General features: G+C 39.4%; 2 protein-coding genes across 5 annotated transcripts; one reads left to right on the top strand and one right to left on the bottom strand.

Annotated features, from left to right (window-relative positions):
• Positions 1-32,357: 32,357 nt before the first annotated feature.
• On the bottom strand, positions 32,358-48,850 carry NTAQ1 (N-terminal glutamine amidase 1). Its single transcript, XM_004431094.3, has 6 exons — positions 48,673-48,850; positions 43,904-44,003; positions 43,063-43,113; positions 39,125-39,273; positions 38,366-38,490; positions 32,358-33,037 (listed from the first exon to the last, which is right to left on the bottom strand). Exons 1-6 carry the CDS (start codon positions 48,759-48,761, stop codon positions 32,928-32,930), a joined length of 624 nt encoding a protein of 207 aa, XP_004431151.1. The 5' UTR covers positions 48,762-48,850; the 3' UTR covers positions 32,358-32,927.
• A 10,109-nt stretch (positions 48,851-58,959) lies between these two features.
• Positions 58,960-121,519, top strand: ATAD2 (ATPase family AAA domain containing 2). 4 transcript variants are annotated; one of them, XM_087447478.1, is made up of 29 exons: positions 58,960-59,292; positions 69,607-69,755; positions 74,682-74,731; positions 76,590-76,755; positions 77,070-77,172; positions 77,426-77,513; positions 78,395-78,574; positions 79,185-79,302; positions 85,048-85,155; positions 87,010-87,118; positions 87,384-87,499; positions 91,284-91,458; positions 92,638-92,726; positions 96,764-96,923; positions 97,887-97,977; positions 98,622-98,936; positions 99,279-99,411; positions 99,764-99,950; positions 100,638-100,823; positions 107,320-107,455; positions 108,741-108,937; positions 109,503-109,662; positions 112,353-112,475; positions 112,597-112,740; positions 114,584-114,979; positions 117,526-117,659; positions 118,511-118,639; positions 120,171-120,222; positions 121,115-121,519. In XM_087447478.1, the coding sequence occupies exons 1-28, from the start codon at positions 58,975-58,977 to the stop codon at positions 120,213-120,215; spliced, it is 4,305 nt and encodes a 1,434-aa protein (XP_087303604.1). In that variant the 5' UTR covers positions 58,960-58,974; the 3' UTR covers positions 120,216-120,222; positions 121,115-121,519. The 4 variants fall into 4 exon arrangements, with proteins under 4 accessions (XP_087303604.1, XP_087303606.1, XP_004431152.2 ...); XM_087447480.1 differs by lacking the exon at positions 121,115-121,519 and adding an exon at positions 120,658-120,849; XM_004431095.3 differs by lacking the exon at positions 121,115-121,519 and having other exon boundaries at positions 120,171-120,849.
• The last annotated feature ends 377 nt before the right edge of the window (positions 121,520-121,896 follow it).

Consider the following 121,896-nt stretch of genomic DNA (forward strand, 5'->3'; position numbering starts at 1 on the left):
CCTTCTGGAGGCTCTAGCGGAGAACCCATTTCTTTGCCTTTTCCGGTTTCTAGAGGCTGCCAGCATTTCTTGGCTCTTGGCCCCACATCACTCCAACCTCTACTTCCATCACCACATCTCCTTTTCTGTCTCTGATCATCCAGCCTCCCTCTTATAAAAACTGCTTGGTCCCAGCCACCATTGTCTTCTGTACAGGCATTGTTATCCGGTCTAGTCCATTTTCCACACAGCAGCAAATCAGAACATGTGACTCATCTATCAGGGCACTTTGGTGGGTTTCCATTACACTTAGAATAAAACTCAATTTCTGGGCCTAGTGCCATGGCAGAGTGGTTCAAGTTCCACGTGCTCCACCTCTGTGGCCCGGGTTTGTAGGTTCAGATCCCAGGCACAGACATACTCCACTCACCAGCCCTACTGTGGCAGTGTCTCCCACATAAAGTGGAGGAAGACTGGCAGAGATGTTAGCTCAGGGCTAATCTTTCTCAGCAAAAAAAAAAAAAACCTCAATTTCATACCAAGAGCTGATGAGGCCCTCCGTGATCTGGCAATGCCCGTCTTTCTAGTCTCATCTCATCCCACCCTCCCTGTTACGCTGCAGCCACACTCGTCCTCTTTCAGACCCTTGAACTTCTCAAGCTCTTTCCCATCTCAAAGGCTTTGTCTGGATTGTTCCCTCTTCCTAGGCTCTTTCTCATCATCAGGGCTTAAATGTCACCTACTCAAGGAAGCCTTCCTTTACTACCCCATGCAAAGCAAGATCTGGACATTCCTCCCCCTATCCCAACTCCATTATTCTGTATCTGAACCCTTTGATTATTTCCTTGATGACACATCACAATTTGTTTGTTTACTTTGTAACGTATTCCCTACTAGATTGTAAATTTCATGGGCACAAGATTCTGTCCTGTCTAATACTGTATCCCTATAGCCTTCGAGTCTGACAAAGCAGACTCTCAATATAATATTTGTTGTATGTGGTATATGGTCATTTCTCAGAATCTAAGAAGCAATGGTTAATAAGGCCAAAATTGTAGACTTTATCACAGTGTGGGCCAGTCCCTTTACTTGTTTACTTGCCTTCTAACCCGACCAGCTGTCACCGTTATTGTATATTCAGCCTCACTACAATCCTATACATAATAAATAGATTGAGTACAAATCCTCACCACCACTATTCAATTCATTTCAATTCAATAGATACTTAGGAACAGTAAGCACTGTGTGTTCTACAACAAGGAGATGAGTAGCATCATCCACTTAATACTGAAGAACAGCATTATTTTACTTACACATGTAAATAATAGCAGGAATTAATTGTGATGCTTGTTATGGGCCAGGCACTGTGATAACTGTGTTATATACATCATCTCATTTAATCTTCACAACAGCTCTACAATGGCATAGCATACCAACTAAGAACATAGGCTCTAGAATCATGTTGACTTGGGTTCAAATGCCAGTTCTGCTACTCTTGCAAAGTTGCTTAACTTCTCTGTGCTTCCATTTCTTCATGGGTAAAATGGAGATAACAGTAGAATCCACATCTTAGGGTTGTTGAGAGGATTAAATGAGATAATGCATGCGATGTGCTTAACTCAGAGCCTGGCTCATAGAAAGCATTCCATAAATGCCAACTGCTGCTTCTTAACTTGCTCTTCTGGCGGACATTTTCTGTCCTGCAGCATCAAACTACGTGTCCAGCACAGAGGGAGAATGAGTTATCCAGGCTGAGTTCCTGCCCTTTAGGAGCACACAATCAGAGACAGCTGTGAGCACACACTCAGAAGACGACAAACATATTCCTCCAAATGGCTGCGTTCATTTCATGGTCCAAGCACAGTAAACCCATGTTCTCATTTCCTTTTCCACCAAAATAGCTATCTCTGCTCCCTGAAGAGGCCCTGGGTTATTATAGTTCCTTAAATGCCCTGAAATTCTCAGGAGAAAAGGAATGTTTTTTAAAGCAGGCACAGTTTGGAGCTAGAAGACAAAAGGTTAAATTCTCTTAAGCTACGACAATGTAACTCATTTCCTGTTTTTCTCAACTGTCTAGACACAGATCTCAGAAGCATTAGCCATGAATCCCACCATCAGGTTAAAAATAGAAGGTTTAAATATGAAATGCAGGGGCGGAGGAAAGATTGTAGGTTTCTACCTTCATCCACAAAATGACTACTTTGAAACAGGATTTTTTGTCTTTGTTGTTAGCTTTTCCGTAAGTTCTGTGAAGCTGTATTTCAATGGGAGGAGTAGAGAACACCTTTTTTCTAAAGAATGTATTTGTCCCTGGATAAAGCAAATGCAATTTTTCCTCCTAGGTTTTCAAAGCCTTTCGAAGACGTACCTTATGGCAGCTTCTCTCAACAAGGAATGTGGTCACTCTTACCCTCAAAATTTTAGGTTATTGCGCAGACCAATGTTTAGTCCCAAATAAATTTGTGCAACAGAAAATGCATATACATTTGACATATTTAATTTTTCTTCTTATTATATCTTCTGCTTCCACAAAGTTGTCTGATAAATATTTTGTTTTGAAAATATAATTTTTCTGGAAAATACATTTTTTAAAACTCCTTTAATAATCCCTGGGCAATGTTACACAAGTGTGGGGGATCTACCATGACAAATTTCCCAAATTTATTGGACCACAGATCCCTTTTATCATGATAAGCCTATTAACACCTCCCAAAACAGGATTCTATGGAATATCAGTTAAGGAAACATGAATTGGATACCTCTATGATTTCTCTTTTTCTGGTTTCAGGATTATGTGAGGTTAGTTCTCTTCTCTAACAACCTCAGCTATCTGAATCATAACATAAAATTGAAAGTAAATAAGGGGGCTGGCCTGGTGGTGTAGTGGTTAAGTTGGCACACTCCGCTCCAAGGGCCAAGGGTTCGCAGGTTCAGATCCTGGGGGTGGACCTATGCACCGCTCATCAAGCCATGCTGTGGCAGGTGTCCCACATATAAAGTAGAGGAAGATGGGCACGGATGTTAGCCCAGGGCCAATCTTCCTCAGCAAAAAGAGGAAGATTGGCAATAGATGTTAGCTCAGGGCTAATCTTCCTCACACACAAAAATATTAAAAGCAAACAACTACTATTGACTCTGCAATATTGTGATGGACATGATCTCTTTACTATTGGGAGACATATAGAAGCCTGCCTTACAGATACTCATGCATTTACTTTAGAATGAATGTATTCATGATGGCTTTTAATATTTATATATATATATATTGAAATAAATGTAGATGTGCATGTGTTAGTATACATAGAAACATTTCCTAGCTCTGTCCATCAAGAAGACCTAGAAGCAATGACATCCCACTAGCAGTGAGCACACCCAGCACCAAGACCTGGGCTTCTAAACCCATTCTCCAATAAAAGGAACTAGTGCTTTTTGGAAAAAAGGTTGTTTCCAGGGTTAGGGCAAGGAAAATACCAGATGAGCCTAGAACAAAAAGGAAGTGCCAAAAAGTAAGAAGTTACTAACAAATGATGGAGCGTGTTGAAAGGATACAGGAGCCAATCTGATTAAGCTCCTAATTGCCAAAGCTGGAACAATTTGAGCAACAAAATAAACAATAATAGTATTAGATTATAATCCATAGAATAAAACAAATATGCATAAGCCCATTCTAATATAAATAAATAGGGGAGAAGGAACAACTCTTCCTTACAGAGGAATTCCCATTAATAAATGTAGAAGGCACGAAGGAAATAGAAAATCCCCAATAAGCAAACATCACAGTAGTAGTTGTTGCTGGCAAGAATCACCTATAGATGCTGAAACTAGCACACAAAAGTATAAGAAACAGGATATTCACATAGTCTCAAAGTATCTTCCTGAGATATTAGTTAGTTACAAAAGGAAAAACAGTAACTTACAGTGGAGAAACCTGGCAGATATCACTTCAACCAAGAGGTCAAGATTAGTATAACCACTAATAAAATATTTTGACATTGTGTACCTCCTGCTATGGTGCATGAAGAAGAAGCATTACTTCTGAAGTATCCTTGCCAAAACTGCATTACCTGCATTTAATCAAAGAAAAGACAGACAAACCCAAACTGAAGGACATTCCACAAAGTAACTGACGAGTTCTTTTCAAAAGCGTCAAGATCATGAAAGACGAGAGGAAACTTAGTTAGAGAACACTAAGTTTAGTCTCCTTCTCGTAACTAAATTCAACATGGGATCCTAGATTGGATCCTGGACCAGAAAAAGATCATTAATAGGAAAACAAGAAATTTCAAGTAAGATCTGAAGTTTACTTAAGAATATTTTATCAATGTTGATTTCCTGGTTTTGATTATCCTGCTGTGATTACTTAAGATGTTAACATTAGGGGGAGCTGGTGAAGCACATAAGGGAACTCTCTGTACTATTTCTGTAACTTTTCTTTAAGTCTAAAATTATGTCAAAATTTTTTAAAAGTTAAAAAAAACACAAATATGTTCACTAGCCAAGTATTTATAACTCAGTGCCTACACACACCAACGATATTAAGAATAGTAACAGTAATAGTAATAATGAGATAAAAAAAAAAAACTTTCATTTCCTGACCACCTACAATGTACTAGGAGCTGTACTAGGAGCTTGTATGTGTTCTTTCCTTTAACATTCACAACTTAAGTCATAAAGTTAAGGAACATGACCAAGATAATATTGCTAGTAAGTGGAAAATTATGACGTCAACTTTTGTTGTAACCTAGCAGAGAGGATGAAAGTAAATTACTTACTACTTGAATGAGGCCAAATAGCAACCTAAAATTATGGGCAATGCTGATATCTGTGCTACACTATTTCTGTTTCTTGTTCACTTGTCTAAGACTTGAAGGCATGTCAACAATGTAGAAATTCAAGAATATAAATTAATTAATACCCTAGATGAGTAATGTCCCCTTTACTTTCTGAAAATTTGTCTATAAAAATTCCTCAGTGTTGCATGCATGCCTTGGAAGATTTTACCAAGCATTTTCTCATGCATTGACTTTATTTAATACTCGCAACCATGAGTTGCACCATTTTACAAAAAAAGAAAACTAAATCTCAAGGAGATGCAGAGATTTTTTTTCCCCGCACATCTTCCCATCTGGCCACCCAATAACTAACAACCCCAGGCATTTTTGCCCATTGAAATTAAGGTAAACTAACATCCAAGGTAGCCTTTTTATTTACTTATTTATTTTTTTGGTGAGGAATATTAGTCCTGAGCTAACATCTCTGGCCAATCCCCTTCTTTTTGCTGAGGAACATTGGCCCTGGGCTAACATCTGTGCCCATCTTCCTCTACCTTATATGTGGGATGCCTGCTGCAGCATGAGTTGATAAGCGGTGTGTAGGTCTGTGCCTGGGATCCAAACCTGCAAACCACGGGCCGCCGAAGTGGAGCGCACGAACTTAACCACTGTGCCACCGGACCGGCCCCCAGGGTATCCTTGAATGAGAAAATAAGCAGTGAAAGTACAGGGGTGGTGGGCGACAGGGCAGGCAGATGGGAAGAAGGAAGACATTTTGGTTAATTAATAGTCAAGAACACGCATGGAAGCTCAGCTCAGCCACTTTCGAACCGTGACCCGAGCAAGTTATTCTTTCTGCCTCTTTCTCCTCAACTGAAGAGGAGTTTTAGTAAGTGTAGTGGGTTGAGTAGTGTCCCCCCGAATTCACGTCCACCCACAACTTCAGAATGTGACCTTTTGTGGAAATAGGGTCTTTGCAGATGTAAATAAGTTATGATAAGGTCGTACTGGCTTAGGGTGGGCCCTAAATCCAGTGATTGTCCTTATAAGAAGAAGAGAAGACACGCAGAGAAGCAGCGAGAAGGCCATATGAGAACAGAGGCAGAGATTGTAGTCATCCAACTGCAAGCCAAGGAATACCAAGGATCACCAGGAACCACCAGAAGCCAGGAAGAGGCAAGGAAGGATACCTCCCTAGAACCTTCAGGGGAAGTGTGGCCCTGCCGACACCTTGATTTCAGACTTCTAGCCTCCAGAACTGCGAGAGAATAATTTTCTGTTGTTTTAAGCCACCAAGTTCAGCATAATTTGTTTTGGCAGCCGTAGGAAACTAATAGAGTAAGCGATACAAGAGGCAATGCATGTAAAATGACTAGCAGAGGGCAATTAATCATCTTTTAGCCATCTCACGGCTCCGCTTTAGTTAGGAAGAAGGATGAGGAAGGTCAGGGTTGATTACACTGTTTCTTAGCTGTGGATATTTTTTAGCGCTAGTTGGCACCCTCCCTGCCTTTTTCTCCACCCACAACTACTCTGAGTCACTGCCCAGCTACCAGGAACTCTAAAATTCTGGAAAACAGCGTCTGCTATCCGTTCAGGGGTGGGAGTGAGATAAGACCCCTATCAAGTAATAACACTACAGAGCAGTAAATACAGATTTGAATGGATCCTTCCATCTCATCAGCTAAAAAATGTTCTCTAGGCATGATGGTTACTATTATGGAATTGCGTCCCCCAAAAAAGATATGTTGAAACCCTAATCTCCAGTACCTCAGAATGTGACCTTATTTGGAAATAGAGTCATTGCAGATATAATTAGTTAATTTAAGATGAGATCATACTGGAGTAGGGTGGGCCCTTAACCCAATATGACTGGTGTCCTTATAAGAAGAGGAGGCAGAAACACACAGGGAGAGGACCACAGTGTGACTTTGGAAACAGAGATTGGAGTGATGCATTTACAAGCCAAGGAATGTAACCACCAGGAGCTAGAAAAGGCAAGAAGGGATTCTCCCCTACTGGTTTCAGAGGGAGCATGGCCCTGATGACTCCTTGATTTTGGACTTCCAGCTTCCAGAACTGTGAGAATACATTTTTGTTGTTTTAAGCCACTCAGTTTGTGGTACTTTGATATGCAGCCCTAGGAAACTAATATAATTGCTTTAACAAGGCTAAGTTTAAGAAGGTGATGTCCCTGCCGTCCGAAAGTTTGCATTATGAAATAAACAGATACAGTCAACATGTGTACACTTTTAAGTGTGTGTGCTGGTTATTCTCTATTTACACACACCCTCCTCCGTTCTCTGCCCTTTTCTGGGATTAGAGGGCTGATTCCTAAGGAGAGCAGTATCCAGGCTCCCTTCCCCTTAGCTTCTGGTTGGGTTTGGCCAAAGGGAGACAACAATTGGGAATTGGAGGGTAGGGGATATAAGGTTGGATGTTTCTTACTCTCTTCTTGCCTTGGTGTTCTGGCAATGTCTTCATTTCCCTACTATATCAGCTCCTGCTGGGCACCCCTCCCCGCTCTCAGCTGACATCTGCAGCTCTCTCCGAGCTCCATCACATAATGTCCTCCCTGGCTCCTTCAGCCCTTAGGGTAGAACAGCGTCCCTCTGCTGCCAGTTCCTGAGCCCTGATATCTCTCTTGGTTCCCTCTAATCCTCCCTATAATGGACTGCATTTTTGTCTCCCCCAAATTCGTATGTTGAAACTCCAACCCACAATGTGATGGCATTTGGAGGTAGGGCATTTGGAAGGTAATTAGGTGAAGATGAGGTCATGAGGGTGGAGTCCCCAGGATGGCATGAGTGCCCTTTTAAGAAGAAGAAGGGAGACCAGAGCTCTCCCTCTCCATGTGAGGACGCAGAGAGAAGGCAGCCATCTGCAGGCCAGGAAGAGGGCCCTCACCAAGAGCCCAGTTGGCCAGCACCTTGATCTTGGACTTCCTAGCCTCCAGAACTGTGAGAAATAAATATGTGTTGTTTAAGCCACCCAGTCTATGATATTTTTTTATAGCAGCTCAAGCTGACTAAGATACTGCCCTGCCTCAGTAAATAATCCCTTCACTAAATCCTCTTCAAAATCCCAGCCGAGTGTGTCTTAGATTTCCTTCCAAGACCCTGACTAACACAGTGGTCATATTGCAAAACCAGAGATACAAACTTGGCCAAGGCTAGAGTCTGTCAGGGTGACATATCTGCAGTTGTCCCTTCTTGGCACTGGATTCTTGACTACAATAACTAATAAGTTTATGCACAGCAAGCATCCATTCAGGTCCACCCAAACCCAGAAAATTACCTTTAATAATAACTGGAGAAGCGCTTTAATTCTGGGCTCTAGGAAGACCACAACATAATGCATCAAAAATTATTGGACCCAACATTGTACAAAAACATACGTCCAGTTCTCCTCAAAACTGTCAAGGTCATGAAAAACAAAGAAAGATTGAGAAACTGCCACAGACCAGAGGAGACTAAAGAGACAACTAAATGCAGTGTGGTATCCTAAATTGAATTGTAGTACAGAAAAGACATTAGTGGAGAAACTGGTGAAATTCAAATAAAATCTGGAGTTTAGTTAATGGTAATGTACCAATGTTGGTTTCCTGTTTTGACAACAGTGCCATGATAATATAAGATGTTAACATTAGGGGAAATCGAAACTGCGTAAGGGACATGTGGGAACTCTGAAACTTTTCTGTAAATCCAAAATATTCCAAAATAAAAAGTGTATTAAAATAATGATTGGACCTACATTATGGAGTGAGAACTACATACAGGTTAGGGGACAGTTCACTTAAACACTAAGAATTTGTTTACAGCAATGAATGTTACAAACTGGGTTTCTTATATAAATTTGATACACCTCTCTAGTGATATTGAAAACCTTTCATTAGGGAGAGCTGAGAGAAGTTGTGCTGAGAGAACAGTCAATGCAAGAGACTCCAACTCACACAAGCATACCCGCTCCATTAGGAAGAAATAAAACATCTGGTCAAATAACTGTAAAATAAAGCATTATGTTAACTCATACAGAATTGCCATTGTTCAGCCCAAATGAGGGTGCTATTGAATGTCTCTGTTAGTCTGTGGCTTGCAAAAGCAATATCACTTTTGACCCTATTTTCTGTGTTTCTTGAATGGAGCACTTAGGTTGTTGAAATGACAGATTCTTTGGTGTCAACCAGAGTGGGATGTGTCTGGAGAGACACTGAGAGACAGCCCTACAGAGAGTAGCTGCAGATGGAACACTGACTCCTTCAGACATCTGGGCATAACCCTCAGCCTTTAAGGCCTCATCCCTGTCATTCTCCAAGCTACAAAATGGGTCCATCTCATCAGGTATTAGCCCTCAGCAAAGAACAGTGGACACAGAGGGAATCTGGAGGCAATAGTAAGAATAAGCTCACATGGGCCCTTGAGGGCAGGGACAGCATCTTGTAGTCCCTTATGCCTCTCCAAACTCCTAGCAGAGGGAGGGGAGGCACACACATTTTTGTTGATGCTGCTAACAGAAAATGAGATTCTATACAGAAACACACATAGCAGGGACTTGTCTCTTATATACACCTCTATTCCCTTGGCCTGGTTAGTGCCTATATAGTAGGCACTCAATGATCACTTGCTTGGTGATTTAATTAGTTGATCAATCAATTGCTGCCCCTTGGCATTGATGACATCTTTTAAAAAGGTGTTACTAGGTCCCCAACCAATAGTCTCAAAGTTTTATTCACAGTTTTGTGTTTTTATTTTGACCTTTCCATTTCTTTCAAAAGGTACCCCCAAATCTACCTTACAAAAGAAGAATTCTGTGACCTTGTTATTATTTGTCCATAAATTTAAAAATAATAATAATAATATTTGATGATCTTTGACAAGGTTGCCAATACCACTCAACAGGGAAAGAACAGTCTCTTCAACAAATGGTTTCGGGGGGCTGGCCCCATGGCATAGTGGATAAGTTCCGTGCTCTGCTTTGGTGGCCTGGGTTCACAGGTTTGGACCCCAGGCACAGACCTACACCACTCATCAGCCATGCTGTGGCAGCAACCCACATGCAAAGTAGAGGAACGTTGGCATGGATGTTAGCTCAGGGCTAACCTTCCTCAAGCAAAAAAAAGAGGAGGATTGGCAATAGATGTTAGCTCAGGGTGAATCTTCCTCAGGAAAAAAAAAAAAAAAGGTGTTGGGAAAACTGGATATCCAAAGGCAAAAGAATGAAGTTGGACCCTTATCTTACACAATATATAAAAATTAACTCAAAATGGATTAAAGACCTAAATATAAGACCTAAAATTATAAAACTGCTAGAAAAAAATACAGGGGAAAAGTTTTAAGGCATTGGACTTGGCAATGATTTCTTGGATATGACACCAAAAGCACAGGCAACAAAAGCGAAAATAGACAGATGGGACTACATCAAATTTAAAAATTTTTGTACATCAAAAGACACAATCATAACAACAATAAACAAACACAGAGAGACAGAGATTGGATTGGTGGTTACCAGACGGGAAGAGGGGAGGGAGGAGGGTGAAAGGGATAATTCGGCACATGTGTGTGGTGATGGGTTGTAATTAGTATTTTGGTGGTGAACATGATGTAATCTATGCAGAAATAGAAGTATAATGATGTACACCTGAAATTTTTACAATGTTATAAACCAATGTTACTGCAATAAACAAAAAATTTAAAAAAAAAAAAAACGACACAATCAGCAGAGTGAAAAGGCAACCTACAGAATGGGAGAAAATATTTGCAAATCATATATCTGATAAGGCATTAATAGCCAGAATATATAAAGAACTCCTACAACTCAACAACAAGAAATCAAATAACCTAATTTAAAAATGGGCAAAGGACTTGGATAGACATTTCTCCAAAGATCACATACAAATGGCCAACAAACATATGAAAAGATGCTCAACATCACTAATCATCAGGGAAATGCAAGTCAAAACCACAATGAGCTATCACCTCACAATCATGAGGATGGCTACTATTAAAAAAACAGAAAATAGAGGCTGACCTCGTGGCCTGGTGGTTAAGTTTGGCACACTCTGCTTCGGCGGCCTGGTTCGGTTCCCAGGCACAGACCTACACCACTCGTCAGCGGCCATGCTGTGGCCTCCCACATATAACATAGAGGAAGATTAGCACAACTGTTAGCTCAGGGAGAATCTTTCTCAGCAAAAAACAAACAAATACACAAAAACAAACAATAACAAGTGTTGATGAGGATGTGGAGAAATTGGAACCCTTGTGCACTATTGGCGGGATTGTAAAATCATGCAACCCTATGGAAAACAGTATGAAGAGTCCTCAAAAGATTAAAAATAGAAGTACCATGTGATCCAGCAATCCTACTTCTGAGTATATATACAAAAGAATTGAAATCGGGGTCTCAAAGAGTTATTTACACACCCACGTTCATAGCAGCACTGTTCACAATAGCCAAGAGGTGGAAGCAACCCACATGTCCATCGACAGATGAATGGATAAACAAAATGTGGTATATACCTACAACGGAATATTATTCAGCCTTAAAAAGGAAAGAAATCTTGTCAAATGCTATGCAACATGGATGAACCTCGAGGACATTATGCTAAGTGAAATAAACCAGTCACAAAAAGACAAATACTGCATGATTCCACTTATATGAGGTATCTACATAGTCAAACTCATAGAAACAGTAAGTAAAATGGTGGCTAGCAGGGGGTAGGGGGAGGGGGGAAGGAGAGTTGTTCTTCAACGGGTAAAGAGTTTCCATTTTGCGAGATGAAAAGGTTCTGGAGATCTGTTTCACGTCAATGTGACTATACTTAACACTACTGAACTGTAGACTTGAAAATGGTTAAGATAGCAAATTTGTGTTTTTCACCATAAATAAATAAATTTTGAATTTATTGATTTGGGGCGGGGAAGGGAGGCATATTTCCTACCCCACTGCCATGTTTGGAGCCCATGCCAGAATCTTTCTCTCCTGAGCCCCTTTTTCACCTCGTCTCCTGACCTCACGGCCATCTCCTCGCTCCTGGCCCCTTGCTTCATTTCTTTACCTCTCACTGATAGCCCTTGAACCTGTCTCTTGTATTCACTGATCCTCTGGCCGTCGCCTCTCCCTTTCTTCCTTGCCCACAAATCCTAAGGATTTAATCTTCTTCTAAGTGTCCCAGGGAACTCCCTGGAAACTGGATATGAATAGCCAGTAATTAATTTATACAATCAGACCCTTAGCAATATTCTATACTCAAGATATTAAAGCCAAGTTTAAAGAGATTGATAAAAAACCTAATGCAAAAACTGTCATATTATAAAAGCACTTTAAAAAGTATTCCAAACATCAAATAGCATTTAAACCCCATGACACTAACAAGCAATCTTATGACACTATCCTGTACCATTGAATATGTGATAAAACTTTCATACAATATCTGGTGGGAATGTAAATTGGCACAAACCTTTAGAAAAGCAATTTGGCATTATGTTTTGAAAACCATAAAAATATCCATGCCCTTTGACTTATCAACCCCATTCCCAGGAATTTGCTCTACGGAAATTATACTATAAAAGTAAAAACAAGACTTATGTATAGAAGATGTTTATTTGCAAGTTATTTATGTAACTGCTGTGTAGACATAAACAAAACACACTTTGTTGTTTTTCTCCCACAGTCCCTTTACAATTTATTCAGGTTTTTTGGGGGGGGCGGGGGCGGGCAGTGGGAGAAGGAAAGGAGCTTGTCCTTGACTCTGGATGACAACTATTACAGGACCTGCCTGCTCTGGTCACTTTCAGGTAATGACAGTCTGGTGGGCACATCAAGTCACAAACATGGTCTTAATAGAGTAATTCAGTGTCAGTTCGTTGTATTAAACAACAATTTGGTTTTCATTCCAAAGATTTCTCCCCCTTCTCAGCTACAGCCAGCAGTTCAGTGAGAGGTGGGGAGAAAAAAGGGGGCTCCCATGTAGTCAATTTCCTCTCTCTTCCCCTACTCCTTCACATTTCCTTCTCCGCTCACGGCCCGCTGTTTTTGATCCCATGTCAAAAATGGCTGGAAGGCCAAGAGGTAAGTGGTTATGTCTGGAAATATTTTAATTGCCTTGTGACTGGTACTGTTACGAGCTGACTTTGTGCTGACTGGGCTTTGCAGCTATATAAAACTGCCTCTCACTTGTGGCACTGTTCATGGGATCTTTGGAGATTCCCATCTCTGGGGACCTCTCCAGTTTTAATTCTCAGGATAAGGGAGCATTCCATCCCATCTGCCACTACCCCCTCTGCCCCAGTTCCCTGGTAATCCTCTCCATTCAAACGTCATTGTCTGAGTTCCTGTCACCCTCCCAGAGGGTCCTCTCAGGCAGGACTTAAAATGACTCCCACCAGGAATGGATAAACAGTGTATGGATATACAATGGAATACTATGAAGATATAAATGAGAGTGAACTATTGGTCCATGCAACAACATGGATGGGACTCTAGGATGTTATGCTAAGTGAAAAAAGCCAATCTCAAAAGGTTACATACTGCATGATTCCATTATATAACTCTCTTGAAATGATAAAATTATAGTGATGGAGAATAGATCTGTGGTTTCCAGGGGGTAGGACTGGCTGGAGGGTCTGACCGCAAAGGCGTAGTATGAGGGAGTTTCTTCATGGTAATGGAGCCATTAAGTATCCTGATTGTGGTGATTATACAAATCCATAAATCTATACACGTGATAAAATCTCACAGTAACACACACAAGTGCATGTAAAAATTGATGAAAACCAAGTCAAGTCTGTAGGTTAGCTCATAGTATTGTGCCAATGTCAATGTCAATTCCCTAGTTTTGAAAGTGTACTATGGTTATATAAGATGTTATCGTTGGGGAAAGCTGGGTGAAGGGCACACGAGAACTCTCTGTTTTATTTTTGCAACTTCTTGTGAGTCTTAAACGATTCCCCAAAAAAAGATTTTCTTAAATGGCTCTAGGCCAGTTCTCTCTCTCCCAGGGGGCCCACAGTTGAGCCCCAGGAAACACTGTCTCATCCTTTGCCCCAACAAACCCTGGGAGGACAGGACCAAACCCCACCCTCTGTGTCCTGCTGCCACAGGCCACTCTAGCCAGTTCTCTTTGCCCCCAACTGTAGAAAATACATTCCAAGCTCAATGTGTGGTCCTAAGGAAGTCTCCAACATACACTTTCAGAGAAACAGGTAGCACCCCAGCCCTTCTCCTGGGGAGTCAGGGAGGAGTCACAACATGCAATGCTCTCTCCAGTGGCATCTCTCCACCCTCCTCCCCCTTGCCACACTCTGAACTGCCTGTGTATTCGGTCTGGCTGCAGGGGTCCAAGACTAAATCAATAGGTTCATGAGAATTCCCCTCCTTAGTGGATGCTGTGGTCTCCACCCAGATCTCTCCTCAAGACTGAGGCCCTCATTCCCACCCTGAGTCTTTCTGAAAATTGCTCTAAGCTGAAGAGAGCTACCTCCCCAAGGTCATGTCCTCTTCCAGGGGCAACTTGCATCCAATGACTGGTCCATGTAGGGTATAAAGACCCAGCCTCCTTGCCTCAACGGGGTACAACTCTGCAAGGCCATCTCAGTGCCAGAACTCTGTGGGGGGTCAGCTGAGGCCTTTGAGTGAGTGCATTGAAGTTCAGTTCTTTTTGTCCAGTCCTACTTCCCTTATTCCCCCACACATGTTGATCCCTAAACACTCCCCAATAGACCTCCTATACACAAATCTTCACCACAGAGTCTTCTCCAGGGAAGTGACCTGTGACACTTGGTGAATTTCATATATGATGGTCAGTCTCACTCTTATTTTGGAATCTATCTGTTGTGTTGTGCCTGAGTCAAAGTTGAAAAGGGAAAAATCCCACTTAACACCATGTTATATTTATAATAGGAATAACCAAAGAGAAATTTTTTAATAAATCATGGCAAATCAGCTTCATGGCATATTAATTAGCCAGTAAATATTATGAACATTTTACAGCAAGATATTCCAAAAAATAACCATGATCTAATATTAAAAGAATACAAAAATTGATTCTGGATTGAAAAAAATGTAATAAAGGACATCTTGAGGATGTTTGGAGAAATTTAAACATAGACTATATATTAGATAATATTGTTGCATTAATGTTAAATTTCTTGGACACGATAATACCATCGTAATTAGGCAGAAATATGTCATTGTTCTTAGGAAATCCTGCTGAAGTATTTATAGGTGAAATCTCATGATGTCTGCAATTTGCTTTCAAATGGTTCAGCAAAAAATCTGAGTGACTAAGAGAGAGAGAGCTCTTCCCTGCAAAGAGCAAGAAGACACTCCCTGCAGCGATCTTACTCCCATTCTTGTGCTAAATGCTCCCCCTTGTGTACCAAGAGAGCAGAATGCATTCATCCACATGCATTTTAAAACTCCCCTGCACAGTGGGAGAGCAGGACTCCAAGACTTCTAGAGAATGTGATCCACATGTGGCACTTCTTAATGTACCCTCTCCCAACCCCAACCAACAATGTAGTTCTCATGCCCCAGTTTGCTCTCCATCATGTCAAAATCTGAGTTTCAGTTCTGGTAGAAGGAGGGCACAGTTGGCAAAGGGGTGGGGAGGAGGGTACCTGTAGCCTTGCCCATGAAGGGCATGGGCTCTGGAGTCAATGAACCCTACTTTGTCCACTTACTAGCTGGGTGACCTCTTTGTGCATTAGCTTCTTCATCTGCGAAGCAGGGATAATAACAGCACCTAAATCAAAGGTTAACTAGGAAGACAAAATGCGATAATACAAACAAAGACATAGCATATGGCATGGCTCACAGTCTAATTAAAGTTCAATAAGGATTAGTTAATTATTATCTATCAACTTATCCTTGAGGAAGCTTCTAAAAGTTTCTTAGATGTCCTAGTGCCTTGTAGAGCATTAAAAAATACTGTCCTGGAGTATCTGATTTGTAGACTTAACTCTTTGTTGAGAATCCATCCAATATTTTTCCCACAAAGCTAAGATTACTCATCTCATTTTAAAAAGGAAAAAAAAGCTCCCCTCCAGGGATTCATGCAATAAAAAGGACTATTTCACTAGATTTATCTTTCCTCATGCATGATTTCTAAGAAAATGGACTTTTCAAGTTCTCTACCAACTTTTCTGCTCACCACTGTGTCTCCTCTTGGTCTTCTGCCTTTGACACTCTGGTCTTCTCCAAGGCAAGTCACTCACATGCCCCGTGTCAACACGCCCGGAGAACCTCTCTTCCATGCTCCAGCATCATGCACCCAGTTGCCTACTCTTCCTCCTTCCGCCTGCATCCTCTTGCTCCATCGCTTTCCTTCAACAAATCCTCATTGAGCATCTACTCTTAAAGACACAGTTCTTGTTAGCTGTGGGTACAAAATTATCAAGACCATAGTTCCTGCCTTTTATGAGTTTATAGTCTAACAGACCAGCCTCTGGTAGTAAAGCTAGACATGTAAAAAGACTCAGGCTTGGCGCTGGCCCCATGGCCTAGTGGTTAAGTTCAGCACGATCTGCTTCAGTGGCCCAAGTGTGTTTCCTGGGCATGGACCTATACCACTTGTCGGCAGCCATGCTGTGGTGGCAACCCACATACAAAGTAGAGGAAGATTGGCACAGATGTTAGCTCAGGGCAAATCTTCCTCAGCAAAAAAAAACACCAGGGTGGCATTATAGCAGACACTAAACACGGCAGATCAAAAAATAATAAAAAACAAAGCCCCTGGGCTCACAGAGCTCACATTCTGGGGGAGAAGCAGGAGATGGGCATTAAAATCCTAGATTTACTACATACTGGATTTGTGCACTTGAATGTGTAAAATAACCTCTCTGAGCCCAGGTATTATCATCTATAAATTGCCTTGGATTGGGTTCCCCAAAGCAGACTTTGAGATGGAGACTGGGGGCACAAGTAGTTTATCTGAGAGGGCATCCTAGGAAGCACCAGCAGGGCATGGGGAAGCGAGTCAGGAGAGACAAGGAACAGGTTACTGAGCAGGTCCGAGCAGGTATGCCCTTGTGGGCACCTGGGGCTCAACCCCGCCAGACACCCGTGGGAGCTGGTGCAGCACCTCACTCAGAGTTGTACCCTCTGAGGAGCAAGAAGGCTGAAGCATTTATCCATCAGTGGCTGAAGGCTGCTCTGGGGCATATTAACTCCTCCATGCTTCTGGCCCGCCGGAGCTGAGGCCAAGCGTATTAGGGCCAGGACAAGCCTCTCGCAGAGGCGCAGGTGCTCCGCTTAGGTGAGGAAAGTAAGGGGAGATGGGTACTGTAGGGGAGACAGGGATTGACAGTATCTGCTTGCCTTATGGAAGAACTGTTTTGGGGAACAAATGAGAGACTATGAAAGCCCTGAGCAGGAAACCTGGCAGAAGCATGAGATGCACCTGAATATAAAAGTAGAATGAGGCACCTGCTAAACTCACCCTGGATGACAGAGCATGTGAAGCATGGTATTCTCTCCTTGCTTCCTTTTCAACCTGCAACTAGTATGAACCCTACCAAATCCTCCAAACAAAATCCCCCAGATCCACCCTTCCTCCCATTTCCACAGCATCCTCCCCAGTCCTGACCCCCAGCCTCCTCCACGTGGTCTCCACCATCTCCCCTCTGTCAACCCCCACCTGCCAACCACAATCAAATGACGACACTCTGCAAAATGTTAGTCTTCCCACATCCCTCCCTTGTTGAAGAACTTGCTACCATGGCCACTTTTTTCCTACAAGATGAAGCCCTAAATCTCATCTCGTGGTTCAAGGCTCTCCAGTAGTAAAGTCACACCACATACCAAAGACAGCCTACCCCATCACTTCCCTAGTTCTCACTTCTATAATCCACCCTGCTCCTCAGAATTCTCAGTCCCAAGTCCAGCCTGAGAAGCAATGCCCTAATTTTGCCTTTAGATTGATCCCAATGTGACAAGATCTTCATCTTATGAGACAGTAACTCTGGAGTCAGACCCATGTTCAAATCACGTTCCTCTATGTATGAACGGTTCCCCTCTGGACAAGTGGTCCCTGCCTGTTTCCTCACTGAAAGATACAGATAATAATAATCCCTACTTCATAGGGTTGCTGTCAGGATTAAAAATTTTATACACAATCAATAGCTTTCAGCAGTGCCTGGTACAAAATGAATATCCAATAAATGTTCGCTATCATTATGGGTTCCTGCAAGGTGCTATTTTCAGATTCTTAAAAGAAATCAAGAGCTATCTAAGGTTTTCTCTCTCTGCATGAGCTCATGGGCTTCCTGAGCCTTTCTGCACCCAAACTGCAGCTCAAAGCTATAGAGAGCAAAGAAACATACCACTTACCAGCACACAGACCGCTCCTCGGCTGTCTAAGGATCTCACCTTTACTCGCAGCAGCAGAATCAAAGGTCTGAACTGCTGAACAAAAAGCTAAGGGCAGTATAATAGAAAAACAATTGGGGGCATTTTTCCTCATTCCTCAGTCTCTCGTCGTGTGAACATCACCTTCAAGTTCTACTATAAAATGCTATCAAGGAGAGGTAATGATTCTAGGAGAACTTATAACAGGGGAAATTAGCTGGTTAAAGGGGCTTGGGGGGCTTCCTTGAGCAAGTGTCATCCATTCAACAAATAGCTCCTACTGAGTCCCAAGCACTCTTCCTGCCCTGGTCATTCAGCAGTGGAGAAAACAAAGCCCCTGGGCTCACAGAGCTCACATTCTGGGGGAGAAGCAGGAGATGGGCATACACTGTGTGTGGAGGGTGGCTGCTATTTACTGAGTTGAAGAAGATTGTGGGTGGAGCGATTTGGGGAGGAAGATCAGGAATTTTATTTGGGACATGTTAAATTCGAGATGCCAGTTACATGTCTAAGAGGAGACGTCAAATAGGAGTTGGATAAAGGAGACTGGGATTCAGGGGAGAGGTTCAGGCTGGGAATACCAAATTGGGAGACAGCAGGTAATAGATGGTATTTAGAGGCACAGGTCTCAATGAGATCCCTGAGAGAGTGAGTGTTGATAGAGAAGAGGTCGGGAGACAGCCCTGAGAGCTTTTACATTTAGAGGTCAGGAGATGAAGAGGCACCAGAAAGGGGACAGAGGGATGGCCAGGGAGGGAGGAGGAGAAAACAAGGAAAGCCCAGAGGAGAAAGTGATTCCAGAAGGAGAGAGGGATCAGCCACAAATAACGTTGCTGATGAGTTGAGTAAGCTGAGGACTGAGGTGACCACTGGCTTGGGCAATGTCTTCAGAGCAATTTCAGTGGAGTGAGGGATGGAGCCTACTTGAGATGGGTTCAGGAGAGGATGAGAGGAAGGAAGCAGAGCGGTATGGTGCAGGGAGCAGAGAAATGGGGCAGTCCTGGAGGGGACGGGGGTCAAGGGAGACTGCTATGTGCCTGGCCCTCATCCAGTTCTTCCTTTATGATGAGCAAATTGACCATTTCCACCCCTCCACGGAGACCTCTAGTGACATCAAAGACGTGCCCTCCAGCCCACTGTTCTCACCAGGGCAAACCCTGCACAGTTCCTGCTCTGGGGGGGGTAGATGGGGGCTCCCTTTGACTAGATCCACCCCTTGGTGCATACAGCCTTCCTCAGCATCGAGGTGGAGGGAAGAAAACTGGGTAGCCTGTGGGGTGATTTCATCCAGGCCACAGAGAAGCCTCAGGCCCCACCCTCAGTGGACTCCCTCCTTTTTCTCTTGTCCCCTTCCCACCTTGCAGTGTTTTCTCCACAAAGCAACCAGAGTGATCTTTTAGAAATACAAATATTTTATATTAATATATAATATTAAGTAAATTTATAATTATTTATTATATATTATAAATTAAATTAATATAATTTTATATATTAAATATACATATTTAAAAATATAGATCATCTCACTCCCCTGCTTTAAAACAACAACAACAAACAGTAACAAGCAGTACCACCACTTGACAACAGCTTCAATGTGTACTTAAATAAAATGCACTGTTCTGACTGTGAACCACAGGCCCTCATGGCCTGGATTGTGGCTGCCTCTGTGATTCCAGCTCACATCCTGGCTCGTCCCCCTGTTGGTCAATGCAACTTTAACTACAGAGCACATCTGAAGCTGTGCCTATTAAAAGCTGTGTTGGTTTAAAAAAAAAAAAAAAAATTATATGGGTAAATGTGTAAGTGAGGAAAGAAGATGCGGTTTACTTGTTTTTTTATTTTAATTTTATTTTTAATAGGCAATATATTCACAGGGCTCACAACTCTTAAAAACACAAATGGGTATACAAACAAGTTTCCCTCCCTCCTCTGACCCCAGCCACCCAGTTCTCCCTCCAGAGGCAACCAATTTTACCAGTTTCTTTTGGATATTGGATAGGTTTTTGGATATTCTGTACAAATATAAGCAAATACATACATATTTTTTCTCTATTAATACACACTTTCACTTGCTTTTTAAACTAATTACTAAATATTTAATACGTGCATAAGAATATAACATAAGCTTAAGATGAAAGAATAAACACACCACCACTCAGGGCTGGCCCATTGGCAGAGTGGCTAAGTTCGTGTGCTCTGCTTTGGCGGCCTGGGGTTTGCAGGCTCGGATCCTGGGCGTGGACCTACACACCGCTCATCAAGCCAGGCTGTGTTGGGCCGGCCCCGTGGCTTAGCAGTTAAGTGCGCACGCTCAGCTGCTGGCGGCCAGGGTTCGGACCCCGGGCGCACACCGACGCACCACATCACTTGTCCTGCCATGCTGACGCCGCGTCCCACATACAGCAACTAGAAGGATGTGCAGCTATGATATACAACTATCTACTGGGGCTTTGGGGGAAAAATAAATAAATAAAATTATAAAGCCATTCTGTGGCAGCATCCCGTATACAAAATAGAGGAAGATGGGCACAGATGTTAGCTCAGGGACAATCTTCCTCACTCAAAAGAAAAAAAGCCACCACCACTCAGCTTAAGAAACATAACCTTCCTAATTTATTTTCACAGCTTCATAATATTTTCTTCTACAGTGGTATAATAATTCATTTTATCGGTCCAGTGGATGAGCAGATAGGTGGTTTCCAATCTTTTGTTGTTACCCACAATGCTACAATGAATAACCTTGTCTATCCATCATCTTACACATGTGTGGTATATCTGTAAGATAAATTCCTAGATAGGGAATTACTAAGTCAAAGGATATGTTCATAGGTCACTTTTATAGATAAATATCCAGATTACCCTCCATAAAGCTTGAACCAAATTGCTATGTTTGTTTTTAAAAGTTTCCAAGATGCCTAGAAGTTCAATAGATAGCAAAGTCATTTAAGTGACAGAACTGAGAGGATGGGAAAGCAAAAGGATCACTTTAAAACGACATTTTTAAAAAAGAAGCACTCTTTTTTTTTTTTTTCACCCTGAAGTAATCACATAAAACAACTCCTGGCCTCTCCTTCAATACTTGGTGAAGAGTCCAAATATATACCTTATTCTGGTTTAATTCTTGTAAGAATTGATATTGCTCAGAACTGACTAAAATAATTATTTCCTGTAATGAGGTAATTATTGAATCAAGTTCAGAAAAACTTTTTTGTAACTTTGTTTACTTAAAACTGCCTAATACCTTAGATATTTAAGATGTTCATCTTGGGTTCTAAGTTTTGAAATACACATCGCTGCAATATGTAAGTTCTCTCAACATTCAAAAGCATCGGGAAGAAGCAGGATGATTATTAACTAAAGTGTTTATCCGGAAATATAACCACTGTCAGATTATAGGAAACTTTGAAACGGAATGTCACAATCTCTGGGATTTGTCTGGAATTGGAAATTCATGTAACTAAATACAGAGAGTTAAAATAACTTACCCAAAGCCAACATTGCTTCTGATCACCAACCCATTTACAGCAAAAGTGAGCCAATGCACTGGTGCCCTCAGGATTCTCTAGTCTTACCATATTTCCCATAACCCAGCAGTAGCTTATCTTCTAGATGGTAGAAGAAATGGCTATTGAAGACTGAGGCACAGCACCCACTGGGAGACACTTCCTGGTAATGTTGGGGTTCTGTCCTACGGGATGCGGTGAGCCACAGACAGTGCCGCCAGAATTCACAGGTCTGGGCACCAACGGGTAGAAGTGAAGCATCTCTGGCTGCTGCATCTAAGGACCCCCTCTCCCAGTGTTTGCTTCCCATCTCTTGACTTTGAATCAAATCCTTTTCAGCTTCAAGTCGCAAGAGTGACTTCTGGTATCTGCATCTGAAGCCTGACTAGAATGCTTACTGAATCGGCGTCTCTCAGGGAGGTGTCTGAGCATCTGCCTTTTTTTAACAGACTCTCCAATAAATCTGAAACTTGCAAAGTTTGAAATCAACTGATAAACATTCTTTGCAGTAACTACAAGGTAGGTTACTTCGGGTAGATAACTTTGAAGGACACTTTGCCCAGGCCATGGAGAAGCTGGATGCCCCTCTCCTGCCCCACAACAGAGAACTCCTCTCTAGTGACTGGAATTTGATGACAGAATGTGGGGGTGAACTGGGAACAGGGTAAAGTGGGTGGCAGCCTGGCCCTAGAGTGAGATTACCTGGATTCAAATCCTGCCTCTGCCACTCACTAGCTGCATGGCTTTGGGTAAATTACCTTTTTTTTTTTTTTTTTTTTTTTGGTGAGGAAGATTCGTCCTGAGCTAACATCTGTTGGCAATCTTCTTCTGTTTCTTTGCTTGAGGAAGATTAGCCCTGGGCTAACATCTGTGTCAGTCTTCCTCTATTTTGTATGTGGGTCGCTGCCACAGCATGGCTGATGAGTGGAGTATGTCTGCATCCGGGGTCCGAACACACAAACCAGGGCCACCAAAGCTGAGTGCGCCGAACTTTAACCACTCAGCCCCGGGGCCGGCCCCTGGGTAAGTTACTTTAACTCACTGCACCTTGGTTTCCTCATCTGTAACATGGGGAGAATAATAGTATCTACCTTATATTGTTGTTTTAAGGATTAAATGGGTTAATATACAGAAAGGGCTTAGAAGGGTTATCTGGCACATATTAGTCACACAATAAGTGTTAGCTATTAAAAACACTTTACCTTACAGAGTATGAAACATTCCCTCTCTCTCTCTCTCTGTCACATGCACACACACACATACAAGCTCATTTGAGCCTCAAAATAACTCTTTCTTAAGGCAACCAAGGCCCAGAGAGGTTAAGTGACTTCCCTGAGGTCACACAGCAAGTGATTAGCAAAAGCACAGCTGTAATGGGGACTAAAGCCTCAAACCTGATTTTTCCTGTATTCTGAGTGCAGGGACTAAGTCTCCTCTGCACCGGGCCCCAAGGAGGTCACACTCAGCTCTGCACCCAGCGGGCCTTGAGTGGGAAGTGACTCATCCGTCGTCCAGGGTTCTAGAAATAGTGTGCGCCAGAACAGTGTGACTGTATTAACGTTTTGCTCCTCAATTTCTTTCCAATGTTCTTCCCAGAAATTGCTCCAGGTCCCTATGGAAACCTCAGGAAAGATTGCCTGTTGCCTCTAAGTGAAATTCTGCTACGACTGCTCTCTTGATAACAAATGGATGTCATTAAAAGCCTAGCCGCAACAGACACCTGCTGTAGCTCATGGCCAAAGCCACGTTCTCCTCAGAATGAGCGGGTGGAAGGGAGAGTTCATTCTCCGGGGCTGGGCTATGTGGTCAGCTTGGAGGAAAGGGGGAAAACGTCATCTGAGCCCCAACTGTCACAATCAGATGCAGGACAAGGTGCTTCCGTATACGTTTACACAGGAGGATCCAGTGAGGTGCCCACTGAGAGTGGAGAGTGACACTAATTAAATCAACTCGTGATAATCTGTGCCATCTGCGGAAGTCACTTGTAACGTGATTTCCAGACCAAAAGGTGAAAGAGTAGGGCTTGGAGAGGAGGCTTGAGAGACCGCAAAAGAAACCTGTTTGAAAAAGGACAGCAGAATCTAAAAAAGGAACAGAATCTAGTCAAAGGGAGGACTCCAAAGAGCAAGAATAGCAGCATTTTCCCGTCATTATCCAGAGATCCAGTGGAGAGAGACTTGACCTTCCAGACTCCTTTGGTGACAGGGTTGTCCTTTCATTGGATATTCTAGGACGATTTGCTGAGTACCTACACTGTGTCAGACACTGTAACGGGCACTAGCGTTAGAGTAGAGAATAAGGCTGAGAGAGAGCTCACGTCTAGTGAAGGGAGATAGAAAACAGGCTTCAAACAAACAAATATAAGGATCATTTCAGTTACTGATAACTGTCATGAAGGGAAAACACTGGTGAAGTGACCTGATGTTAACCGGGGCGGTCAGCTGTCCATACGTGATTGGGGAAGGATTGGCTGATCTACTGTCAGGGAGATGTCAGACAAGAGAAGATATGGGGAAAAGGGTCAAATCAGGGCAAATAGAAGGTGAGGTCCCTAAGGAATGAGCTCATCCTGCTCAAGAACAGAAGCCGAATGGGGGCGGCAGCTGGGGAACGGCTGGAGTGGGGGAGCTGGAGTCGCAGAGGCAGCCGCAATCCCGACCAGGAAGGCCTGTGGGCCACAGTAAGGACAGAGGGTTTTTTCGAAGTACATGTTGAAGCCAGTATAAAGTGGTGGTGGTGGTGGTTGTTGTTTGTTGTTGTTTTAAAGCAGAGGAGTGAGATGATCTATATTTTCAAATATGCATATTTAATATATAAAATTATATTAATTTAATTTGTAATTAATAATATTAATTATATAATTCACTTAATTTAATATTAATTATATATTAAATAATATACAAACAATTGTATTTTTATTTTTTTATTTACTTTTTATTGAGGTCACAATGGTTTATAACATTGTGTAATTTCAGGTGTACACGATTGTTTGTCAATTTCTGTATGGACTGCATCGTGCTCACCACCAATAGTCTAATTTTTCTCCATCACCATACATATGAGCCTCTTTATTCCTTTCCCTCCACCCTCCAACCCCCCTCCCTTCTGGTAACCACTAATCTCTGGTTGCTTTGTGGAGAAAACACTGCAAGGTGGGAAGGGGACAAGAGAAAAAGGAGGGAGTCCATTGAGGGTGGGGCCTGAGGCTTCTCCATGGCTGGGCTGAAATAACCCCACAGGCTACCCAGCTTTTTTTTTTTTTTTTTTGTGAAGAAGATCAGCCCTGAGCTAACATCCATGCCAATCCTCCTCTTTTTGCTGAGGAAGACTGGCCCTGAGCTAACATCTATTGCGAATTCTCCTCCTTTTTCTCCCCACAGCCCCGGTAGATAGTTGTATGTCATAGCCGCACATCCTTCTAGTTGCTGTATGTGGGACGCAGCCTCAGCGTGGCCGGACAAGCAGTGGGTCGGTGCGCGCCCGGGATCCAAACCTGGGCCGCCAGTAGCGGAGCACGTGCACCTAACTGCTAAGCCACCGGGCCGGCCCTGTACCCAGCTTTCTTTCCTCCACCTCGATGCTGAGGAAGGCTGTATGCACCAAGGGGTGGATCTAGTCAAAGGGAGCCCCCACCTACCTGCCCAGAGCAAGAACTGAGCAGGGTTTGCCCTGGTGAGAACAGTGGGCTGGAGGGCACCTTTTTCACGTCACTAGAGGTCTCCGTGGAGGGGTGGAAATGGTCAATTTGCTCATCATAAAGGAAGAACTGGATGAGGGCCAGGCACGTAGCAGTCTCCCTTGACCCCCGTCCCCCTCCAGGACTGCCCCATTTCTCTGCTCCCTGCACCATACCGTTCTGCTTCCTTCCTCTCATCCTCTCCTGAACCCATCTCAAGTAGGCTCCATCCCTCACTCCACTGAAATTGCTCTGAAGACATTGCCCAAGCCAGTGGTCACCTCAGTCCTCAGCTTATTCATCTCATCAGCAACATTTGATATGCTGATCCCTGTCTCCCTCTGGACTCACTTTCTCCTCCGGGCTCACTTTCTCCTCTGGGCATTCCTTGTTTTCTCCTCCTCCTTCCCTGGCCATCCCTCTGTCCCCTTTCTGGTGCCTCTTCATCTCCTGACCTCCAAATACCATCTATTACGTGCTGTCTCCCAATTTGGTATTTCCAGCCTGAACCTCTCCCCTGAATCCCAGTCTCCTTTATCCAACTCCTATTTGACGTCTCCTCTTAGACATCCAACTGGCATCTCGAATTTAACATGTCCCAAATAAAATTCCTGATCTTCCTCCCCAAATCGCTCCACCCACAATCTTCCTCAACTCAGTAAATAGCAGCCACCCTCCACACACAGTGTATGCCCATCTCCTGCTTCTCCCCCAGAATCTGAGCTCTGTGAGCCCAGGGGCTTTGTTTTCTCCACTGCTGAATGACCAGGGCAGGAACAGTGCTTGGGACTCAGGAGCTATTTGTTGAATGGATGACACTTCCTCAAGGAAGCCCCCTCACTCCCTTTAACCAGCTAATTTCCCCATTATATGTTCTCCTAAACTGTTACCTCTCCTTGATAGCATATTACAGTGGCAACCATACAGTCATTTGTGTGGTTCTTTGATTGATGTCGGTCTCCACCATCAGCCTATAAGCTACATGAGGGCAGGAGCTATTCTGGTTTTGGTTACCAGCATCTAACCTGGAGCCTGGCATAGAGGAAGCCCTCAATAAGTAAAAATAATAATAAATATTTTTAAATGAATAAATAGATAATACAAGCTATGGGTCCTCTCTCCAGAAAAATGTACTCACATACACACACAACGTGTGTTAGAACTCCAGGTTAGGAATCCTTTGCTTAGTCCATTCGGGCTGCTAGAACAAAATATCACAGACTGGGTGGCTTATAAACAACAGAAATATATTGCTCACAGTTCTGGAGGCTGGAAATCCGATCAGGGTGCCAGCATGGCCAGGTAAGGTCACAGGTCGCAGGTCGCAGACTTCTCATTGTATCTGTACCTTCACATGGCAGAAAGGGCTGGGGAGCTTCATGGGATCTCTTTTATAAGACGACTAATCCCATTCTTGAGGGCTCCATCCTCATAATCTAAGCACTGCCCAAAGGCCCCACCTCCTAATATCATCACCTTTGGGGGTTAGGTTTTCACCATATGAATTGGGGGGCAGGGGATACAGACATTCAGAAGACGCACCCTTGCTGTGTTACAACAGGCTAAACTTACTCTGTGGCTCACAGGGTGAAATACAGGAATGTTGCCCCTTCCCTCTGTTCTTCAGTCATGGCAGAGAGGGAAGTAGATACCCTGACAAAATGTTCTAACCATTTGGGATGATTCTGAATACCCTCAGAAATGGCAGAAACAATAATGTCTAAACAGGACCGGGAGGGAGAGAAGTGGAACAAAGAGCAAAAGAAAAGGCAGAGAAAAGCCCTCCCACAGAGCATTCCTGCCATCTCTTCACCAAGACATAACTGTCTTTGGTGGTAATAGTTGTTTGTCTCACAACCAAATTCAACCTAATCAACTGGCTGCAGCTATTTTAGGTGCACAATTACATACCATTTCATTGATTTTATAACAGTGCTAAGAGAAGCATATTTAGAGAACCTCATAAACATATAGTCATTCATTCAGCAAATGTTTATCGAGCATCTACTGTGTGCCACACTCTGAAAGAGCATGGAGGATGGGAGACTTCTTAGCCCCTTTGCCCACTCTGAGCATCAGAAGCTGGACTGTAATACTTACAGCACTCAGCTGGATACCTCACTGCAGTTATGACTAGAGAGCTTCTTTGACTCAGTTTTCTATGAAGGTCACAAGTCTCTTGTTTGGAGAGACTGTCACTTGCCTCCAGAATGAGTACTACATACTCAACACGTATCCCTACAACCAACCACACAGAAGAGGCAGCGGTGCTAATATGAGCCTCCAGCTGTTCCTCACTGAAGAGCTGATGATAACCCCTACCCAGGAGAGTTAAGTGAATAATTCTGGTTTAGGCTGGGCTATTCTTTCTGGTCCTAGAGATCCTCACGTATTTCCAAAGTTTCTGGTTCTGTACCATCTGTACAGGAACGATCACTTCTTCCTTCAAGGCCCTTTTGACTAATTACAGAAAAGTTCTTCATTTTGGCTTATACATTTGCTCAAAGTGCAATCTTTAAGTGCCAAGTCTTGACCAAGAGATTTCTATAAAATAGGCTCCTCAAAGGCTCGCACTCTGCTTTGCATGCTAATGAGAGTGATGTGGCAGCTCTCTGTCCCTTGAACCTGAGCACTCTGCATATGTCTTCTTTTAGGACAGTTCTATCTTGTTCATCAGGGCCTAACTTTGCAAATGGTAAGCATGCAATAGACATTGGGTAGGTGGATGGATGGATGGATGGATGCAGGGATGGATGGATGCAGGGAGCAAGGGAGGGAGGGAGGAAAGTAGGGATGGATGGATGGAACTTGCCTCCCTGTAACTTCCAACTCTGTTCTCTAAAATTTATTCATGGCAAATGACCAAGACTTCCTCTTCCTGAATGGTATGCATCTACTGTGTCCCAGGTTTCCAAACACCAGTAAGTGCAAACCTGTCACATTTATAGTAGTCCCAAATCTTGATGATTGAAGCACATATTCACCAACACTCAGTCCAGCTTTTTAAATTAGCATTCTAATTTAAAGAATTTCTACAAATCATCAGGGGTGCTTACTACTATGAGCTGAATGAGCTCAAGCCCCCACTAGCTTGTGAATCCTATGTTAAGTCACCTTCAAAGTCCTGATGAAACGAGGATTCAGAGAATCAGAGCCATAACCTTCAGGCTCTATCATGCTTCTGCTCCATTGCTCCGAGCCGAAATTCCACTCAACCACCGAAATTCCAACCTCTGTCAGGCGACTGATCTCCACTGTTCTCCTCCTTCTACTGCCCACAACCAGCTACTTCCAAGGTCCCCACAGAGCTATGTCAGGCCCCTAGTGACACAGTTCTTTCCTTTCATTCCCAGAGGACAGGGCTTTCAAGAGGATAGGAGAATGAGGTCAAGGGTGCATTGCATGAAGGCAGAGCAATGAGGAGGCACATCCTACATTGTACCTGCCACCAGGGATCCCTCTAATCTCCAGGCCTTGTTGCCCAGTCTAGTCCACTCAGCCAGGTGTCTTCTTCACTCAGAGTGATTTTCTTTCAGGAAGCTATTTTTCTCTCATCTAGCAAGCATTGCTTTGAGGACCCCTAGTCCATCAGACAGGCCCGAACATGTCTGAACTGGAAATGAGGACAGGGTTCACTTGGCTTCCTTCCTATAAGGCTCCTGAACCTCATGCAAAACAAAAGGTATAGACGGACATCTGTTTTCAGCGTTCCTGAACATTCTGTGACAGGCAATAACTCCACAAACACTGTAAAAGACTAAGCGGCAACCTGCACAAACACATCAAGGATCTAGCTCCACATGGAACATCACAAAGTCTTATTTCCAACCCAACCAAAATACCCTGTTACAAGAACTTGAATGGGCACTGTATTATTTAGGGAGGGCTAAGCTGCAGAATCAAGGCTTACCAATAATTCTGTGACTTAAAAAATATACACGAGTTTGTCTCTTATGGAACAGTTCCACAATATACTTTTCAGGCAGACATGCAGCTCGGCTCCATAGGGTCACTCAGGAATTTAGGCTGATGGTAGCTCTGCTATCTTCAGTGGGTAGCTTCTGAGGTCATTCTAGTCATCATCATTTCATCCAGTAGGAAAGGGGGAAAAGGTGTGAAGGAGTAGGCAAGCAATGTTTCACAAGTCAGCCCTGTAAGTGGCACACCCCTTCCCCTTACACTCAAATGGTGAGAACCTGGTCCCAGGGCCATGGCTAGCTGCAGAGGAGACTGGGAAATGTAGTCCCTGGCAGAGCAGCCACATACCAGCTACAACTCTATTACTCTAGAACAAAGGACGGCAAACTATAGCCCAAGGGTCAAAAGCCCGCAGATTTTATAAACAAAGTTTTACTGGAGCACAGCCACACCCATTCATCTACTTATTGTCTGTGGCTGCTTACCTGCTACAAAGGCAGAGTTGAGTGGTTACGGCACAGAGATCTTATGGCCTGCAAAGCCTAGAATATTTACTATTTGGCCCTTTATAGAAAACATCTGCTATTCCCTCTTCTAGAAAAAAAGAATGGATTTGATGGGACAATTAGCAGTCTACACTTTCAAAATTTATCTCAGAAATTGTTGTAAAGATACATAGCCAAAAATATTCCTTGAAGCATTTTTTGTCATACCAAAAGACTAAAAACAACTTATAAAGGACTGTTAGGGGCTGGCCTAGTGGCATAGTGGTTAAGTTCATGCACTCTGCTTTGGTGGCCCAGGGTTCATGGGTTCGGATCCCGGGCATGGACCGATGCACCACTCATCAAGCCATGCTACGGCAGTGTCCCATATATAAAAATAGAGGAAGGTGGGCACAGATGCTAGCTCAGGGCTAATCTTCCTCAGCAAAAAGAGGAAGATTGGCACCAGATGTTAGCCCAGGCCCAATCTTCCTTACCAGAAAAAAAAAAAAAAAACCGGACTGTTAAATTATGGACCATGCATACCACAGAATACAATGTAACCTTTAAAAAGAATGAGGAAGTTCAACATGTACTGATCAGAAAATATTCAAATATATTAACTTTAAAAGGTAAAATACAGAACAATAGGCTTAGAATGTTACCATGTGTGGAGAGGAAAAAACACAGAATTTAATACATAATATCTATATGCTTACAAGGGCATAAAAAATTCCTGAAAGGATGTAAAAGAAACTGAAAACAGGTTGTTTCTGGGTAGGGAAATCAGAAAAATGAAGGAGAGTGGGAGGGAAGTTTACTTTTCATCATATACGCTTTTATATATTTTGAATCTGTACAAGGTGCATGTACCGTCTATTTTTAAAATAATTAAAAATTAATCCAAGAAAAACCACATATACAAAAGAATGGCTTTACTTTCACTACTAACCAATTCCCCTTCTGAAAGACAATCTTTCTTAAAAGCCATGGTAATATCTTCCCATCAGGTATAGTCAGTTCTACTGATCAGTGAGCCATTTTTCATTGTTTTTATTTACTTCCCTGCTCTGCTGTATGTGAGATTCTCAGAGATACCTATTTCTCTTATTTTCATAGTCAACTTACAAATTCTATTTTAGTTCCCTGCTTTTCTTGAAAGTTCCTCTTTCCAAACAGACAGTATTTATCAGTATTGATTCAGTTATCTCACACACGTTGAGCATAAAGAGAAGCAAATCTGACCTCAAGGGAAAACTAAACACAGAAAGACAAAAGTAACAGTTCCAGGAAAAAGAAACAACTTTGAAGAAAAGTCTTGCAAGGGAACCTATCTTTCAGTTAAAACTGACAGTGATCCAACTCACGCGAGTTTAAGAGAAAAAGGCATCTACCGGTTTACATAATTGGGAAGTTCAAAAGTTGGGGCTGGCTTGAAGCACAGATAGATCCAGGTGCTCAGAAATGCCCTGAGGGCTGTTGCTCTGCTCTCAGCTCTGCTGGGCTGCATTCTGCAGTCAGGCCCTCCTCCTGTGGCAGGCAAGATATCCACCAACAGCCCTCAACGCCCAGGTCCTTAGCTTAGCAATCCTAATGGAGACAAACGGAGAGAGAATTTCTCTCCCTGATCGTCAATACCGCAAACCCAGAAAACACTGTGCTGGGTCATTCTTAGACTTGTCCAGGGGTGGGGTCCAAGCCTGGCCCAGCTTAGGCTATATGCCTTTACCTATGGGCCACCAGGACCACATGAAATGTGCAATGATGAGTTCCCCAAAGTGCACTGCGGGAGTGTTAAGCAGAAAAAAACAACAAATGTCCTCTACTGCTTATAACAAGTCAAGACTACGGTCACGGGATATTCTAACAGGCTTAAAACTATAAACCTTGCTCCCACACTGGTTAGAAGTAGGGGATTTCAATTTCAAGGCAAGGTGGCTGGGAGTTCAAACTTACACACACACGTTGTCTGATTTGTCTGTACTAGATATAATTTTGAATACCAGACTGGAACCCTGCTCATAAACTAGCCAAAATAACCCTCCAAAAATGCAATTTGTAAATCAGATTACAATCTTTTGGTCCCTCTGAAACTTTTCGCTCAGGACGAAGTATTTCCGTAGTGCAGCCTGCCAAAATTTATCTTCTTCATTCTAGCCACATACTTTTTAAATGACCATTTGAAACTCAATGAAGATATCCAAATATGGGGTCTATATTTAGCTCTAAATTATAAAATAATAGGTTGTATTTGTATTCTTCTTACCAAAAGTTCGTTCACTTGCTCCCAGAATCTTCCTGGTCAGCTGAACCATATGGATATATGATATTTCCTTACACTGACTCATTCTTGAGTAAATGATTGCAGTTGTCCCTCCAAAGTACAAGGCAGAAGATTTATATTAAAGTTTCTTAATAAGCAGAAAACTCATCTAAGATCAAAAGTTTGGACATCCTTGCAATAAAAAATGGCTCATTTTTACAGTTAGAATCATGAAGACATGAATGAGAGCTAGTGTTACATGCTGATTTAATGCCAAACATCTTTTATTTGGAATTATATGATTAAAGCCAAATTTCCAAAACATCTTCAAGAAGGAAAATTGATAAATGTATTTCAGAGCAATGGTTCCCTGTCTCAGATCATCAAGAGTCACACAGAATCTTCAAAACAAAATTAATTTTACATCAATTTTATTTAAAAACATATACAAATAGGCTAAATAACACTCAAGTCTGACAGGGCTGCAAACTTTTTTAAGAACATAACAGTCCAAAAAGACTAATACTTATTGCTGATTCAGCTCACAATATCAGCCCTCTTCAGACAGCAGCATAATCACTAGCAAATATCATATGCGCCCCTTTTACAGGCATTGGAGATTCAAAGAACAGTGAGCACAGCCCCGTTCTCAAGGAGCTTACAGTACAGCTGGAGAGAACGAAACATCCAGAACAAAGTCCACACATCTATCATAACAAAAGCAATTACTGATATAAGTCATCACATGTTTGAACAAATGAGCTGTAGGAATATCTTAGCAAATATACACTACATCAAGTTTCAACCTGACATATCAAAAAAAAAAGTTTTATTTTTTTGTTCACCCATTTTTCAACTCAATTGAATTAAAAGAGGAAAACATAATTCGAAGCCAAACGCACCACAATGTTTGCTGCCCCGAATGAAGGGATGGATTGTTCATGTCCTAGAATTTCTCCACGCTTCTACGTCCAGATGTCAAGGTCAGTAGTTCTGACTGCCAAACCGATGTACAAACTCAGACAGCGAATAGACAGCTCCCCACCCTACCTCAGGATCCATGCTGATAAAATCATTCAGGTTCATTTTGGAATCTAAAAAAATACATGAAAGAAATGTTCACTGAAAGCAGAATTTTGGTTTAACAGCAATAAAAAGACCCAGAAGACCAAAAGTAAAGAAAATTATTCAAATGGATAAGAGTTCAATATCACCTCTGTGGTATTTCTTGTCTCAAAGGCATAACTTCAATCTAATCCCGACAAAACATCGACACAAACCCAAACTGAGGGACACTCTACAAAATAACTGAGCAGTACTCTTCAAAAGTGTAAAAGTTGTAAAAGAAAAAAAGAAAAATGAATTGTCACAGATTGAAAGAGACCGAGGAGACGTGACAACTACATGTAATATTCTGGGTTAGATCCTGGCCCAGAAAAAAGAAATTAGTGAGAAAATTTGCAAAATTTCATTAAGGTCTATAAGTTAATAATATTCCATCAACAGTATTATGTCAATATTTTTGTATCTATTGTATGATTTTCTTGGTTTCGATAATTACACAATGGTCATGTGACATTTAAGATTAGGGAAATCTGAGTAAAGGGTGTATAGGAACTCTCCGTACTGTTTTAGCAAATTTTCTAGATGCTAAAATTATTTCAAAATAAAAAGTTAAGGGAAAAAAATGCATGAATAATCAAACTGCCAATTTACTGAATTCAACTGCTAATTGACAGGAAGTTCAGAGCATACAAAAGAGATAAAATCAGCAAAATTCAGACTATTTCTCCTATACTCAGTTTCTTCAACAAATAAATTACAAGAAAAAAACAAAGAGTTGGACAAGGAATCTACACATTAAAAAAAGACTCTTAAGAGGCATACCAACCAAGCACAATATGCGGATTTTATTTGGACCCTCATTCAAATAAACAAACTGGATGAAAAAAGATTATGACTTTATGAGATAACTGTTAATTTGAACACTGATTAGATGGATAAAAAATTATTTTAAAGAATTTTTGTTAATTTTTAGATAATAGTTTTGTTGTCATCATTTTTAAAAAAGAAATCCTTGTATTTTAGAGATTCATACTGAAATATTTAGAGTTGAAAGGACATAATATCTGGGATTTGCTTTGCTATCAAAGTAATACAAGAAGGGGGAAAGTGGATGGGATATAAATGAATCAACTGGCCATGAGCTGATAACTATTGAAAGTTTCATATACTATTGTGTCTAGTTTTGTATATGATTTAAATTTTCCATACTAAAACAATTTTTTAGGTGTGTACAGATTTCTGCTTCTGCCCACCAAAGAAGTGTTATGAGAAGAGCACTTCCACCATAATCTACCAGAAAACTGGACAAAATATACGAAGCAACTGTTCTAGACACTGGACAATGGGCAGCACCCAACCGTGATTCCCAAGGAAGCAGAAACAAGCAAGGGAGCCCTGGGATCACTCCAGCTTGCAGCCCGGGGGCCGTTTCCAGACCACAGCACAGAGGGGGAACACAAACAGCTGGGCAGCGTCTCCGAGGTGAGAAAACAGAGATCCAAGTCCAGGAGGGCCCAGGCAGTTAGATCTGGGGGGCAGAGTATCAGAGGAGGGAGCTGCGCAGAGAGAGTTCCAGAGATCTGTAGAGGGGACCCACTCCACACACGTGCACATGCACACCCAAGTCTTTGGCTAAGTACCCTTCTCATAAGGCCAGGGAAAGAAGCACCAGGAAGCAGCTGGTCTAACAATTCCCACAGTCCCCACCAGCCAGGGTGGAGAGAATTCCTGACACACGGGCGTTTGGTTGAGTCCTCAAAAGGGTCACCCCAGAGGAGTGGGGCTGAATTAATCCTGGATGAGAGGCTGCTCTGAACCTGCACTAAGAAAAAAAAACCCAAAAGGATCCCAGTGACTCAAGTAATTGAACTGCATGCTGGAACAAAATCCAACACTGTTTGTAAAAAGCACCTCAAGATCCAGAAACCGACAACGTAAAATTCACAAAGTCCAGCATCCAACCAAATATTACCAATTACACCAAAAAAACCAAACAGGAAAACATGACCCAAAATCAGGATAAAAATCAATCAACAGAAACAGACTGAAATCACAGAGATAATGGAACTAACAGACAAGGACCAGCTATTATACAAACTGTATGCTTCGTATGTTCAAAAGGGTAGAGTAAAACATGAGCATGACGGAGAGAATGGAAGATAGAAAATAAGCCCCAAATGGAACTCCTAGAGATGAAAAATAAAATACGTAAAATGAAAAAAATGCACTGGATGGGATTAACAGCAAATTAGTTAATGTAGAAGAAAAGATCAATGAACTGACAGACAAAATAAAAGAATTATTCAAAATGAAGCACATATAGAAAAAGTCTGAAAAATACGAATAGAACACCGTTGACCTATGGGAATAATATCAAGCCATCCAACATATGTGTAGCTGAGGGACAAGAATAAAAAAGGAGGTGAGTCAGAAAAAATATTTGAAGAAATAATGGCCAATGTTTCCAAATATGATGAAAATTATAAACCCACCAATCCAAGAATTTTAACAAACCTGAAGTGGAACAAGCCTAAAGAAAACTACACTACAGTCCATCATAATCAAATTGCTGACAACTAGTGATAAAGACAAAAACCTTAAAAAGCAGCCAGAGGGTAAAAAAAGACACAGTACATTCAGAAAAACAAATACAAGGACAATAGTATGCTCCTTGATGGGAACCGACGCAAGCAGAAAATAAAAGAGAGACCTCTTTAAAGAACTGAAAAAAAAAACACATAAAACTAGCATTCATTACCCAACAAAAATATCTTTCAAAAATAAAGGTAGGCACTTAGGATATAGAAAACTAGAAACAGTTGCTACCACACTTAAACAAAAAACAACTAAATCAGCAAAACAAGAAGTTTTGTTGAAGGCATCAGAGAGCTAGGGATGCAGAATGACCAAGTAACCAGAAATAAAGGAAAGACAGGCACCACCAAGGAAAGATGGGTGGAAGTTCTTGCTTACCTGGGTAGATGCCAGACTCCACATAAGTCAGGAAGTAAGTGGGCTAAAATTTTTAACAAATTGCTAAGGAAACCTCAACTTCTGAAATACAACAGTATTTGTTTTCCAGGATTTTTAAATATAATTAAATAAAAAATGATTACTATCTGCAGGCATTCATTACTTAAAAAGATCAATGCATAAAAATAAAATAAAAATTTAAAAACTGTTAGAAGATCAGTGTATAACAAATAAGCATTTGCCTATAACCTCCCGATGAGGCACTATAACATTCCCCTTTACATAACACTGGTGCTCGAGCTGGGCTCAAATTAGCCAATGTTACTATAATACATTCGACAACAAGAAGATGAGAGGTATATGTGAGTAAGAGGCAGCAAAGGGCTCAGAAAGAGAAGGGGACAAATTTGGTGTACTCTGTAATTCAGCCCAAGACTTGGAAAATGTACTTAAAAACAGCCATCCGTAGCTGATGCTGGAAGTGAGTCTTTAGGTCAAGGCTGTAAGATTGTCAATCTCAGCTTCCTTCTTATTAGGGAAAAAAAAGAGTTCCCTTCTTTAAAATACATTAAATGCTGAATTGAAAACAGTGGTCCTGCAGACACATGGCCACCAGAACTATTAAGTATACAGGCTTAATCATAATGCACAACACATCAAATGTACTAAATTTTAAGTCATAAGAGTCAATCCCATAACTAAATGCAGGGCACTGAGTAAAGTTGCTATTAAAACATCTAAAACATGCATTAATTTAAAGTTTGATGCTTTCTTGAACCATTTTTTTCTTTCTTTAACGTTCCTTTTCTCAATAGAACACTAGTTATTAGCTAAAAGTAATCCCCATTTATCCTAACTTCGAATGGATTCCTTCGATAAATACAAGGCTTGAAGTAATGAATTTACCACATGAGAGAACACTATAATATGGTTAAATTATTACATGAGAAACCAATACGTTTACCCCACACTCAGGGCAGACTCCTTTCAGTTTCAATCTCAAGTTCAGGAGGCCCCTGATGAACTAATTACATATGTGGCCAAAAAAAGACACTGCCTCCCTTCATAAAAAATCCCTCCTCAAGCACAGCGTGCTACCAGACCTGCCACTTTCTAGCAGTGCACCTTCAGCAAAGGGCTTAACCTTCAAGCACATCAGTTTACATGTCTATCAAATGTGGAAAGTAAAGCTTGCCTCACTGAGTTGTGGTGAAAATTAAACGGTTCTGTAAAGGGGCTGGCACAAAGCCTGGCACAAAACAGCACCTACTGGGTTGTAGTCATCAAAACCCAAAGGGATGACTCAAACGGGATCAGGGCTGACACGGTGGTGTTTACTGAATGCCTACTATGTGCTAGGCCCTGTGTTAGCACTCATGTCCAAAAAACAAATAGGGAGTTGCCAAAGGCACATTGTCCCAGACCACGCCCTGTATAGCTGGTTGTCCAAGACTAAAAGTTAAGACCTATGAAGCACTCTCCTGGCCTAGGGGCTATCACAATGCTAATGCTGAGGCTGGGAAGCAGGCCGGTGGACCAAAAAGCAATTCCAATATAAATTTTAAAAATTATGAAAGCTTTTCATGGAGAGCCTCAAAAATCAGAGTTTGCATCCTCTTTTAGTGTTCACTTCCTTCGAATACACCGAATATATTTTTTACTTTCCTCCTTGCTGAACTAATATTACTCCCCTATTTTTCTGGCACATTGCACAGCTTACAGAGCATTTTCACAAAGACAGTATTGTCTCTATGTGATGGGATGATCTCACCAATAAATGCCAATGCTGTGCATTACTTACAATCATAAATAATGTTTCCAACTCGTGTGAATGCCAAACAATAGTAATAGGGTGAAGAATCCTTTGTCAACTTAAATCTCAAGAAATTATTAATTGGATTGATGCCTAAAAGCACATAACTGAGATGAGTGGTACAAAAAAACCTGCTGGCTCGCACCTCCTTCTAATGCAGATTTTATTACAGTGCCAGTGAAATGGCATTTCACACCTCACAAGGAGGCGCTGGGATTTCTTTCACCACATGAAATCCTACATGGCAAGGTGCTCCTAGTCCCACTGTTAAATGACACAAACACACAAATCTCCTGAAGTCCAGTGTCCCAACAGTAGGTACAACCAATACTCTGGCAGGTGTCATGGTTCTGCTCCTTAACACCTCTCCATGCCCATGGGTTCTTATGCCTCTAGTCCTGCTCTCTGTGCCTCAATATCTGAATCTAATAAATACACAGAACTATATTCCCTCTTACCTCCTTACCACTCAGGGAGTTTTCCCCAAAGAATAATGCAACTTTTGTCCTTGGTTAAGAGAAAATGCTGATCTGCAGATCGGAAACCCCCTGAGAAGGCATCTTTGGCTCACCTCCAGTTTCAATGCAGGGATAGGATGGAGGCGGTTCTCTCCAGTTCCCACTGGAATCTTTCATGTGAGATCGGTCAGAAGCAAAGTTCTTCAAATATGAATCTGCACGGATCACTCTAAATTTCCTGCAGATAAATCAACATTCATTTCTATCAGGGAGGTATCACAGTTGAAATTCTATCTCAATTTTTATATAGATTCATTTTCTATCACATGCACAAAACTATGCAGGCATTTTTGTACTATTAGTAATACACAAATATATACATCCAGCTTTATTACCTGTTAAAGAAGCCATGAGAAATGATCAGCTGAAATCCAAAACTACAAGGCACAGAAACATATCTGGTTGCTTTTATTTACTCAATTGTATATCAGGGGCAAAGGGCATAATTTTCAGATGCTGCCATCACAGGCCTCGAAATTTTGGCGTCATAAGGCATTCAGCTCCCCCACTCCACACCACCCACACACCCAAAAATAAGAGGATGAGAGAAATCCCCAAAATGGCTTTAAGAAAATGTATGGAATCTCATCACACACATTTTTAAAAGACTGCCAACATTTCATACAATAGACAACCTCTACAACTTTAAAACATTTTGAATCACCTGTGTAGCACATCATTCTCAATTATCAACTCAATGGTGATGCCAAGACAAGTGATCTTTACAAAACAAATGCAGAAACAAATAAACTCTGTATACTTGTCAAGGTTTAACTTCAGAAAGCAGGAAACTCCACCCTGAATTTCCTCACCTCCTAAACTGTGGGTGGATGTCCTCGTCAGACTTAAAGGCGTCTTCCACATAAATGTCAAAGGGACAGGGAAAGGGCAGGACAGTGTCAAGGTCATAAATGAAGCTCTGTCCTCCACTTGAAACATGAAGCAAGACAACATGGTAATCCTAGAAGTACAAGTTGCTGAAGTTAACCAAGTTACTTTATGATGGTGAATTCCAACATTACAGTAATAATGCATTTATATCATCAAAAAGGGATACAAGACTAATACAGCCCTCTTTATGATACCAAAATAAAATAACACAAAACCCTGAAATCAGATCAAATGTCTAGTGACAGGGAATAGTTAAATAAAAAGTGGAAATGTTCATATACATTAAATGTTACCCTTTGACCCAGCAATTTAACCTCTAGGAATCCATCCTACAGAAAATGGCCATTCGCATGTAAAGGTATATATACAAAGAAAATCTCTGCAGCACTGTTTATAATAGTGAAAACTCAGAAACAACCAAAAACCCACCAAGAAGGGAATGGTTAATAAACAACAATGCAGGGCCGGCTCCGTGGCTTAGCGGTTAAGTGCGCGCGCTCTGATGCTGGCGGCCCGGGTTCGGATCCCGGGCGCGCCCCAAGGCACCACTTCTCCGTCCAGCCCGGGGCCGGGTCCCGCGTACGGCAACTAGAAGGATGTGAACCTACAACATACAACTATCTACTGGGGCTTTGGGGGGAAAAAATGAATAAATAAAATCTTTAAAAAAAAAAAAATAAACGACAATGCAGGCATATGACAGAATACTATGCAGCTGCTAAAAAGAATTAGATAAATTTATGTGGAAAACAGAAAAAGGTCCATGTTATATAGCTGGATGGAAAAAGCAATTGCAGCATATGTACATTATTTTTAAAAAGCTATGTGTATATAAAGATGCACATGTGCATTCAGAAGTACATATGCATGCATATGAATACAGAGGAAAAGTTTGCAAGGATATCTTCCAAACTATTAACAAAGGGGACTGCTTGAGGTTAGCCTGGAGATGGGAAGAAGGACTTCAATTTCTTGTTTTATACTACATTTGTAATTAAAAGAAAGAAAAATGTTGGTTTTCTTTTTTAACGTCAGCCAAGCCCTAATGTGTAACCGCTAAGGGAGAAGGATAAAGAGAGCTTCTCCTGCACAGCTTGCGCACAGCCCAGCTCGGCCACAGCGTGTATGTGAATTCTCACTCTCACTCCCAGACACTGGGCACCGCTGGGAGGGATGTCAAGGAGGTTATCAAGGGGCATGAGGGCAGTCCGGTGCTTTGAGTTCCTCAGAAGAAAAACGCTCTCACAGAGAACAGCACTGCGAGATAAAAGTTCAATCACATTAGCACGACATTAGTAACACCATCTTCCATTTCTAGTATTTCAGAGCTTACAAAGCACTTTCTCAAATGTTATTTCATTTGACACCATGAGGTGGGGAAGATAATTAATTGAGACTGGCGATGTGGTACCATTAGAGCCTGAAGTGCTTCCTTTGGCTCCAATTCTATCTTAATAAAGCAGAAATAGCATCAGAAATGGATGCTTATTCCCTATACTTCTCTTAATGCATCCTACTTTCCAGATAAATAAACTAGGAGCTGCTCTCCCTATAACAGTCCACAATTCCCTTCCCCTGGGTTTGTTGATGTTACTCCCCTCCACCAGCAGCAACCTTCTCCACCTCCCTCCCCATATCCATCACTCAAGCTCCGGCTCAGAGGCTTTCGCCCCTATGAGTCCATTTTTCATTTCTCCCACCCCCGGCCAGAAGCAGTCCCTGCCTTATCCAAAATCTCTTTCTCTCTTGACATCTTCTACCTCATATTACAGTTTTTTTGAAGAACATACTCTCTATTGTTTGTGGGAAACTGTGCTGTTGAAACACAGATACAAAGATGAGAAAGAGAAGTCCTGACCCCGAAGGAATTCCCAGAGAAGTGGGAATTGTTGCCAGACAGCGTGATGATGAGACAGACCAAGGGAGGTGGAGACCATGCAGGTAAGGGCATCCTGAAGGCAGACCGCCTGGTTCAAACCTCAGCCCCTCCACCTAGCAGCCTCAGCTTCCTCTTTCATAAAACGGAGATAACCGCAGCGTCTACCTCAGAGTGTTACTGGGAGAATTAATGAGATTATCTGTATAAAAGTGCAGTCTTTTCAAAAGCCAACCAAGAAACAGAGGGAATGCAGGCCCAAATGCCAAGGAGAGTTTCACTGAGGAAGGGCTGCCGTGGCTTAATCCTGCCTGAGGGGAGAGCTTTCCAGAAAGAAGATACAACTTGTGAAAAGGCATAAACAGTGAATATCCACCACCTTCTAGTTAGTTCAGGTCCATATTCCTACATACCAGATGGCTGATGAACTTGAGAGGGAAAGCAGGCCTTGACTTGGAATCGCCTTCATGGCACAGATGAGGAGCCAAGGAATGCAGATTTAAGCCTAGCCTCACTCTCCGAGTCAGGGTACAGTGCTTGCCCAATTGTCAGGAAAAGACCAGCGGGGCTAGGGGAAGGGATGCCCACCTAGAAGGTGATCTGCTCCTTGGGGTTTGGTGTCTCTACACACTCCGAGAGGTCTACCCATTTTCTACAACAGGACAGCAGTGAGGCACAGATAAATTTGCCAGAGGGTGTGGGGAGACTGCCTGCAACAGGATTCCCCACCCTGAGCTGCCATGAGATGTTGCTTAAGGGGGACATGACCACACATCCTTTCCCTAAGAGTTTCCCTAAGATGGGAAGCAAGACCATGACTCAAAATCAGCTGAGTGGCAGCAATGCAGATGACTTCTAGGGCAGACAGACAGTCTACAACAGGGGTTCTGTAGTGTTGCTAACAATAATAGCTAATGCTTCTCAAGCACTGTTACCAGACACCGTACCAGATGCCAGGGTAATGCTTCAAATCATTCTCTCATTAAGCCTCACAACCCCATGGACTAGAGGAGGACACTGAAGAAAGAGGGTAAAACACACCCAGTTCACACAGCCCAATGGGGACTGGGACTTAACCCCAGTCTGCCTGACTCTGAGACCTCGCTCCTAACCCAAGACTGCTGGATTTGGGCTTTAACTTTAGAGCAGCAGATCACCTGCTAGTAAAGGAGGCAGGAATGTGAGCTCCATGAGGCCAGAGATTTGAGTCTATTTTGTGCCCAACATATAATAGGCACTCAATAAATATATGTTAAATAAATGCATGAAGCCAATTCAAATGATATCATATTTTAAATAACTATCAGAAACTAGATGTTTGTTACATTATCATGAATGGAGTTTTTCTTTTACTTTATCTTCATGTTTATTAGCATAAACAATTCTGTTCTTCAGGGGGCCAGCTTAAGGTGACACAGATGTGTATTAGAAAGGACCCAGGCCTGAGAGCCAGTCCTGCCACTGATCGGCTAGATGACCTTGAGCTACTCACTCTGTCTTTCTGGGCTTGTTTCTCTACCTGAAAAATGAAGGAGTTGGAGCAGATCTGTGTTTTTCAAATTCCAGTCATGTTCACTTGGGAGTTTGCTAAGAACACTAATTCCTGAACCCTTCTCTAAATCAACCAAATCAGAAACCAGTATTTTTAACATAGTCTCCAGAGAATTCTAATGTGCAGCTGGACTGGATATTGCTAATGCTCCTTCTAGTGCTAAGTGCATAAAAGTCTAAAAGATCATTAATATATCTGCCACATCAGCCATTTAAAATAATTCCTATAAATAATTTCAAAATTAAAAGAAAACATGCCTATAAGTGCTTCTACCTTAGGCCAAATAACATCTATTCTCAAGACGTCATTTTATTAATAACTGTCATAGCCTTTCTCTACTGCCCTATCATTTCTGCTTTACCAAAACATAAAGACCACTCAGGGATTACAAGTACTAACACATCAGAGGCTCTCGGTATTGACCATCTTACCCAGATCACAGGCCCATCTCCAGGTCTTGCCTGTTGTTTCCAGATAGGTATCTACGAAATACAATAAATTTCATAAGCCACAACTTCAGTTAAACCACCACTACATTCTTTAAAGCAATACATAAATTAAAAATAAAATATTTCTAAGCAACCAACAATCCGGGTGAAAGAACGAACGAAGAACAAGAAATCGAAACCCTTCCAAGTGTCTTTAACAATGAAAGAGCAAAAATTAATTATATGATGTTCTTTGGAGAGTAGAAAGAGACCTGAACTAGGAATCAGAAGGCCTGGAAGGTTCAAGTCTTGCTTTCCCGCTTAATTATTCATGGCACCTCCCTGAGTCTCTACTTCCTCATCTATAAAACGGAGACAGTTGTCTGAACCTTGTCTAGTTCACAAGGTTTCCATTAGGATCAAATGAGATGATGTTTGCAAAAGTGCTTTACAAAATATGCAGGGCTTACTTTTTTAAGACTTCATATAGGTTTACTGTAGTTCTATTTAAACTCCAGAGACAAAGAAATCTTTACGTCAAACCTAAGATATGTGGCTCTAATCTAAGCAATTAAAAAAATTCTGATTTAATATGTAAAGAAAAGAGACTCAATCTGTGTAAACATACCATCACTTATTTCCTTATCTACAAGTAAGGGACTAAACTCTTCTAACTCAACTCTGCCCTCTAAGGAAAAAAAAAAATCTCATTCAAAAACAAACTTAACAATGTTGCTGTATTTTATAAAGCACATTTTAGAACAGTACTAAACCCATGCTATATTTAGCTTCTAATATCATCTTAAATCTCTTGTTTTCTTTCTGCACTCACTCGCCAACTTACCATCTTCCTCTCATTAGATATGAAGACAGCGTAACACTCTTCTAAAGGATACTGGTCATGGTTTTTGATGTATTCACAGAGTTTCCAAATATTTTCTTCACTAAAATAAAATAATTGTTTAATCAATATTACAGAACGTTCTTTCAAATTTGAACAAAAGACAGATAATGTCATAAAAAAATTGGAAGAGACCTCAAATACCATCTTATCTAAAAATTGGCTAATGTTTGAACCTCCTCTGAAATATCCCCCACAAGGTGTTACTCTACCTATACTGTGTGTGGACACCTCTCCAAACACAGCTCATCATCTCCCCCAGCAGTGCTTGCGTATGGAGGCATTTTACAACTGACAAAATGCTATGTCAATATTCTACAAGGTTTGGGTCCAGGGACTTGAGACACAGCTGGAATTCCAACTCAGCCACTCACAAAGTAAGAAGTTTTAAACATCTTTACCTCTCTGAGGGTCTGCTTTTCTCACTTGTAAAATGAGCATAATCACATCATATTATAAACACTCAACAAATCCTAGTTAACATTGGTCCCCTGCTCCCCTTAGGATTGGGGCAGGATGCGTGTTTTGGGTAGGAGGGCTGGAAAGGATCGGGGCAGTTACGTGATATATCCGGGAATTCTTCTCGAGGGAGCCCCTGGGAGTGGGATTCCCCAAATCCCTCTGGTAAGGAGAAGGTCCTGACTTTTGGAAAGTTCTTTCTCATATTGAACTGAAATCCATCTTCCTACATCTCTGCCGCAGAGATATGTCTCTTCTATATGACAGGCCTTTAGCTATTTGAAGCAGTGGTCAGAACCTGCCTAAGTAAAGCGATGCCCAGTGCATCGAACCAAGCCACGCTGGTAGCCACAGCCACACCCCCACACGGGCAAGCACAGTCACTGCTGGCAGTATTCACAGTTCAGCCTCTGGGCGCCTGTCCTTTTCTAATGAGCCACACAGCATCTTTGCTCAAAATCAGCTACACCAACACTCTGCTCACACACACGATTCAATCTGTCAAAGCCTAATTTCCAGCCCTCTATGCCATGCTACCCAAAAATGAAGCAAGGCATGAATGGCATTGAGGACTATCACCATTCTATAGAATACACACTTTCAATTCACAAGTCTTGCCCTTGTCTGCTGTCTCAAGGCTCCATATGACTAGACTTAAAGTACCAAAGTTGAGCATCTGTATTTTTCTATGATTTTGTTTTTCTCTAAAATACCTAAGAAACCCTACAGAAAAAGGGGTGGTAGCAGTAACAACAGGAGATTGCTACTACTTCCATGGGATATGTAGTATGGAGTAACAAAAACTTACTGTTTCATAACATGTAGTAGCTAAAATTTTTTCAATCTGGATGTTCTAAGACCAAGTTTTGCGAAGACAATTTGTCTGTGCAGAGTACAGATGTTTTGGAGAGTTGACCACAAACCTTCAAGAGCCTATGATGTACAAAGCATGGTGCTAAGTGCTTGAAGGATACAATGATAAATTAGAGCTCACAGACGGTGAGAGGAGACACGCAGATCCATAAATAAGCAAGCATCATAGAAGGCCATAAAAGATGCATGGAGAAAGCACAGAGGAGAGAGTCATTAATTTTGAGGGATACAGGAAGATGGAAGAGGCATAGGTCAATAGTTTCTTCTTGTTTGTTCCCCTTCCCCCATCCCAGGGATGGGCACAGAGTTAATGTAAAGAGTTCGAGAATCCATATGAACCAGCACTACTGGTAGGCTGAATACACATGTGACTTGGACATACTTTGCCTATTATTTTTCAAATATGTGTGAATGTTACACAGAAGAAAAAACAAGTTTAAACATAAGAGTTACTGAACTTGTAGCGCTTTTTATCATCAATTTTTTTCAAGAGTACAATTAATATCATGTAGGAGGATCTCATGAAACTTTTGATAGTAATAAAAAAGAGGACCTTAAACTTGGAAATGTTGGGAGTCACTGTTCCCGGATTTGGTGTCAGTTCTGGTACCCATTTAACTGGTGGAAAAAAAAAAAAGTCGGGGGGTGATGATGATAATGTCTCAACCTGTCAGTTGATTATATTGGTAGCAGAAAGGCTAACAAAGCAGCATTAGAGCTGAGATTCTGCAAGGGCGATGGGCTGAGGTCAGAGAAGTATGCAGAAGGGGAGGATCCCTGGCACACAGGAGGTGCTCAACAAACGTTTGAAAAATACAAAACAATTACAACAGAATCAGAGTGCTCTGCAAACCACACAGTGTGACACAAATACTAGCTACCACTATTGTCCTTAAGCTGGGCGTCTTTCAAAGATAAGCAGCATTTGACAGAAGCTAACAGAAGCAGAGAGGAGGCATTTATTTCAAGTTAGAAGAACCCACAAGAGCAAACACAGTAAGGTGTACCTATCTGATGTGTTCAGACAGGGCAGAGCACTGGTTCTCAATCAGAGGTGACTTTGCTGCCCAGGTGACATTTGGCAATGTCTGGAGACATTTTTGGTTGTCATAAATTGGGAGAGAGTGCTATGGGCCTCTAGTGTCTAGAGGACAGGGATGCTGCTACACATCCTACAATACACAGAAGAGCCCCCCACAACAGAGAATTAACACGCTCCAAAGGTCAACAGAGCCAAGGTTGAGAAACCCTGGGGTAGAGCAGCAAAGGCAGGTTCAAAATGAGGCTGGAGGAACAGATGGTGACCAGATCTTGGAGGGCCTGCCATGCTCAGGTGATAAACTTTATTGTCTATGTCTGTACTCCTTGAAATGTGATAACAGACTAGATTCAGACCCCTCCACTGTGCTGCTCCCACATCCAGACTTTCTGGGGGTGGGACTCTAAGAGCTACATGTTTTACAAGCTGCCAGGTGATTCTCTACCACATTCAAATTTAGGACGGCTTTGAGCAGTGTGAAGCCAGCTAAAGTTAAAGACCTGACGGGATAAGGGCAAGCTAGGCAGGGAGGCCTGTTAGGAAGGACTGGAACAGGCCCGACAGCTGAGGAGTGCCTGGCCTATGGCTGAAGGAACGAAAAGGAGATGATGTAAGAGACATTCATGTCCAACCATTCTTCCACCAAATCGCTCCACTCCAACTGTGCCAGCCTCCTTGGTGTTCCTAGAATACTCACGGCACGCTTCCTTCTCAGAGCCTTTGCACCTGCTGCTTCTCCCACCTGGAATGATCTTCCTCCAATATCCACAAAGCTCCCACCCTCTTCCTCTTCAGCTCTCTGTTCAAACATCACCTTATCAACTATGTCTTCCTTAAATATCCTAATACTGTAGTTTCACTAGAACACAGCCCTGCCCATTCATTCTGTCTATGACTGTATGAATTAGCATGAGTCACCATCCCTCACCTTGGTTTATTTTTCTCATAGCACTTAACACCACCCAAATATGGCTTACCTGTTTTTGTTTGCAAAACCTAAGAACCATGAGATCTTACCAGGGAATCTGTCTGGTTGTTCACGGCTGTATCCCTAGTGCCTAGAATCATGCATCACACGCTCCAAGTGCCTAATAAACATTTATTGAATGAATGAATAAAACAATGCATGGACATTAGGGACACGAGCTAATAGGATTTAGGTGAGAGGCAGGGCAGAACCATGGACTCAAGCATTGCAGAGGTTCTGGTTTCGGCACCACCACTTGCTAGATGTGTGATCTTGGGCAAACAACAGGCCACTCTGTGGTTCAGTCATTTCATCAGTAAAATGAGGATAATGATAGTCACAGAACCTATCTCCCAGGCACGCATGGAAGCACTTGGCACTAGGCCTTTCCTTACATGCAGTCAGAGCTGAACAAATATTAAGCTCTTGGAGGCACTGGTTTGGTGACCAGCTGAAGGAGGGAAAAGTAGTTTTAGATGCCCCTAAGGTTTCTTGTGCAGGGACTGGAAATTGGGGAAGAAGTCATACTCAGGCAAGAGAAGGGTAGGTGTGGGAGCAAAAAGGACCAAGGCAGGAGGGGTGCCTCTGCCACAGAGGTAGCCTAAACCAAGGGTACAGTGTGTGGACCCCAAAGCCAAACTCTGCATGTAAATCCCCATTCCTTCACTCACTAGCTATGTCCGTAGGCAAATTACTTGCACCCCTCTGTGCTTCAGTGTTCTCATCTTTAAAAGGTAGATAACAGTAGTCCTACCTCCTAGGGGCTCCTGTGGTTCAAATGAATTAGTTTACACAAACCACTCAGAACAGTGCTTGGCATACAGCAAGTGATGTCTAAGTGTAAACTTTATCATAATGACAGCATAGTGGTTAACACGGTTTCTGGTACAAGAGGTCCCGAACTGGATTCCTGGCTGCTCCTAGCTGGGTGACCTTGGCAAAGTTACTGCAAAATCTCCGTGCCCCCATTCTTTTTCAAAATTAATATGACCTTCACATCAATGTGAAACCACACAGGCTGCAACAGAGTTAATTTCCGAAGGCTCTCCGCGCTCCACCCTCGGCCTCCAACTCCCCTTCCTGGCCCCCAAGCGCTGAGATCTGCTGAGAAACGTCCCAGACAAAAGCGCCAGGCAGAAGTAATGCACCACCGACCCTACCACGCCTGGCGAATCCGCCCCCCAATCCAAATGCCCACGCTCTACTCAAGACGCGAGAGCTGCAATTCCCGCTCCCTCCTCCCCTCAAACCGCAAACCAGCCAGTCGAGGCCCCGAGCGCCCCCGGGGAGGGGCCGGGAAGAGGCGGGGCCCGGCTGCGACAGCGCGGCCGAGGGAGCCCGGGAGATGCGGGGGCTGCGTCCGTGCCCCCTCACCAGTAGCAGCTGTTGTAGACACAGGCGTCCCGCGGGGGGCTGGCCGGCTGGTAGTGGGCGGCTGCAGCAGCGGAGACACCCCCCTCCATGGCGGGCTAGCTTGGGTCGGGGCACCCGCTAGAGGCAGACCGACTGGAACAGCCCCCTGGCCGGCCTCGGGGAGGAGCCAGCGTACAGCAGCCCGCGCGGGTTCTCGGTGCGGAGTGGGCGGAGCCGGGGGGGGGGGGCCGCTGCTGCAGTTCCCGGGGTAGGCGGGGCCGGGGCAGGGCGAGCGGCGCATTTCCCCGCGCGCGAGGCCCTGGCGGGCGGTGCAAATTCCGGAGGGCGGAGCCTGGGCGGGACGCGCTGCGCAGGTTCCGGAAGGGTGGAGCCAGGGCGAAGTGGGCGGATCTGGGGTGGGTGAGCGGCGTGAGTTCCCAGTGGGCGGAGCCCGGGACCAGGAGGACCGCGTGTTTCGAGTAGGCGGAGCCCGGCGAGGTGGGTGGAGTCAGGGGCGGGGCGGCGCTGGTGCCTGCTGAGGCGGGGCCGGCAGTGCTAGGGGTGTCGGTAACCGCGAGGGTCCGGGCGGCTGGGGGAGAGGAGAGGTCGCTGGCAGGTGGCTTGGAGAAATGTCAGGGGAGGGCTTGGAGTTGGTAAGCCCTTGGACCCTGCACGGCACTTCGTGAGTCTCCCGGAGGAGTCTGAGACCCATCTTCCAGCCCTGGGGCGGGTTGCCAGTTGTGGAGGAACCGGATGAGACGCCGAAGACTCGACGTGTGCGAGTGAAATAAGCGAACCTTGTGTGTGAAAAACGACGCTTGAGCGCTTGGAGCCTCGAGTCCGCGGGGAGCTGGGGAGGGAGGAGGGAGCGGGGAGGTTAATTCCAAATACTTCCTCATCAAGGGCGGTTTCAGAGAAGGCTATCACCCCCAAATCTGGCCGTATTGTAACATTTTTTTAAATAGGAAAATTGTACGTATTGGCTCAGAAAGATACATTGTTTCCTTGATATAGTAAGTAAAAAAAAGTTGAAAAAGAGTCGCGTGGTATCCATTTTGTGTTAATCATGTATTTGTTTATTTGCTGGCAGTCTGGGAGGAAGGACACCAAATTGTTAAAACAGTGTTTATTTCTGGTGAATGAATGGTATGGAGGACTTTCACTTTATGGCCTTCTGAATTGCCTATATTTGCAAAGGTCATATATAGCTGATCAGGGTACTTCCCATTATAAAAACTGAAATTCTTAGGTTGGTTTATAGGCTGTCTACAGATCTCTTCAGTCTCGTGAGTTCTAAAGTACATAAATCCTAAAGACTGAGCATAAATCCTCGTGTTGGTTATCGATTTATTGCATCTCAGCTCTGAATACACACTTCCACATAGGGTTGACTATGATAGGGGCCAGCCAAGTGGCTCCGTGGCCTGTTGGTTAAGTTTGGCATCCTTTGTTTCCCTGGCCTGGGTTGGGTTCCCAGCAGGGATCTTCCTCAAGCAAAAAAAGAGGAAGATTAGCAACAGATGTTACTTCAGGGAGACTCTTCCTCAGCAAAAACAAAACAAAACAAAAGAAGTAACTATGATATAAGTGTAGCTATAACATATAAGGAAACTTTAGATGGTACCTAGGGCTGGTGAAGAGTACTTAAGAAGGACAAATTTATCAACAACAAAAAAACTTAACAACCCAATTAAAAAACAAGCAAAAGACCTGAATAGACATTTCTCCAAAGAAGATATACAGGTGGCCAACAGGCACATGAAAAGATGTTCAACATCATTAACTATCAGGGAAATTCAAATCAAAACTACAATGAGAATGGCTATAATTAACAAGACAGGAAACAACATGTGTTGGAGAGGATGTGGAGAGAAGGGAACTCTCATACACTGCTGGTGGGAGTGCAAACTTTGTGCAGCCACTATGGAAAACAGTATAGAGAGTCCTCAAAAAATTAAGGATAGAACTACCATATGAGCCAGCTATTCCATTGCTGGGTATTTATCCAAAGAACATGAAAACACGAATGCATAAAGATACATGCAGCCCTGTGTTCATTGCAGCATTATTCAAGACTTGGAAGCAAACTAAATGCCCATCAAGGGACGAATGGATAAAGATGATGTGGTATATATACACAACGGAATACTACTCAGCCATAAGAAACGATGAAATCTAGCCATTTGTGACAACATGGATGGACATTGTATTATGCTAAGCGAAATAAGTCAGAGGGAGAAGGTGAAATACCGTATGACCTCACTCATAAGTAGAAGATAAAAACAACAACAAACAAATACATAGATACAAAGATTGGATTGGTGGTTACCAGAGGGGAAGGAAGGAGGGAGGAGGGCAAAAGGGATGATTAGGAACATGTGTATTTGTGATGGATTGCAATTAGTCTTTGGGTGGTGAACATGATGTAATCTATGCAGAAATAGAAGTATAATGATGTAAACCTGAAATTTACACAATGTTATAAACCAATGTTACCACAATAAAAATAAAGAAAGCTTGATAAAACTATATATGTACCGGGCCGGCCCCGTGTTGTAGCAGTTAAGTGCACATGCTCGGCTGCTGGGGGCCCAGGTTTGGATCCTGGGTGCGCACCGATGCACCGCTTGTCAGGCCACGCTGTGGTGGCATCCCATATAAAGTGGAGGAAGATGGGCACAGATGTTAGCCCAGGGCCAGTCTTCCTCAGCAAAAAGAGGAGGATTGGCATGGATGTTAGCTCAGGGCTGATCTTCCTCACAAAAAACAAAACAAAACAAAAAACGGCAAATATGAAAGAGGTTTGGACCTCGTCGGAGAAGGCATGGGTTGGCTCCCAGATAGCAGAGAAGTTCACTGGTTTACCCAGGGTGGAGGTGGTCTGGAGTTGCGGGGCAAGCAATAGAGAAGGGGGTACAGGGCAGCCAGCAGTCTCTGCCATAATGTGCTTTCTTTATGCTTTAAACTTTCTCTTATAAATAGGAATTACTTTTTAAATTGAAAAAAATAGATCATATTTTAAATATTCATATGACTTCATGGTTGTGTTGTTGTTAGTGCCATGGAGTCGATTGTGACTCCTAGTGACCCTGTGTTCAGCAGAGTGGCACCCTGCCTGGTCGTTTTGCTCCATCCTCTCACATTCCAGGTGGGTCAGGCAATGCTCTACTGCTATTCATAGGGTTTTCGTGGCCAGTTTTTTCAGAAATGGATGGCCAGGTTCTTCTTCTTAGTCTCTCTTAGTCTGAAAACTCTGCTGAAACCTGCCCACCATGGGTGACTCTGCTGGTATTTTTGTGTGTGTGTGTGTGAGGAAGACCAGCACTGAGCTAGTATCCGATGCCAATCCTCCTCTTTTTGCCGAGGAAGATTGGCCCTGGTTAATCTTCCTCTACTTTATATGGGACACCGGCACAGCATGGCTTGACTAGCGGTGCATCAGTGCGCACCTGGGATCCAAACCTGCGAACCCTTGGGCAACCAAAGCGGAGCACGCGCACTTAACCACTACGCCACCGGGCCAGCCCCCTCTGCTGATATTTGAAATCCCAGTGGCATAGCTTTCAGCATCATAGTAATACGCAGCTGCCACATTATGACAACCAACAGACGGGTGGTGGTGTTCCCTGACTGGGAAGCAAACCCAGGCCCAGGCCACTGTGGTGAGAGCACCAACTACTGGACCACCAGGGCATAGTAGAGACTATAAAAAGGGATATGGTTTCAGAGGAGTAGGAGGTGCTTAGAACCAGATTTTGACCTACAAACTCCAATGATCTGGATGAGGAAGAAACAAGAGATGCGTTCAAGGAAGCCAATACCCAATGAAATTAGGATGTTAAAGGGCAGGAGTTTAGAGTAGGAGGAACACATAACAAAAGAAAGTATAAAAAGAGGCCACAGATGTGAAAGAGGAGATTCAGGAAGTCTACAGCACATAATACACCGAGGTTTAATAACAAAATGGGGGTTTATTTTTTATCAGAGGAGGGAGTATTTTCAATGCTCAATATTAAGAGCTAGAAGAAAAAGGGAGAGAGAATCCCATTGCCTGGGACCATATGATATGATGTGATCAGACAACTGAAAGGAAACAAGAATACCCAATGTCTGTTTTGCTTGCATTTTGTCTATCAAAGAAAGTGATTCTCAACCTTGAAAGAATAAGGAAAATAGCAGTAAGAGGAAATTAAGACTAAGACGGGTACAGCGGTAGAAAGCACGAAATTGCCTTAAATGGGTTAAAAATCTTCAGACCCAGAAGAGTTATATCCCAGTGTACTGAAAGTGCTTTAGATTATGACCCCCAAATCCATAGATTTAGATTTTCTTATGGATCTTTGAGAAAATGTTGGAGGAGATGACATAAGGTTGAATAAATATGACTACTTGCTGTCTTGAGTTTCATAAAAGGAAAAAAAATATGTATTCCAGACACTATACCCTGGAGAACTTGATGCCTATTCCCAGGAGGATTTGTGACCATGAAGAAAAAGTGATTATTTAGGGGGCCTTAGTGGTTTACCGAGCCCATTTCATGCCAAATAGACCTCATTTCGAGGAGGTTGTTGGAAAAATTAATTGATCATTGGAATAGGATTATAGCACAAACAGTATAATTTGATTCCAAAAAACAGCTGGCCCGGTTTTATTAGTCCTGACTTGTTCAATTAAAAGTGAAGGCAGAAAGGCTGTTTATCACCTCGTTTAACAGGAAGGACACTGAAGTGGCTCTCACAGTCAGAGGATGAGCTGCTGAAACTAGGGTCTCAAGGGACCAAAAAGCAGAACACAGTTCCCCAGGCCTTCTTTCTCCCATCTCTCAGTCTGCTTCTCAGTGCTTGGCTTCATTCGGAGGTGACTTCACTTCTTGCTGTGGGGAGGATGGCTGCTGGCAGTCCCATATTCATATTTTCCAGGCTGGGCAGCCCCAGTGGAATGAGAAAACTTCTTTTTCCTCATAGCAATCACACAGAGTGACTTGTACCTTTATCTTTTACATTTCTGTACTGCTTGAATTTTTCACATGTATTAGTTTCTAATAATGAATTTTTTAAAACAAAAAATTTCTAAAAAAAACACATTTATCAACATTAATAGAAAGAGCTGCATGGACAGACTATTGTTCACTCAACTTTTCCCCTACTATTGTACCTTTAGTTTGTTTTCAGATCCTACTATTTATTTATTTATTTATTTATTTATTTATTTATTTATTGTGAGGAAGATCAGCCCTGAGTTAACATCCGTGCTAATCCCCCTCTTTTTGCTGAGGAAGACTGGCTCTGAGCTAACATCTATTCCCAATCCTCCTCCTTTTTTTTTCCCCAAAGCCCCAGTAGATAGTTGTATGTCATAGTTGCACATCCTTCTAGTTGCTGTATGTGGGATGCGGCCTCAGCATGGCCGGAGAAGGTGCGTCGGTGCACGCCCGGGATCCCAACCCGGGCCGGCAGTAGCGGAGCCCGCGCACTTAACTGCTAAGCCACGGGGCCAGCCCAGATCCTACTATTATAAATAAAGCTGCAATCAACATCTTTGTACATAAATCTTGGTCCATGCCCCTGATTAGTATGTTAGGATGGAGTCCCAGAAGTGGAATTCCTGGGCCAAAGGTTTTAAATATTTTCCAGGTCTCTTGATACATGTTGCTATGTTGCTTTTAAGAAATGGGCCTATACTTCAATATCACACTGAGTATTATTATTAAAAAACAAAAATATAGACCAAAAACCTGGCATTCTCATTGTTATTTTAATTTGCAATTATCTTATTACTACTTTCCTGTTTTGAAGGGATAAAAGGCAGCAAAGTACTATGGGAGCCTTGGGAAGGAGCACCTCACTATTTTAGAGGGAGCTGGGCTGGGTTGGAATGCTGTACTGTTATTATTCATTTTACCTAGAGTGGGGTGGGAGGGATGCTATAGTCCCCGGGCCCTCTGCACAGGCCAGCCCATGCCTGTGGTGTGAGACGCAGGGCTGTGTACCATACCTTACATGGGAAAATTGGGAAATTGAGTATATTCAGGGCAGGCTGATATAGAGGGAAAATCTGAAAGAGTATCATAAAATTATAACATATCTTCCCAGCTCACTTCCTGTGCCCATGTATCTTCTCTCCTGACCCTCCATCCCTCAGATCTGAAAGGGGTGTGTGTCTCACGTGGCCTCCCAACATTTCGTTGTGTCAGTGTCCGTTCTGGGAAACCACTGGTAAAATTTCCCTTTCTGACCTGAAGCCTCTATACCAGTCAGAGTTCTTGGTTGCAAACGACAGAAACCATCTCTGGCTAACTTAAACAGAAAATCAAATTTACTGAAAGGATGGGGAGGAGGGAGGTTGGGTGGGGCCTGTAGGGGTGGAATCACAGCCAAGTCACATTGATATAATGCTCCAAGAATCAGCCGGTTAGGATGCCACCATTAATGCGCCTGCCTCTGTAACCTCTGGGGCTGCCACCATGAATAATCAGCCCTGCATCTTTAGGTCACTCCTTCAAGAGGCAATGAATTCCGAGGTGGGAGCAGCCCACTGACCTGAGGTCACACATCTGAGTCCTAGTTGCCGGTTAACAGGGAAATGAAGTATCTGTCTCTGCAGGATTTCCATCAAAGGAGGTGGGCCCCTGCCTAACCCAAACCCATTCAAAGAGAAAATCTCTCAGCTGGGAGAGATGTCTGTTTAAATTCAGGGTAGTTAAAAAATGGCAAATGTCTACTACGATCCCCCCACCTCCATGTGATTAATGGTTTTTCCCCTTTTGCGGGAAATCCATGAGATTAGCTATTGGATTTAAGTAACGTCACTTTTACGACATTCCTGAAAGAAATCTCTGTCCAAATTGATGTTTACTTTTTAACTTTGTTACTAAAGAACAGAAAGGGACCCACCTATGACCTTAACTTTGTTACTAAAGAACAGAAAGGGACCCACCTATGACCTCATCTCAAATGAGGTAATGGTATTATGATCAGCTCTTACCTCAGCCCTCTTTTCTGTCACACGTGAGGTAAAGACACTTGACCCTCTTTAAGCAGTCAGGGGTTGTGGGAAAGAACCTCAGTTTCTACTGCGCCTTCTTTTCCTAAATCATTCACTCCTATCTACAATAGCTTAAGACTTCTGAAAAGGAAAGAAGTATCACCTACTGAAGACCAATTCCAAGCCAACTCTTTAAGTTTCCTAAGTCTGCTGTAATAAATTACCATAAACTATGTGGCTTAGAAAAAAAAGCAGACAGAAATTTATTCTCTCACAGTTCAGGAGGTCAGAAGTCTGAATCAAGGTGTCAGCAGGGTTGGTTCCTTCTGGAGGTTCTGAGGGAGAATCTGTCCCATGCCTCTCTCTTAGCTTCCAGTGGTTGCTCGTAACCTTTGGTATTCCTTGGCTTATGGAAGCATCACTCCAATTTCTGCCTCCATCTTCACATCACCTTCTTCTGTGTGTCTCTGTGTGTCAAATCTCCCTCTCCTTTCTCTTATGACACCAGTCATTGGATTTTGGGTCCACCATAAATCCAGGATGATCTCATTTCAAGAATCTTAATTACATCTGCAAGGATCCTATTTCCAAATAAGGTCACATTTACAGGTACCAGAGTTTAGGACCTGGACATATCATTTTGGAGTACACAAATCAACCCACTACACCAACCAATGGTTGAAGCGAGTGTGGTAATTCTTAATATTGTTGAAATTTCTATTTCTTAGCTTATTTTAAAAGAACTAAATGACTGCTATAACTTCTGTGGAGGTCAATATGATAATATCCCACAAAATCACAAATGCATAAGCTTTTTGGGTAGATGTTCTTTTTATAAATTTTTTGAAGTATAATATGCATAAAGAAAAGTGAACGTATCATATAGGTAGACTATGCTACTTTAAATATTGTTCTTTCCTCTTTCATTTATATTAGGCAAACACTCATTTTAAAGCTTTTTTTTCTATTGTAAAAGTAATACATATTCAATGCAAAAAGACAGAAAAATTGAGAAAAGTACAAAGAAATTACACAATTATATTATCATTCAGAAATTAACAAGATACAATACAATGCATACAATGCACAACTTTCAATATAATTAAATTAACACAGAGTTACATCATAATTTTTAATGTCTGTATAGCATTCTTCTTAAGTGAGGCCCCACTGAAGGACATTCAAGTTGCTTTCAGTTTTCTGACATTATCAGTAATGCTGTGGTAAATAACACGGTGCATACATTTTTTTGGTGTGTGTGTGTGAGGAAGGTCAGCCCTGAGCTAACATCCATGCTAATCCTCCTCTTTTTGCTGAGGAAGACTGGCTCTGAGCTAACATCTATTGCCAATCCTCCTCCTTTTTTTTTCCCCCAAAGCCCCAGGAGATAGTTGTATGTCATAGTTGCACATCCTTCTAGTTGCTGTATGTGGGACGCAGCCTCAGCACGGCCAGAGAAGCGGTGCGTCGGTGCTCGCCCAGGATCCAAACCCAGGCTGCCAGTAGCGGAGTGCGCGCACTTAACCGCTAAGCCACCTGGGCGGCCCGGTGCATACATTTTTGAAAACTTTTCAAAAGGCCAAACTTTAAGTGCAGAATATATAATAACTTCTATATCTTAAATGTGTATCAAAAGGAATTCTTGATATTCCCTCCAAACTTGCTTTAGCCATAGTCTTCTCCATCTAAGTTAGGCGCAGCTTCATCTTCCATTAGCTCAAGCAAAAAAACAAACATTGGAGTCATCCTTGACTCCTCTATTTCTTTCATGCCTAAATCCAATTAATCAGCAAATTCAGTTGCCTCTGTCTTCCAAATATACCCAGAATGTGACCATTTTTCATTACCTCCACTGCTGTCACACTGGTTTGTGTCACCGTCATCTCCTGCCTGGATAACTGCAGTGGACTCCTAACTAGGGTTGCCAGATTTAGCAAATAAAAATGCAGGACATCCAGTTAAAATTGAAGTTCAGATAAACAACAAAACGTTTTTAGTATAAGTATGTCCCAAGTATTGCATTCTCCGTGCAGCAGCTGGAGGGATTCTTTCAAAAAGAGTAAGTCACTGCTCTGTTCAAAACCCTGTGATGTCTTTTCATCTCACGTATAATAAAAAGTAAAAAACCTTAAAGCTGAGGCCCACAGCCCTGCAGGATCTGCTCTTCTCTGCTCTTTCTTCTTTGATCTCATTGGCTTCGCTGTCCCCTCCACTTGTATCTCTCTTCACCCAGATATACCTTCCCTAATCACCCTGTTTAAAATTGCACACTTCCTTTCCCTTTCCCTACTTTATATTTCTCTGTAACACTTACCGTCTTTTAACAAATATATCATTTATGTAGGTTATTGTCTTCCTCCTTCCACCAAAAGTTCCATGAGGGCATTTTTGCTCTTTTTGTTCATTGCTGCTTCCTCAGTGCTTAGAATAGTGCCTGGCACATAACAGATGCTCAATAAATATTTAATTCATTGAATTAAGGAATTGTAGTTATCGAATTGAGGAAATGTAGTTATCCAAATCAATAAATAGCTTTTGTTTCTGTCACTAGGACTCCTTTCACATTCTGATCATTCAGCATGTTGTCCATCTCAAAGTATTCAAGTAATCGCTGTAATCTTAGAGAAGCCATTTTCTGTAATTCTGTAATCATAGCAAACGTTTATATGTGCAGACACAGTTTTAAGATATAATAGTATTTTAGAACTGTACGTATTATTATTAGAGTTAATTTACAGATGAGGAAATTAAGACCCGGAGAGGTGAATAATTGGCTCAAGAGCGTTTACGTGGGATAGGGCAGCGCTGGGTACAGAACCTGCGTCCTTTAGTACTCTGCCAGCTCGCTTTTAGCTCCTCTCCTGTTTTCTTTTGGAAGTTAACTTGTTTTGGTTAAGCTATCGGTACAAAGCTCTTAAGGATCAAGTCAAAAGCTGTCAAAGGCCAAGTGCTTTCTCCCCCGCCCCCAGTCAAGGACTCGGCATTTTGCATTTGAATCCTGCAGGGCGGGAAGCTGAAGGCAGGTGTCGGGAGGGGCGGGGAGGAGCCGCCAGGCCCCCGCCAGCCAATCAGAGCGGACGGGAGCCTCCCCTCCCCCTCCGACATCCACGCGCCAAAATTCCAAACGGGACCACGTCCGCTACCCGTCGTCTCCCTCCGCCGAGTCCAGCAAGCCGGAACTATATAAGAAAAAGAAGTCAGCGTCCTCCCGCCACTGTCCGCTCAGGTCCTCGACTCTGTCGGTGCGGGTTCTCCTCAACTTCGGCCCGAAGTCCTTCCCTTGACAGATGGAAGGAAACTTTCGAGCTCGCTGTTGTAGGGTGGCGGCGTGGGCGGGACATGCGGCGGAGGGATCCCGGGCGCGCGCGCTGCGGCCGCTGGCGCGGAGCTTGTGGCGCCAGAATTCGGAGCGCGGAAGAGCCTGAGCGGCTGCCGTCCCGAGCTGGGCTCCGTCTCCCGCCGCGGACGGTCGGGCGTGGAGGAGCAAAGATGGTGGTCCTCCGCAGCAGCCTGGAGCTGCACAGCCACTCCGTCGCTTCGGCCACGGACTCTCTGGACCTGTCTAACGAGTTCCTCAGCCTGGAGCAGATCGGCCGGAGGCGGCTCCGTTCGGCGGGCGCCGCCGAGCAGTCCGCCGTCACCGCGGCCGCCGCGGGCGTGAGTACCGGCCTGGGGCGGGCCCCTCGGGCCGGGCCTGGGGGTCCCGTTGCCCGGGTGGGGCCTGGGGGTGGGCGGCGCGGTCGGGGTGACAGTTGGGGGGGAGGGGCCGGGAGGAACGTAATCGAGGACGAGCGAAAGGGCAGCTCCTTCAGATCCGAGCCCCGAGGGGTGTGGGGCGGGTGAGGAGACGCGCTGGCTGGAAGAGGGCTGAGCAGTTCGTTCCTACCTACTTTGACGCAGGAGGAAACCGAAGCCCTCGGGAGTGCAGTTGGAGGCCGAGCCTGAGTGTGGGGGCTGCCCCACCCCCCACCTCGCACACCTCCCTCACCACTCAGTCGCCCCGGCTCCCGCCCTGGGTTGGCATCCATCGAGTGCGACACGCGTTTCCTGACTGTGTGCGTGATAAATGTTTTAGGGGCCGCGGGGAGGGCAAGATGGTAATTCAGGTTCCCTGACCTTCACTGACGATCCAGAGGGGTTCGGTAGTCAGAGCGCAGTGGATAATACCAGGTTGCATAATGTGAGGGATAGAGACCAACCTTAAGGTTCCTATCAGCTTCGTGAGAATGGGTAGTTATGATATCCATCTTACAGATGAAGAAACGGCCTCAAGAAGGTAACCAGTGAGTGGCGGATCTAAAATTGGAGCTTGGATTCTCTGCCTCCGAAAGCTTTCCCTCCCTATCATATGCTGCAGTTATCAACAGTGTCTATAGGGGAAGGTTCCGAGGGGGTGGAGCGGTCAAGTCCTCTTGAAAGGAGTGCTTCTTCTCCGTCTGGGTCTGAAGTGCAGATAGGATTTGTGATTGGCGGATTTAAGGCTGAGGGCGAGTCCCTCCACGTCCCCACCCCAGCTGCTGGAAGAGGCACGGGTGGAGGGGGCAGTGTTAACAATGGGTTGGAGAAGTTGAGGAAGCAACACGAGTCAAGTTAAGGCAGTAGGAAGTAGTATGGTTGTGTTGGGGGGAGGGAGGTGATGGGGGTGGGGAAAATAGGACCAGAGAGAGGATTAGGGGCTAGCAAGTCAGCGTGAGAGGCCAAGGGGAGGGGTGTGTGGTGGGAGAGAGTGACAAAACGTAGTTAAGGGAGGGATCACTATATGAAATTAGTTGTCGGTATCATTTGTACCTGCCCCATACTAGTTGCTTCTCTACCCAGGGGCGTGAAAGAGTCTGTTCAGTCTCTGAAATTGTGATTCTGAATTGAAAAAACATTCCTGACTTGCGGGATCTGTGTCTCAATCACATGCAGAAGTTGGTAGACATCTGGGGAGGCCAGACACTTCTGCACTGAACTCGTGTCATTTGACTTATTAGCCCATGTTTAGAAAAGCTATTTCAGTAAATAGTTGTTGAATGTTTATTATCTTCAGGACAGTGCTACATCCTGTGACTGTAATGATGAATACTGGTTAAGTAACTTAGGTGCTTGAAACAGCTGTTAGTTTTGAATCGCAGCGTGCCAACAATCAGCAGGTCTCTACACTGGTTGAAAGGGATACCCACCACATGGGTAGTGAGGATTAACTGTGATCATGCATGTCAGGAGATTACCTGAACACTTGGCATATAGTTAGAACTCAGTCATTGTCAGCTATTAAGACCACAATCAATTTTAGTTAATGGCCGCTCCATCTTTCCAGTTCCTCAGGCCAAAAACCTTAGCGTCATCCTTGACTCCTCTCTCATTTTGTATTAGCAAATTCTGTTCGCTCTGTCTTCAAAATATGTTCAGAATCTGACCACTTCTCAGCTTCTCCATTGTTGCCATGCTGGTTCAAGCTATTATCTCTTGCCTGGATTATTAAAATAGATTCTTGACTGGCTTCCCTGTTCTCCACCCTTATATGTAATGTCTCCCTCCCCCAGCAGTCAGTTCTCAGTATAGCTTACAGAGTGATCTTTTTAAATGTCAAAACAGTTGATCACTCCTCTGCTTAAAAATCCCTATCTAACAGTAAAAGTTTAGGAGCAGCGCTACTCCCTCCCCTTGCCCCCTTCTCTTTATAATGACATCCTCTTCCATTCTTCCTTTTGCAAAACCTAGTCTATTCCAGCCACACTGGTATAGCTTCTTCTTGAATATGTGGGCCTTTATACCCGCTCTACTGCCTGTTGGGAATACTCTTCCCCTGGATATCTGCATGACCTGTTCCTTTACCTTTTACATTTTTTTAGTTAAAAAAATTAAATAAAATTTCAGAACTCATAGTGTTTAATAATGTCTTCCAAGAATTTTACAAATGTTAACTCAGTCCTCATAACATTATGAGCTAGGTATGATTATCTTTGTTTTGCAGGCGAGAGAACTGAGGCACAGAGATTTAAAAAACTTGCTCAGATTCACCTTTATATAAGCCATAGAGCTGTGAGTGCTACCTAGGAGAACCTAGGAATCTGTCTCTTGCAAGTCTTTGCTAAAATTTCACCTTTTCAATGATGCTTACCCTAACCACCCTATTTAAAATTACAAACCACTCTCATTGACGTGTGCTTTTACTCTGCTTTATGTTCCCATAGCACTTACCACCTTGTAATGTATTCTATAATTTCCCACTGTTTAAGTATTTTTATCTCTCCCCAAATTAGAGTGTAACTCCATAGGAATTTGGATTTTGACTTTTTGTTCAGCAGTGTATTCCCAGCACCTAAAACAGAACCTAGGGTATAATAGGTACATAATAAATATTTGTTATTGATTGTCCTTGCTCTAAAGGAACTTAGTCTAGCAGAGGAGACCTAACACAGCAACACAGAGACTGTCATAAATGCCATATCAGTGGTATGTGGTGGTTGAGCAATTAACACTGCTGGATGTTGTAGGGTGGAAAGGATTTTTTTCCTAGGCCAGGATTTCCAGTAGGGATTATACCTTTTTGAGACATAGTACTCCTCTCTTCTATAAAGATTGTGTAGACCAAATTACAGTCGGAGGGTTACTTAGTGAGCATGGGGTTGGATCAAAAGAAATGGATAATCCTGAGGGGTAGTGTATTCATGCTGACAAAGCCCACCCATACTAAAAATGAAACATACTTTTGTGATTGGAATGTTTTCTAATTTGGGGGCTTTACATTCATTTGATTGGATTATAGCTTGCTTTTTACATCAGTCATGCATTTGAGAAACTTAACTCCTTGATCACCTTGATTGTATTTGGTTATTTCATGGTCTCCTGAGCCATGTATTTATTGACAGAGCATTTCTTAGGGTAGGTTACTTTTAAAGATGGTTAAATTTGTTCATATTAATTTGTTACTTGAATTTTTCTTCATCTAATCTCAGTGGCTGATGTTATCTTCAAGTTCTGAAGGTACCTTCAGTCCTGCCTATTTATTAACCACATTCACTTTTACATTTTAAATATGATCTCACTCAGCTGAGCTTAAGGTTGTGTTTGGTTTTTTTTTTCCCCCCGACTTGTATGGGTTCCCTGAATTTTTGTTTGTTTTTAATTTGTTTTTGTCTTTTGAACTTTTATTTTCATCCTATCATCCTTATGAGTTTTGATGCCCCTTTTGTGGTTTCTTTTTCCTCCGCAGTCAGACTAGCCATTGTCTATTTCTGTGCTTTCACAGGTGAGAGGCTCTTTGATTCATTAAATTTAGAGTTGTTTCTCATGCTGAAGAGTCACTTAAGGATAGATAGTAGGGGATTTTTTTTGGTGATGATTGTACATTACTTTTGGGTTGTGTTTACATACATGTTTATTCTTCCGTATGTTGTTAAGTAAAATAAAACATGGTGTAGTATGTAGAAGGTACTATTTGGGTTTTGGTTTTTTTTAGCTTTATATTTATTTAAAAGTCTGTAAAGATATTCCAAACTCAACACTGATGTGTACAACATATGTGAGATTTTTAAAAACTTGAAGCATAACACAACACAGAAAAATAAAAAGTATACAGCTCAATGAAGTATCACAAAGAATGGATAGGGAGATTTTGACATGTGGCAATAAATGTTGCTGCCTGGAGTTAGGTGACATGGCTGCTCTGCATTTGAGAGAGTGTACTTGTTTTGGGGCACTAATAGGTAGTCCATTTTTTTCAGTTTGTGTTAGACTGGCCCTTGAGTTTAGGCTTAGAAATTGCAAGTTTTAGAACAGAGATCTGATGAGATAGTGTTTAGGATGGATTATAGTCAACAAGTCTGGAGTTTGGAAGACCAGTTCAAAGACTATAATATTAATAGTTAACCATTTATAAAGCACTTGCTATGTGCCATTCAAAGTACCTAATATACATACACACATTTGCCCTGTAAAGTAACTATTGTTATTATATTCGTTGCAGATATGGAAACTAAGGCACAGAGACCTTATGTAACTTGGACAAGATTATACAGCTCTAAGTGACGTGCCAAGAATCCATCCTAGGCATGGGCTCTTGAAGAGTTTTGGCTCTTAATTAGTATGCTGTTATCACAATAGACCAAAGCAGAGAAAACTAGAGCCTAAATTAAGGTAATACTAGGAGGAATGGAGAGAAAATTGCCAAATAATACTGCAAGCGGTCTGAGAGTTGTTCAGACACGGAGGGAAGGCGATGTTTCCAGCTAAATTGGTGAGCAGTAGACCATTGGGAATATGATGCCAGAGTTTGGTGAGTGGTTAGGACTATATATCTTTGAAAGTCACCTATATAGAGGCGATAGTTGAATCCTTGAAGGTGAATAGGAAACATAGCAAAACACAAAAATATTTAAGAAGGTCTGGAGCAATGGCTGTATTTTAAGGGTGAGAAGAGGATGAATTATGTAAAAAAGAATATCATGTAAACCAAAGGATCAAAGCATTTAAAGAAGGGAGTGATCAACTCCATAGAAGTCAGTGAGGTAGAGCAGAGGCCATTGGCTTTAGCTCTTGGAAGATGGTTTTAGATCTACTGAAAGAGCTGTAGAGGTAGAAACCAAATTCCTGGAGCTTGTGGAACAGATCACTGGTGAGGAATTGACCACACCTGTGTTTAAAGATGAAGCTAAGGAGGGATGTCACAACTATGCTGGGTATACCAACATGTATACCACTGTGCATTGGAATATACTGCTGTTCAAGCTTTCAAGGAGCCTGAAGTCTGGAGGAATACACTTTATATCATTATTATAACTGTGATTTTAAAAATCCTGTTTAAACCTCATTTGTTGAATTGATACTTGAATTGACTCAACCAGCTGACCCCCCCATACATATTTTTTGTTATGAATTTAAAGCTTTAATAAGCTTGGTCTTTTTGTGGAAAAACAGCATATTAGAAGATTTCTGTTATGCAATTGTGTCTACTTTGGGAAAAAAACTTTTGTGATTCTATTGTTGCATGCTCCCTGTACTAACTTACTGATTTTGCAAGATTATAGCAGACTTAAAATCTAACAAATATATTTTTTCCTCTTTTAAAGCTTCACTTTTAAAGAACTATCAGTGCTCTCAATATTTAAGTAGATTTTAGTCAAAGAATAAATGAGAATACTACATCTACAGGTTTAGTTTTCAGATTAAGTATGTTTTCTCTGTTTTTTACTTCTTAGGAAATTTTTTTCTAGTAATACATGTTGTAAAAATGTAAAAAATAGAAAGTGAAAGTCCCCATTTCTATCATCCAGTGTTAATTACTGTTAACAGTTGGCATTTAACTTACCTCTAGAGAATTATTTTGATTAGCTGTATTAAAATGTGACTGATTTAATAACTTTGCTAGTTTTCTTAGATAATCAGATGTACACAAGATGATTTATCTAGAGGTATTTATAACGCAGACACAAAAATTGCAGATAACCTAAACATAATACATTAAGCAGTTTGTTAAATAGATTCATGTAATGGTTGGAATACTATTCATTCATTTAAAAAAATTTTTAGAATAATATTTCATGACATGGGAAAACATTTGTATTACTAAAAAAAAGTTACCAAACATAAATAGTATTATCCCAATTTAAAAATAGTATGAATATGTTTGCATAGGAAAAGAATGGTTTATGTACCAAAAGGTTAACAGTAGTTGTGGGTAGCTGGAATTCAGGGTGACAGTTTTGTGTTTGTGTGTTTCTTCATTTTTTCAGTTATAACGGGCATATATTGCTTTTATTTTCTATTTATTTATTTTTTTTGTGAGGAAGATCAGCCCTGTGCTAACATCTGCTAATCCTCCTCTTTTTTTGCTGAGGAAGACCGGCCCTGGGCTAACATCCGTGCCCATCTTCCTCCAGTTTTTATATGGGACGCCGCCACAGCATGTCTTGCCAAGCAGTGAGTTGGTGCAAGCCTGGGATCTGAACCGGCGAACCCTGGGCCGCCGCAGCGGAGCGCACACACTTAACCGCCTGCGCCACCGGGCTGGCCCCTATTACTTTTATTTTTGTATTGCTTTTATGTAAATTGTTTTTGAAAGTTACTGATATTTTAAAATCCCCCAGTGTGTACCTGTATGTAGGTGATTCTGTGAAAACCTGTTTTGTTTTTTTCTCCACACTGTTAAGGAGAGTCTTTCTTGATGCCTAATGCTTATTTAGGAAGGATGAACTAAGCCACTCACTGTGCAAATCAGAAATTCCCTTATACCATTTATAAGTGTAAATCTTCCAGGTTTCTCAGGGAATCTTTTTTCCCCAATATTTAGCACCCCCTTCCTTTCTTTTTTCCTATGGAAACAAACCTTTTTTATTATCCCCAGGAATATGGTAACATTTACTTTCCTTTTCTATTATAATAAAATATAGATAACATAAAATTTACCATTTTAACCATTTTTATGTTTATAGTTATGTAGTATTAAGTAAGTGCATTCACATTGTTCTGCAACCATAACCACCATCCATATCCAGAATTTTTTCATCTTCCAAAACTGAAACTCTGTACCCATTAAACACTAACTCCCCATTCTGCCCTCCTCCCAGGTCCTGGCAGTCACCATTCTACTTTCTGTCTCTGAATTTTACTCTTCTAGGAGCTCATATAAGAGGAAACGTACAATATTTGTGACTGACTTATTTCACTTAGCATAATGTCTTCAAGGTTCGTCCATGTTGTATCAATGTGTTAAAATTTCCTTCCTTTTTAAGGCTTAATAATATTTCGTTGTATTATGTATTTCATGTATTATGTCAATGAACACTTGGATTGCTTCTACCTTTTGGCTATTGTGAATAATGCTGCTATGGACATGAGTGTACAAACACCTCTTCAGATCCTGCTTTCACTTCTTTTGTGTATACACCCAGAAGTAGGATTGCTGGGTCATATGGTAATTCTATGTTGAATTTTTTGAGGAATTGCCATATCATTTTCCACAGCGGCCACACTGTTTTACATTCCCAGCAGCAGTACACAGAGGTTCCACTTTCTTCACATCCTTGCCAACACTTATTTTCTTTTTTTGATAATAGTCATCTTAATGAGTGTGAAGTGGTATCTCATTGTGGGTTTGATTTGTATTTTCCTATGACTAGTTATGTTAAACATCTTTTCGTGTGTTTACTGGCCACTTGTATATATTCTTTGGAGAAATGTCTATTCAAGTCCTTTGCCCATTTTTCAATTGTTTTTTTGTTGTTAAAATATAGGAGTTCTTTATATATTATGAATATCAGTCCTTTGTTAGATATATGATTTGCAAATATGTTCTCTTGTTCTATGAGTTTCCATTTCACTCTGTCGATAGTGTCTTTTGCACGCAAGTTTTTAATTTTGATGAAGTCTAACATATGTTTTTTCCTTTGTTGTCTGTGCTTTTGGTGTCATATCTAAGAAATCATTGGCAAGTCCAATGTCATGGAAGTTTTCCCCTATGTTTCCTTCTAAGAGTTCGTAAGGTTTTTTTAGCTCTATATTCTCTTTTACATTTTTAAGCTGCCATCTAAGATTCACCCACCCCCATTGGTTTAAATAGTTACAAAGGAGATCTATTTCTGTCATCTTTTAATGTTGACATTAAAAAATACAACTATTACATCAGACTTTTACAGATATCCACTGGAATCTAAAAACCATAGTTATTTGGTACCTGTCTTGGAACATTAAAAAATAATACATGCGGGGCCGGCCCGGTGGCGCAAGCAATTAAGTGCCTGTGCTCTGCTGTGGCAGCCTGGAGTTCGCCGGTTCAGATCCCAGGCGCGCACCAACACACTGCTTGGCAAGCCACGCTGTGGCGGTGTCCCATATAAAGTGGAGAAAGATGGGCATGGATGTTAGCCCAGGGCCAGTCTTCCTCAGCAAAAAAAGAGAAGGATTGGCAGAGGTTAGCAGAGGGCTGATCTCCTCACAAAAAATAAATAAATAAATAATACATGAACCAGTTCTTTTAGCAGTCAGAAATTTTACCTTGATTCTTTTTTTCCTTCTTTTAATTTGTATTTCCAATTCACTTAACCTACAGCATTTTATCTTGATATATTTTTATGCTTGAAAGTCATTTATTTATCCTTTTATACTTGTAAAACAAAATTTGAATTTTTTTCCACTTTTTGTGATTGCAAGGCTCCAAGAAATAAAATTTTTGTGTATTGAATTATCAGTTATTAAATTGATCAAAACAACAAAAACACATTATCTATTTTGATTCAAAATGATTAAACATAGAAGGTAAGATTTCATTAAGATTTCACGTGGTTGAAGTCCCCCTCCTTACCCGATTAGTTCATGTATCTGTAGGTCAGTCTTACTTATTGCTGAAAACAATGTTTGGCATCAGTTCCATTGTTTTTATAAATGTAAGCACTGAGAACATTGTTCATATAAATAAGTAGATAGTAATGAAAGGAGTTTCGTTCAGCAGTGCCTCTCAGTTTTTCTGGCTTATATGCTGAAAATCACTTGCCAAAAATTATTTTTAATGCTCTCTTAGCTTGATTAGGTCTCCTTTCAATTTTGTTGAAAGAAAAGAACTGGAAACCATCTAACAAAGGAAAGGATTTGTTGCCTAGCTTGGTCATTCAATTTCTTAACACCTACACTAGTGTTTTTCTTTCTTTGGCTTTAGGAAGGTGTTTAATGCCTTGAGGCAGTCCACAATAGTAAGATTCAGAATGAGTGAGAGAGATGACTGTCTTGTAAATGAGAAAAAGGTAAATGAAAGAGGATGCCTTGTGTTAAGGTGCCTTCTCAGGCAGATCAGTTTTAAGGAAAAGTACACATGGAAGTTGAGAATCTGGAAATAGATTCCCTTAAAATTTTCCTCGGAAAGTCTTATGTTCCACTACACCCATCTAAGATGTAGATGTTCGTTTTAAAAAATAATACACCTACCTAAAAGTGTCGGTATTCTTTTTCAAACATCCTTAAATATGGGTACACTGTTAAAGTGGTAACAAGTCATACACATCACTTAGTATTTTATGAAGTGTTTGTCTAATTCTTACACAAAACCTTGCATAAATATTCTTGTTTTACTTGTGAACCAATTAAATATTCTGCATGAAACAAAATTAAATGACAGCATGTCCTGATAAAACAATGAAATGACCTAATAAAGCCAGCGTAAGGTGGGGGGGGCACTGTTTCATTTTTTTTCCTAAAACACTGCCTGTTTTTCTAAGATTGTCTAAAATTCTAAAATTTTCACGGTCGGAAGGCATGGAATTATAGAGTTGTTAGGTGCTTTTGCCTTCTCTTCTAATGTAAAAGTATTCTTTATACGATTTCAGAGAGGTGTGTATGAACTTTTGAATAGTTTATGACAGAACCTCTGTAGCTCATAAAGCAGCCCACTCACTTAGAGACCCTTCAGTCTATTGAGCAAAAATAAAGTTACATAGAGCTCTATGGTTTTACAACAGATTAACTTACCTAAAAACAGTCTTTGAATTCAATTGTTTCATTATCTGGGTGAAATAGATACTAATAACTCCTTTTTGTCATCCAAGCCAAAATTACAATTCTGATGGTCCAGTTTTTTTAAGGTTACTGCCAGTGGTTGCATGGCAGACAATGGTGTGTGTATCTTTCTAATTTCTGTAGCCTTAAAATAGAGGAGTACTTACTGTTATGAACTATTACAACTTTTTATCACGGTCGAAAACTTCACTCTCTAGACTACTTATTATGAAATAGAGCTATTCATGATAGTTCATCAATAAATCTTATATTGGCCATTTCATAGACATTGCTAATATTTGTTTATCATAAAATGATTATTCTAGATATTAACTATTGTAGTTTTTTGGAGAGATGCAAAATGATTCTGCACAAAAAGCAGTTGTTATAAACTTATAATCAGAGAAAACTCCTAGGAGGAATTTAACTTGGAAATTTTGACTAAAGAAAAACTTAGATGGCTTTCTTAAACTTAGATGGCTTTCTTAATTTTTCTTAAAGGATGGGTCTTCAGTTAAGGAAGTTGAAACCTACCACCGGACACGTGCTTTAAGGTCTTTGAGAAAAAATGCACAGAATTCTTCAGATTCTAGTTTTGATAAGAATATGGAAATAACGGAGAAACATGCTAATGGCAGGCATTTTACAAGGTAATACAAGATGGTTGAATGCTAATTCAAAATAGTTTTAAAGTATTATTAGGTATACTCTTGACCAGTCATCAAAATTCCGGGGTTGTAAAATGTAATTTATTTAAATGAAATTGCCATAAATGAATATTATTGAATTAAAAATATAATATGTACACAGTTAGGTTTGCTTTGATTTTCTTGTTCAGAGATGATATTTGTGATATGTGTGAATACAGCTATGTGTGAATGCAGCTAACAAGGTTTGTTGATACACGATCAGGTCTCTTAAGTACTTAGTATTTAAAGAGACATGGTGACTGTATATATTTTATATATGCGGTTCTATTTCATGGTTTATACAGAGCCTTTATTCAAAATAGTGGTTATATTTCTGATTGCTTGCTACCAAGTTTTTCATCAATTCAGAGTCTTTTATGAATTTCTGTGTGTTGGTGTGCTTATAAAGCAGTCTTCACATAGAAGAAAAACATGATTTGGGGGGGGGTTTTGTCTTGTTTAATGAAAATAGATGCTTTATACATATTTTTAAATTTTGTTTCTCAAGAACCCTGAGGTAGGTGGCATGAATCCCATTTTAATACTCGAGGAATTACTTTCAGTGAATTAAGTAGTTAAGTACTTCATGAAACTTGGGTTTGTTTGATTCAGGACAGATTTAAATCTAAGTTTAATTAGCTCAAAACCTTCACATTTTCCCCCATTTTGGTGGGCCTGACATAAATGAGGGGAAGTGCCAATTAGAATAAAATTTGTTTGATGAAATAATTGTTTTTACTTTAATTCTTCTCATAAATTACTCATAATGAAGACTAGAACTCTCCTACTCTTAAATAGAATTTTGATTCTTATTTTGTATAGCCGGTTTTCCAGATAAGTGAGTTGCGCCGTTTTAAGTTTTTTGTTACTGTTTTTTTTTTTTTCTTCAGTTAATCAGTCTTTTATTATGTATTTTTAAATTTGCATCTTATTTCATCCATTATTTGTGGAATGTTTACTACTGTATTTCAGGGAATCCAAGATAGCAATTGAAGCATACAAAATTATTTTATGAGACAGTAAAAAAGAAAAAAACACTGGAAGTTAAACTATGACATGCCATCAATTGTAAGACACATCCCAATTTCAGAGATGTTAAAATGGGGGAAATGTACAACTTTCAGAATCAGTGAAATACAATTTAAGCTACCTCAGTATTTCTGAAACTTGAAATCTTCTTGGTGGGGGGAGTGGTCCATGAATTCTTTATGAGAATTTTAAAGTTTACTTCATGATCTGAAGAAACAATAAACATTCTGGATCATCTAAATTGCTACCCTATAGAGAAGAGCATAAAATTTCAGGCCCTACATTTGTGTTTACAATTAAATTGGCACCAAGTCATACTGCTTTAGTTATCTCAGGTTCATGAGATAAGAACAAAGTCTGACCTTAACACATAAACGATGTATGTGCTTCCAAGAGAAAGCCACATGATGTAATGTCATGACATGCTGTTCAAATGAAGGTTTGGAGCACTTCAAATAGAAGTGGATGAATCATACACAATAAACGTGATACAAAACATACCAAAAAACTCAAGAGAAACTGATAGCAGTCGGTACCACATTCACACAGCAAATATGGCTATTTTGTTTCAGCAAAACCTCCTATTGTGTTAATATTTTTGTTGGTGGTTAGTTTTATTGTATAAAACGTAAATGAATTTATATCTCGTTTGGCTTGTACATAATCATAAAAAAATTAATGTTGGAAGTCTTGTAAGTTTTTACCTTTAGAAGGATCTGTACGTTATTCAAGTTTGTGAAACATTGTGCTGGGCTTTATGCTTCAAAAATATTAAAGGAGTGCATTAAAATAAGTGCTTTTTAATCTAGATTTAAAGATGAGTGACTTTGTATTTTTTAATTAGATTCCTTTTAAAATATATTGAATTCTATCTTTTTTATTAATTATTTTTAAGTAATTTTATTGGGATATAATTCGCATTGCATAAAATTCAGTTTTAAAGTGTATAATTCAGTGGTTTTAAAATATTCACAATATTGTGCAACTATCTCTACTATCTAATTTCAGAACATCTTCATCACCCCAAAAAGAAACCTTGTTTCTTCTTTCATTTGGTATAATGTTTTGAAGGTTCCTCTGTATTGTAGTATCTTATCAGCACTTCATTCTTTTTATTGCCAAATAAGATTCCATTGTATGAATATATCACATTTTGTTCACCCACTCATTAATTGATGGACATTTGGATTATTTCCACTTTTTGGCTATTATAAGTAATGCTGTGAATGTTGGTGTACAAATTTTTGTGTGGACGTCGGGTTTTGATTCTTTGGGGTATATACCTAGGAGTGGAATTGCTAGGTCAAATGGTAACTCTTTTAATGTTGAGGAACTGCCAAACTTGTCCAAAGTAGCTGTACCCTTTACATTCTCACCAGCCGTGTACGAGGGTTCCAGTTTCTCCACATCCTCGCCAACACTTGTCATAGTCTGTCATTGTGGTCTTAGCCATTTGAGTTGGTGTCAGGTATCTCATTGTGATTCTGATTTGCATTTCCTTGATGGTTAATAATGTTAAATATCTTTTCATGTGCTTATTGGCCATTTGTGTGTCTTCTGTGGAGGAGAATTTCTATCTTAAAGAAAGTCTCTGGGGGCCGGCCCGGTGTGGCGCAAGCGGTTAAGTGCACGCACTCCACTGGCAGCCTGGGGTTCGCCGGTTCGGATCCCGGGTGCGCACCGACGCACTGCTTGTCTAGCTGTGCTGTGGCGGCGTCCCATATAAAGTAGAGGAAGATGGGTACAGATGTTAGCTCAGGGCCAGTCTTCCTCAGGAAAAAAAAAAAAAAAGAGGAGGATTGGCATCATGTTAGCTCAGGGCTGATCTTCCTCACCAAAAAAAAAAGTCTCTGTATTCAGATCATTATTACAAGGACTATTTATAATTTTACATAATGATAACATCAGGCTCTGTTTGTATAAGAATTATGTGAAGTGGCCTACAGTATTTTTGAATTCTGCTTTATGTGGTGTTCCTGTTTCTTATTGGGGTGACCCTTTTTGCTGTTGCCAGTTTGCCTGACTGTAGTAATCTCTTAGTTCCTTTCTGTGTTTCCCCCCTCTTTGTTTTCAAGCTGGTTAGGGCTCAAAGACAAGGAGACCAAGACTGTTAAACAGAAAGATTTGAATAACTGTGCCTTGAGGGCAGGATCTATATTTCTTTGGTCCTGGGGTTCTTAACTACGGTCCAGTTTTCAGGGGGCACATGAAACCTCCGAAGTAATGTTTAAACTTGTATGTGTATATGCAATTTTCTAGGGAGAAAAGATCCATAGTTTTCATCAGGGGTTGACAAAAGTCCAGCCGCCTGTTTTTGTAAATAGTTTCATTGGAACACAGCCATGCCCATTCGTTCTGTCTGTGACTCCTTTTCCACTTCAGTGTTAAGAGTTGTGTGAGTAGTTGTAACAGAGACTGTATGGCTCACAAGCCTAAAATATTTACTGTCTTTATAAGAAAAAGTTCATCAACCCTTGCAAGGGGAAAAGTACTCCCCTTCCCCTACAGGCAAAAAAAAAAAAAGGAAAAGAAAAATACTACTTTAATCATTGTGTCCTTACCATCTAACAGAGGCCTGGTTTATAAAAGTGTAGACGTACGTGGTATATAGGGAGAGACTCCTTTATGAGGTAAGTATATGAGCTTGTGAACAAACTAGGCCCTGACCTATAGATGGATTGCTCAAAGGTTTTTATTTTGTTCTTAGTTCTTATCTGTGTTCCAAGAAAGGGAAGGAGTTAATGATGACTTACATTGTTATGAGAATATGAGTTAACTCTTCTGGATAAGATGGTTTCATTTCATTTTAAGGTGTCACATTTAAAATTTCATGTGCATAACCATCTCAGTTGCAAATAGCTTGATACATAGGTTGATTAATAGATATAGCCTATCTAAGTATGGAAAATCAAGTCCCTAAAAATAAGTTAATAAGACATAATTACTTTGTTTGCTCAATGGAATTTTGAAAAACGATGAGGGTAGGGTACTTTTTTTAAAGCTTGGAAAGTGTCCTTTCCAATTCAGTAGATTCTGTCTGCCAGTTTGTAGGCGGGACATCTCATTCATAAATGGGATTCTTTCTACATGTGCATGATAATTCATGTCATATGTAAAGATTGTAGCCAGCAAATGTTCTTAGAAGGAAATTAACATGTCACTAAGGGACATTAGTTCTGTTTATAGTTATAAATTCCTTGATGATATGGGACCATTATATCCCTGTGGTATAAAACACATTGTCTTTTTTTAATTTTTTTTTGTGTGCGTGAGAAAGATCAGCCCTGAGCGAACATCCACGCCAATCTTCCTGTTTTTTTTTTTTTTTCCCTGCTGAGGAAGACTGGCCCTGGGCTAACATCTGTGCCTGTCTTCCTCCACTTTATATGGGACGCCATGCCGCCACAGCATGGCCTGACAAGTGGTGCCTCGGTGCACGCCCGGGATCCAAACCCCAGGCCGCCAGCATCGGAGCACGTTCACTTAACCGCTATACCACGGGGCTGGCCCCACATTGTCTTGCTTTTGTTCAATTATAACTAAACACTTAGGCTAAGGATTTCATTTCTTGCTTTAGGTAAGATACTTTGATTTGATTAATTCTGTTTAGCTAAGAGTTAATGTATTTATCAGTGAATTTCACAACACGTTCTCAGACTTTGTTTAACCATAACTTATATTATATAAGCATAGATATTCTCAAGCTATTTTTTCAGTGTTTTTTAGGTTTTTAGGTATCTACAAGTATTTACTCTCCAAACTAATTGAACTTTTTGTCCTAGTTTGGGGTATTATGAAATGTAGGATTTAAAATTATGTCAATTATTTTGAATTACTTAATGAATTTTTTTCATACAGGCAGTTGGCCAGACAGCAGGCTGATAAAAAAAAAGAAGAGTGCAAAGAAGGTAAGTAATGTTAAAGGCCTTTCATGTTTTTAAAACATGTAATTAATATTTTGTCTATAGGTGTATTGAAGTACATACAATTTTTTGGTTTTGACATAAGTATATGCCATGAAACTGTTACTGCAATAAGATGATAAAGATAACCATCACCTCCTGGAATTTCCTCAGTCTCTTTTATAATCCCCCCGGTTCCCCCCCCACTTCTCTCCAAGCCCTAAGATTCCTGAGCAACCACTGATCTGCTTTCTGTCACTATAGATTAGTTTGCGTTTTCTAGAGTTCTATATAAATGGAATTATACAGTATGCATTCTTTTTTGTCTGGCTTTTTTTATTCAGCATAATTACCTTGAGTATCATCCATGTTGTTGCTTTTTGTTGCTGAGTAGTATTCTATTATATGGATATACCACAATTTGTTTTTGTTTTTTTCTCAGCTTTATCGTGATATAATTGATATATTACGTTGTGTGAGTTTGTGTACAACAAATGTTAATTTAATATACTTATGTATTGCGAAATGATTACTACCATAGCTGTAGTTAACACCTGTGTCATGTCACATAATTACTATTTCTTTTTTGTGATGAGAACATTTAAGATCTATTCTCCTAGCAACTTTCAAAAATGTAATGCTGGCCGGCCCTGTGGCTTGGTGGTTAAGTGCGCGCGCTGCAATGCTGGTGGCCCGGGTTCGGATCCCGGGTGCGCATCAAGGCACCACTTCTCCGTCCATCCTGAGGCCGAGTCCCACATACAGCAACTAGAAGGATGTGCAGCTGTGACATACAACTATCTACTGGGGCTTTGGGGGGAAAAAATTAAATAAATAAAATCTTTAAAAAAAAAAAAAAAATGTAATGCAGTATTATTAACTGTAATCGCCGTGCTGTACGTTAGATCCTAGAACTTGCTTATCTTATAGCTGGATATTTGTACTCTTTGACCAACATCTCCCCTTTTCCCTCACACCCCCAGTCCTTGGAAACCACCATTCTATTCTCTTTCTGTGAGTGCAGCTTTTTTAGATTCTACATATAAGTGATATCATACAGTATTTGTCTTTCTCTGTCTGACTTATTTCACTTAGCCTAATGCCCTCAAGGTCCATTCATGTCCTTGCTAACAGCAGTATGTCCTTCTTTTTTTTTTTTTTTTTGTGAGGAAGATCAGCCCTGAGCTAACATCCATGCAAATCCTCCTCTTTTTGCTGAGGAAGACTGGCTCTGAGCTAATACCTATTGCCAATCCTCCTTTTTTTTCCCCCCAAAGCCCCAGTAGATAGTTGTATGTCATAGTTGCACATCTTTCTAGTTGCTGTATGTGGGACACAGCCTCAGCATGGCCGAAGTGGTGCGTCAGTGCGTACCTGGGATCCAAACCCGGGCCACCGGTAGCGGAGCGCGCGGACTTAACCACTAAGCCACAGGGCCGGCCCCAGTATGTCCTTCTTATGGCTGAATAATATTCTGTTGTGTGTATTTTTCACATCTTCTTCATCCATTCATCCATTGACGGACACCTAGGTTGTTTCTCACAATTTGTTTATTCATCTTTTGATGGACATTTGTATTGTTTCCAGTTTAGGGTTATCACAAGACTGCTTTGAACGTTTGTGTACAAGTCTTTGTGTTATGTATCTTTTCTCTTGAGAGTGGAATTGCTGGATCATATCCTAAGTGTATACTGTGTGTGTTGTAACTTTATTTTTGTTTTCTAATATTTTTAAGAAAGGTAAGTTCAAGATAGTAAAATTTTGTTACATGAAAGTGTAGTTATTTAATTGTTCATTTTAGAATTGTTTTATAAATGCTATTATTTCAAATCTTTTCATTATTTTTATGTACACATCTATAAAGACAAAGTGATTCCAGTTACTCGGTCATTGAGGACTAGAAACATTGTTCAGACTACAGAACACTTGCGTGAAGAGAATGGTGATGTTGAAGTTCGCCGCAGTTGTAGGATTAGAAGTCGTTATAGTACTGTGAACCAGTCTGTGCTGTTTGACAAACTTATAACAAAGTAAGTAAAAATTATTTAGGTTATAAAACCTTTTGTTGGCAAGGGATCATAAATTTCAAATATTTAATGCATTCAGTTTGTGTAAAGCGTAAAGGAGAATGATTTTTAGAGGACTTTGTAGTAATTCTGTATACAGTATGTATTTAAATTCGTGGAAAGAAATTTAAAAAATATTTTTACACATGTAAATCAATTCTTCTTATAGAGATATTTAAAATCCCAGCACTCAAAGAATACAATGGAAGAAAAATTGAGTTTTTAAAAATATAGTGCTTTTACAATTTTAGCTTATATTTATATCAATTTTTTTCAAGCACTGCTGAAGCTGTACTTCAAAAAATGGATGATATGAAGAAGATGCGTAGACAGCGAATGAGAGAATTTGAAGACTTGGGAGTGTTTAATGAAACAGAAGAAGTAAATCTATTCTTCCATTAAGGGGGTGATTTAATAATCTGTAGTTCAATGTTTTTTCTATAGTACTTATCCATTTTTTGGTTAAATTATTCATCGTTTTGTTCAGCATTTGATCAGTCACTCGTTATTGCTGGAGTTGTAAGCATTTATAGCAGAAAATATCTTTATAATTAAGCAAGATTGGAAAGTCCTACCAAATTCTTTTTTTATAACTATACTAAATGTTTAATGGCTTTTATTTAAACATTTTTAGGGGAATCTTAATATGTATACAAGAGGAAAACAAAAAGGTATTCAAAGAACTGATGAAGAAACAACTGACAATCAAGAAGGCAGTGTGGGTTAGTTTTTTCTTTTGTTCTGACTTTTGGGTTTGAATTTCAGTACTTTTAATTTAATAGGATATAGCCTTTTTATTCAGAAGCTGTGACATTTATGGTAGTTTGTGAGAGAGGATTGGTCATAATTTAAAAGAAGAAAGTGAAGGCAGAGGAGAGCTTAAAAGGATAGTATGTTTTGTTTTGGAAAGTACTTGAAATCAACAATTCTAGAGCAAATAAAATTGATTTGCTTGTGTAATACATTTACAGACAACACATATATCTTTCTACCTATTTTAGTTAAGAGGTGATTAAATTTAAGTTTTGCTATTCTGTTTAGGACTTATTACTGTAATTTATTAGAACTTTTCTTGAGTGAAACCAGTTTTCTGAAATGCATTTTAAATGTTTGGTGAGGGTATTTTACATTATCATAAGTAGATTGAGTTATGCTGCATGTAACTCAGTGACAGCCAGAAGGGCTGGATGGAATGTCAAACTTAAGTTTAAAAGGCAAAAGCGGAGTGAGTAGATACTCAGATTTGTCAACATGTTGTATAAACCTGGAAGCTTAATGCAAGTAAGCTTAAATATAGTCTCCTATATTAATGAAATTAGCAGTAGTACCGTAAGCTTTAGTTTAGTACTTAACAGAAACCTTTAAACGTCTTTCTCTACTTTGTTTTTTTTCCTTCCTTTAGTTGTTTTTAATTCTACAGTTTTTTACTTCATTTTGAAAAATTTTCATTTCATGTTGCAAAAGAATTACAGATTCTTTATGAACAATCTGGAAGTAGATACATTTTTAAAGGAGGGTCTCTTTCTCCCCCAATTCCCCTGTGTTAAAAATTGTTAACGTTTTGGTGAATATCCTTCTGAAAATAAATGTTTCTTAATTTTAGAATCATCTGAAGAGGGTGAAGACCAAGAAGATGAAGATGATGGTGAAGATGAAGATGATGATGATGATGAAGATGATGATGATGATGATGAAGATGAAGAAGATGGAGAAGAAGATAATCAGAAACGATATTATCTTAGACAGAGAAAAGCTACTGTTTACTACCAGGCTCCATTGGAAAGTAAGTGCTATATATATTTTTTCCAGGAGAACATGTAATTGTATTATCTTTATCTTTACTGCCCTTCCTCTATTATTCTGATTTTTCATGATTTCATTTTGTGAAACACTCATGGCTGTTGTCTTTCTTAACCTGTCCTAAATGTGCAAGAAGTTATTTCTTCTAGAAAAAGTTAAACGTTAGCCTTGACCAAAGCAAATAATTGGGCTATTTTGAAATTTTATGTCTGTCTTTAATTGTTTTAGATTTCACAACTTTCTACTTGTTTTGTCAGTCTGTATAAATAGGACTGCTTTTGATTTATGTCAAAGTTGTGCCTCAGTACTTATGAGCATATACTTGAGGGCTGATAATCAGCTGTTATACATCAGTGTAATTATAATGGTTGTTTATGGCCAGTGTATGTTTTGGTTGGTTAGTGTTTGGTTAGTGCATATTTTCAACAGCAATCTTACAGACATAAATTATTTAAAACGTGAACAGCAAAATATTCTGTAGTAGATATGTACTAGTATTTTCATGGAAGGCAGCACCTTGGTAAGTATATAGATGAAGAGCAAAATTATCTTCATACATACATATTTATGTGTCTTATAATTCTTTTTTTTAGAACCTCGTCACCAGAGAAAGCCCAACATATTTTATAGTGGCCCAGCTTCTCCTGCAAGACCAAGATATCGATTATCTTCTACAGGACCAAGAAGTCCTTATTGTAAACGAATGAACAGGTTTGGTTCTGAAATAGTGATTGATTTGTGACAACATAATTGTAGCTGTGTTAGGATAGGATTCTAGAATCTTAGGATTGGATGTATCAGGATAGAATTTTAGAATTGTATATTTGGGAGAGTTAGCTCTGTGCCTTTAGTGTTCTAATCCCCACTACCACTGATGTTTTCGCTTTTGCTTCCACTCATAGGAAGTGTTACTAACTACCATGATAAGGTTGTTTATTCCAGTTGCTCCACACTTTAAAATAGAGCTACCTTTGCTTCAGTGTTGACTTTATTCTTGGCTTGGTATTAAGCATTTTACATAGACTATTTCATTTAATCTTCACAATAAGTTAGAGTATAGGTTTAGTCTTGTCTTCACCACTATCACAGACATATTTTCCTACCATGACAAATATCCTAAGTTACATAGCTTCTAGATTTCTCATGACTGGCCATCCTTTTCTGGATCTGTTTTTTTAATTTGTTCTCTTATAAAGTAGAAAACATTAATTTTCTTTGACTATTCAGATTATTTGTGGGTTTCTTTTCCTTCTATATCCCAACACTTCTTGCTTGTCTGTCATATTTAAATCCATATCCAAAGAGGTGATTCTTATTTCCTCAGTGTCCCAAGTAATAAAAGGTTTTCTGATGCATTAGAACTTTCTGAGTAATAGAAGCATTATAGTAGTTCATGGATGAGAGAGCTTGTTGGTGAAGACTAAAAGGCAGAAAAAAATGACACTGGTGTGGGAAATGGTACTTTTTTCCTAGTATTATTAATTTGCTCAGAAGTAAGACTGAAGTCCTATGAGACTTCAACTATTTGAACTGTTCTTGGATGTCTCTTCAGAGAAGCAAACTATCTGTTCATGTTTTGATCATGGAAGGCAACATCTTCATAGATGCTGAGAAATTCCTCTCTTTTAGGAAATACATGAAATAGTACTTGTGTCCCTGGGTCTTGTAATTTCATTTTCAGAGTGTCAAAATCACAAGTGTATATTCTAGATTTCTTGTTTCATTATCTGTTTTCACACAACCAGAACCTAGAAAGATGGAGGATCAGGAAGGCAAACTCAACCTGTCAGACCTGCCGAAGATAAATTGCGCTTGAAAGAGGTTGAACTGTTGGTACTTTTCATAGGCCCTTTAGAATATTGTTAAAGATAGTGAAATTTAATAATCTCTTGAAAAGGAGAGTAAGGTGTAGTGCTCCCCTGGAATCCCCACCAAGCATAGGGCCCTGGGCAGCTGTCTGGGTAGCCTGACTCAAGGGACAGGCCTCTATTTGATCCAGCAGAAGTGAGAGACTGGCAGTTACTTTGAGATTTAATTTCTTCTCCCATTTTTAATAGATTTGTGTTTCTGGAAGTAACGTACTTGTTGATTGACTACCTCTACAGTTATCACCTACAATGTGTCTTACAGCAAGTTGGAATTTTTTTTGTCCCTTTGGTGCTCAAGTTCCCATATTTGGTTCACAGAGTCTACTTTTTCTCTATGAAGAGTGTCTCACATTGTCGCATAGCTCCTTGGGTACAGGATTTTTTTCCCCTCCAGTTATTTAAAAATTGTTTGAATACTACCGTGTGCCAAATACTACAGACATAAAAAGGACTAGGCCAGGATTCCTGCCCTTGGATCTCATAACCTAGTGGAGGATTCTGAGACATTTAAATTGAAGTACGAACTAAAAGATTTAAGCTGTACCTTGAGTCACATTATTTGACTTAATGACCTTTTTGGTGTTGGTTTTGATAAAGCCCTTTAAACTTTTTCTTTTTTGTGACAGCTTTATTGATATATAATTCACATACCGTATAGTTCATCCATTTAAAGTGTACAATTCAGTGGCTTTTAGTATATTCACAAAGTTGTGCAACTATCACCACAATCAATTTCAGAACATTTTTCTTGCCTCAAAAAAAGAAACTCTATACTCTTTAGTTATTGCCTCCCAACTCCTCCATCCCCCTAGCCGTAAGCAACCACCAATCTATGCTCTGTCTCTGTAGATTTGCCTATTCTGGATATTTCATATAAGTGGAATGTTTTGTGACTGACTTCTTTCACTAGGTATAACATTTTCAAGGTTCATGCACATTGTAGCATGTATCAGCCTTCATTCCTTTTTATTGCCAAATAAGGTTCCGTTATATAAAGATAACATATTTTGTTTATTGGTTTATCAGTTGATAGACGTTTGGGTTGTTTCCACTTTTTGGGTATTATGAATAATGCTGCTATGAACATTTATGTACAACTTTTTGTACATTTCTTTTTAATTTCTCTTGGGTATATACCTACAAGTGGAATTGCTGGGTCAAATGCTAGTTATATTTAATGTTTTGAGGAATTGCCAGATTGTTTTCCAAAATAGCTGCTCCATTTTACATTCCACAAGAAATATATGAAAGTTCCCATTTCTCCACATCTTTACTAACACTTGTTATTACCTGATCTTTTGAATATGGCCCTTTATTTATTTATTTATTTTTTTAAAGATTTTATTTATTTTATTTTTTTTCCCCCCAAAGCCCCAGTGGATAGTTGTATGTCGTAGCTGCACATCCTTCTAGTTGCTGTATGCGGGACTCGGCCTCAGGATGAACGGAGAAGTGGTGCCTCGATGCGCACCCGGGATCCGAACCCAGGCCACCAGCATCGCAGCGCGCGCACTTAACCACCAAGCCACAGGGCCGGCCCTGAATATGGCCCTTTAAACCTTTTTTTTTTTTTTAACTTTCTTGCCAAGGTGGTGTGAACATCTTATCCCTTCTAACAACTTTAATGGAAGTCATTTTGCTTAGCCTTTTTGCTTTTTCTTGGAGAGACCAGCTTCTGTTTATAGTTCATATTCTACCTTAGCTACTTAAGCATGGAAACAAAGCACACTTCCAAAGAATCATTTGAACATTGCTATTAGTATCCATGGCAAACGGTCACAAAATCTTGTAGCCACAATGCAGGATCTTCCAAAGGTCTTTTGGCATACTTATCATAGAAGAACTTCAGGAATGCTGCCTTTGAGCAGGATTTTCTTTCTTACTTATGATTGTTAACCTCTAATCATCTAAGATTTATTCTTTAGCTTCAGTCTGCAGTTTCTGGAACAAGCCTTGCCCCTTTGAACAAGAAGGTAACATAATAGCACAGTTGCTTCACCAGTTTTCCAAAGTACTCCTTACCTGTTGTCAAGGAACTAGAACTGGCAACTCTAGACCCTCTGTGGTTAGGTTCAAAGTGCTGGTCCAGTGCTTGTCCATGCCAGACTTTTCAAAAGTTTTTAGTAAAATGAAAAAAAAAAAGAGTGAATGTGGGTATGTGTGTTTAGAATCTTTTAAAAACTGAAGTAATTGCTTTTCTACAGTATAGAGTAATTATGAAGAACCTGGACCCATGACTAGGACTGCCTAGCTTGCAAGCTCAGCTCTACATCTTACTAGTGACCTTTGGCAAATTACTTAACCTCTCCATGCTTCAGTTTTTTGACCTGTAGAATAAGGATAATAGCACATATCTCATAGTATTGTGAGAATTAGTTGAGTTTAATACATGTAAAGCATTTCAAGTAGTATCTGGCACATATTAAGTGCTGTATGTGTTTGTTATTGTAACTATACTTCAATATTTAAAAATAATCCCTACTTTGCAAATCAAACATTGGAAACTTTATGTCAGTCCACAAGGTTTTGTTGTTCACTTATAACTGTATTGGTTTGTCAAGTAAACAACAGATGATCACCAGTGTAGTAGTGTGTAGAATGTGGATTTTTGGAATAGACAGACGTAAGTTTGAATTCTGACACCATCATTGACTAATTCTGATAATTTGAGCAAGTTATATAAGCCATGAGCCACATTGGCCCTGACTGTAAAATGAGCTTATAATAAGTACTTGTCCAAAGTTTGAATTAAGATTAAATGAGATAGGGCTGGCCCCGTGGCTTAGTGGTTAAGTGCTCGCACTCTGCTACTGGCAGCCCAGGTTCAGATCCCGGACGGGCACCGACGCACCGCTTCTTCGGCCGTGCTGAGGCCGCGTCCCACATACAGCAACTAGAAGGATGTGCAACTATGGCATACAACTATCTACTGGGGCTTTGGGGAGGGAAAAAAAAAAAGGAGGATTGGCAATAGATTTGGCTCAGAGCCGGTCTTCCTCGGCAAAAAGAGGAGGATTAGCACGGATGTTAGCTCAGGGCTGATCTTCCTCACAAAAATAAATAAATAAAATTAAATTAGAAAAAAGATTAAATGAGATAGCATGTCAAGCACCTGGTACAAGAAGCACTCAGTAAATGTTAGTTCTTTTTATTACTTGTGCAGTTAGTCTTAATTATGTGACTACACAGTGAATTCACACACAGTTATGTGAATTATGACAACAGGTGAGAATCTCTTTGAAATATTGATGGTAATATTACAAAAGTTAGTCTTTCATGTAAAATTGCAAACTTGTACCAGATAGTTTTAGTTTCAGGCTGATCACAAAAACGCTCTTGGGCGTGTTTGGGTAGGTGGATAGTGGAGGATTATTTTCTCACTTAATTCTGTGTTTCCAAAACCCTCGGAGCCATTTGTGTCTCAGGATTCAGATTTTTTTGTTGGCGGGTGGGAACTTACAAAGGTAACATGCGACATACGTAATATGCAATATTAAAATCTTAGGGGTGTCTGAGCCAGTACTGCATAGTCAGATATATTCTATAGCAAAACATATGAGTAATCATAGTACGTAGGACAAACAGAGACTGTGAATTGCCCTTGTGACATTTTAGGTCATGTTTTGCTGCTAAATGAATAATGGAAAAACTTGTTTTCAGTGTTTTTTGGGTACAAGATTCTCAACCTACATTATGCAGATAATAGATTGTGAAACTTTTATATTTTTGGAAATACCTATTTACCGTGATTGCACTCTGACTCAGGAAAAGCTCTAGACCCTGAGCCAATAGAATGATTAAAGGTTTTTCCAGCCAGATTCTTTGTTTTTTTCTGTGGATCTTTTGCAACTGTCCAAAGGTAGAAATGATTTAAAAGTTTTTTAAATATTTGTATCACTTGGCATCCTATTTAATAATACTAACCAGCCTAAGAATTTCATGATATTTTTGTCTTTTTTTATAAGGGAGAATATTAAGACTTATATGGGTTGGGTAACTCATCCACATTTACACAGCTGTTAAGTGGCAGTTGTGAATTTACAGTTGATGATATACTGTAGATAAAGGCCATCTTATTCCTCACTGTTGCCTAGAATTTTTTTTAACCCTTCTTGATCCCCTTTTGTTTATATAAAAATTCTCGTGTTCTCCCTTTAAGGTTGACATTTCAAAATAGGTGATTTCCTTTGCGAATGTGAAATTATATATAGTATAATATTGGAAAATACTGTTTAAAATTGTAGTCTCAGAGATTCTGATACCCTCTTTATTCCACCTTGCTCTCTGAGGATAACTGATTTTATATCAAGACTAAGAAGTCACTCTGCCTGGACCATATCCTATCTTAGTGAACATTTTGATAGTTAGCTCTACCACAGCCTCCTATCTCTTTTTCCCTTTCTCCCAGTTATCCAAGTCTTTTATTCCCTTCAAAAGATTCAACCAACAAAGCTTACTTAATTGGTTTAGCAAATATATTGATTTTATGATAAACTTTTTTGGATCATTAGGTATTTCTGATGTTTGCATCTTATGCCTTTTTTTCCCTGCCCTCCTTCATCATGATTCAGTTTTTCTCTTACTTTAGGCGAAGGCATGCAATCCACAGTAGTGACTCTACTTCATCTTCCTCTTCTGAAGATGAACAACAGTTTGAGAGGCGAAGAAAAAGGAGCCGTAATAGAGCTATCAACAGGTAAGTGCCGTATTGATGCCTTTTAAAACTACCAGCTATTTTTTTTTAAGCGGTGAGAAAGCTGAATGATTTGGGAATAGGTACAGCTTGACTGATTAAAAAATTACCCAACAGGTTAACGTATAAACCAAAACACCTTCTAGTTTGAAATATCTGCAGTTGAAACTAATAACAGGACATATGTTTTCTTGCACAACCATTATATGCTCAGAGTGGTGTTTGGTAAACAGTGACTTGAGGAAAGAACTTTTTTTTCATTTCAAATATTTTTTCTATAATAATAATACTTTCTTATTGTAGAACTCTTAAGGAAAATTGAAGGGTTTGCTCATTTCATAACTCCTTGTAGTATAAGTCCACATATACTAATCAGCTCATTTGATTTTCACAGTAATTATATGAATAGATAGGGCAAGGATTATTCCTGTTTTACAGATGTGGGTAGGTGAGTGAAAAATGCGGTGCTTGGATTCTAATAATATAACATTCTTAGGGTAGAAAACAATGCTTGATGAAGCAATTGCAACATGATAATTGAAGGGGCATGCAAACCAACCATTTTTTGTATCTATTCTTTTATCATGTTAGATCTGCCCTGTCCAAACGGTAACCATATGTACTTGAAATGTAGCTAGTCTGAATTGAGATACACTGCAAGTTTTTGTAGAAAAGGCACTCTTGAGGGCCAGCCCCAGTGGCCTAGTGGTAAAATTTGGCACCCTCCACTTCAGTGGCCCGGGTTTGGTTCCCGGGCATGGATGTAAACTGCTGGTTAGTGGTCATGCTGTGGTGGTGGCTCACATACAAAATAGAGGAAGATTTGCCATAGATATTTGCTCAAGGCGAATCTTCCTCAAGCAAAAAGAGGAGGATTGGCAACGGGTGTTAGCTTAGGGTGAATCTTCCTCAGCAAAAAAAAAGAAAAGAAAAACAGTACATTCTTGCATTTCAAAGACTTAGTACAAAAAAAGAATGTAAAATATCTCACTTTTTAAAATACTGATTGTTCATGTTTAAACGTAATATTTTGGATATATTTGGACAAATAAAATATTAAAATTAATTTTACTTTTTTTCTTTGTTTAGTATGGCTAACAGAAAATTCACAATTGGGTTTGATTCTTTTTTTTTTTTTTTAAGATTTTATTTATTTCCCCCTAAAGCCCCAGTAGATAGTTGTATGTCATAGCCGCACATCCTTCTAGTTGCTGTATGTGGGACGTGGCCTCAGCATGGCCAGAGAAGCAGTGCGTCGGTACGCGCCCGGGATCCAAACCCAGGCCGCCAGCAGCGGAGCACGCGCACTTAACCGCTAAGCCACAGGGTCGGCCCTGGGTTTGATTCTTGAATCCGCATTTACTAGTTCTGTGACCTTGGGTGTTTTAGTTAACCTTTCTGTACCCCAGTTTTCAGGGAAATAATACCTACTTCATAAGACCGTTATGAGGATTTAATGAATTAAGAAACGTAAAAGCACCTAAAACTAAAACAGTGTCTGGCAAGTGATAGACACTCTATATATGTTAGACACGATCATTGTAGTGGGTATTGATACTGTCTAAATTTTCAACCATGAGTTACTTTATGGTACTGTGGCATCTTGAAAACTGGTATTTTCATTTGGTTGTAAATATTTAATCTAATAATAAAGCTTCAGATAGAAATATTTCTAACGCTTCAGTTCTCAACCTATAAAGACAATGAAAAAGTTGAAATACATAATCTCAAGATTGCTCCAGTTAAAATTTAATTACTTTTTTAATTCCTAAGAAAAATGTCCATATTCTAACATGGAATTTAGGGAGCAAGGTGAATTGATGGATGTTTTTTTTAAAAAAAATCTTTTTAAAATAGGTGCCTCCCACTAAATTTTCGGAAAGGTGAATTAAAAGGAATTTATAAAGATCGAATGAAAATTGGAGCAAGCCTTGCTGATGTTGATCCAATGCAACTAGATTCTTCAGTGAGTACTGTCTTGAAATGTGTGCTTGAACTATAATATTGTTCTTTGTGTAGTTTTGAAGTTAAAAAAGAAACCAATTATTTTATCAGAAACTTTCATCTTTACAGACTTTTTTTTCTTTCTTTTATTTTTTAAATCTTCAGACTACAACTAAGATAATGTTACTCAGTTGACTGTGTGTGGGTTGAGTATACTCTGGGGATGGAATAACATTATAATTTTGACTCCAAATCTAAGAATGTCAGTGTTTCCCTTTTGTTACTAGGTACGATTTGATAGTGTTGGTGGCCTGTCTAATCATATTGCAGCTCTAAAAGAGATGGTGGTGTTTCCATTACTTTATCCAGAAGTCTTTGAAAAATTCAAAATTCAACCTCCAAGGTAATTTAATTATACATTTTATTTTAGCCAAAATTTGTGCTATATTACTATTGTCCAGAAATGTAATGCTTTTCTGTTGAAATTTTTCGGGTCTACAGTAATATGTTATACTTTTCCTGCACGGTCCTGGGAGACTTGAATATTTTCATTTTCTCAGTGTTTAACATGAAAAATGGTTTCAAAGTTGATTCTCCATGAAAAAAAATCATTCTCCATGGCTTTTCATACATTTAATGAAATTCCTCCCATACATACTTATATTTTTTTCTTTCATTTTTAAAATTTAGTTTTAAATTTGTATCAAAGTAATATATGTACATAATTTAAGAATTCAAATAGTACTATAAGTTTTACAAAGGAAAAATGGTAGTAGTCCCTCCTCTACCTTTCTCCATTTCGGTTTACACTTCCCGGAGCCAACTACTTTCAACTCCTTTAACTGTTATTTACCTGTACATATCTAAATAATATGCTTATGCTATAATTTATGCTTTTTCTATTTTAGGTACAATCTGTAGACTTCTAACTGAACAATGACTATTTGGCTCTTTTACTTTCCCCACCTTTTGCATAGACACATTTTTTTCCCCTTCCTCATACACTCCTAATAGTTTATTTAGACATATGTAAAATTGTTGAATCAGTTTTCAGTGTTTGCTTTATGACTATGCAAATATTTCTTACAGCTAAGCCATATATAGTATATTGACTTACATTTCCTCTCTTGCAACTCTGCTTTCCCCCCTCAGCTTTAGTACTTGCCTATTTTTTGTGGGGGGTGTTTTTTTGGAATTAGTTTTATGTATACTTATCAGTTCATCCACAAAGTCTTCACTAGAGCTATAAAACTCTTTTCAGTACAGTTAAACATATCAGGTAATCTGTTGGCTCCTCCTTATTTTTCTAGACACATCTTCCTGGAGCCTTTGTTCTCCTGCTTCTATCAGGACTGGTTGCTCTTGGTCTTGTAGCACAACTAAGCCTTGGAACTTCCATCACCATTGTTATGGGATTTCCTTTATGTTGCTTTCAGTGCTGGGTTCCCTACTTCCTTGGTTTAGCTAGGATCTTCTTGGTTTATAGCTGTGTTTGGTGCAGCACGTTCGAGGAATATCCTGAGAAAAAGAGTGCATTTTTTTTTATTTTCTTTTTGTGAACAGTCATGTAACCTCACGCTCTATTGGTGTGTCTTTTTCCTCTCCCCCCTTCGCTGTGCTACACCTTTACAGTCTGGAAACATGTCTTTGATTTCTGGGTAAGTTTTTTGTATCACTTCTTCAGTAATTTTTACCGAATTGGTACCACTCCAATTTTTCTGTTCCCTCAATTCATGTCAATTGAATATTGGACCTTTTAGATTAATCTCCTTTTCTTACCTTTTCTCTCTTGTTTTGGTGTCTCTTGATGTTAGAGGTTTTCCTTAAGTATCTAGTGATCCTTGGCTCTCTGTTAATATTTAAGAGTGAAGCATGTTTTTAAATCTCACTAGTAGGGCTTATTAACTTGTAGGTCTCACCTTAGGGTAATTGTTGGGGCTGATTCTTTCACCAGAAGTCCTCCAAGTCAGTATCTAGGGGTGTTTTATCCCAGAGATAAATCCTCCAGTCTCCTGTCAGAGGCTTATGAGCCTGGCTGCCAGCATTTTAGCAGAAGACCTGAGTGAAGGGTTAGTAGTCTCCACCATTAAGTATGGAGTTTTTGACTTAATTCCTGCAGTGTCTCATCTTGTTCTCTGCCAGAAAGTAAGCTATCCCCCAGCAAGTTGCCTGCACAGCGTAGTGAAAAGAAATCAGGATGGTCTCATCGTTCTTTAATTATGTTTTACTCCATTCTTCTATTTTCAACCCCACCTTTCACTCCTGCCTTGAGATACATTGCCTTTAAATTCTGAGAGGGGTTTTGCAAATGAGGTTTTTTACTGAGGGCTTCTTTATTTTAGGTTTTTCACTTTTTCAGATCTGCTAAGGTCATCTGCATTCTAACTTGCAAAATTTTGTTGGGATATCTCAAGTGCTGTTATCTTATTTTGTTGTTCACTTTGTTCATTTTATGCATTTTAGCAGAATTAAAGGGAAAAGCACAGATAAAACCATACATCAGTCTGTCATTTTTACCTGGAAGTAAAAAGTTTAAGTTAACTCTTAAACTTTTTATATCACCATAATTTATCCTCTTCCTTTTTCTTCTAGTTCTTACAGTTTATTAACCCATTTTTAAACCCTAGTCCCTGATTCCCTTTTCCTTATACAACTTTTCCCCCTGAATCACCGTGTATGGAAACATTGATTTAAGTAAACTTTTTTAAATTAGTAAGCTTTTTTTCCCTTTTCATTATAAAAGTTGTGTACTATAAACTAATTACAGTTAAACATGGGTGAATTTTAAAATTTTAAAAATCAGAAGGATATTAGTATTAAATAAAAGCACTTACTTCTTACAGGAAATGTTGGAAGTACCTAAAGTAATTTAGTAAATTTGAAAAGAAACAACAAATTCCCCAAAGTTTTTCTCTTCATTTGTCCTTCTTTACAACATACGTTTTCCCCCATAAAAATCAAATATATGGTTGTGTAAACCTGCTGTTTTCATATGGTATGTTCTCTTTCCATTTTAATGGCTGAATAATATTCCATTATGTGGCTGTATCACATTTTATTAAATTGATCTGCTATTGCTGGCTATTTTGTTTTCTCTTAAGTTTTTCATTATCACAAATGTCAATATCATGAACATCTTATTGCTTTCTCTTTGTGTGAATCCTTAATTCCTTCTTTAAGATAGTCTCTCAAATAAGATTATTGGCTCAGTAGATGTATTTTAAAAATCTGTTCCTGCCTTGGCTTTTGTACAGTGAACTCACTGTGGTTTATTCCGTTTGTTTGTCTGATTGTTTTCTTAACAGTTGCTTTGTTTTTTTGTGTCTGCATTTGATTATGTCTTTCTTATTATCTTTTCTTTTATATTTTATTGTTAACTTTTAATAGGTTTCATCCGTCACTTGTGATTTTTTCCTGCTATTTTTATTTTGTTGGTTCTGTTTTTCTGGGCTCCTCCTTAAGTGTTTCTTTTTAAGAGCAGTTATTTGATGATGTGAAATTGATTATTTCATATTACTTTGGTAAAACTTAATCCCTCATTTCTATTTCTACACCTTTTTAAAATTTCTACTGAGAGTTATGAGTATGGCCCATTTTATCAGAATTCTATCCTAAGAGCAATGAATAACTTTGGAAATATGTGAAAAAGCTGTATGTTATTCCATGGCAGTGATGTCACCAAAAATTATTTTAAATTATTTACGTTGTCCTAGTCCCCATCACCCAACCGCCATTTCTTGAAGTTCTCTCTTCTTTTATCTTGCTTTCTCGCCTATTCATTCCCAACATGTTTTCTTACAGAACTTTTAGTGTTATGTTACTGATGCTGAGACCAAAGATTATAGATAAAATCTGCTATTCTGTCCCCTGATATGTTAACAAAAGTAAACCAGCAACTCTTTTTAAGCATGACTTCTATGCAAGGAAAGGTAATATGATGGGTGTGATGAATGAATAAAAGATAATATGTTTCAAATAAAGGGTTTTATTTAGTTTCAATATTAATTTTATGGTATCAATATTAATTCCCAGGTTTTAAGTTGTGCTTTGTGGATTGAAATGATATTTCACTTGTCTTAATTACATTTTTATTCACTAATTAAGTGCATTCATGGAATTGCTTTCTGATTTTGTTTAAATTGTCTACTTTTTAATGTAGAACTAAAATGATACTTATTCTTTTACAGAGGTTGTTTGTTTTATGGTCCACCTGGAACTGGAAAAACTCTGGTTGCTAGAGCACTGGCCAATGAGTGCAGTCAAGGGGATAAGAGAGTAGCATTTTTCATGAGGAAAGGTGCCGATTGTCTGAGTAAATGGGTGGGAGAGTCGGAAAGACAGCTACGATTGCTATTTGATCAGGTATGATATTAAATTTTACCTATATAGGTCTATAATCAATGTAAATGTAAGTATGTAAGGATTAGTTAAATCTTGCATTTAATCACTTTTCATAGAAATAAACTCAGAAGAATTAGACCAAATAGATAATCTTTCTAAATTATTTTCCTTTGTATGTCAAGATAAGACTTACCAGTGATGAACAGTTTTATAGTAAGAAGAGAAAAGAATAATTGGATCTAAGTTCTTTGGAGTCTTAGGTCTCGTACCTAGAGAGAGAGAGTGGTAGTCTAATACTTAGAGAGACAACAGTAATGTCTCAATATGCAAGTCGAAGATTAGTTCTGCCCTAGAATGGCTTTCAGCTCCATATCCCAGATTGTATTGACAGCACATTGTGAGATAATACATTCTGATCTACCAAGGCATATTGCTGCAGATGCTTTTAAACCTCTTTATGGAACTCACTGAGATTCTTTATTTTAACTTTACAGAAATAGATTGTTTTAAAAATGTATGGCATCTTACTAAATGTTTTCCCATCCTGACATGGAGGAAGACTGTGTCACTGTGTTCTATTCTTTGTCTTGCTTCACCAGTTGGTCTTCAATGCATATTTTTTGTGTCCTAATAACTATAGCTATATGAAACCTAAGGTATATAACCATTAGAGTATGTACTTTGAATATTTCCAGTTGAAAATGCAAATAAAATTAAACTGTATGTTATTATAGTTTAGTCTGAACCTTAAACATAGTTCTTGAATTTACGTTTAGGTTTATAAATTACAAATAAATAATAAGCACGTTGGAATGAAAATGGATTAAAATGGTTTAGGGCCGGCCCCGTGGCTTGGCAGTTGAGTGTGTGCGCTCCGCTACTTGCGGCCCGGGTTCAGATCCCGGGCGCGCACCGACGCACTGCTTCTCTGGCTATGTTGAGGCCGTGTCCCACATACAGCAACTAGAAGGATGTGCAACTATGACATACAACTATCTACTGGGGCTTTGGGGAAAAAAAACGAGGAGGATTGGCAATAGATGTTAGCTCAGAGCCCGTCTTCCTCAGCAAAAAGAGGGGGATTAGCGTGGATGTTAGCTCAGGGCTGATCTTCCTCACAAAAAAAAAAAAAGGTTTATATTAGGTCTATGTATTTGAAGTTTTTCACGATAACATGCAATCACTGGACTTGCTTTCTAGGCCTATCAGATGCGCCCATCAATTATTTTCTTTGATGAAATCGATGGTCTGGCTCCAGTACGATCAAGCAGGCAAGATCAAATTCACAGGTAAAACTTGCTTGATGGCACTTCTGCCTCTCTTCCTACATTCTGAGCTATATTGATGTTGCATGAGGGATAGAATGTTAAATGGTGAAAGAAACTTTGCAAACCAGTAGTTGCCTTTTTTTGGTAGTAGAACCCCAATATAGAGTACAAAAAGAGAAAATGAACTTGTTCTGGGTGGCAGGATATTCTCAGGTATTAAAATCTTCATTACAGATTTAACTTGTGATACAAACTTAAATGCCCACAGGCCTGTGAGGTAAGGCAAATGAAATGAGTGAGGCAGGCCAATGGTGAGACTGGGGCTATGGTGGAGAATGTGGCTGAGTGAGCATCCAATTGTAAGAGCATAGCCAGTTGTTTTTAGCTCCAGCCTATCATTGAAATGCAGAAGCTGACCCAGACTTGAAAAATAAATTTTGTTTCTTTCTTAAATTTTATATTCAAATTTTTGTGTGAAATATCTTTTAAATGTTGCCAACAAATTTGGATGCTTTTAAGACACTGCCTGAGCCCAAAAAAATATATCTTAGTGCGTGACTACTAGTTTAAAATTCTAATACTAGCCCAACTTCCTCATTTTCGGGATGGGAAAATTGCATCTCTCCTATGATAAGCTGCTTACCCAAGGAAGCACTTTTCCTTAGTGCCACTGCCTTAACTTGAATCTAAATTACTTTTAGTCCCAGTTTATTGTCAGTTTTTCAGAGCTTCTTTTCAAATGGTCTCATGAATTATCCATAATTGCTTAATTAATTTCTGATACTTTAAAGCAAATGTTTGCATGCCTTCATATATCCGGTATTGTTTTTTATTGTAGATAATATAAAAGAGGAACAGCACATAACAATGTGAGTGATAGGTAGTAGGTTTTGACTTTTCAAACACCTAACAATATTTACTATATTCACCTAACAATATTTACTATATTCTGGTGGCTTTCTTTGACTTGATGCTGTACAATATCATTTGTTGTTCTGAGTAGATTAAAATGTTAAGTAGTATGGTAAAAATAGTTATGTCTGTTTGTGTCCTACTAGTAATATAAACTTTTTATATATGACACATTCCATCATCAGCCATTCCGTATTCATTGTGTTAATAAGGAGAAATAATTAACAATACTACCATCACTTTGCAATCAAATAATTGAGTACTTAACTGTATTTTGGAATAGTTCTAAAGAAATTGGAGAAATTTTTGCAACAAAAATTATAGAGTAATTTTAGCAAGCACATGCCATCTCAAATACATATATTTTTTAAGAGAAACTTAGTATACAAGTTTTTCTTTTTACCAAAGAATTTAAAAATCTGAGAGTAAACATTGTCTTTAAATTGAGCTGTTTTAGAAGGTAGCACATTGAACATGATTAAAACTGTATTCTGTATCTTATTGTTAGTAATAATATTGTAGGATAATGCACATAAGTAATTATGTGAATGCATTAGAAAATAAGATTTTTAGCCTAAGTAAAAAGGATACAGATATAAAATAAGTTAAATTAAAACCCTAAAATCTTTACTTTGAATTGGAAATATGAGTATGAATTCATGATGAGTTTTTAAAAGAAAAAATAATGTCTAGCTCTGGGCACTAAAAAGGCCTATAAGCAATCACAATCCAGTAGCAATTCGTACTCCTAGCACCTAGAATATGGTCTCCAAATAATAGGATTCTTAGCAGAGATGGTGGATTGCAGAACTGAGGCAAGAAATAAGCAAGACAAGCCTGGAACATCGTGTAATTCGTGGAAGCAAGGAAGCAACTGAAGACTACTGGGGTCATATCTGAATGACATAGGAGCCAGTGTTAGGAGTTTCCATTGGCCAAAGATGGGGCAATTTGAGCATCAAAAATAATAATGACTACTATAGATTGAAATGTATCAAATACATAAAAACTGTCAGTTTTTAATGATCTTTTAAAAAAAAACTAATTGGTCACTCTAGAGGTTGCTAAGAGAGTGACTCATTACTCTGAAAATTGATAAAGAGAATGAATCAAGCATTTCTTTTTCCTGCCCTGTAACTATAATTCAAGCCATGATTCAGGGTAATTTAATAGTTGATGTTGTAACCTTGTTCTTTATAGGAAAATCATAGTTAATAAATACAAAGGAAATTACTGAATTAGAAAATCACCATTTTGCAACCCCTTATGAAATAGTGGATTTAGACCTATGGTTTTCTTTTTTTTTTTATAATTTTATTCTGCTCGTTTTTTTTTCCCCAAAGCCCCAGTAGATAGTTGTACGTCATAGTTGCACATCCTTCTAGTTGCTGTATGTGGGACGTGGCCTCAGCATGGCCGGAGAAGCTGTGCGGTGCGTCGGTGCATGCCCGGGATCCGAACCAGGGCTGCCAGCAGCGGAGCGCTCGCACCCAACCACTAAGCCACGGGGCCGGCCCTAGACCTATGGTTTTCTACTAGGAGTGATTTGCCCCAAAGGGACAAATGTCTGGAGACATTTTTGATTGTCACAACTGTTGGTGGGGGAGAGGGTGCTACTGGCATCCAGTGGGTGAAGACCAGGGATGCTGCTAAACACCCTACAGTACACAGAACAGCTCTCCACAACAAAGAATTTTCTGGCCCAATATGTTAATTGTGTCAAGGTTGAGAAACCCTGACCTAAGCAATAATTATTAGTGGCTACTAACACAGTAAGGTAAAAAGGTTGACAGTGAAGTTTATGATGAGTGGAATAAGCTGATCACACCTCACCTAAACCTAACCCACTGATCTTAAGTGAGAAACTGGTATTATGTGCCTCCTAAGATATGCCATAGGAAGTACCTGCCATCTTCCTATGAAATATGCTGTCCCAAATAGTTTAACCTACATCTTTTAAGCCTCTAGATCTAACTACCAGTTTACAGGAAATATGAAAAATAGACCCCAAGTTAAATGACCCCATCAGGAAGCAATCGGCCCAATCCAGAATGTGGGAAGGAAATTCTACAAGACAAATGACTCAGTTTCTTCAACAAACAAATGGCATGGAGGAAGAAAAAAAACGTGAGGGAGGTGTGACAGAAACTGTTTTGGATATGAGGGATGTTTGACCAAGTGCAGTTTGCGGATCGTGGCTTGAAGAAATCGAATATAAAAATATAATCAGGGAAAGTTGGGTATTAGGTGGTATTAAGGAATTATTATCATTTACATTGGTGTCATCGTAATGTGGGAGTTTTTAAAAGTTCTTATCTCAGAGATACATTCATGAAGTACTTAACATGAAATATTTATGGATTAAATGATCTGTCTGAGTGTTTTTGTTTTTTTGTTTTAAGCTAGCCAGTGAAGACAAAAAGGAATGTTAATTGTTGAAACTGGGTGATGAAGATGTGGAGATCATTTTACTATTCTCCATAAGAAAAAAAATTTTGATGTAATTAAAATCCTATGTTTTTATGCTTTATGTATATTTTACTTTATTTTGGGGTCCTTTGTTAATGTTTGCACAATGGAACATTTTATAATTTTTAGATACTGTTTGTCTACACTGTACTTACTAGTATTTTTTTGATGTTGTATCCTTGTTTGGGAACTCTCAAGTTCCTTTGTGAAATTATACTTTATGAAATGGCTTCCAGGATTTATTTTTGGCATTCTTTAGACCATCTATGTTTTCCATTAATTTACTCTCTACATACCATTTAGTATGTTATTTTACAGATTTTTTTTTTTTAATTTAATTTATTTATTTATTTTTCCCCCAAAGCCCCAGTAGATAGCTGTATGTCATAGCTGCACATCCTTCTAGTTGCTGTATGTGGGACGCGGCCTCAGCATGGCTGGAGAAGCAGTGCGTTGGTGCGCGCCCTGGATCCGAACCCGGGCCGCCAGCAGCAGAGCATGCGCACTTAACCGCTAAGCCACGGGGCAGGCCGTACAGATTTTTTTTAATCCATTGAAAGTAGTGGGATGCTCTGAGAAAATTTGTTCACATGTTTAATGTATTAAATCTTACCAAAAGAAGAAATGATATATTCAACATCCAATGGATTAATCTCTTCTCTTATTTTTATATTTAGTTCTATTGTTTCCACCCTGCTGGCTCTTATGGATGGACTGGACAGCAGAGGAGAAATTGTGGTCATTGGTGCTACCAACAGATTGGATTCTATCGATCCTGCTTTACGAAGGCCTGGTCGCTTTGACAGAGAGTTCCTTTTCAGCCTACCTGATAAAGATGTAAGAGTTTAACATCGCTCAAATTTTAACAAAATAACGTTGCGTTTATCATGAACAAGTCTTGGTACAGTGAAAATTTGAAGATTGAGTTTTGTATGTTCTGAAGCAAAGTTGTATGATTAATATGCAAACATGTTTTTATGTATTTTTAGGGAAGCCTTATTGTCTTTAAATAAAATAAGGCCTCCCTAAAAATACTCTTAAAATTTTTTCAATTTTAATGTAGCCTTTGGATATTAATCATACGAATGTATTTTGCTTCAGAACACATGGCCTAACTAACAATCAGTCCTTAATTTTTTAGCCTTGGCTTTTTCATGGATACCACCATGTAATCCTACCCAGTTATTTTAAAGCCACTTAATCTTTTGAGAACCAAGCAAGAAAGTATGGGTAGAGCTGTCAGTACTCTTAAAAACAACTCTTCGTATGTACCAGAATGAATGATAGTTCAGTAGTTATTTAATTTCTCTCATTCACATTTATGATGAATAGAACTTGAGCACTATGAATGTAAATCTGTTTAAAATAATTCCTTAAACTCTTACAAATACATCTTTTTTTCATTTTTACTATTTCTTATTTCTGTTTATATTTCCTTACAATTTTAGATGATAACAAGTATTTTAAATTCAAATTCTAATCTGAATAGATAGAATTTATTATTGTAGATATAAAAAATGAGGGGTCAGCCCAGTGGCGCAAGCAGTTAGGTGCACGCACTCCGCTGCAGCAGCCTGGGGTTCGCTGGTTCAGATCCCGCATGCACCGACGCACCGCTTGTCAAGCCATGCTGTGGCAGCGTCCCATATAAAGTAGAGGAAGATGGGCACGGATGTTAGCCCAGGGCCAGTCTTCCTCAGCAAAAAAGAGGAGGATTGGCATTGGATGTTAGCTCAGGGCTGGTCCTCCTCACAAAAAAAAAAGAAAAAGAAAAAAAAATGAAATTATTTTTATTTGTAGGCTCGAAAAGAAATTCTGAAGATTCACACAAGGGATTGGAATCCTAAACCACTGGACGTATTTCTAGAAGAACTAGCAGAAAACTGTGTTGGTAAACATTGCTTTAAACATTAAAAGAAATATTATTTGCATTTCAAAGATGGAACAAGTTGTAGTGTTGCAAGGTTATATTTAAATAAATACAAGGTTATATTTGTTTCTCATCTCTCATTTGTGGCATATCAAATAGAGATATTGACAAATTGGCTATCAGGGAATTTGAGACAATAAAAATAAGAGCTATCTTTTGCTGACTGTTTGTGTTTTTCTAGTCATCTCGTTAAGCATTCTACATATGTTATTTCAAGTAATTCTCATATTGTTCCTGTGAAGTAGGTAGCATTTATCCCCATTTTACATATGTAGAAATGGCTGAGAAAGTATAAATCTCCAAAGATCACTCATCTAGTAAATGACAAACTGGAACTTGAACCTAGACTGTCTGATTTTAAAAGTCTTGCTCTTGACCCCTGTGCTAAACTTAGTGCTTGCATATTTCACTCACAAAAGTTGATGCATTTGTTGATGGCTATTACCACCATGTGAGTTCGCTGGGTGAATGAGAGATTTTAGCCTAATTACTTCTAAATATTTTGCTATTATATTGCTAGACTGATTTTTAGTTTTCTTTTAACCATGGTCATACTAATAGGGTGGTGGTTTACTTTTTTAAATTTTTTTGGTTGCCTTGAATAGGATACTGTGGTGCAGATATTAAGTCGATATGCTCTGAGGCTGCTTTATGTGCTCTACGTCGACGCTACCCCCAGATCTATACCACTAGTGAGAAACTGCAGTTGGATCTCTCTTCAATTAATATCTCAGCTAAGGATTTTGAGGTAGCTATGCAAAAGATGATACCAGCCTCCCAAAGAGCTGTGACATCACCGGGACAGGCACTGTCCACCATTGTGAAACCACTCCTGCAAAGCACTGTCCACAAGATCTTAGAAGCCCTGCAGAGAGTATTTCCACATGCAGAAATCAGAACAAATAAAGCATTAGACTCAGGTATGAAACTTGATTGGCCATTTAAGGTTAGTTTTCATAATCAGTAAAGCTAAATGTTTTGTACGTCTCAGAAATGTTTCTTTATAAACGAGCGGCTTGAAAGGAATTTGGTCATGCTTTGCCTGGATATTTGAAGGAGATTTACTTCACAGATTGCCTTTAATCTATTTTAAGTTTGGAATGCATGTTTATATTTATTTGTTACTCATATCTACACAAATATTTTTGATCCTTAAAAAAATTTATTGAAGTACACTGATTTGCTAACTGAAGCATTACCTAAAGATTTGCTTTGCAACCCAGAAAAGTTACTAATGTATAATCTTTGTGTTTGTTTTATAGATATTTCTTGTCCTCTGCTGGAAAGTGACTTGGCATACAGTGATGATGATGTTTCATCAGTATATGAAAATGGACTTTCTCAAAAATCCTTCAATAAGCCAAAAGAAAATTTTAATTTTCTTCATTTGAAGAGGTACATTCCCCTTGCAACTGAATATATTTTTTGGTGTGTAAATTCCCTAAAACTGAATGAGATGGTGGTTGAAAAGATAAAAGATGCCAACTAATCTGCTTTTTCTTTTTTAAGTTATCAGAAATTCTTCTGTTGTTACGGTTGTCACTGTAGTAGAAATTACACTGTATAAAGTATTCCTAAAAATCTATGGAGGTTAATTGTTTCCAAAAACCATGTGAACTATGCTGTTATGATTGGCTGGCCATGTAGTCAAAGCTTTTGACTTATGAAAGTTCATAATTGGTAATTTGGGAGGAAAATTTAAACTTTTGTTTTTTCTAAAACATAGTTTATTACTCATTTCTTTCAGAAATGCTTGCTATCAGCCTATGTCTTTTCGACCAAGAATATTGATAGTGGGAGAACCAGGATTTGGGCAAGGTTCTCATTTGGCACCAGCTGTCATCCATGCTTTGGAAAAATTTGCAGTATATACATTAGACATTCCTGTTCTTTTTGGAGTCAGTGCTACATCTCCTGAAGAAACATGTGCCCAGGTAATTTATTGTTGCCCAGACAACTAAGCTGCAAGACAAAGCAGTCTTCCAGAGACAAAATCTAGAATTGCCTCATTCTTTTTGTACTATGTTTTTTTGTTTTTCTGATTTCTAACTTCAGGTTTACAAAATAGAACTGTGCATTATTGCTTAGTCATTAAAGAGTGGATTTTCATTCCATTTCCACCACTTAATATCTGTGTGACCTTAGGAAAGTTATTGGATCTCTCTGCCTTGTTTTCTGCATTTTTAAAATGGAGATAATAATAGTACTTATCTCATATGGCTATTGTGAGAATTAAATGAGTAAAGTACTTAAAACAGTGACTGCTATGTAGTAAGTACTCAAATATTCTGCTGCTTCTGTTTTTGCTATTTTTATATTTAAACTTTTTTAATGTAAAAGTATTTTATATTTATATTTTTATATTTAACTTTGGTTACCACAACAGAAAAGTCTTCTAGATTTCTTGAGCTGTTTTCTAATTGCTTGAAGCAATTATGTTTTCGTAAAAATGACACTTGTACAAAACATTTAACAATAAGATTGTGGGATTGAGGGAAGCGTTTTAAAAACTCAAGGAGTTTATATGATAATTCTGTGAAGTTAAACATTGTTTCAGACTAATAAAGCTAGCATTACGGATATGCTGACTCTAACTGAATGTAATTTTTTTTCTCTACTAGATGATTCGTGAAGCTAAGAGAACAGCACCAAGTATAGTGTATGTTCCTCATATCCACTTGTGGTGGGAAATAGTTGGACCAACACTCAAAGCCACATTTACCACATTATTACAGAATATTCCTTCATTTGCTCCAGTTTTACTACTTGCAACTTCTGACAAACCCCATTCTGCTCTGCCAGAAGAGGTAGTTTGTGGGGGAAAAAAATCATTTTACTTTAAAAAGAGAGTTATTCGTACCAAAGTAATAAGAATTTATTGTAAAAATTCCAGGTGCTACAGAAGTGAATAAAATGATAAGGAAAAGTTTTCTTGTCAAAGATACCATTGTTAACTTTTGGTATATGTGCTTACTGGGCGGGATGGTGTGGGTATATGTGTATGCATATAGTAAGGCTACATTATAAATTTTTTTCTCTTACAGAAATAGGATTATATGATGCATATTATTCTGCAGTTTGCTTTATATATTTTATGTGTTTTCTAGTGCATAAGTCTCATTCAAGTAGCATGGCTTTTTCTGATATCTTGATGTACCATAGTTTATTTATTCAAATCCTTGTTCATAGGTATTTTGTTTTCCAGGTTTTTTTCCTATTGAACTGCTACAGTGAGCATCCTTGGGCTTTAATTTGTATGAGCATTATTATGTGGATTTGTCTAGCATCCATTCCTAAAAGTGGAATAACTGTAGCTTAGTCAAAGAGTATGCACATTTAAAATTTTTGATAGTATCATTACTGTCCTACTTAGACAACTACCAATGACAAACAAAAGTTCATGCTGCTTCTGCCTAGAATACTCTTCTCCTAGATATTCACCTGGCATGATCTTTTATTTTACTCAGGTCTCTGCCCAGATATCACCTCATAGAGGCGTTCCCTGGTCAGTTTCTCAATTATAGCAATAGCTCCTCTGCCCATCACTCTTTTCCCTTACTCTGTGTTGTTTTTATCACTACTTGCCATTAAATATTAATTTGTTTGACTCTGTCTCTCCTAGCAGAATTTAAAGTACATGAAGTCAGAGACTTTTTTTTCTACCATTCTATCCCTAGAGTACATAATAAGCAGATTGTAGGCTTCTGGGTTTTTTTTAAATGAATGAATTTAATAAGTTTTTCCACACCTTTGACAGAATTGTTTTGCAGTTTTTAGAACAGTAGTAGGAAGATAAATTCAAACATTTTATGAAAGAACTATCTATTGTTTATTCTGTGCCGTGCGTGGTTCTAGGCACTGGGAATGTGGCAGTGAACAATGTAGACAAGAATTCATATCCTCTTAGGGCTTACATTTTAGTTGAGGGGGAGACAAACAAAAATATATAAAATATATAATACTAACCTATTGCTATGGAGAAAAATTTAGCTAAACAGTGCCAGAAGAATGTGGTAGTGTCACAGCGTTAAATAGGCTAGGTAAGACCTCCCAAGAAGATGATATTTGAGCAAAGACCTGAAAAAAGTAAGGTGGTGACCCATTTGAGTATCTGAGGGACAAAGATTCCTAGCAGAGGAAAAGCAAGTGCAAAGGCCCTGAAGCAAAAGTGTGTTGAGGGACTGGCCCTGTGGCGTAGTGGTTAAGTGCGCACACTCCACTGCTGGTGGCCCAGGTTTGGATCCCGGGCACACACCAACATACCACTTGTCAGGCCATGCTGTGGCAGCGTGCCACATAAAGTGGAGGAAGATCGGCACAGATGTTAGCTCAAGGGCAGTCTTCCTCAGCAAAGAGGAGGATTGGCATGGATGTTAGCTCAGGGCTGATCTTCCTCACCAAAAAAAAAAAAAAAGTGTGTTGAGTGTGTTTGAAGAATAGCAAGAAGGCCCGGGTGGCTAGAGCAGAGTGAGTCGAGGGCAGAGTAGAAGGAAATGAGGTCACAGAGTTATCAAAGGACCAGATTATGTCCCTGATGGCTCTGTTTTAATAGTTGATTGTAAATTATTCCTGAAAGTTGAATAAGCTGGGAAATGAACATTAAGTATATATATTACAGACTCTTAGGGTGGGAAGAGTCCTTAAAGGTTTCTAGTTTAATTAATTATCTAGTTCTGGACTCTCCTTTATGTGGATATCCCACCTTTGTTGAAACATCTTCACTATTCAGTTTGTTACCTCTGACTCCTAACAAATCAACTTATTTTGAGAGGCTTCCAATCCTTAATCTCCATTTGTTTCCAAGTACTTTACAGAACCTGTCTAATCTGTCTTTATCATGAAAACTCTTTGTATATTTGAATGTTCTTTTATGTTCATTTCTATCTACCCACTCTGATTCAGGCTTATTTACCCTAAATATTTCTTCTATGATATGGTGTATTCCTTAGGCTTATTAATTCAATAGAAGTTTATTTCTTACTTAACAACACTAGGCAGGTGACTAGATGGGCAGGTCTACCCTCCCCCATGCAGTCATTCAGACACTCGAGCTGCGAGAGTGTTCTCATTTTTATCACATGGCTTTCCAGGTTGGTTTCATTCCACCCAGCTGAAAGGAGTGGCCCGTTCATGTGCCTGATCTGAAAGTGATGTATATCATTTCCTGTAACATTCTGTTGCCTAAAGTGCTGTCATTTAGCTGTACCTAACTGCAAAGGAGACTAGGCAATAGGATATTGCAGTGTAACCAACAAGAAGGTTACATGGACTGTGGTAATGGCAGGCTCTGCTACACATCACACATATTTTTAGTTTCTTCAACATTCTAGTCCCTCTCCTTAATGTTTTTCTCTTTATATTCCTTTTGAAAGACTGTACCCAGAATGAATTAAGTACTCTAGCAGTGTTCTGATTAACAGAGTAAAGAAGAATTGCTATTTGGTAGCCACATTATACCATTGGCTTATTTTACTCACTGTCAGTGAAAACTTTGTTAATCATTTTGAAGTTTGAAACAAAGGTAATAAGTTTATACTCTTGGTAATAAGACAAACTAGCTGAACTTTCTTTATATCATTGTAGGGAGGTTGAAAAACTGTGATCAGTTTAACCTGGGATAACTTTATCAATGTGGGAATTCTGTACTTAATGATCCTAACTTAAAGGATAGCTTCTCTGTTTTCTTAGGGTATTATTTCATAAGCATATAATTATAAACTGGGTAAGGCATCCCAGTACCACACTGTATAGTAGGATGAAATGGGCACAGAACCAGAAATTGCTCATTTTAAAAAATGAATAGTCTATATGGGTGCAAATAAGTGAGTCTACTTTGAGCCTTAGTGACTAGTAATTCAATGATACTGTCTATATAGCATTGGACTATAATATATGAGAAATACCATGTACCATTATTAGCTACATTAAAATTTGTCTATCTCAAAACTACAGTCCGAGTACCTATATGCATGAGCATATAGGTCAAAAATGAGTCGACCCTGGGCTGCCCCAGTGGCGCAAGCGGTTAAGTGTGCGCACTCCGCTGCAGAGGCCCAGGGTTCGCGGGATCAGATCCCGGGTGCACACCGACGCACTGCTTGTCAAGCCATGCTGTGGCGGCGTTCCATATAAAGTGGAGGAAGGTGGGCATGGATGTTAATCCAGGTCCAGTCTTCCTCAGCAAAAAAAGAGGAGGATTGACAGGTGTTAGCACAGGGCTGATCTCCTCACCAAAAAAAAAATGAGCAGACCCTAACAACTCAGAGCAGTATGGGAAAATGAGAATGTCATCAGTGGATTAGAAACTTTCATGAATCTGTGAAAGACAAGCATGTGCATGAAAGGACTGCTTTGAAAGATGGGGGTAGTTTCTAGCTCTGCATCATTGCTAGGAAGGAATTGAAAGAGCCCTTACACAGCTTTGGGGTAATTGGCTTTCTTCACTTCTGGCCATGCCAAGCAGCAGTCAGTAGAGTTGTTTGTCCTCAGCTAGAGTAGTGACAGTAGATTCAAGGACTAGTGTGGCAGAGCAATGACTTATCTATGGCTGCTGATATCAGGAGGAATGGGGAGCCCTTGTGCCCAGAAGACAAATTACAGGCACATTCTGTTTCCAGTATAGGCTAGCTTCTTCCATAATCATTGGAAGTAGAAGCTAGAATAAACAGAAAAAGCATCTATGGACAGTCAGAGATTTTAAAGGCAAAGATGAGCTTATAAGTAAGCATTTGAGGAAGGACAACTCCATGAATAATCATATCCATGTATCACCAACAGACTCTTGGAAAAGAACCAATTGATGCAGAAGAGAACCAGTTGGAGCTATAAATGAAATAACTGCCACAAATAAAAAACCCCATAGGGCTGAAAAGGAGCAGACACAGATGAAGAGTGAATTAGGAAGATGGAAGATCACAAGGCCAGGAACTCTTATAGTATATAATACAATAGGATGAAGAGTTGAAAACTGAAGAAAAAGTTAAAAGAAATGGATGAGATAGATTCAGGTCTAACATCTATTTAATGGTATTTGTGGGCAGAGAAAAGAAATGTAGAAGAGAAAATAGTCACATAACAGAACATTTTGTAGAGCTAAAGAATACTATAAGTCTTCAGATTTAAAAGGGCCCCTGTGTTCTAACTGATGGATATAAAAAGGCCCACATCTAGATAAAATTTCAGAATGCCAAAAGTCCAGAGAAAAATCTAAAAATCTTCCAGGTGAAAAAATATTACTAGAAGTAAAGACTGAAAATCAGTTTGCTTTTACCTTTTCATTGGTAATACTGGCTACTAAGGAGACAACTGAGCAATGTTTTTAAATTTTGAAGGAAAATAATTTTGAACTTGTAATTTTCTGCCCAGCAAAGTTAGCATTTGAGTGAGAGAGCAAAATCAAGATATTTTAAAACATGCAATGCCTAAGAAACCATTACCCATAAACCCCTGACTGAAAGAATTGTTAAAGAATTATTCTAGGATTTTTTATTTTGTAGAAGTGGCATATAACAAGCAGTGAGCAAAGAAAACAGTAAAACTTATCATAAAATTGTCTGAAATTGAAATGACAGGAAAGACATAGTGAAGGAGAAGAAGGAAGTAAAAGCACATTTTTGTCTGATATGCAGATATTGATTAACCTTACAATTTAGTAGAAAAAGAAGCTTAGATATGTCTGTTAAATAAAAGAATAGAAATACAATGTATAACTTCCAGGCCACCAGAAAGGGGGAAAAGGTACACATTCCAATAAAAATCCCAACAAAATACGTGGATTCTAAAATTCAATGTAGAATAAAAAAGTGCTTGAATTTCCAGGAAAGTTTTGAAAAAGCAATGAGGAGATTCTTGGCCCACCAAATATTAAAGTGTACCATAAAGTTAGTAATTAAAACTGTGGAATTTGGTCCAAAATGGACAAATTTGTGGAATATAGCCCATTAGTAGACTTTTGTATACATAGTAATTTAGTAATTTAGCAAAAACAGACTTATTTCATAAGTGATGTCAAGACAATAGGAGGAAAATATTCATATCATAATATATTAGAGAAAAACATTTTTGTGATCTTGGAGCATGGAAGACCCTGCAAAGCAGAAAATTCATAAGCTATGAATGTAAACTTTTCTGTATCAGAGATATCCTAAACAAAGCACATAAACATCATACAAGAAATAAACATTGTTATCCTCTAATAATACTGGAAAATGTCTACAGGTTTGTTCAGAAACATCCTTTTGGCATCTGTTTTGCCTTTATTCTTTTTTTGGCAGTAAAATATACATAACATAAAATTTACCATTTTAACCATTTTTAAGTGTACAATTCAGTGGCATCAAGTACATTGCATTAAGTACATTTACAGTGTGCAGCCATCACCACTATCCATTTCCAGAACTTTTCATCATCCCAAACAGAAACTCTGTACCCATTAAACAATTACTCCCCATTCCCTCCTCCCCCTAGCCCCTGGTAACCTCTGTTATAATAACTTTCCGTCTCTGAATTTACCTATTCCACATATCTCATATAAGTGGAATCATGTAGTATTTGTCCTTTTGTGATTGGCTTATTTCACTTAGCATAATGTTTTCAAGGTTCATTCATGTTGTAGCATGTGTTAGAGTTTCATTCCTTTTTAAGGCCAAATAATAGTCCTTTATATCTATATACCACATTTTGTTTATCCATTCATCTAGTAATGAACCTTTGGATAATCCCTACCTCTTGCCTGTTGTGAATAATCCTGCTGTGATTATTGGTATATAAGTGTCTGTTTGAGTCTTTGTTTTCAGTTCTTTTGGATATGTATACTGGGTTACATAGTAATTCAGTGTTTAACTTTTTGAGGAACCACTATACTGTTTTCCACAGTGGCTGCGCCATTTTACATTCCTACCAGCACAAAGGGTCTGATTTCTCCACATGCTCACCAACACTTATTTTCTGGCCTTTATTCTTCTTGAACAGCCACTCATTCTCATATCTCACTTTGGGCTGTGAAAGTGAATTAATTGATCTCAACAAAACCCTTTAAGTAAAATATTACCAAATCAGTTACCATATGAATTGTAGTTTGGAGTCTTGAGATCCTGTGTTTTTTACTTACTAATCTAGTGCATATACTGTTTATACATAAATCCAGCATACGTAAAAGATTTGCTTAAAAAATCATTTCTTTATTACACAATTTAGATTGTCATTAAAAATATGTGCATAATAATCTACTGTTGCAATGAATGATACATACATAGTATGTGTGTGTATACATCTATATAAAATGCATTTACTTTCTTTTGTAAGGTGCAAGAATTATTTATTCGGGATTATGGAGAAATTTTTAATGTCCAGTTACCTGGTAAAGAAGAACGGACAAAATTTTTTGAAGATTTAATTCTAAAGCAAGCTGCTAAGCCTCCTATATCAAAAAAGAAAGCAGGTTAGTTCTTATATCAAAGTTAGTATATAATAATTTCAAGAAAGTGGGAATAAAATATCAGCTAATGGTATTGCCATCTTCTAATAACATAAGCTCAAAACTTTAGTCATGAGGTTGATACCTCTGCTTCTATGCTTCCCATTAAATAGACTAAAGTTCTTACAGCATATAAGGGCTTTCATAGTGTGGCCCCAATCTATGTGAAATTTAGGCCAGAATTCATAGTATAGCCCCAATCTGTCTTTCCAAACCATTTTTGGCACTTTTGTTCTCCTTCCCTCCCCCGGCTTCTTTCCTTGCAAAGCACTCTATCTTTATTTTATTTTTTTTGCTGAGGAAGAGTCGCCCTGAGCTAACATCTGTTGCCAATCTTCCTCTCTCTCTCTTTTTTTTTTTTTTTTTTTTGCTTGAGGAAGATTAGCCCTGAGCTAACATCTGTGCTAATTTTCCTCTACTTTATATGTGGGTCGCCACCACAGCACGGCTGACAAGTGGTGTACGTCCATGCCCAGGATCTGAACCCGCGAACCTGGGCTGAAGCAGAGTGTGCAAACTTCACCACCACGCCACGGGGCTGGCCCCAGAGCACTCTATCTTTAAACCATACACAATATATTCCTGCCCTTTCATAATTTCATTAATGCTTACTCTCTCTCAGTATTGCTTCTATCCCCATCGCCCATCTCTGCCTAAGGAACTACTTGTCCTTCTAGTATAACTCGTTTTTTCTTCCCTAACATAGCTAAACAAAATTAATTTTCTACCTTTATGTCCCATAGTACTTTTTTAATACTCCTAATACGACATTACGATGATGTTATAATTATGTCTCTTACTTGCTTAATAGATTGTAAACTTACTGGGCAGCACTCTCATAGTCCCCTTTCTATCTTGAGTACTCAGTGTGTATCTGTTTAAACAAAATTAAACTGTTGTTGTATTGGAAATACACCACAATTTCTTATTAGTTAAAAAATTAAGTAGTAAAGATTTTTTTCATTGTTAGAATATTCTTGTCTTGAAAATAGTTTTCAAAGTTTTAGTAGTCTCTTAAGTGGTCTTAAAATGGAACAGAGGATGACTAAGGAATTAGCATTCCAAATGACAAGTTATCAGTTATTGCTGGGTGGGATGTAGGGGTAGAGATTATGGTAGCACTTCAGTATTCGAAATGTGATTTCTGGCAGATGTAAGGAGGATAACCCCTAAAAGCCTAGCTACTATGTGCACTGAATCATTTGATATGATGGGAGAGTAGTAACTAAAATCTTCTGTTCATGTGAAGTTTTGCAGGCCTTGGAGGTTCTTCCAGTAGCACCACCACCTGAGCCAAGACCACTGACAGCAGAAGAAGTGAAACGACTAGAAGAACAAGAAGAAGATACATTTAGAGAACTGAGGATTTTCTTAAGAAATGTTACACATAGGCTTGCTATTGACAAGCGATTCAGAGTATTTACCAAACCTGTTGACCCTGATGAGGTATTAATTTAATCTTTGGATCAAATGTGTTCTAAGTTATAATGATTAAAAATCAGAGAATATTTGAATCGTTTATGTGGTTTCTTCTCTACCCTATGAACTTGTTTTTTCTGTATGGAAACATATCAAGTAGTGTCCTAGGCAAATGGAGAGTTCAAGAGCTATGTAATGCGTTTTCCTTTCCTGCAGAGAATAGACAACTAACTTTGCTCAACCCAGACATTCTAGAAGCAGTTTGAGAATGTCTTAATGCTACATGATATTATCCTAACCTGCACAGTTAGAGTAAGCTGGAGAGTGAGGTCTTAAGTTGACATTGAAGAGTGGGTGGCATTTGGATGAAGAAAGAGGTATAGGATGTTACTGGAGATATAGGTGCCCAAGAATAGGAATAAATACAAAACAAAACCAGCCTTAAATAGTGTCAAAGGTTTCATATTAGTATATTATTAATGTGTCATATATATGTATTCTTTCCCCTGTATTGCCTGGAAGAGAAAGTTGACTCAAATGTTTTTTATGTTCATAGTTAATTTAGTGATTTGGTCATTTGCTTGAATTTTAGGTTCCTGATTATGTCACTGTAATAAAGCAACCAATGGACCTTTCTTCTGTAATCAGTAAAATTGATCTCCACAAGTATCTGACTGTAAAAGACTATTTGAGTGATATTGATCTAATCTGTAGTAATGCTTTAGAATACAATCCAGATCGAGATCCTGGAGGTGAGCATTAATGGATTTTTTTTTCAGGGGTGGAATGGGGACTATTAACACTTATTGAAGGTTAATTTTATGCCAGGTGATAGATCACTAACATTTTTCATTCACAGGGCCCTTTAATTCTCATAACAACCTTACCCCTCATTTTATAGTTGAGGAAAGTGAAGTTTAGAGAAGTTTAAAAACTTATTCAGGGTCATACTGCCAGGAGGTAGTAGAGGCAGAATGTGAATGCAGGTTTCTTTCATTCCAAAATCCCTGGGTTTATTAACAATTACATATGTCCTCTAATGAGACATGAAATTGGATAACAACTTAGCTTGTTTTCTTTGTATATCGATGCTCTTTCTCAAAGTGGAAAAATAAACACTTCTCTGTAATAAAATAGGTTTGAAAGGATTTTCTTGGTTAAGACCATTATAATTTTTGTTAAAAAAGTAATGCAGTGTAATACTTGGTAATAATATTTTAAAAACTAGGTTCCCTATTTCCTTTCTCCGAAGATGGATGCTGTTAAGTTTGGGGATATGTTTCCAGACCTTTTCTATGCACATACCCATTCCACCCTCACCTACCCAGTCTATTAATAAATAAAATTTATCAAGTAAGGGGTTTTTTAAATGATATATTTGTTGGGCCGGTCCTGTGGCTTGGTGGTTGAGTGCGCGCGCTGCAATGCTGGTGGCCTGGGTTCGGATCCCGGGTGCGCATCGAGGCGCCGCTTCTCCGTCCATCCTGGGGCTGGGTCCCGCGTGCAGCGGCTGGAAGGATGTGCAGCTGTGACGTGCAGCTGTCTACTGGGGCTTTGGGGGGAAAAATTAAATAAATAAAATCTTTAAAAAAAAAAAATGATATATTTGTTCATATATATATATAACGATATATTCAGATATCTACGTATTTGATATAAACTTGTTCATTTCCAAAAAATATTCTTTCTCAAGCGCTTCTTTTTTCTAGCTTTCTATTCTTGTTTTATGAATGCAGTATCCTTAACTCTTTCAGTGGATAATATATTTTTTTTTAATGGTTCTGTTTCCTGCATTAACTCTTTCCTCCAGTATGTTGGCTTTCTGTTTTTGCAGTCATGCATCGCTTAACGATGAAGATACGTTCTGAGAAATGTGTTGTGAGGTGATTTCATTATTGTGCAAACATCATATATAAATAAAGGAGTGTACTTACACAAACCTAGACGATATAGCCTACTACACACCTCGGCTGTTTGGTACTAATGTTGAGACCACTATTGTATATGCGGTCTGTCGTTGATCAAAATGTTGTTAGGCAGCACACGACTGTAAATTTGTAGTTCTTATAAATTAGATAGATTAGCATAGGGACCTACTGAGAGTTTCTTCAACAATTGAAAAGCCTACTATTCTTCCCCTCCCAGTCCTCTACCCCACCTTCCCTAGGCTTTTCCCAATAGTTCAGAGTTCTGGAGTTAAGCAGTGGGAAACAGGCCACCAAGCTGGTAACACCCCTTAATTGTAGAAAGAAGGAAGCATTTACCCTTGAGGCAGAGGGCTTTTTCTGTTTAATTGCAATCGTGCTGCTGCTGCTTCTCATTCTTTCCATTGTGACAATCTAAAATTACTTTAGACCAGTAGTGTTCAGACTTTAGCAGGCATCAGAATCACCTAAAGGACTTGTTAAAATACAGATTGCTGGGCTCCATCTCCATAGTTTTGGATTCTGTAAATGTAAGGTAGGGCCTGAGAATTTGCATTTCTGACAAGCTCCTAGTTGATGCCAATGCTACCACACTTCAGAAACTAATGCTTAGACTTTGCCCTGCCTTTCTTCAGTCCCAGATGCCATGTCAGAAGCCCCCTGCAACATCCCTTCTGATGTTGTAGCTATTGCTGTCAACTGTAACCTAGATGTGAATACTGCAGCCTACTGCCCTGTGAGGGGGACTGATCCCGGCATTCAAGCAATCTGGCATTCACTTATTATCTGCCTTCTGCCTCAGTGTATCCCAGTTTACAGTGCTTGGACTCTGAGTTTAGGACTTTTTCCAGTTTCCTGTGTAGGGTTGCTCTTTCACTGTCTTTGTTTAGTTTCTCTGTCAATGCTGTAACATCCTCTGTATCTCTTCCAAAATTTTTTTACATCCCTGGTTCACTAATGACACTGATAGCCTTTCTTACTGTTTTTGGTTTTTTTTGGTGAGGAAGATCGGCCCTGGGCTAACATCCGTGCCCATCTTCCTCCACTTTATATGGGACGCCACTACAGCATGGCTTGACAAACAAGCGATGCTATGGTGCGCACCCGGGATCCAAACCTGCGAACCCTGGGCCGCTGAAGTGGAGCATGTGCACTTAACCGCTGTGCCACCGGGCCAGCTGCCTCCCTTACTGTTTTTTGTTGTCATTATATTGTTGTGTTGTTGTTTAGTCTTACTATTGTTTGATTCTTATATTTTTTTCTGGTATTTCAAAGGAATCTGGATAGGACAGAGCAATAAAATTGTTTGGGTTTAATCTGCCATATTGAATCAGATGTCCAGAACATTAGATTAAATAGCACCAAAAACAGAAATACACAATTCCAGTAACTTTTACTATTCATGGTAAAAGTAAAAAAATTATAACGACTGCAATCTTAGCCCAATATGTTGAGTTTATTTTTGGTAAATTATTAAAAGGAGAAATTTTAAATTGTATTCTTTATTCATTTCTCAGATCGTCTTATTAGGCATAGAGCCTGTGCTTTAAGAGATACTGCCTATGCAATAATTAAAGAAGAACTTGATGAAGACTTTGAACAGCTTTGTGAAGAAATTCAGGAATCTAGAAAGAAGAGAGGTAGGAAAATGATTTTTCATGAGAAAAAGATGCTTCTGATGTAGTGTATTGAGTCCTTTTAATTAATCATGTAATTTTGAAATCTGGAAATTTGATTTGACATCCCACGTCTGTTTACAAGGTTGTAGCTCCTCCAAATATGCCCCATCTTACTACCATGTGATGCCGAAGCAAAATTCCGCTGCTGTTGGTGATAAAAGATCAGATCCAGAGCAGAATGAAAAGCTAAAGACACCCAGTACTCCTCTGGCTTGCAGCACTCCTGGTAAGTGTGCTTGGGTAATTTTTATGTATGGAATTGTAACCTTTATGCTCTTCTACTGCCGTTTACTTTTCCCCTCAGTTTCCTTTATTTATATTGATGTAGTGAATTACATTGGTTTTTGTTAATATTAAAGCAACTTTGCATTCTTGAAATTAAATCCAGATTTCTAATGATGTACCACTTGCAATCCCAGTTCACCTTCATCTAGTTGTGGATTGACGTGATTTGAAACTGATTTTCATTCCCTATAAATCTTGGTCTAGTTTCTGTTTCTCCTTATTCTTAGGGTATAACTTCACAGGATACCAACCCAAACCCTGTAGGTTTTCCTGAGGCCTCCTTACTTGGTAGGCTCTTAATTCCAATTTTTGCTCTTTAAGCCCCATGAGTGTCAGACTCTCCTCAGCTTCTTAGCCTCTCAACTATGCATTTGTTTTCCCGTATTTGGGTGCCACAATTCCTCAATGCCTTGTTAGATCTCCAATGCTTTTAAACAGAATTTTTAAAATTCTGTGTGTACGTGTGTTTTGCTGGGGTTGGAACCTTCCCTTATTGTATTCCACGTTTATCTATCTGGGGTAACTGATTTGAAATAGATAGAGTAAGTCTGTCTTTTGTAAAAATGGGAGGAGGCAGCTGAGAAAGGGAGGATTAGAAAGGCAAACCAGTGAGAGACTTCCACTGCCAGAATGCTCTTGGTCAAATCAACTTTAAGCAAGTTTATATATGGAAATTGACATGAAAAATAACTCCCTTAAAACAATCCATTCCTAGCTATATACCCAGCAGGACTGCATACGTTATGTTCACAAAAAGACATGTATAAGAATGTTCATAGAGGGCCGGCCCCGTGGCTTAGTGGTTAAGTGCGCGCCCTCCGCTACTGGTGGCCCGGGCTTCGGATCCTGGGCGCGCACCGACGCACCGCTTGTCCGGCCATGCTGAAGCTGCGTCCCACATACAGCAACTAGAAGGTTGTGTAGCTATGACGTACAACTATCTACTGGGGCTTTGGGGGAAAAAAAAAAAGGAGGAGGATTGGCAATAGATGTTAGCTCAGAGCTGGTCTTCCTCAGCAAAAAGAGGAGGATTAGCATGGATGTTAGCTCAGGGCTGATCTTCCTCACAAAAAAAATAATAATAATAATGTTCATAGAACCAATATTCATAATAGCCCAACACTGGGAGCAACCCAAACGCCCATCAATAGTAGAATGAAAAAACGTGGATTCTTATACAACAGTGAGAATGATTAATCTTCAAGTACATATAACAGTATAAATGAATCTCTCAAACATAATGTTGCAGTGTGGTTATACTATATCTAGTCTAGACAAAATGTTTAATCTCTGTATATCTTAGTTTCTTCCTCTCTAAAGTGATGTTGATAATAGTAGTAAACCTGCTCAGGTTAAAGTGAAATTTCAGTGAGTTAGTACACATAATGGTCTTAGAAGAGTTCCTGCTATATGCTAAGCACTCAGTAAGTGTAGGCCATTTTTAGTCTTGCCCTTCCTGCAGTTTGTTCCTCATACTACTGCCAAAGTGATCTTTCTAATATATACATCAAACAGATGTAATTTCCTTCCTTAAAATTAAGATTTTTAAAAAATTATTCAAAATAAAATCCAAACTCCTTAGAATGACAGGTTATTGCCCACTTCTCTACCTTCTTCTCATGGTAATCTCTACTTTTGTTTCTATATTCTAACCATACAAAACTATGGTGGTTTCTTAAACTTTCTATCCTCATATCTCAAGAGATTTTTTTTTTTTCCCATTTACTTAGACTTTAGAAGATTGTTGAATGTTCTTTTATCTTTTTTCTTTAAATTCTTTGAAGCTCAGTTGAAGAGAAAAATCCGCAAAAAGTCGAAGTGGTATTTAGGTACCATAAAAAAACGAAGGAGGATTTCACAGACAAAAGATGATAGCCAACATGTCGTGAATGACAAAATTGAGAGTGATACAGAGGAAAATCAAGATACAAGCGTAGACCACAATGAGACTGGAAACACAGGAGAGTCTTCAATGGAAGAAAATGAGAAGCAGCAAAATGCCTCTGAAAGCAAAATGGAATTGGGAAATAATAATTCAGATATTTGTGGTATTGAGAATGAACTTGAAGAATCTGGGAAGATTACAGTATGTACAGAATTGAGGAAAGATAAGATTGTTTGCAATGGAGATGCTTCTAGCTCACAGATAATAGATATTTCTGATGAAAATGAAGCAAAAGGTAAGTCTCTCAATTAAGCAACTTACTGATTTTAAAAGATGTTTTACTCAGAGTTCTTTTTTGTGTGTGTGTGTGTGTGAGGAAAATCAGCCCTGAGCTAACATCTGCCAATCCTCCTCTTTTTGCTGAGGAAGACTGGCCCTGGGCTAACATCCGTGCCCATCTTCCTCCACTTTATATGGGACGCCGCCACAGCATGGCTTGCCAAGTGGCGCGTCGGTGCGCACCCAGCATCCAAACCAGCGAACCCCGGGCCACCGCAGTGGAGCGTGCACACTTAACCGCTTGCGTCACTGGGCTGGCCCCAATTACTCAGGGTTCTTAAGCAACTAATTACCCTCTCAATTTATTCCTTTTTACTTGTCTTTCATAGTGCAGGTGTTAATTAATGAGGAAAAATAGCATTATCTTTACTTAATAACTATTGAGCTAGTAAATCACTGTTGTTAAAAGCATACTATAGCATCAAACAGACCTGGATTTGACCCCTAGTCCACAACTTAGTAGCTTGTGACCTTGGGCAAGGTTCTTGACCTGTCAGCCTCAGTTTTCTTTTCTTTTTTTTTTTTTTAAGATTTTATTTATTTATTTTTTCTCCCCAGAGCCCCAGTAGATAGTTGTATGTCATAGCTGCACATCCTTCTAGTTGCTGTATGTGGGACACGGCCTCAGCATGGCCGGAGAAGCAGTGCGTCGGTGCGCGCCCGGAATCCGAACCCGGGCCGCCAGCAGCAGAGCGCGCGCACTTAACTGCTAAGCCACGGGGCCGGCCCTAGTTTTCTCATCTGCAAAATTGGAGTAGATAGTTGCAGGGCAATGAGATATTTTGACGACTGAATCCATGTAAGCATGTAGCCAAGTGCTTGGCTTTTTTAAAGCCAGTTTTTAAAAGCTGGCAGGATACTCTCTTATTTTTAAGCAAGATAAGCAGTTTCCTGTGCTTCTTGCTGAGTGATGTAGAACAACTGTTACTTACCTCCATCATTCCTCTATCCCTATTGTACGTTAAGTCCAAGATTTACATTTATTTCAGTTATCCTGCTCCCAAAGTTTTTCATTTGGAATCGTCTTCTATCTGAATCTTTTTGGACCTTCGGCAGTAGATTTTTGGTTTTTGGAAAAGCCAAATGTTATTTCATCTTACGAAGCACAAAGAGGGGTAACAATCAAAAATTTATTTTGGTCAAAAACAAGTATTGACTAAGTTAGAGACTGTTTTTTTTCAGTGCCTTTTATGCTGTAGGTAAATCTTTTTCCAGGACTTCCTTGAAATGAGTTCTAATGTGTTTGAGTAATAACAGAATGGACTAGGATACAGCCTTTCCAGTGTGGATATTTTAAATGTTAATCCATTGGCTATATAATTTAGTATGTTTTGTTTGCGTTCCAAGTTGTTTTATTTTTCTTTTATCATTATCTTTTTTCAAAAGACGCTATTTAGTGGGACAGGTACTTGTTTATGTATCAGATTTGGGTTCTTGTCCTGGCTCTTAAAACAGTTAGGTATGCTGACCTTAGAAAAGTCTCTTCACCTCTCTTGGCCTCATTTTTCTCATCTATCAGTGAGTAGATTGTTATAGATCAGGGATAGGCAAACTTTTTCTGTAAAGGGCCAGATAGTAAATATTTAGCCATACAGTCTCTCTCACAACTACTCAACCCTGCTGGAAAAGCCACATTGACACACATATGTAAAACAGACATGATTGTGTTCTAAATTTTATTTATTTATTTTTCCCCCAAAGCCCCAGCAGATAGTTGTATGTCATAGCTGCACATCCTTCTAGTTGCTGTATGTGGGACGCGGCCTCAGCATGGCTGGAGAAGCGGTACGTCGGTGCGCGCCCGGGATCCGAACCCGGGCCGCCAGCAGCGGAGCACGAGCGCTTAACCACTAAGCCATGGGGCTGGCTCTGATTGTGTTCTAATAAAACTTTGCTTATAGCGGTAGGCCAGATTTGACCTATGGGTAGTAGTTTGCAACTCCTATTCTAGATTACTGAGATCCCTTCCAGCTTTTAAAGTCTGTGAGTCTTTTTTTTTTTTATTTTTGAAATATTTATTTTTGATTGATGTTTTCTTATACAAATGGACTTTAGGCAATACTATGAAAAAAATTAAAAAAAATAAAACCGTATTAAAGTCTGTGAGTCTTATGCATAAGTAGAAGACAGTCTAGCCTGTTGAGGATCCCTTGAAATACTCAATTTGAGAAATACTTCTCGGATCCCGGGTGCGCACTGATGCGCCGCTTCTCCGGCCATGCTGGGGTCGCGTCCCACGTGCAGCAGCTAGAGGGATGTGCAGCTATGACATGCGGCTATCTACTAGGGATTTGGGGGGAAAATAAATAAATAAATAAAATTTAAAAAAAAGAAATACTTCTCAAATGTCCTTAATTTTTGAGTGCTTAAGTGGCAGCATCTTAATCTTACAGTAAAGTCAATAAGCCAGAATTGGTGTCTGCTATTTAATCTGCCTAATATTTATTTTAGGCATTATAATGTCTGTGAACCAAATAATAATTATTTAATTTTTCATTCTAGAAATGTGTGTTCTGCGAATGACTCGAGCTAGACGGTCCCAAGTAGAACAGCAGCAGCTCATCAGTGTTGAGAAGGCTTTGGCAATTCTTTCTCAACCTACACCCTCACTTGTTGTGGACCATGAGCGATTAAAAGTATGTAAATTGAAATCATAATGCTTTCATTGTGCAGATTAGTAGCATAACCCACCAAAAGGGAGTGTAATAGTGCATTATGTCAGTTTGCCATGCAATAATTATCTTTTATGAAAGGATAAACTTGGTATGAAATAACTTTCATAAAGGTGCTGGTTGGAGGTGGCTAGTACGTTGATATTATAGTTTTTAAGATACTTGTCTACATCGTTGATCCATACATTGTTTTAATGACCATTACCTATGACCATTTCAGTTGGTTTTTACTTAACCATAATGGCATGTTTTTGTTAACTGTGATATGTAATGGCATATCCTGGTAGGGCCAGACTTGAAGAATCATGGAAATCCAGTGAGTTCATTTCAATCATGAGAAAAAACACTGAGCAGATGGAAAATCCTTTTTATGAGAAAAAGAACCCTGATGTGGTGAGGTAGTTCACCATTTATGCACTATCTCTTTTTGTTTCACATAATGGAATTAGTTTTCATGTGCTTGTGTACTATAAAATGACTTGCAAAAACTTTGCTTTTTTTCCTGTTAATCTAGTTTGAGATTATTTTTTAATTTGTCTGTAGAGATTTATGGCTAGAATTGAAATTCGCAACCTCCTCAGGTAGTCTTTAGAATGAGAGTTACCTGGAGCAGAGGCCAGGATCATAGAATAATGATAAAGTTAACAACGGCTAAATGTCACGGCTGCTATTAGAGGCTGCCATGTCTTGTCAAATGACTTGGTCTGCCCTCTCTCTGGCTTATATGCTAGAAATTTCCAAAATCTTCAAAATTGAAATATCTTGTCTCAGGAAATTGATCTCTTATATATGTAAACACTCACGTTTTCTTTTAGAATCTTTTGAAGACTGTCATTAAAAAAAGTCAAGAATACAATATTTTTCAGCTGGAAAATTTGTACGCAGTAATCAGCCAGTGTATTTATCAACATCGCAGGGACTATGACAAAACAACACTTATTCAGGTAAACTAATTTATCTAACAAATGATTTTATAAGAAAATTTTTTTTTTTTTTAGTGAGGAAGCTTGGCCCTGAGCTAATACCTGTTGCCAATCTTCCTCTTTTTGCTTGAGCAAGAGTGGCCCTGAGCTAACATGTATGCCAGTCCTCCACTATTTTTATATGTGGGACGCCTCCACAGCATGGCTTGATGAGCGGTGTGTAGGTCTGCACCTGGGATCTGAACCCACAAACCCCAGGCCACTGAAGCGGAGTGTGCAAACTTAACCACTACGCCACCAGGCCAGCCCCATTTTATAAGAATTTTTAAAGACCATTTTTCCATATGTGGGTTATGGATTATTTCTAGGTACAACTGAGTTCCATACTTTTTTTTTTTTGGTGAGGAAGTTTAGCCCTGAGCTAACATCCACTGCCAATCCTCCTCTTTTTGCTGAGGAAGATTGACCCTGAGCTAACATCTGTGCTCATCTTCCTTTTTGTATGTGGGACGCCTGCCACAACATGGCTTGATAAGTGGTGCTGTAGTTCTGCACCCAGGATCTGAACCTGCAGACCCTGGGCTGCTGAAGCGGAGTGCACGAACTTAACCACTACACCACCAGGCCGGCCCAGCCCTGTACTTTTTTTAATCTAGCACTTCATTAGTTTGTGTTTCTTTAATAAACAGTGGAACTATAGTATCAGTAAACTATGAAAAATCTTTATGTTGTGTGTGTATTAATGAAGATATGTAGCTCCTTTTTAAGGTAGACTTAAGATAGACCTATTTGTCTTTACTTAATCTTGCTTTATAGTGAGGATTAGAGTACTAACTTTTAAAAATAGATATTGAATGATACCTACATTGTATAATATATATATTACTGGTAGCTACTATATACCTACTAATATATAATATGTATACTGTTTAGTATACTTACTAAAGTATACTGTGGTACCTACATAGTATAATATATATGTAATACTGATACCTACAAAATATAAAATATTAATATCTATAAGTGCCTTGATAATAACTATTTGAATTTAACATAAAGTGAACACATCTCAGGCTCATTTCAAAGGGATTTAAATAATGAAGTCCCGGGCCGGCTCTGTGGCTTAGCGGTTAAGTGCGCGCGCTCTGATGCTGGCGGCCCGGGTTCGGATCCCGGGCGCGCCCCAAGGCACCACTTCTCCGTCCAGCGCGAGGCCGAGTCCCACGTACAGCAACTAGAAGGATGTGAACCTATGACATACAACTATCTGCTGGGGCTTTGGGGGGAAAAAAGTGAATAAATAAAATCTTTAAATAAATAAATAAATAAATAAATAAATAAATAATGAAGTCCCATCAGTGATATCAGTTTATGTGATAGTCTTAAATACTAAACTAAATTTCTGTTTTCACCATCAGATATATACATGGGTAATAATAATAATATCCTTAAGGTTGTTTACTGAAAAAAACAAAACAGCAATGGAGTAATGTTTCTTTAGCTTTTTTTCCATATTGAAACTTACTATTTTTCCTTCCTACCCTTTATCTAGAAAATGGAGCAAGAGGTAGAAAACTTCAGTTGTTCCAGATCATGATGTCATGGTATCAAATATTCTTTATATTCATTTCCTATTTAATTCACCTTAGTCATGTCCACATAACTGATGCAAGATGAAATCCTGCATCTTTAAGGAAAAGAGTAAAATAGTAAATAAAAATATTTAAACTTTCCTGATATTTATGTACATATGTAAGATAAATTACAGAGATAAGTGATAAATATTGGAGGTTGGATTGAACAAGGCATAGTAATAGTAATGCTGTGGCATATCAGTAGTTGAAGTGTGGCCAACTCGTAATAAAGTTATTTTGATAACTAATGTTTTATGGCACTTAGAAGTAATTAGTGACATGGACATTTTTTGTTTTAAGCACTTTTAATTTTATCCTTCCTAAAAATAGTTTATTGTATCAGACTAGAAATTTACTTAACTGTTGTGTCTTTGCCATTGTTTCTGTTGTCTTTGTTTTCCTCAGTGCCCAACTCCCATCTGCCTTTAGCTTCCCCTGCCCATTCACTTAAAAGCCAGTGTTCAAGTCATGATTTGCGAGAGGACTCTTGAACAACTTCTGGCTGCACCACAATTCTGTACTTGAATGTCAAAATTAATGCTTTTTATATAAACATTTATATAATCCTAATTTGGGTTAATAAAGGTTTTAAATATTTTTGGTTTACTTTTATGATTATACACACAAAAAATGTATTAATAACTACTTTGTTAAACAGCTTTTTAAAAGCACAGAGTTTTTATATTTGAAAACTGTTTATATCTTTCTAAATTTGTGCTTAGGTTGTATTCTATAGATACCTTTTATATACAATTATATAAATATAAATATTATAAATTTTGTATTAATGATACCAAAAATACATTTCTTTCTTAAAACAATAAAACCATTCACCACCATGCATATTTTTTTTTTTTTTTAGGAGACATTCTAATATTAGTTTGTAAAACAGCTTCTGTTGGAAACTTATTTCAGAGGAATAGGGGATAATGATCTCATATGAGAGATTCCGGATTCTAATACAGTTTCAAAGTTGAGCTGCCTTTTGATGTTGATTTATATGGATATTGTATTTAAAGCCTTCTAAAACTCAGTAATTCAGATACCTTAATTAGTAGATACTGTCTGATGTAATGCATAAAGCAATGTCAGTCACTGGAAATATTTACATACTATGTGTATGTTCCTGGATTCACACACACACACACGTACTCATTTTTGTTGAAGTTTATTATAACTTATTCCATATTCATCTTGTATAACTAGGATTTCATTTTGTATGTATAGCTTCTGTAATAAATTTTAAAGGTGAAAATTGCTTCTCAAATTTGTTTCTATTGTTTCATTATTTTAAAATGTCCTAAAGATAATTCAGTGCAAAACAAGTGCAAAAATCTGTTTTATACTATTCATAATTTAAAATGCTGTTGACACTGGAATGTTTGTATGGTGTCTGTTCTTTAGCTACAAAGACTAATGTGTTTCCTTGTCCTTTTCATGAAATACTGTCTACGGATGTGGGAAGTAATATGTCTACATTTCTATGTAGACTTTCAAAACCATGCTAAAATGGCAAGCCTAGAATGATTCTTTCTAATTTTTTGCTTAAAAGTGCAGTCAGTCTGTTGTAATTAGGCAAGAAAAAGAAATAAAAGGCATCCAAGTTGGAAAAGGTAAAGTAAAACTGTTCACAGATAATATGAT

This window comes from Ceratotherium simum, chromosome 23, assembly GCF_057802395.1.
Source record: "Ceratotherium simum simum isolate JZ-2026a chromosome 23, ASM5780239v1, whole genome shotgun sequence".
NCBI lineage: Eukaryota > Metazoa > Chordata > Mammalia > Perissodactyla > Rhinocerotidae > Ceratotherium > Ceratotherium simum.

Excerpts from the sequence above, each read along its gene's own strand:
- ATAD2 (XM_087447478.1), top strand. The coding sequence starts at position 58,975 with ATGCGGCGGAGGGATCCCGGGCGCGCGCGCTGCGGCCGCTGGCGCGGA. Across the intron at positions 92,727-96,763 it reads AGGCAAGATCAAATTCACAG|TTCTATTGTTTCCACCCTGC; the intron begins GTAAAACTTGCT and ends TTTTATATTTAG. Across the intron at positions 99,951-100,637 it reads CTGAAGAAACATGTGCCCAG|ATGATTCGTGAAGCTAAGAG; the intron begins GTAATTTATTGT and ends TTTCTCTACTAG.
- NTAQ1 (XM_004431094.3), bottom strand. The coding sequence starts at position 48,761 with ATGGAGGGGGGTGTCTCCGCTGCTGCAGCCGCCCACTACCAGCCGGCC. Across the intron at positions 44,004-48,672 it reads GTCTACAACAGCTGCTACTG|TGAAGAAAATATTTGGAAAC; the intron begins GTGAGGGGGCAC and ends ATTTTATTTTAG. Across the intron at positions 33,038-38,365 it reads TCCCTGCATTGAAACTGGAG|ATTCCAAAATGAACCTGAAT; the intron begins GTGAGCCAAAGA and ends GTATTTTTTTAG.